Raw genomic sequence first — 136153 nt, forward strand, 5'->3', positions numbered from 1 at the left:
TGGCTCCGGGCAAGGGCATCCTGGCTGCAGATGAGTCCACTGGTGCGATCAGGACACAGTGGGAGGAGGGACCAGGCTTGGGGGTGACAGGCTGACCCCCATATGACCGTGGACTATTCCTTTCCAGGGAGCATTGCCAAGCGGCTGCAGTCCATTGGCACTGAGAACACCGAGGAGAACCGGCGCTTCTACCGCCAGCTGCTGCTGACTGCCGATGACCGAGTGAATCCCTGCATTGGGGGTGTCATCCTTTTCCACGAGACACTCTATCAGAAGACAGATGATGGGCGTCCCTTCCCCCAAGTTATCAAATCCAAGGGTGGTGTTGTGGGCATCAAGGTGAGGAGGCTGGGCCTCAGAATGTGAGATCTGAAATGAGTCTGGGGAAAAGAAATCCAAAGTAATAGACTGGAGGGGTTGAACATTGGGCCGGGAGCCTGGAGACTTGGATGGAGTCTACCCCAGACCAGATGTAAGGAAAGCTAGAAACTGCCCGGCTTGGTATTTTTAATCCTTGAGGTTCTAAGAGCAAGGCATTACCCATTAATACAGATGAAAACCAGAAGCTCAAGGCAGTGGCGTGTTTTGCTCACAGAGTTAGGAACTAGTAGGTTCCCAGGCTGTCTGTCAAATAATAACCCCATGTATCCTGCCTCAGAGGTGCAGATACTGTCACTAAGTGAAAACATTTGCAGACTAGGAGATACACTGAGATTAGGTGAAGGTGGGGCAGAGGAGGGCTCTAGAGGAGGAAGTAGAGATTGCTCACTTGCTTTATATTGTTGTCCTACCCAACAGGTAGACAAGGGCGTGGTACCCCTGGCAGGAACAAATGGCGAGACTACTACCCAAGGTGAGAACTGTTTGGCTCCCTGCCTTGCCGACCAACCCACACGGGTTGGTGCCCCTCTAAGTGCCCAGGATGAGTGGGAGCCACTTGCCCCCTCCTCTGCCATGCTTTGACTTCTCATCCCCTTTCCAGGGCTGGATGGGCTGTCTGAGCGCTGTGCCCAGTACAAGAAGGACGGAGCTGACTTTGCCAAGTGGCGCTGTGTGCTGAAGATTGGGGAACACACCCCCTCAGCCCTTGCCATCATGGAAAATGCCAACGTTCTGGCCCGTTATGCCAGCATCTGCCAGCAGGTGGGCCTGCACATCCCCAACAGGCCAGCTCCCATCTCATTTGGTTCCAGAGTGTCAGCTAGCTTGCCACCCATCTGCCAGGATATCTACCTCCCCCAAGGCAGCTGTTCCGGATCCTCGCCAATCATCAGGCTTGAGCCTGTGGAGGACACTGGAGGGCTTGTGTGGGTTGATCTGAGGAGATCCTGTCTCCTATACCCTGCAAAGCTGAGGGCTTTGAAACCATGAGTCTCTGTCTTCGTGGAGCTAAGACCTTGGCCAGTGGTTGTGGATAGCTGGAGGTAGAGCTGCAGGTAGGGTAGAGGCCTCCAGGGGTCTCATAGCAACTCTGTCCCTCACCCCACAGAACGGCATCGTGCCCATCGTGGAGCCTGAGATCCTCCCCGATGGGGACCATGACTTGAAGCGCTGTCAGTATGTAACTGAAAAGGTAGGTTGCTTCCTGTCTGGGCAGGGTGGTGGGCTGGGCAGCTGGGCCAAGGGCGTTGGGGCTGACTCCTGTCCCCCCACTCCACCCCACCCCACTTTGGTCCTGCCCTACTCTAGGTGCTGGCTGCTGTCTACAAGGCTCTGAGTGACCACCACATCTACCTGGAAGGCACCTTGCTGAAGCCCAATATGGTCACCCCAGGCCATGCCTGTACCCAGAAATTTTCTAATGAGGAGATTGCCATGGCAACTGTCACTGCGCTGCGCCGCACAGTGCCCCCCGCTGTCCCTGGTGAGACCCATACTCTCATCTTGCCCTCTGGGAGGTAGACAAACTGTATCCACAGTCTTTATGCCTATTGGTCTGATTTCCTGGTCAGCTACTAGGAACCCCTACCAGTCCCCTGGATCTTGGACTACAACCCCTCTCCCCATTTCACCTTTGTTTTACAGGGATCACCTTCTTATCTGGAGGTCAGAGTGAGGAGGAGGCATCCATCAACCTCAATGCAATCAACAAGTGCCCCCTGCTAAAGCCATGGGCCTTGACCTTCTCCTATGGCCGAGCCCTGCAGGCCTCTGCTCTGAAGGCCTGGGGTGGAAAGAAGGAGAACCTGAAGGCTGCCCAGGAGGAATATGTCAAGCGAGCACTGGTGAGGATAGAGGAGGAGGTGGGCAGAGTGCCGGGGTGGATGGGATTCTGAACACAAACCTTACTCTGGCTTCTTTCCCCGCTTAGGCCAACAGCCTCGCCTGCCAAGGAAAGTACACCCCAAGCGGCCAGGCTGGGGCTGCAGCCAGCCAGTCCCTCTTCATCTCTAACCATGCCTACTAAGCAGAGGTGATCTAAGACTGCCCCGTGAACACTCCAGGCCCCGCCCCCTCCCACATTCACTCTTGAAGAGGCCTCATCCCAGGCTCCAGGCTGCTCTTTCCCAGCACTCTTGCCTCCCTTGTGACATTGGTTGCGTGGTGGTGTCTGTGTATGCCAACTCCAATGCCCTTTCCAGCCCACTGCCAATAAACAACTATTTAAGGGGGAGTTTCCTGTCCATGTCTATAGTGTCTGGGTCAGGGGAGTGTCTGGGGAAGTGGCCGAGTCCAGAAGAAAGAGCTCTTGTTTTATGTTCTTCCTTCTTGGGTAGGGAAATGGTGAAGGGGTCGGGTAGGACTTTCCAGTTTTGTTTTATAATTGCCCAGGATTTCAAGAGGAGAGCTTGTGAAATTTTCTTCAACAATCAGAGGCTCTTACCCCTTCTACTAGCAGCATCAGATAAGGCTCATAGTTGGGGAGTGTGTATAACTGCTAATTGTGGGAGGATGCAGGCTCAGCCTCTTAGGCCTAGACCTCAAGGGTACAGAAGGCCCTTGTGACAAAAACAGCCACAGACAATAGCTGAGATTTCCTGAGTCTCTGAGCCAGGCAACATGAAAACGTTCTGTATGAGTGGGTGTTGTTTTTCCCATTTAAGTTTCAGACTTTATTGCTGGAGATCACACTCTTTCTTGGTGGAAACAAGAATATTAATGCAGCCTGGCAGGTGTGGTTCAGTGGTTGTGGGTTGACCCATGAACCAAGAGGTCCTTGGTTCGATTCCCGCACACAGCACTTGCCCGGGTTGTGAGTTCGATCCCCGGTGGGGGATATGTAGGAGGCAGCTGGTTGATGATGTTTTTCTCCTGATGTTTCTCTCTCTCTTTAAAAAATCGATGAAACATACTTTCTTTTTTTTAAAAGAATATTAATGCAGCCCTGCAGGTGTGGGCCCAGCTAGGCTTCAGAGGTGGAGTGGCGATTTAGGAACCAGGAGGTCATGTTTTGATTTCAGGCTCAAACTCCCTAGGGGCATGCGAGAGGCAGTGGATCAATGTTTCTCATCATTGGTGTTTCTAACTCTTTCTCCCTGTCCCTCTCTGAAATCAATAAAAAGATATTTTAAAAAAAGAATATTATTGCATATCTCCTTCATCTACACTGTTGAGCTTGTCAGTCTTCCCATTTTAATAGGAAATGGGATTAGAACTGGCTACTTAGTCTTCTTGGGCTGTGGAACCCCTTGAAGAATCTGGAATCCTCTCTAACACCTCAACAGTGCACACACAGAACTCAGGTTCTAGGTTAAGAACTGAGCCTCTAGCTGCTGCATTCCATGGAGCCAGAATGAGGGCCCTGCACTTACCCTGTCATGCCTCGAACCCTTCTCCAATCACTCAGTCTGGATGCAGCAGCAAATATACCAGATATTCTCAACTGTTGAAGATCCTAGTCATAACCAGGGACCTAATATTCCTGCCATTTCTCAAATTTCCTAATATGGGCCCTTTCCTGTCTGAGCTCCCTTATAGAGAAAAAAAAAAAAAAATCTTGACCTGATCTCTCTGGACCTACTAAATCCATGTAGTGGTAGGTATAGAACTGATTAACCCTAGGACCTTCTAGGAGTTTAAGGACTTGGTCCTTTCCTTCTCTGTACATTTGTATATGTTGCCTATATACAAAATCAACACTCTCCTAGTGCCCCTGCAAACTCTGGCCCTCACTTCTGTGCCTACCATCAACTCTGAAACTGAAATAAAGCAAATGAGAACTGAAGGTCAATAGAAGACAGTGAAAAGGACATTCCAAAAGGGAGCAACTGGTACAAGACCAGTTCAAGGACTAGTTGCTTCCTCAGCCTGCAGCAAAAGAGACCAGGGAAGCAGAGGAACTCAAATACCACTTTAGGGAGCTTTGGACTTCTTATGACTGAATTCTGGAAAGTGTAAGTGGTAGGTGGAAGCTAAATTAGATAGAACACAGCCTTCCTGGATTCCAATTTCAACCTTGATTCAAACCCCAAATTCTTAGCTATGCAAATGTGAACAAGTTACTTAACCTCTCTCGGCTAGTTTCCTCCTTTAAAAAAAAAAAAGAATAAAATTTGAAGACGACAGAAAGCAACTGAGGGTTCGTCAAGGGGGACCACTGGGATCAGAGGCCATGTCGACCGGCATAGGCTGGTGGACTTTGTGCCTTTAACTTCGAGGTCCTCCCCTGCAGAGTCCTCCGTGGCCGTGGAAAGAGGTTAGGCTGAGATTGCTTCGCCCACTGGAGAGCATTCAGGGGTGCCCTGTGCCAGGCCTTGTGAGCACGGGCTGCCGGGGTGAGCGTGGCGAGTTCCAACTCAGGTTGTAATGGGGGAGGCCGACCAGCACAGGCCAACAAAGCGTGTAACCAAGTCCCTGGCGCAGCCGGCCGGGCTTCAGCCGCCTCAACTGAGCTGGGGGTGACTCGACCCTGAGAGCGCACCCCGCGGCCACAGTAACTTCCGCGCAAGGCTGACATCCGGGTCCCGGGTCCCCTCCGCCCCGGCCGGGAGGTGGCGGCGAGGGCGCGACGCGGCGCGGGGGCAGGGTGTGTATGACGCCACATACGACGCGCGGCGGAACTCGCCTCCTTTGCTTCCGCGGAGGGGCCGGAAGTAGAAGCGGCGGCGGCGGCCCGGAGCGGAGGGAAGGAGGAAGGCGGGGAGCCCCAGAGCCGGAGCCGAAGTCGCAGCGGCGGTAAGGGCCGGGGAGCCCCCCCAGACCACCGACCCCAGCGGGGGCAGCCGGGGCGGTGGGACGTGAGGGGGGCGGGCCAACCTCGGAATCGTGTTGCCCTCCACACACACACACACACACACACACACACCCTGGGTGGCACCCCCGAGGGACCTTCTCACCGACTCGCTTCGCCTCTCCCAGGAGGGCCCTGTGCGGCGCGGAGGGGCGGCGGCCCCGGCTCGGACCCGCCGGGGTGGGCCATGGCGGAGATCAGCGACCTGGACCGGCAGATCGAGCAGCTGCGGCGCTGCGAGCTCATCAAGGAGAGCGAAGTCAAGGCCCTGTGCGCCAAGGCCCGGTGAGCCCCGGCGCGGGAGGGGGGCGCGGCCAGGGGCCGGCTAGGCAGCCCAGCCGAGAACTTCGGCCTGGCTCGTCCTGGCAACACTCCCAGAGGAGAGCCGACAGAGGCCTTTTCCCGCGAGGAGCAGCCAGTGGGGGTGATGTCCAGCAGACCTGGACAGAGACACCTAAAGTGTGGGGTGATGTGTTCAGTGAGGCGGCGAGCGACAGACAGTACGGAAGACGCGCAGGGAAACACCTACTATGTGCTGGGGGAACTGACCTTTGCGGGTAGGCCTTGCAGAGGAAGATGACCAACAGGAACGTCGCAAGAACAGAAGTGCAAGGCAGGAAAGCTAAAGACTCTGGTTTATAAAATACTTTAAATTCCAGCAACAACCCTTAAAGTTGGGTAGTATTGGCCCCATTTTACAGATGAGGACTTATGTTCAGAGTCAGCCAAGTGAGGGAGGGAGCCTGAAGCCAGTTCTCCGTGTCCTGCTCTTTTCAGGCTCAGAGGGGTCCTCTGGTGTGCAGTGTGGGAGCCTAAGACGTGGTAGCAAATAGGCCAGAGTAGAATTCAGCATGGCATGAAGGGACGCCCAGCTTAGAGTTCTGTGGGAGCAGGATGACTAGTGATTAAAATCCCAGGCTTTGGAATGGCATGGCTATAGGTTGGAATCTGAGCTTTGCTACGTACAATTTGTGTTGGTGGTCTCTGAGGTCTCTGAAACGCCTTTTTTTTTTTTTTTTTTCATCTGTAAATTGGGAAGAATAGTACTTAGTAAGATGGCTGTGAAGAGTCAGTAAGTTGGTGCTTGGGATGAAGTTAGCATAGTGCTTTGGTACAGTGTGAATGCTCAACAACCCTTAGGTGTCACTGTTATTACTATGTAGGAAGATGGCAATGCTGATATGGACTGAAGTGGTCAGGGAACTTCTAAGAGAAAGTGGCCTTGAAAGATGAAAATAATTAGGGTAGCTGATGGGAGCAGGGCCAGGGAGGGAGGCATTCCAAGCAGGATGAGAGTAAGATTGGAGGCCCTGAGGTGTGTGGGCAACAGTGAGGAGACCACCTGCCTTCTCTGAGGTGCTATTTGACTGTGGCTTCCACCAAGAGACTTGTGAGAAAAGAGCCAGGCTGGCCGGTGTGGCTCAGTGGTTGAGCATAGACCTATGAACCAGGAGGTCACGTTTTGATTCCTGGGTGGGGAACATGCCTGGGTTGAGGACTTGATCCCCAGAAGGGGACGTGCAGCAGGCAGCCAGTCAATGATTCTTTCTCTTCATTGACGTTTCTATCTCCCTCTCCTTCCCTCTCTGAAATTAATAGAAACCTATTTAAAAAGGACAGAGAAAAGAACCAGCAGAATTACCCTACATTTACTGAATAACAGAAGCACTATTAGCCTGGCTTTGTACTGGCAAAGAATTTATATCCAGTTCCTCCCCACAGCAATCTTGTGAGGTTGGAATTGTTTGCTCCATTTTACAGAACGGAGGCTGTGACTCCTAGAGACATAGTGACTTGACTGAGATCACCCAGAGAGAGTGGCAGAGCTGGGTTCTGAGCTTGTGGCCGTCAGGCTCTTTGCTTGGCTCCCTCCCACCCCAGACACTCTAGCCCCCAGACAGGGCCTGTGTGGGTTTGGTGAACAGGCAAGGCCCCCTTTTAAATGCTTGTTTGTGGCTCTTCCATGTTTTGTCTACTTCCTCGGTCTTGATGGCATTTTTAGGAACTTAAACCAATTGCTGCCTGGCACCATTGTTTTTCCCATATGTCTTATCTGCCCCCGTAGGACCTGGATCATTTTGGTGGTGGTGATAGCTAAAGCTTGGGAAGCATGGTGGAGTTTGCAGAATAACAGAGAAGTTATATATTCAGTCACCATTGTGTTTTGCAGCAGCCCTACGGAATAGGCAGGGCAGGAGTGGGTATTTCACCGAAGAGAAATCTGAGTCTTAAAGAAGATAATGTCTTGCCCACATTCTGACAGATGGTGGGAGGGGAGGTTGGTTTTGCATCCAGGTCTTTTACTGTACTCTATGCTCATGGACAGCCAGGCAGAGACAGTTAGACTGTGAGAGGCAGCAGAGCTACAGAGGACTGAGGGGTGGCAAGGTCATGTCCAGCTGAAACTGAGACGGAGCTAGGAGGTATTAGGCTTGAGTTGGCCAGTATTATCCCAGGCCCAGTCTGAAGGAGCTCCAATTCTAGCACCTTTGCCTCCTGGGACCCACCAGTGACCCGGGCCAAGGCTGGTAGTGTTGAGAGCTTTGGCTTGCTCAGAGAGTATACAGACTCGAACTCTGGGAATTACAGAGGCCTGAGGTGTATGAGCTGAACTTGCTCTTATTAAAAAGTCAGCATATTCGAAGAGCAGGGGATTTTGAATCAGGTGGTCTTCAGTACGAATTCCATTGCTGAACAGTATGACCCTGGTCAAGTCACTTGACCTCTCCAAGTCTTTGAAATCATCATGAAATTCAAATGAGATTCTTCATATCCAGAGGCCGGCCCTGGCATTTTGGTGAGCACTTATAAACGCAGTGTTAGCTGTGGAAGTAAAGGTGAGCAGGTGTGAGCCCTGAGAGGGCTGGTGATGTGCTGCTAGTGATAGAGATGGGGTCAGAGGCTGGATCTCGATTCCAGACCATGCTGGGGCCCTACTGGCACTGAGGTGAAGTTTTGACCCGGAGTCTGGGAGAGGCTGGCATAAATTCTCAGGAAGTTGGGCTCCTGGATTCCAATTCAGACACTCTCCAACTTTGTGACCTTGATCCTGCCCCTTTTTTCTGAGCCTCGGTTGTTTACCTGTCAGATGGGGATGAAAAGAAGCTCCCCCAGTCAGTTGGAAAGGTCATTATAAGCAGTTGTGATGAGGAATGATTTTCAACACAAGATGCAATACAGGTTGGAGATCCTGGTTGCTGCAGGGCCCCCAGACTACAGCCAGTGCCTCTCCCTCCCATTCCTAGAAAGCAAAGCACACCTCCTTGGAGCTGCCTTTGTTATGCAGCGTGCCCTGAGGGACCTATAGGAAACCAGGAGTCCGGGAGCCTGTCAGAGTCAGGGCTGAGCAAGTCCTGGGCCACATCGGAGTGGCTTGATGAAAGCACTCAGACCCTAGAGCCAGGTTTCTTTGGTTCAAGTCCCACCTGTATGACTTCAACCATTTTCTTCATCTGAGAAGTGGGAGTCATCACAGTGCCTGCCTTTGAGGGTAGTGCTTTGATTGCATGCGACATCCATGCAAAGCTCATACTAGAGACTTGGAGTGTGGTGTGAACTGGAATGTTCACTGCTGCTATTATCATCAAGGATGAAATCTGGAAATATGTTCTAAAGTTGGGTGTCTGACCTGACAGTGGTTTTATGTCATGTTTACTCACTTATGTCAGACTGCATTGCAAGGAAGCAGAAAGAATGAAGTCCTCACTTTCTCTAACTAAATAATGAAAAAAAGCAACAACATGTCACTTTGAAGATCACTTTGATGACTGGCCTGCCCAGGGCAAGCCCCGTGTGCCTTTAGACAGCCTGGGAGAAGGCCCCTGTGAGGGCTAGAGAGAGGCTGTCGGAGCTCCGCCAAGGGCACAGTCTTGGAGCACTCCAGGCTGAGCGAGCAGTGCAGGGAGCAGAGGGCTCTGTGTGCAGAGATCTGTTTCTGGGAGTGTGGGATGCATGAGAGGAAGCGGTGAAGGGTGAGGGTTGGGAGGTCAAGTCTGGGAAAGGCTTTGAAAGCTAGAACAAGAGTTTAGCCTTTGGCTTGTTGGCAGTGGGGGAACCATGGGAGGGTATTGAGCAGTGAGGGCTGTGGTCAGCCTTTTCTGGGGAAATTGCACACCTCACTCCTGCCCTGTAGAGGTTCAAGGACTGCCGCTTATCCTCCCCTCCCCCCAAAAAAAGATCAGGAATTGGGCTGGGCTGGCCTGGCTGTGGTGACCCTGTTCTTCTGTCTCCAGAGAGATCCTGGTAGAGGAGAGCAATGTGCAGAGGGTGGACTCGCCAGTCACAGTGAGTACCCTCTGTCCCTCTGAAGCCTAGCGTGGTTTTTTAGGCATATAAACATTCCCTGTAGTCTTGTGGGCTCCCGCATCCCTGGGAGCCCCATCTTCAAGGGCCCCTCGCTATAAGAAATGGAAGTTATGGAAAGGGTCTTTTGATTCGTTCGAGAGATACTCTTGGCCAGGTCAGAAGGACCCTTAATTTGGTAAGTGATTATATTCCACATGTTTCTATATGTTCTTTGTTGTCAGGAACTTCATTCTGGGTGCCTTGAGGGGAGCAGGGAAAGCAGGGGCCAGGTCCTGCGGGAGCTGCACGTCTGAAAAGACCTGGCTCTAGCTCTTGCCCAGAGAATAGTTGGCATTCATTGTGGGATGGAGATTGATTCCAGACCAGGCTAACTTGGGGTGGGAGAGTAGATTTGGGGCCTGAGAAGCAGAGGCTTAGCTAAGAGTGATAATTTGAAGATATCCCCTGGGAGCAGAGGCTTTTAGATGGTGAGTTCCCACACACCTTCTCACTTCCCAGGTATGCGGTGACATTCATGGACAATTCTATGACCTCAAGGAACTGTTCAGAGTGAGTGTGGGTCAACACTGGGGAAGGTGACCTGGAGGGTGACTGGAAGGCCCCTTTGAGAGGGAAAGCTTTGAATTTGGTGAGTGGAGTGGGGGCAAGAGGCCTCTAGTTAGGTGGGCCCTTTGTGAAAGAAGGGCTTCAACTTGACTGAGTAGGGGACAGTTTAGGACCTTCTCCCTCCCCCCAGGTGGGTGGCGACGTCCCTGAGACCAACTACCTCTTCATGGGGGACTTTGTGGATCGTGGTTTCTACAGCGTTGAAACGTTCCTCCTGCTGCTGGCACTTAAGGTGGGGACTGCTGTCTTCTGGAGCCCAAACCTGGGCCACCTCAGGCCTGACCTGTCTGCATCCTTTCCGCCCTCCTCTCCTGCTCCATCCACCCCCAACTCTGAGCTGTGCTGCTGGTGATGACAGATTCTGCTTGGCAAGGGTGGTCACAGAAGCTTTCCTTGACTTGGGGGCACCTGATTGGGCCCCTGGAGGATGAGGTCAGAGGGGTGGCATTGTAGGGGAGGGAATAGAGGCTCAGTCTGTTCAGAAAATGACAAGGAGTTGAGTTCGACTGGATACAACATCCACTGGTGGGAGAGAGGTTGTAAGGGGCCAGATGACAAAGCACCTTGAATGTCTGGCTAAGGTCTTGGTCTCTATCTGGTAGGTGAAAGAGGAGGCTTTAGGTGTGTAGTTGATGCCGGGGGGTGGGGGAGGGGACTGTATTTTCTGAAGGAGGGCTGGGAGCCTATCAGGTGGGTGCAACACCATTCAGGCAAGAGATGGCATGAATCTGGGCCAGGGTGGTGATGAGGATGGAGTGGGGCTGACAGATGTCAGGAGATGTAGAAGGGAGAGAGAGAGCCTGGAGCCCAGCCCTAGCGTGATGGTTACTTTCAGGTTCGCTATCCTGATCGAATCACCCTGATCCGGGGCAACCATGAGAGCCGTCAGATCACACAGGTCTATGGCTTCTATGATGAGTGCCTGCGTAAATATGGCTCGGTGACCGTGTGGCGCTACTGCACTGAGATCTTTGACTACCTCAGCTTGTCAGCCATCATTGATGGCAAGGTAGGCTGCCCAGGGCTCCGTGGGGATGGGAGAGGTGGGAGAGGCGCTGGGCCTCAGCCTCTCTTCCCTCCTGTCTTGCTCTCCCCTGTAGATCTTCTGTGTGCACGGCGGCCTCTCCCCCTCCATCCAGACCCTTGACCAGATCCGGACGATTGACCGAAAGCAGGAGGTGCCTCATGATGGGCCCATGTGTGACCTGCTCTGGTCTGACCCTGAAGGTGAGGGCAGGTGGGGCAGGGCAGCCAGGCTTTATCCTTAGTTTGCTGAGACATTGAGTCCTTTGGTTAAAGCAAGTACCTTGAAGGGACACTCAGACCAGGTATGTTTGGAGAAGAGTAAAGTGGGCTGGTCTTCACTGGCGTCTCTCCTTGACCTGCAGACTGGCTAGCACTCTCAGAGCAGGGGCATGGGTAGCTGGGTGCTTTGAGCTCGGGTGGAATTAGGGCCTGTGTGTCAGAGGCTTGTTTAGGACAAAATCATTGGCTCCCTGCATGCGAAGGGGCTTTTGCAGAGGTCAGATGCTTATAATGATCGGCCCCTGAGAACCCCTCATTTTGGGGAGGACCTGAGCTAGTATGGAGCAGGGCTGAAGTTGAAAGCCAAGGTACCAGTCCTGGGCTCCTTCTGCTATAAGACAGTCTCCACTCTCCCCCTGCCATGCCCAAAGCCCTGTTACTGCTCCCCGACTAGCTGTGGCGGCCCCTGCTCACACCTGTTAAGTGGCGTGGTTCTTAGAAGCAGCTCCTTTCATTCACCTGTGTACCTATTTGGACAGTAACTTGCATGGCCACTCAGATTGAGGTGACTCCAACTATCAGGAAAGTCTCATCATTGGAGCTTACCTGCTCCAACATTTGCAGCCCTGTCCCCCAGAACCCCCCAGAACACCATCAGGCCCTGTCCTCTTGCCCCACAGGCCGGGGAGGCGGGGAGCGGGGCGGACAGGATATTCTCCTTCAAAGGGCAGTGGCAGTCAGATGCCTTGAGGCCACCTCTCCCCATCTCTGCCTTCATTTGCTTCAGACACAACAGGCTGGGGTGTGAGCCCCCGTGGGGCTGGCTACCTATTTGGCAGTGACGTGGTGGCTCAGTTCAATGCAGCCAACGACATTGACATGATCTGCCGTGCCCACCAATTGGTGATGGAAGGTTACAAGTGGCACTTCAATGAGACTGTGCTCACTGTGTGGTCAGCACCCAACTACTGCTACCGGTGAGCTGCCTGGGTCAGGAGGTCACGGTGGGGGTGGGATCTAGGCTGACACACTCTAACTGCCGTCCTCACCCTCCCGACTTGCAGCTGTGGGAATGTGGCAGCCATCTTGGAGCTGGATGAGCATCTCCAGAAAGATTTTATCATCTTTGAGGCTGCTCCCCAAGAGACGCGGGGCATCCCCTCCAAGAAGCCCGTGGCCGACTACTTCCTGTGACCCCTTTGGCCTCTGCCCCCCGCCCCCCAGTCCCTCTGGCCCTTGGACCACTGTGACTCTACCCTCTTCTCCAGATGGAGGCTGGGCATGGGGGGCTGTCCCCAGCTCTGCTCTCCCTCAGAGAGGGCACTTCGAGGGTGAGGACTGTCTCTGGAGAGGCTCGGAGCCTGAGCTCCACGCTCCTCTCCTTTCTCCCCACCTGAACCATGAAGTTTCCAATAATTTTTGTTTTTCTTTTTTTCATTTTTTTTTTTTTTTGGTTTGTTTTTAGATAAAAATTTTGAGAAAAAGAAAAAATTCTAATAGAAGAACTACGGTCTTTGGATTTGTGTCAGACTTGATTGGGGATGAGTAGTGCTGCTGCCAGGGACCTGGCATGGACCCCACCAGGAAGGTGAGGCGCAGGCCAGCTCACTTGCCCAGAGCCTCCTGATCCATCCACTGACAGTGACCTCTCCTGAGCGCGAGGTAGAGGGCCAGCCTCTCAGAGATGGCTTGTTTAATTCTCAGAACAGTGAGTGTCAGGATGTTGCTCCCCCCGTTTTCTTGAAGAGGAACCAGGCCCAGCGCAAGGGGATTTACACACACAAAATCAAACAGCTGGAAATGGCAAGTCTAGATCAGGGGCCAGGGTTTCCCCACAGAACCTTTGCTCACTCAGTCCCTCCCAGGGCCAAACACCACTAGCCCAATGTTTCCAGAGCACTGATATCTTTTGAGTTTTATTAACAAAAATACTCTGGTATCGCTCGCACTGGGGCAAGGAAATAATGACTAGCTGAGCCCAAGGGTGAAGCCAGGAGTTGGTGGTGCTGGTCCAAGGCCCCATTTGGCCAGGCAGAACCTCCCTCTCTTCACACGGAGGTGAGAGCCTAGAAGGGGAAGCTGGCCCCAGCTGGACTCCCAGCAGCTTAGCCAGAGCTTTGAAGCCAGAGGGGGGTGGGAATGAAGTCAAAGTGTGAAGTGGGGTGGAGGAGGCCCAAGGCAGCCATTTGGTGTGGGGGATGGGGTCAGTGGAAGTGAGGGGGCTACAGCCTGGGGGAAGGGAACTGGAAGTTTGTGATGGAAGACTGAGGGAGGCAGAGGGGCCTGGCAATGGCTCAGTACATTGGTTTGGAGCCCATATCCAGATAGGCCCCAGGGTAAGGTAAGGGCAAGGGGCCCCCTTGGAGGAAATGCGAGGCAAAGGGTGCTGGGGGTGCAGCTGCTGGGTATCCTGAGCTTCCTGGCCCAGACTGCAGCTCTAGGAATGCAGCTGAGTAGGGGGCTGGGCGCCCCGAGTCTGGAGCCTGAGGGAAGCTGGGGTTCCTGAAGTGGAAAAAGGTGTCAGAACATTGGAGAGGGACCCCCAGACTGGAACAGCCCAGCCTGTGCCCTTGTCCCACTCACCTGGTTGGAAGGTGACTGGGAGCCCCATGGAAAGCTGCAGGGTGCAGAAGGTAGGCCTCAGCACTGGAGCCACCACACAGAGGAGCTGGGGCAGGGGCAGCTTCCCTGGGCGCTGGGACCTGCTCTGGATCTGACTCACGAACATCCCCGCCCAGTGTGGAGTCACAGGGACCACCTGGTGCATCTTGGGAGACAAAAGAACCAGGTTGGGCTAAGGAGGATCAGCATCTCAGGCCTGGCCCCATCACCATTGGGACTATACTCAACCTCCACTCCCATAGGCCTCTGTGGCTGTTGGCTCTGGGCCCCGCAGTTTCCTCTTAACACGGGCATCTCGCTCCCTGGGAAATACAATGATGATAATATCACCAGGTGCCAGACATTCACCCTACCAGGTGTCATTATTATACCCATTTTTCAGATGAAGGAACTAAAGGCCAGAGAATTAAATAACTAGGAAGTAGTAAAGCTGGGACTTATTCCCCACTTAGAACTTTCCAGTGGTTTCCTATTGCATTTAGAATAAATGGAAACTTCCCAAGCTACGAGGCTCATCCCACCTTGCTCTGCCCATCTTCACTAGCTGCCTTTCAGTCTTCTCTTCTGTCCCCTGTTCACCTGCTTAACTCATCCTTGTCTCAGTTCAGGCATAACTTCCTCAAGGAGGTCCTCTGACCTCCCACAGCACAACCTGCCCTCCCAGGTAACATTTATAATAGTTACACTGTTACATTTGTTAGGGTAATCTTTTGATTAATGTCTGTCTCTTCTGCCTTGAAGGCAAGGACCAGTTCAGGGGGCTGTACTCAGGGTAAAAGCCAAAGTCCTAACTAAACCTTTACTGTTGAACATGATCTGTCTCCACCTCTCCCTCCAATCACGGGTATGTTCCCACCTCAGGGCCCTTGCACATGCTGGTTCCACACTCAGCATGCTGTTCCCAAATATCCACATGGTTCCCTCCCACATTTCTGTCTAGTCTTTTCTCAAAGGTCTCTTCTCAGTGAGGCCTTTCCAGGACTCTTATCTAATACTTCAATTCTACCTTCCTTGCTTTCTTTTGTCTTTAGAACTTATCGCTAGCATAGATTATTTCTCTTGTTTAGTTGTCTACTTTGCCCGCCAGAGTATTAGTTCCATGAGGACAGGGCTTTTGTTTGTCCTGTTTACTGATGCTTCTCCAGTGCCTAGAACTGTGCCTGGTACATAGGTGCTAAATAAGTATTTGTTGAGTCAATGAATGAATAAATGTTTCTATTTACCATTAAATGTGTATTAATCACCCACTATGTGCACATAGTGGGGAATTAATAAACATTTGTTGAATGAATGAGTGAATGAATGAACGGTGCCCACCTCTTACAGTTTCTGCCATTCTCCCGGAAGCCTTTGGCAAAAGGGTTGGCTGCAATCTTCAGTTGTGTGATCTGGGGGCACATGTCCAGAGTCAGAGCTCTTGCAGCTCAGGCAGGGTACCACCACCCACCCCCCTCAAGCAGGGTCACTCACCCGTGGGTTCTGGTAGGCTGTCACAGAGATGAACATGGTCTCAGGGAAGCGAAAGGAGGCAACGCCCCCCCAATGTTGGCTGCAAAGCTGTGCGGCCCGCACTAGGTGTACGCGGGGCTGATACTTGTGCATGGAGTGCAAGATCAGCTGGGAGGGAAGAAACAGAAGTGACCCCTAGCCCTGGGTTCCAACCCCAACCCCCAGCCTGGGATCCCAGCCTGGGCCTCACGTGGCCATGAGGGTCCAGTGTGCTGTTGGTGAGCTTGACACGATGGAAAGACACAGGCTGCCGCATCCAGTGGGCACCAGTAGCCGGGGAGTCAGGGTGAATGTAGACACGGTCAGGCAGGCGAGGCTCGGCTTTGCCGCTGGGCTCCCAGCGCCGTCCCTGCCAACGGTAGCGAGCTCCGTCCACTGGCACCACATCCAGAAGGAACAGGTAGCGGGCCTCAGGGTCCAGGCCAGTGACTGACACTCGACAAGCAGGGAACATGCGTCTGGATGGGAGAGAAGACAGGAGAGCCTTGAGCTACCCAACCGCCACAAGCAGGCACAGTACTGACAAGGGAGCAGGCCACCAGCTCACAAGAGTTTTGTCAGGAAACATTCGAGCTGGAGTTAGAACAGAGGGTAGGGCCTGGAAGCTTGTGTCATCCCATTTTATAGATGGGAAACATGAGAGACAGGTTAGGTGATGTGATCTGGTCAGGGTCACAAAGGTTGAAGCAAAGCTCGCAACCCTGACTCCGGGCCCTTCCTACTCCATTTGCAGAAGCAGGGGTGTCACACTTTTCTCCTGGAAATCTTGCCAGGAGCCTCACTGTTCTCCACCCTGATGATCTCACCTGATCTCCAGCACCAGAATCTACAGCCACTGGACAAACTTGCTTCAGGGAAGGAAAAAAAAAGCCCTGGCTGGTATGGGTCAGTGGTTAGAGTGTTGGCCCTCACACCAAAGGGTCTCAGGTTTGATTCCTGGTCAAGGGCATGTACTTGGGTTGCAGGTTTGATCCCCAGTCCTGATCTGGATGTGTGTGGGAGGCAGCAACCAGTTGTGTTTCTCACATTGATGTTTCTCCCTCTCCCTTCCACTCTAAAAATCCATGGAAAAAAATGTCCTCTGGTGAGAATTAACAAAAAAAACCAAACCAAAAAAAAGCACATACACATACACACAAAATCCCAACCCTGCTTTCAATGGAGCAGAAAATACCATGCCAGGGCCCAAGTTCCTGGCCTAGATAAAGACCTCCACAAGGCCACACACTGACCATATCGCTGCCTCCAAGGTGACCCTGGACCTAGTCATGTACTGACAAACCCTAATGCTAACCTGATCCTAACCACACTTCCCTGACGCTGGCCACTGGCTGGCCCTTGACTCTAGTTATAGTCTGAAGCCCAACTGCAGCCATAGACCTCTTGATCTAGGCCACATACTAAGCTATAATCCAGCCAGACTTTCTGGACATGGCCCAGACTGATCTATGCCTCTTGCCTTAGGTTGGTCCCTAAACCAGCCACAGACCTTTGCCACAACATGACCCCTGATCAGTCACTGAGTAACCCCTGGCCCATACCACAATCACATTCTGAACTTAGGCAGAGCTCTAATCCCCCCTGGAAACCCTCAAACTAGCCCCATCATCAGGAATTCCGCCTTTCCCAAGAGACCCCCACCAGGAACACACTGGGTCCTCTGACCCTGGCCCAGCCCCCTCACCTCCCAGCTTTGGTGATGATCATCTCTGTTCCCACAGAATTGAATTCTTTCCACAGCTCCTGGTTCTCCAGGCTCAGGCTGACTCCAGGGAGTGAATGAAGAGCCTCTGGGGCCGGAGGAGACGGCTCAGTGCCCAGGGCTGGGGGCAGAGGGGGAAGAGGTGGGGGAGCCGCCAGGGTGCGGGGAGCAGCCTCAATCCCGGAGAGGAAGCAATCCAGTTTGGGAGTGTCCAAATCTGGAGATGGGGGGAGAATGAGGAGCCAGCCCAGGTCCACAGCAACCCTCAATCCCTGCGTAGGAGCTCCTCCCAAAGCTCACCAGGGTAGCGGTAACCCTCTGCCAGGGCAGGCGGGAAGCTGGACTCGGTCACTGGCTGGGGAGGCCCAAGGCGGTAGCCCGTCCCCAGGGAGGGGTACAACTCTCTTGGATGATACATGGAGTAGTCCTGTTTGGCCTCAGGTCTGGCCGCCTAGAGTCCCCTGGTGCTGGGAGATGCCCCCTTTATAGCTCACAGCTCAGCCCCTTCCAGACCCAGGATCACAGCCCCTCCCTCTTTGGGGCCCTGGAGTTGGGCTGGGGTGGAGACCCCTGGGGCCTGGAAGGGGTACAAGAGGGGGCCGGATACCTGGGCACCCTCCCCCGCAGGCTTCATTAGCCTCGACCCCCTGCCCTTCATTACATAATTAACTCCTCGGCCTGATTGATCCCCGGCACTTGGACAGGGACGCAGTTTGGCGCTTCCGGCCAGCTGGTCCCCGTTCCCACGGGGGGAGCCCCAGCTAGGGATAAGCTACTGAGGGGGCGGGGCCTGCACCCTGGGATGGAGCCTGGAGTCCTGGGGCAGACCTTGGCTGCTCAGACTTTCCTATCAGGTGACCCCCACCATCCTCACTTGGAGGATGGGGCTTGGAGGGATGCAGCCTGAGCATATTGTTACGCAGGGCACTGGAGTCCGCAGCCGAGGGCCGAACCCTGGAGCCCTTCCTGGTTTGCATTCTCCACCCTCATTCAAGTCTCAAAAGTTTACAGATCTCCACAGCTCTACAGCCTCCATCCGGCTGGTGCCTGGGTTTTCCAGAAGGTCCCGTGCTGGGGAACCCTGGGAACTACACTTCCCAGCAGACACAGCGCCAACTTAGCTGCAGAGACGATCGAGAGATGCCGTTGGGGCCACCTGGTGGTGGCAAAACGCTAAAGTTGAGAAGACGATCAGCCGAGATCAAGGTCTAGGGAGCCAGAGTGGGCTCCGGAATCACGGGCGGTGAGACCTGTCCCAGGTCCCAGAGAAGATGGCTGAGGCCAGGCCCCAGGAGCGCAGACTCCCACCTTTAGCCGCGGTGCCTACCTACCTGCTGCCCCATTGGGGCTCAGAAGGGAACAGCTCTATAGAGGCAGGATTCTGCACTTGAGTTCCCCCTTCCCGATTCCACATAAGCCTGGGGCTGTCTCCGCTTCATTGTTTTATTATATACAAACGCTACAGACTAGGGGAGGAGACACGCGTGCGGTAAGAGGAACCCAGTGGGAGGAGTTCACAGGGCAGATGCTGCACTGGGCTACGAAAACAGCACACAGGCCATATCTATAGGGTAGGCGGGGCAGGAAGAGGTTAAAAAATGAGATCCAAGCCAGCCAGATCGCAGGGAGGTGGGGGTGGTGGTGTAGTCCACCTTCTTATCTCCCCCGCCCAAGGTCACAGTGCATGCAATAAAATATATGTACAGGAGCCGAATCCTTCCTCTGCAGGGGCTCTGCAGGTCCAGAGCTCCCTTCCGGCAGAGAAGGGAAGCCAGTGGCGCCCCCTGGCGGCCAGGCTGGGCTGGAGCCACATGCGGCAAGAGTGGGGGGTCAGTCCCAGCCGTTGTCTTTGATCATGTGGTTGAGTTCAATGATGTACTTCCCCTCTTTGTACTTCTGGCTGCTCTCGAAGGCCTGTTCCTAAAAGGAGGGGAGAGGCCGTCATCCCTGGAGCAAGGGCCTTCCCAGCAGGGATAGAGGTTGGGGCATGGATATGATGGGCCCTATTTCATATCTGAGGAAACTCTCCCAGAGAAGCCAAGCCATCTGCCCACAGACATAGAGCTGGCAAGTGGCAGGGCTGAGTTCTCACTAATGGGGTAGACAACTCCCTGAATAATGGGTACTTTTTAAAGGACTACTGTTGGCTCCAACAATGAGGATATGGAAGTGTCTACAGGACCCAGGGATTACAAACTGGTAGCCTGAGTGGCAATTTTGGCCTACACGTGTTTCTTGGCCAACAGAGAGTTTAATAGGAATAACTGAAATACTAACACAGAGGCAGGCGGTGCTGACTCCAGTATGGCACAGGCTGCCTCTCCCTTTGCCCACAATCTATGTTGCCCCTTTTGCAGATCCACAGTATCTGCTTGGCCCTGCAAGCACTTGAGTTTTTGACCTCTAAACTGGCCAGCTCTTTATTTTACAAAGTTCCAGGGAGGCCAAGCCACCTGCACAGGTACACAAAGCCCATCTGTGGCAGGGCCAGGGGTGAACTCTGGTCAGGGCTGCCTGTCTGTCTCTGCCTGGGGCATCCACATCACCAAGGCCCCACAGCTCCAAGCAACTGCAGTTTCCCAAGAGCATCTTCTTTTGCTGCATCTAATCTGATCTCCATAACAGTCTTGGGTGCCAACTGGTGGCTTTATCCTCCATGCCAGGTAAGGAAATGAAACTCAGAGTAGTGAAATCAGACCCTGGACAGCAGCAGTGGCAACCAGGGCAGTGGAAAAGGAGGCACATGGACCCAGGCTCTGTGTTGCTGTGGGGTCTTGGGCAACTTCTCTGATCCTCTGAATGGTAACAGAAGCTGGGGTCAAGGGTTTGGAGTTAAAAACAAAACGAAGTCGGATTCTGGTCCTATTATGTTACTTGCTGGATGTGTGACCTTGGGCAAGTTACTAACATCTCTGGGCCTTCTTTCTTCTGTAAAGTGAAGATAAAGTAGACTCTACCTACAGGATTGTTGTCATGACTGTTGTTATGCACATAACAATAAGAATTTAATAAATGGTAATTCTGATTATATCATCATCTCTAAAATGGGGCGCTTGTGCCTGTGAGAAGATGGATGGGTTAAGAGAAAAAAAAAAGGCTTTTGTGGGATGTGAGAGATGAAAACATGGTCAGGGGAGGAAAAGACTGTTTGACTTGTGTGAGCTGGGCCCATACACTCTGAAAGATGATCAGATGACTGCTTGTGATGTGAGGTCATGACAAAAGCTAGCTTGGGGTCAGAGGTCACTGAACTCACATATTTCCAGCCCAAAGTGGTCTTGCAGTTCTCGCAGTGGATATCAGCGACAGCATGAAGGCCTGTCAGCAGCACCCGCTCCTCGGCTGGCCCGCAGCCCACGTTCACCCTGTGGGGACATGGGGGCAGTCCCAGGGAGGATCCCGCCATCACAAAGCCCACCTCTAGCTTGTATCCAACTGTGTCTGTCCTTAGCTTCTTGCCTGAACCAGGGGGCTTTGAGAGTCTCAGCATGATGCCATGGGTCACAGGTCACAATAGAGGTCAGGAAAAGAAAGACAGGAGGACAAATACTCACACAGAATTGAAGAGGTAGGCACGCCCCTGACTGCCCTGGAAGGACTAATGAAAGGGAGAGAAGAGGGGGTCAGGGTTATTGGTGGGGAGCTACCAAGCAGCCCTCAAGCCTCCCATTCCAGCCCCAACTGTGATCCAGTTACCTTGGAGATGAGGTCGTCGTGGTTGGCCAGGTGAGCACGGCAGTGGGCACAGCTATACCTCCGGTGACAATCATCCAAGTAGGCCTGAAACGTCTTGGGTTTTGAAATCCGAACCATGGCGGGGGCCAGGGGCAGTGGCCCCACGCGGGGAGCGGCCCACGGGGAGCAGAGGGAGCCCAGTGCCTGTTGGGGAGGGAGTGAGTGTATTGTCAGGACCCCAGCCACACACAAGCAGGCACGCCCAGGGCCACGGGGACTCTCTCTGTGTCACACTTGGCTGCTGTCTCCTCTCCCCAGAGCCAGCAGCCTCTCCAGGGGCCAGAACTGGCTCAGTTTTGACTCACTGAAGAGGCCTCAAGTTGCATCATTGGGGAAACTGAGGCTAGGAGGAGCACAAGATGAGTCACCCACCTGCTTTCAGCCTCACCCCAGCTGACCTGGCAATTGAAACTGGAGGAAGGGGCTTAGGAGTGGATGAGCTGTCAGTTCTCTGTTTAGGGGAGCAGGAAGGGGCTAGGAATTGGATGGTCTTAAACCTCATGTGAACTGCGGAGGGCGGAGCTGGGGGGCGACTGCATGTACCGTGCAGGAAGCTCACCTGGGGAAAAGGTCCCGAACCCAGAGGAGGCTGGGGCCTCCCTGAAGTTGGAGGGTCACGGAGGGGGGAGGAGCTCTTATCTGGGGACGCCGAACCTGGTCTATGCCGAGGGGCTCTTACCTGCATCGCGGAGCCTTACCTGAGACCCAGGGCTCACCTGGGGCGCGGGTGGGGGGCGGGCGCCGGGGAAGGGGACAGTCCTCGCTGGCGGGGCGGGGCTCGGGGCGACGCGCAGCCCTGAGGATGCGGGCCTCACCTCGCCTGGGCGCGCGGGAGCCCGGTCCGCCGGGGTGGCAGGCCTGGGAGTGGGGGGCCCTGGTGGGCGCCGTCCCCCACCCCGGCCCGGTTCACAGTCGCCGCGACTTGTTTACACCGAGAACAGCTGCTGCCGCCGCTGCGGCGGGAGGGGGAGGGGGCCAGCCCCTGGGCCCCGCGGCGCCGCGGCCAATCGGAGTACAGTATGCAAATGAGGGGGCGCGTCACACCGCGACCGGCGCAGGCCTGGCTACCCTGCCCCCGCTCGGTCTCGGCCGCCCGGAAATGCGGCTGCCGCCCGCAGTCCACCCGCCGCCCGGCGCCCCTCGGGCCTCCCGCGGTTCTTGAAGGGGCACGTATCTGAGGTACCTGACCTGCGCGGGGTTAGGAGGGGGACGGTGTCTGGATGCACGCCCCCGGGGACATAATAGTCATAATTATCTGCGTTCCCACTGCCCGGGCCCACTCTTCATCCCCGCTGCAGTCCCGAGGCAGCAGCTGCTGCTGTTCTTCTGCCGAGGTTGTCCGCCTGCAAGAGGCAGAGTTGACATTCTCACTTCGGTCCGAGTCCACGGCCTTGGCCATAGCACCAGGGACAGCCTCGGAATGGAGGAGCTAAAGGTGTGGTCGGTTAGACCCCGAGGCCAGAGCCTGGGAACAAGCCGAGCCCAGCTGAGCAGCACCCCCTCCAGGTGGCGGCTCCTCTGGAGCCCCTTCCCTCCAGGCTGAGTTGGTGTCTGCTGTGGGCTTCCCCTTTCCCTTTCTCACCTGAGTGTTTACACAGGTCTGCCATGCTAATCTTGTCTTGTTCCCTGCACGGCCCCAGGGCCCGGCCTGGCCTCCAGTCGTCCATAGGCTTGTGAAAGCCGGTTTCATAAATGAGTGACAGACATGCCGCTGGAGAGGGCTGAGGAACTGGGAGCTTCTGGAGCAGGAAACCTGGGCCTGGGCGGGGAAGGTTGGAGTGGGGAGGCAGCAGATGGTGCTGTGGGCCCACCGCCCTGCCTTGTCCACCTCTGCAGCCAGGTGAGGAGGCTCAGGGGCCAGCCAAGTCCCTCGCTGTGTGCCTGGCTCTTAGTGGCCTCAGAAGAATGGACCCATTATCTGTGGCTCTGAAGGGACATTCCTGAGGAGAGTGGAGGCCAGGCTGGCACAAGGTGTGGCATTACTCTGGGTCTGGAATGTGGTTGAACCAGTGGGTCAGGCTAATTCAGATCCAGACTCCAGCCTTAGGCTGCCATCTTTAGAGTTTTCTAGGATCTCTGACACCCGGACACCCTCTACCCCCTAAAAAGAATGCAAAAAGTCTTGACTAAAAATAAAATATTTATTGGGAAAGAGAAACATTGTTGAGGGCAAGGGCCTCCGGCTTAGGAGACTTAGGCTGCTGCTCTGCGGTTGTCCAGGTAGCGCCTCAGGGCTGTGGGGTAATCAGTCATGACGCCAGTGGCCCCCAGACTGTAGGCCACTTCAAAATCTGACTCTTCGTTAAGGCACCAAAATACCACCTGAGAGGGGAGAGAGGGGTCGTTTCCAAACAGCTTGACCTGGAACTCCCCATTGCACCCAGCTGGTCAGAGCTCTCCTCTGTGGAGGCCTCCCAGCAGCGGAATGCTGGGGAGCCGATGGTTCAATTTTCAGAAATTTTTCAAATTGGTTTTGAACACAGCCATTATTAAATATTAAAGTGTATAAACTTGCAATTCTGTAAACCGTATTAAAAACAAAGGCAATAAAATCTAAAAACTCATCACTTCCTCCCTCATACTTCCACCTATGCCCTGGAGATGATTTATGTCTGTCGAATGTGTCCGGTGGAAATACTCTGCAACGATGTGCTACCTCCCATCTCTTCCCAGCTCTGTTCAGCGACTTCATGTTGGTAGCCTGAAATCGGCCAAGGCAGCATCTACACCACGGAAAGCCAGTTGTGGACTGTTCACCAGCAGGCCAGCGCTGCCAGCCTGCCCGAACCTGCTGCTGCTCTCCCTTCCCTGACTGCTGAGTCCTCTCCTGTGGGCACTGACATGGGTGGGACCAGGATCTGTGCCCTGGGCAAGCCACTGGACCTCTGGTTTCCTAATGTGACAACTGAGCATTAAGGTCCAGCCCCCTAGAGTCGCAGTGAAGCCCCAAGGAGTGGGGAGGGCTCATCCTCACTTACCCTCATCCAATCAGTGGCTTGTCTGTGAGTAAACTCTTCCATCCATCCCCACTGTTACCACTTGAGCCCAAATCCTGTTAGTGACAGCATCTGCCTCCTCATGAGACTCTGCTTCCACAGTGGCCCCCACAGTCACTTCTCCACATGGATGACCCTCCCTCAACAAATCTCAATGGTCTCTTCCCTCAAAAGCTTCCCCTCCCTTTGGGCAGAAGCCCAGGCTCCTTACGGAGGTCCTTGGGTTGCCTGTCAGCAGCCTCTGCTGCCTTCTCCAGCCCCCCTGGTGCCGCTTCCTCCAGGCTGCCGCGGTGGGAGCCCTCTCTGTCTCTCAGACTGCCAGCCTCTAGCTCCTCTGGGCCTTCTCACAGGAGCCTCCCGCCTGCGTGCTCTCCTTGTTCGCCCCTGGAGCCAGCGCCTCACTTCTCCCCGAGGCCTCTGACCCCACAGGCCACCGCACTTTCCCTTTCTGTCTTTTCCTTTCCCTGTGATGGTGATGGCCTGCTTCCTTCCCCTCCTCTGCCACGGTAAGCTCCCTACTCAGTGCCATAGTGCCCGGAATATATTCTCAGCGAAGGTTTGCTAATTAAATGACCTGGTCAAAGCTGAAGCTTGGGAGCGGGAGGAGGTGGGCAGGCTCGAGTTTCCCTTCTGGTCTTTGCCCAGCCCCTCATCAGGGATCAGGACAGTTCAATACATCACCATAATGGCTAGCATTTATCAAGCCCTTGCTAAGTACCAGTTGCATATCCAGAGGAGCTGACTATGTCATTAGCCCCATTTACAGTGAAGACACCAAGGCTCTGAAGGTGACCTGCCCAAGGCGCCAGCTAGTCAGCGGCAGAGTGGTGACTGGAAAGCTGTGCCAGCCCACGCTGTGCACTGAGGTAGCGAAGCCTCACCTGCACTCCTCGCTGCTCCAGGTGTTGGATCAGACTTTTCCTCATGATGAGCCTGGTGGGGAGGCGGGTGGCAAAGGTCAAGATGAGAGGGACTGAGGAGAAGGGCAGAGGCAGGTCTCTATGGGGACACTCCACCCAGCCTTCTCGCCCACCTCACCATTTAGTAACCATGGCTGACAGCTGGTTCAGCCCAGAGCAGGAGAATGGGAAGTAGGTCCTGTGGAGAAGAGGTATCGTGGTCAGTCCCTGGGTCTCTCCATCACGGGGCTGGAGAGTGGGGGTGGTCGTGATCCCTGACCAGTGAAACCTACCCCCTCTAAAAGAACCTTTGCAGCCCTGGCTAGTTTGGCTCAGTGGATAGAGTGTTGATCTGTGGACTGAAGGGTCCTGGGTTCAATTCCCGTTAAGGGCACATTCCCCGGGTTATGGGCTGGATCCCCAGTAGGGGGTGTGCAGGAGGCAGCTGATCAATGACTCGCTCTCATCATTGATGTTTCTATCTCACCCTCTCCCTTCTTCTCTGAAATAAAAATTTAAAAAAAAGAACCTTTGCAGTTGCCCAAACAATTCACCCTTTGTTCAGTGAGATCCTACTCCTACCTCCTTGACTCCATGCTTTGAGGGTGTGCCCACCTCTCACTGTTTTTCAGAAGGGAAACTAAGTCTTGGAGAGTTTTATTAATTTGCCCGAGGTCACATGCAAGTCTGTGGTGGGGCCAGGGCTGAAACCTAGCTTGATTCCCAAGCTGGACACAGTCTGGAGGTCCTCCCGGTTGGGCCTGACCAGCTTCCTGAGAACAGACAGCGTTTAATGGGTCGGCTACTTGCCCCTGCTTGTCCCACTCCAGGGGTGACTTTAGAGGCCCTTCACAGGCTTTGGAGTCGGACCCAGGGCAAGCCAGGCTCTGGACTTCTAGCTGTATCACCTCGAGCAAGTTATAGAAGCTCTGAGCCTCAGATTCTCCATGTTCTGTGGGGTCATGATTCCTATACCTCCCGGGGATGCTGCAAAGTAAAGCTCAACTAACTGAAGGATGTGGAAACACTATAAATCCTGTATAAAAATGTTACACACAAAGTTCTGTAGTATAATGATGTCTTTGTAGCAAAGGATTGTGGGGGCTGGCTGGGAGCTTCTCATGACCGCAGAGGGCAGCAGAAAGCACTGGGCCACCACAGCGAAGTTCTCTGACAGCAGGGGGAGGGGCCCAGCCCCAGAGCTGGTGAAGTATCCAAATTCCTCATACTTTACCCAGATGTTACTTTGTTAATCCTTGTTTCCCCGGCAGGAAAACACTTGCTTTTCCTTTTGAGAATCAGAGTGATGCTATAATTAACATGTGTCTCCCTAGCCAGACTGTAAGCTGAGGGCCTTGCCCCACCCACACTGCTTGATTACTAGTGTTGCTGCACCTGGAACAGAGTAGGCATTCAATAAATACTAGTTGGATGAATGGATGAGTAAATGAACCTTTTGTTCCAAAACTCTATCCACACCTACATACTAGTACATTTGCATTGAATTTCAGAGGGTTCATGGTCCTCTTAGTATTCATGAATGTTGGGTGAGAACTCCTGTCTTCAAAGTACTGTGGGGGTTATCCTGAAGGTGGCTGGGGACCCTACAAAATGGGGCTTGAGATGGGGGGTGTTTTTCTAAGGACAGAAGCAGCTGGAAGCCTGGGGGAGGATGGAGAAGGGAGATGGGGACCCTGTAGGCACCTGTTGATGATGGTGGGCAGGAAGCACAAGAGGAACTTCTCAGGGATAGGGACGAAGGGCAGCAGCCCCAGGTAATACAGCAGTAACAACCGGATTACTCGGCATCTTGTGAAGGAGAACGGCATCTCGGGGTTCTGGGAGGCAAGGGAGTGATGAGAGGAGTCAGTCTGCTCCTGGGGAAGCAGAGAGGCTTGGGCTGCAGGGGAAATAGCTTTGGAACATTCAAGAAACCCTTCTATCTGCTGGATCAAAGCCACATCTTGGCCCAGAACTCAAGGCCTAAATGCACCCTCCCTGTTCCCAGCAGCATGACTTGACTTGGCTCACATACTTCCTCCACCAGCTCACCTCTCCAAATCCTCCAGAACCCCCCAGACCCCCCACTAGCCTAGGCCCTCAGGTTGGGTGGGGCTCCAGCCCCTGGGAGGAGGGGCTGCAGGAGCTGGGAGGGAAAGGGACTCACAGCAGCCTTGCACTTCTTCATGATTGAGCTCTTCTCCGAGGCCCAGATGGTGATTTCATTGCGGTCAAAGTGCCTCACCAGGCTGGCTATCTGGAAAGAGGAGGAAGGAGATGAAAGGGAGTTAGGCCTCTCCCCAGGCCGGGCCCTCCCCACCCTGCCCACAGCACCACCTTGTGAATGAGCTTCTCGTTTTTCTCTTTGACCTCCACACTCATGGGCATCCGAGGGAACCTCTGGAAAACATCCTCCAGACGCACCATGTGCCTGTCTGACCCATGTGCAAAGTGGCCTGGGGGATGATGGGGAGAGGTCAGAGGAGCATTGGTGGGTGGGAGTGGGAACCCAGGAAAAGAGGGGCAAGTGCCAGAGGAGAAGAGAGGGCAGAGGTTGAGGCCATGACCCCACTCAGCTGGCCCAGCCCAGGGCTCACAGCCCATGCTCTTACCTGGTGAGAAGTAAACCTCCAGCTCCTCCTTATAGAGGGGCAGCTCCTGGGGAGGCAGGGGCATGTCACCAGGAGGCTCATGTGCGGGCTCTCTGGGTATGGGGGGCTAGGGCAAGGCCCACCTCAAACTCCAGGCTGCTCACATCCCTGTTCACGCCTGACTGGCGGGACAGGTTCTCGTCGTGGGACACCACCACCACACCGTCCCGGGTCAGCTGACAGTCCAGCTCCAGGAGGTCTGCGCGCTGGGCCATGGCGCTAAGGGAGCAAAGGTCAGTGGGCTGTGGGGCACAGGGTGATGGGGAGGTTCAGGGGAGCGTGGGTCAATTTAAAGCGGGATATGCAGGCTGTGCGATGCCTCCAGGGGCTCCAGTCACCCAGACTAGGAAGTGCGTGGCACCCCTTGGCTTCATGCCACGCACAGCTGGCACGACCTCGCAACTCGGCTGGGTAGGCGCACTCACTTCTCCATGGCCTCCATGGTGTTCTCCAGCCTCTCTCCAGATCCTGTGTGGGGCAGCGCAGTGGATCCCTGGGGCTGGGCCCCTTCCTCTCCCCTGGCCCCTGCCTCATCACCCCGTCAGCCCAGGTGGGCAGCCTCTTTTTCCTCATTCCATGTCCTGCCCTGTCACCTGCTCTCCTCCTACCTTGGTCTGCCCTCTTTCTAACATCTGGCCCCTTAGACCTACCCCTCTCTGCTGTTCACCTTGGCACGTGTCTTGCTCTCCCTATTCCACCCTCAGTAGCCTACACCCCCCTTCTCCCCGCAGCTCACCTCCCCGGTGGGCCCCCAGGCGGGGACAGAAGGCTGGAACCCCGGGTGTGTGCAGCAGGCGAGGCCGGCGCAGGAAGAAGATGGAGAGCACGGCATAGCTGCCCAGGGCGGGCAGGGCATAGTACAGCACAGAGCTCATGGCCGCTGCCTCCCGGGCTCCGGCTGCCGCCAGCTCAGCTGTCGCCGGTGAATTGTGCTGCCTTGCCGATTGCCTGCCTGATGTAGGCTGATTCCACCACTGGTCACCACCACGCCCCTGGGACTTGTTCAGCCTGCTGCTGGCCCAGTGCCAGGCTGCAGGGCTCAGCTGGGATGGAGTACAGGTGGGAGGCGAGGCCAAGCGGCTCTGGCCCTCACACCGTCAGACCCTCCACAGATCCCAGCGCCCCTCTCTGCTTGATAACACTGGGGAGTCAGGTTCCCCCCACACGTCTGCTATAACCTCCCCCCTGACCACTTGTGCATGTGGCCGGGGGATACCATCCCTTGCCATTCTAGAAAATCCAGGGGTGTGTAGGGTGCCGGAATCACCCCCAAATCGCCCCAGCCAGTTAGGAAGACGTCAGAGCGGGGAGAGGACAGTGGCTAAGGGGAAAATTGACCCCACTCTGTCTAGGAGGTGGAGCTTCTTACACTCCCATCTTCAACCCTGGCCAGCTGGGGAGCCAGAGGTGACAGGGCCAGGGAAAGCCACAGCTGGGAGGCAGCTGGGCTGGAGTGTCAGTCTTCAAAGCAGCAATGGCGAGGGACACGGCATCGGCACACACAGACAGAGCCAGGGCCATCATATACACATCTCTGTATTTATATATTAGATACAGGCACAGGTGGGCAGGGGCACCGGGCTCTCCGCGCCCCACCTCCACTTCTGCTCACCCACACACAGAAGCAGCAGGAGTTAGATGTGGCAGCTTAGGGGGAGGGGGCTTAGGCAGGGCCCTGCTCCTCAAGGATACTAGCCCTTGAGCCTTAGGAATGTTCCTTGAGGGGAAATGGGTGGGGTTTGAATGAGGTGAGTGGGGCAAGGATGGCCCTGAGTCCCGACTCAGTGTGCCCTAACCCCACCATCCCTCAGGAGGTCACAGGGCAGCCAGAGCCCTTGATTCTGGAACCACCAGAGACTGGGATAGCTGGGGGAGAGGAAGGCAGAGCCGCTGAGGGGAATTTGCTTTGGGGCCACCTGAGCCACAGGTCCTAGGAGAGTGGGAAGAGGGAGGGAGCCTTGGCCTGCCTGAAACAGGAGGCCTAAGCAAAGCGAGGGAAGATGGCCAGGCCCGCCCTGTGCCCCGACCTGGGTTGCCGGGGTCCGGGCTGGGCTCAGTGTCCATTTTCTAACAGTCCAGCAGGGGAGGGGCAGACAGGAGGCAGGGCCTAAACAAAAAGGCAGGCAGGAAAGGAACCATTAGCACCAGGAGAGCACCTGCCGGAGCTCTGACCTCAACCCCTTTCATTTCATCCTTACAGCTGAGTGAGATGTGCCTGTTTCCTCATGGGGAACATTAGTACCTGTCTCATGGTACTGCTGTAAGGATGCAATGAGCTCCTACACAGAAACATCTAGAACAATGCGTAGTGCTCTGTGTTTGCTCTCATTATCAGGGCTGTCCTCAGGAAACGGAGTTGCAGAAGTGAGGTGTCTTGCACGATATCACACAGCTCTTACTAAGTGTCAGAGCTGGGGTTTGAGCGCAGGTGTGTCTGCCTGCCCTCTATCAGGCTCCAGCTGGCAGAAAGATCGGAGGTGATGAAAGAGGGAAGAGAGGTGTGGGTCAGAGTCCCCCAAAGGTGGGTGAACTGCTGACCTGGGCACCAGGTGTGAGAAAGCGTGGTATCTGGGTCAGGCTGAGAGCTGCTAGCTCCTCCCAAAGCAGTTGTGGCCCCACCTGCCTCTCTGTCCATACTGGGAGGGGCAAAACCTGGCTCCGGTCCTCAGCTGGGTGAGAGGGGCCCTCAGTGACCTCTGGGGCTGGAGGCAGCAGGGTGTTGGCAGGTGGGAGACATTTGGGGCTGGGGGAAAGGAGGGACATGAAGACTGGCAGACCGCAGGTCTATGGTCTGGGCAGTCTCTGGCCCTTCTGTTGCTCCCATACACATGGATCATGGGCATGAGCGAGCTTTTGACTGTACAGGATGTTTGGTAGGTACCCTGGTCTCAGAGTGAATCAGCGCGTGGGCGGTGGGGCACACTCACCAAGCCCCAGGGAGCGGAGGCATCTGTTCAGGTTAGGTGGCCTCCAGCACCCCAGGCTGGAAGCGGGCTGTCTCCTGGAATATGAGCTCCTTCAGCCGCTCCTTGGGTAGATCATCCAGCTCCATGTCAAAGGTGAAAGGTTCCTCAGCCACTGGCTAGGGTGGCAAAGATGAGGCTCAGGCCAGGTACTGAGGGATGCCTACCCACCCACTTACCCACCAGGCCTGCTGCTGGTGGCTGACCCACCTCATCTGTTGGGTCATAGTACTGCTCCAAGTAGGGGTGAGCCAGGGCTTCTTCCACTGTGATCCGTTTATTAGGGTTAAAGGTCAACATCCGGTCCAGCAGGTCAAGGGCTAAGGAAGGGCAGGAATCAGGGGTCAAAGGGAAGGCTAGTGGAGTTCCCAGAAGTACTGTTTTGCTTCTCTGTGCCCAGGGGGCCTGTCTCCTCAGGCAGCTGCTGGGCTCACGCATCCAGCTTTTATTCCATGTCAGCCCCATGTCTCTCATGTCTCTCTCACCTTTGGAGTCTGACTTGGGGAATAGCTTGGCCCAGGCCACCTTGGTCTTGGAAGGTAGAGACTGCAGGTAGTTTCGGGCCTTCATGTTGATGATGCAATTCAGGTCCTCTGGGGATGGAGAGCCCAGGATGCCTATGGGTAGGGTAGGTGACTTGGTGAGAGATCTTCTCTTCCCTCTGGGAGCAGAAGGAGCCAAGAACAGGAGCTCCCACCAACCCATTCCATGCCCTGACAGCTACCTCCAGCCAATACTACAATGGAGCAAGGGGTCTAGACTCGCAGCCCTCAGTTCAAATCTCAGCTCCAGCACTTCCTAAGTGTGGGCTGTAGCCCTGCTCTTCCCATGTGCCAATGGGACAGTATCTATATGTCACTGAAATGCTGTGAGATGCTGCAGAAGCTCCAAAGGTGGTGGTACTCCTGATCCGACTCCCACAGACTCCCCGACCCTGACCCTAAAGAAATCTCACTTCCAACAGGCTAATCTCCCTTCCACTCAGCTGGCCAGGCCCCCTCACCCAGAATGTGGTTGAGCTGGTCCAGGTAGTGCTTGCCAGGGAAGATGGGCCGGTTGGAGAGCATTTCAGCCAGAATGCAGCCCACAGACCAGATATCGATGGACTTGGTGTAGCCCTGGGGAGGGGGAGAAAGTGGTGGGTCCTGGGCCAGCCTCAACAGGTCCCTGTTGTCTGGGCCAAGCCTCCACCCCAACCTAGATTCAATGCTGCAGGAGGCAGAGAGCAGAGCCTGGGAGGAGCTAATGCTTAGCCTCTTTCCAGATCCCGGGAGGTCACTGCCTGGCTCAGAGATGGCTCCAGGGCTTTCTGGGACCTGGCCCCTTCCCTTTGGGGGTGGGTGGGCCCCCTACCTTGGAGTTAAGCATGATCTCTGGGGCCCGGTACCAGCGTGTGGCCACGTATTCTGTCAGGAAGCCAGTGTGGTCATGCTCAGGATCGGCGATCCGGGCCAGGCCAAAATCGCAGATCTGGAATCCAACCCGGGCTGCTAAGCTTGGTGCTCTAGGTCTCCACGCCCAAGCAATCATTTCGCCATGCCCCTGCCCATGCTGTTCCCTTTGCTTGCAGTGCTCGCCTACTCCAGGGGACCATTAGTCAAATGGAAGCCCCAGACCCTGGTGGGAGGAGGGAACAGGCACCCAACCCCTGACCTTAAGGTCGCAGGTGGTGTTGATGAGCAGATTGGAGGGCTTTAAATCCCGGTGGAGCACGTTAGCTGAGTGGATATACTTGAGGCCCCGCAGGATCTGGTAGAGGAAGTAGCAGACGTGGTCGTTGCTCAGCTGCTGGCTTTTGAGCAACTTGTACAGGTCTGTCTCCATCAGGTCCTGCACAATGTAGCTGAGGATGGTATCGGAGACCCCACGGGTGGGGGCAGCGGGAGGCACTTGGTTAAGAAGAACGGGCTCTGGTGACGAGGCTTCGCATCCCCTCCGGCTGGCACCCCTAAGACTCAACAGATCTGCCAACCCCTATCACAAGCTGGGCAAGGCCCAGGCTCAGCAGTTGGGCTCAGGGCCTCTGCTGCATCTCAGCTGGTGACCCTGAGCAAAAGCACTTCAGTTCTGCAGGAGGCAGAACTCAATTAAGAGCAGCAGCTCTGGCCCTGGCCAGTTTGGCTCAGTGGATAGAGTGTTGGCCTATGGACTGAAGGGTCGTGGGTTCAATTCCAGTCAAGGGCACATGCCCAGGTTGCGGGCTCGGTCCTTAGTGTGGGGTGTGCAGGAGGCGGCCAATCAATGATTCTCTCTCATCATTGATGTTTCTGTCTGTCTCTCCCTCTCCCTTCCTCTCTGAAATCAATAAAAATACATCTTTTTTAAAAAAAAATCTATTTCCTTATCTGAAAAGTAGGAGAAAGAATGGTTCTTTTGAGAGTGGTTGTGACAATGAGATGAGATGACCCACGTAAAGAAGCCAGCCCAGTGCTTGGCACACTGTAAGTGTTCAGCAAACATGAACTCGTGTTGCTATTATAAATGCCTGAGCCACATGGCTGTTGAGAGGGTTACATGAGATAATGTATGAATACCATCTGGCATGCAATAAATGTTTCTTTAAAAGAAATGCCTACCTTATGTGAATTGTTTGTGCAAGACAAATGAGGAGAAACCCAACAGCACGCTCCTACTCAAAGACTGCTTGGCCGTGCATCAGAAGATAGAGGAGTACATGTCCTTATATGTTTTAAGATTAAACTTGCATGCATACATGCATACATACATACATACATACATAAATGTCTCTTGGCTTGTCTCTACAAGAATAAGGACTATCTTTTAGAATCAGCCTCAAAGGGCCTCTGGGAACATATGGGCCAACCCTGTTTTATAGATGAAGATGCTGAAGGTCACACAGCGAACTGGGAGCGAGTGTGGAGGTTTCCTGCCCACAGTTTGTGGTGGGGGCCTGCAGACACTGCGGCACAAATCCCCACGCTTGGGTGGAGAACTGGGACTGACTGGGGGTGGTGGGTGGAGTGGGGGAGAGGTGATGGGTATTAGAAGCTGCTAACAACAGAGCCAGGCAGGAAGTGGACAACAAACCAGGAAAGTGATATGGGGGGAGGGCAACAAAGGCCAGGCTGGGCCCTGGGCAAGGTGCAAGGCCACAGGTGACTGGGTGGGGCTCCCAGCAGGAAGTCCTGGAGAAAGGACAGGGTTTCTTTGGGGGAGGGGCAGAGGCAGCAACAGAAAGCTTTCTGAGCCTCAATTTCCTCATCTACGAAAGGGAGCTGAGATCTATCTCATCGGGCAGTTGGGAGGTAGAATTAGAAATGTGAAAGCCCTGGGCATGCACTGCGCCTGACTCACAGTAGGCCCTCAAAAAGGGGCGGCTTTCTTCTTGCCTGCTTGCCTCCCAGTCTGAGGACCCTGAGGGGAAAGAACCGTCTGTTAAACAAGAACTGGCTGTGGGCAGAGGCTGGATCCTGTCACACACCTGGACATATCAGGAGACAAAGCCCCATAGAGACCATCTTGCCCAGACCCCACAGAGGCATAGCAGAGAGAGCAAACGTGCCCAAGGCCACACTGCCTGGCTGCAGCAGGCCAGGATTCCTCTGAGGCCGCCCAGCCTCCTACCCCCTGTGGCCCCTTTTCCACTAGGTTTCTCTCACTGGATTTGTTCTGGAGGGTGACAGGGAAGAAAGGAAACAGAAAGAAACCCACTGTTCTCCCAGCCCAGCTCTGAGGCCGTGCCTGGCCAGCCAGCGGGCCAAGGTGAAGGATACACATCCCTCATGGCATCCAGTGTAGGTGCCCGAAGAATGTCTCGGATGCTGATGACATTCTCATGGCGGAAGCGCAGCAAGATCTGGATTTCCCGCAGCGTACGCTGGCAGTAGGTCTGATGCTCAAAGGGGCTGATTTTCTTGATGGCCACGCGTGTCTTGCGTACGTGGTCGTAAGCTGAGCTGAGAGGGCCAGAGAGGTGGTGTTGGTGTGGTCGTATAGAGGGGCAGTCCAGGCCTGCTGGCCCCACCCAGGCAATGGCAGGGAAGGGCGGGAGCAGGAGAGGGCTCTGGCCAAGTGGTAAACAATGCTGGTTCCTTCCTGCTGAAGGCCTGGGATCTCCAGGGAGAAAGCTGGGGACCAGCCAGGCAGCCCTTCAGCGACTTCACAAAGAGAGGAAGAGACTGACCGCTCACAGACTTCCCCTCTCTGCAACCCTCTCTATTCTAGTTGCCCTCCCCCCTCCCCCTGATGGGCTCCCCAACCCAGGACAGGGCCGGGGCTGGGAGACGAGTGGAGGACATACAGTGAGGCAAATACTGGGAGCAGGAGGGAGTCACAGGAGGGGTTGGAGGGAAGGGATAAGGCAGGCACGGCTGTCAGGGCAAGGTACCCGGGCAGCAGAGCTGTTCGCAGATGAACAAAGGCCCAGCGCACACCGTAAGGAGGGGAGAACCACAGCCCCTCCTAAAAGTTGCAGAGAGGCGCTCCTGGACCAGCCCCAGCACTGCCCAGCCCTGAGCGCTGCTCTGCTCTCCCCAACTCCTGGCAGGCCTCCCCGGGGGAATCCCAGGGTCCTCACTCCCTCTGCACTAAGGGTAGGACCGTCCCAAGACCCTATTCTCCTCCCCTCACCCACGTCCACAGGGTCCCCAGGTCCCCGCAGCTCCCCCGACACCCAGATCCCCTCCCTTCACTATGGAAAGGCCGGTCAAGGCTCCAAGCCCCCCTCCTCGGACGCACGCAGAAAGCACCCAAAGGCCCTCTCCCCGGGGCGCTCCCAGCCCGGCCGCGCCCCCGCCTCTCGGGACACTCGGATCTCAAGGCGCAGAGAGCACCCAGCACCCAGCACCCAGGCCATCCTCGCCCGCAGCCCCCTCCCCGGCGGCCCTGCCCGGAACGCCCCTCACCTGACCATGCCGTACGCGCCCTCGCCGATGTACTGCAGCTGCGAGTAGCGCGGGCCCACGTCGAACGGCTGCCCCTTCACCACCTCCACGTCCCCCGCGACCCCCGGGCCGACCCCCTCGGCTCCCCGGGGCTCCCCGCCCCCGCCCCCCTGAGCCGCCGCCGCCGCCATCTCCACTCCTCCCTCCCGCCGCCCGCCTCTCCCCGGCGCCCCGCCCGCTTCTCCCCGCGCCCCGCCCGGGCCCCGCCCCTTCCCGCCGCCTTGTCACCCGCGGAGCCGCGCGCAGGCCTGTCCCCGCGCGTCCCCGCGGCCGTCACGTGGCTCCGCGGGCGCGCGCGGCGTTTCCACGGCTGATGTCCGGCTTCTGGCGTCCCGGCTGCGGCTGCGGGGCTCCCAGCGCCGGCGGCGAAGGCCTAGCGCTCCCCGCCCTCACGCAGGACAGCCCGTCCAGCCTACCTTTCCGTGGACCCAGGGAGAGGCCAGGAAGCTGCCTGCAGCGTTGACTGGGTTTGCTTAATACACACCGTGAGGCTTCTCTCAAAAACAGCAAAATAGGCAACATTTCTGTTGTCACTGGAGTTTGCAAAACTGAAATCCTGTCAAGGTGTCTTTTTTATTGAATTTATTGGGGTGACATTGGTTAAAATTATGTAGATTTCAGGTGTACAATTCTGTAATATACATCAGCTGTATATAGTGTTGTATGTTCACACCCCAAGTCTCCTTCCATCACCTTTTATCCCCCTATCCTCTCTTCTACCCTCCATACCCTCTTCTGCCTCCCCCAGTCCCCCCTTAAGGTCATCATCTTTTTTTTTTTAAAAAAATATATTTTATTGATATTTTACAGAGAGAGGAAGGGAGAGAGGGATAGAGAGCTAGAAACATCGATGAGAGAGAAACATCCATCAGCTGCCTCCTGCACACCTCCCACTGGGGATGTGCCCGCAACCAAGGTACATGCCTTGACCGGAATCGAACCCCGGACCCTTCAGTCCGCAAGCCGACGCTCTATCCACTGAGCCAAACCGGTTTCGGCAAGGTCATCATCTTTTGATTCTGTACTAGACTTTGTAGTTTGAGCACTTATTTGACCACTTCAGTTTCTTCAGACAACTCCACAGTCTAGGGGTCATCTTACTGTTTTAGCTGGATGAGTGGGGCCATGCCCGTCTTGTTCTCAGGTTTTGCAGATGGGGGACCTGGGAGCTGGGGAGCTGAGACTAACAGGATATCTTCTGACACAGAGGCAGGGCTCTTTTTAATTCCATTCTGTCTCCCAGAGTCACAGACTGTTAACACTGAAGAAAGGGCCCTCAGAGACGGTCAGTCCAGCCCCTTCACTTCGCAGTGAAGATGGCAGCACATGTACTAACATTGGAACGATACAGAGAAGATTAGCATGGCCCCTGCACAAGGATGACACGCAAATTTGGGAAGCGTTCCATATTTAAAAAAAAAAAAAAAAAAGGTGGGCGCTGGAAGCTTCCGAAAAACACATTTGCTGGCCTTCAGTAAGTAATCACTTTGTTTTTTTCTTCCTTAAAAGCTGGGAGGAGGTCCTTATATGTATTATAGATCAAGAGACAAAGTGGAAAAGTGATTATGATTCTGAAATTGCTCATAATTGGATCTATGACTGGGCACTCTAATTCAGATTAATGAGAACAAGTTGCTGGCTCCCAATAGCCCATAAGTCAGTGAAGGTTCATGAGGTGCTAATTAGATCAGTGTTTCAAAAAGTTGTTCATTTGATAAGCTGTTGAATGGCACTGTGTGCAGAGCTCTGAGTGAGGTGCTCTGCTGATGAAAGATTACGGTACAGTGTGAATTAGTGGTTAAGAGCCAGGTTGCCCAGGTTAGAACCCCATCTTTGCCATTTACTCACTGTGCTACCCTGGGTAGATTATCCACTGGCCTCTCTACTCATGGAGTTTATAATCTATTGAAAAGATGCACATACATAAATCAACAATACAAGATATGTGGATGTAATATATGGTGTGTGAGCTGGGGGTGGGTGAGATCACTAGAGAAGTGAGGAGGGAGTAATGGAGGAGGTGGCATTTGCATCATTGAAAAAGGAGTAGGGTTTCAGAAGGTCGGGGTAAAGGAAAGGCATCAAGAAGAAGGAGCATCATGAGTCAGGGCATAGAGGCAGGAGCACAATTGTCCAGTGTGGTGCAGTGTAAAGGATTAAGGGGAGTTCAGGCTGGGCAGGTGGGTTGAGGCCAGATTGAGGAAGGCCTTGGATTCTGGCAAGTTTATTTATTTTTTAAAATATTTTATTGATTTTTACAGAGAGGAAGGGAGAGGGATAGAGAGTTAGAAACATTGATGAGAGAGAAACATCAATTAGCTGCCTCCTGCACACCCCCTACTGGGTATGTCCCTGCAACCAAGGTACATGCCCTTGACCAGAATCGAACCTGGGACCCTTGAGTCCGCAGGCTGACGCTCTGTCCACTGAGCCAAACCGGTTAGGGCCGATTTTGGCAAGTTTAGATGTTACTCAGGAAGCAGTAAAAGCCTTCGAGGGACTTTTGCTAGACCATTTTGCAACTTCAGGAGAATATAGTGACTCAGAGAAACTCCATGGAGTTCAGCATGGAGCCATGTTTCCTGAATGGGAGTGAGTTTCCTGCCTTAGGAAAGGCTGGTATATTCAGAGGGGTGCCTGCCACGTCATGCTCTGTCTTCCTCTTCCTCAAAGGCGTGTGACTGAGACTCCCCTCTAGTGGCTGAGGCTGGTACTTCCTTGGAGACTGGACTGGGATTTCTCGATTTATAGATTCACTAGAGGCCTGGTGCACGAAATTCGTGCACGGGGGAGGGGAGTGTCCATCAGCCCAGCTGGCACCCTCTCCAATCTGGGACCCCTCAAGGGATGTCCGACTGCTTGTTTAGACCCGATCCCAGTGGGATCGGGCCTAAACGGGCAGTCGGACATCCCTCTCACAATCCAGGACTGCTGGCTCCCAGCTGCTCGCCTGCCTGCCTTCCTGATTGCCCCTAACCGCTTCTGCCTGCCAGCCTGATCACCCCCTAACCACTCCCCTGCCAGCCTGTTTGCCCCTAACTGCTCCCCTGCCAGCCTGTTTTCCCCTAACTGCCCTCCCCTGCAGGCCCGGTCACCCCTAACTACCCTCCCCTGCAGGCCTGGTCACCCCTAACTGCCCTCCCCTGCAGGCCTGGTCCCCCCCAACTGCTCTCCCCTGCAGGCCTGGGTCCCCCCCAACTGCCCTCCCATGCAGGCCTGGTCACCCCTAACTGCCCTCCCCTGCAGGCCTGGTCCCTCCCAACTGCTCTCCCCTGCTGGCCCGATGGCCCACAACTGCCCTCCCTTGCAGGCCTGGTCCCTCCCAACTGTCCTCCCTTGCTGGCCATCTTGTGGTAGCCATCTTGTGTCCACATGGGGGCAGGATCTTTGACCACATGGGGGCAGCCATCTTGTGTGTTGGAGTGATGGTCAATCTGCATATTACTCTTTTATTAGATAGGATAGAGGCCTGGTGCATGGGTGGGGGCCAGCTGGTTTGCCCTGAAGGGTGTCCTGGATCAGGTTGGGGGTTCCCTTGGGGCGTGGGGCAGCCTGGGCGAGGGGCCTGTGGTGGTTTGCAGGCCGGCCACGCCCCCTGGCGACCCAAGTGGAGGCCCTGGTATCCGGGGTTTATTTATCTTCTACTATTGAAACTTTGTAGCCTGGAGCGGAGCCAAGCCTTCTGCTTGCTCCGTGGTGGCAGCCATTTTCTGTTGGGATTTATGTATCTTCTATAATTGAAACTTTGTAGCCTTAAGCGGAGGCCTGGGCCGGCCAGGGTGTGCGGAAAGCTTGGCTTCCTCCATCACCAGGGGCAACCCTAGCCTCCTGCTCTTTCCAGCTCCGTGGCTGCTGCCATTTCTGTTTGGATTTATGTATCTTCTATCATTGAAACTTTGTAGCCTTGAGTGGAGGCCTAGGCTGGGAAGGGCAGGCGGAAAGCTTGGCTTCCTCCATTGCCGGGGAAACCCAAGCCTCCCTCCTGCTCTCTCTGGCCGTAGCCATCTTGGTTGGGTTTATTTGCATATTTGCTCCTGATCGGCTTGTGGGCGTGGCTTGTGGGTGTAGCGGAGTGATGGTTAATTTGCATATTACTCTTTTATTATATAGGATATTCAACTTTATATGTATAGACTGAACATCTATTCTGTGCTAGGCACTGTTATGTACTTTGTATCTCCTACCATTCTCACAGCATCCATATGAAGTTGAGAGTATGAACATTTAACGGGAAAAGCAGAAGCGTACTGAACTATGGAGTCGGAAGAACCTGGAAGAATCATTTTCTCTGTCACGTAGTTCATACTCTCACAGCTCACTGCATTTGTTTGAGTTTTTCTAACAGCTGCTATTTGGCTTACCTCTGTCCTCTTAGATCGACCTAGACCAGTGGTTGGCAAACTGCGGCTCATGAGCCACATGCGGCTCGCGAGCCGCCGTTGGCTGCTCTGTTGACTAATGAGTTTGCCGACCAATGACCTAGACTAAGTGTTAGATCAGTTCTTATCTGTTTGTGATGTCAAGGTCATAGGGGAGGCTAGTGGGTAATTTGCCCAGGGTAACACCCATTCCCATTTCAACAACCAGCTAGCCAGCACCAACTGAGAAAGCAGCAACTGTGCAGGAATAGGGGTCAGAAACACATTTAACAATTTATTAACTTTTAATTACCGACCATTTTTTTTTCAATCCAAAAAACCTCTGTTGGGACACTTCTTCATATATTAGAGATTAGCAATGACCAAACATCTCCCCTCTGATAGAGGCGTTCTTCAGCTGCTACCTTCTCTGAAATCTCTGTGTTTAGCTCTGCCTGCCGCCACTGGGCTCCTCCCCTGGGCTCTCCTCACCAGCCTTTTTTCTCCTGTGGATGGAAATGGACCACATACTAAACCTGACAAACTCAGGTAAGGCCTGCTTGTTGGTCTTGCAAACTCGGAGACCTAAAGTAACCACAAAGGATGGTCTGAAATGAAAACTTTTTAACTAAAATCTGTTTATGGCAGGTAGTCATGTCCTAAGCTAGAATCTTCCCTGACAAAGGTCATCTTTACCTTAACTAAGCCTGTCTATTGTCTTTTGCATCTACAATAACATTCCTTTGGAATGTCAGGGTAACTCCCCTTTTTCTAGACTCCTCAGGGCACAACCAATGCACCAAGGCAGAGACCTCTCACTGTTATTGTTGCCATGTTATTTACTGACTGTTAACTATCCTGTACCCACCCATGTACAAGAATATGTGTCTATCATTTTACTTCTTATACAATCCCAGAGGTTCCCCCTCCTTGATTTCTCCCACCTCCCTATCTGTCATCAATGGATTTCATGTAATCCACATATGTCTCTTCTGATTGTAATCTCTCTATATAAAAGCCTAAGTGACCATTACGACAGAATGACCAGAATGACCGGTCGACTGGTCACTATGACGCACACTGACCACCAGGGGGCAGACGCTCAACGCAAGAGCTGCCTTCTGGTGGTCAGTGCGCTCCCACAGCTGGAGCGCTGCTCAGCCAGAAGCCAGGCTCACGGCTCGCGAGTGCAGCTGTGGCAGCAGCGAGAGCCTCTCCCACCTTTGTGGCAGCTCTACCGGGCGGGTGGTGGTAGGCACAACAGGGCTGGGATGAGCAGCAGCAGAGCTGCACCCGCCCAGCTGGGGCTCCTCCCTGGCCACCTGCTACATCCCTAGGGGGGAGGGGGATGTCCCCTGAGGGGTCCCAGATTGCGAGAAGGTGCAGGCCAGGCTGAAGGACCCCACCCGTGCATGAATCCGTGCACGAGGCCTCTAGTGTATAAAATAAAGTGCAAAACTACCATTATCACAATCCAATGATATTCTGCTTCCCAGCAACTGTGGACAGTTTGGCTCAAATAAACTCATAAAAATTCTCCATAGGTTTGAATGTTTCTTATATTGACACTCTACGGTGTCTCCTTTAGTTACATCATATTCCTGCCGTAACAGCTTTTTCCTGTACGTGCAATCTCTAACCGTAGCCATTGCCTTTCTGCCGGCCCCAGTTCCAGTTTCCTTGCTTGCTGAACAGCGCCACCTGGAGGTTATTTGACGCATAAGCTTCAGCATGTCCAATGTAAACACCCTTTTACCCCCAAACCTGCTTCTCTTCCAGACTCTCCTTCCTTTAGTGTGGCTATCCCTCTCTCAGGGTTGAACCGTTATTTTCTTTTTTAAAAATATATATTTTATTGATTTTTTAGAGAGAGGAAGGGAGAGGGATAGAGAGTTAGAAACATTGATGAGAGAGAAACATCGATCAGCTGCCTCCTGCACACCCCCTACTGGGGATGTGCCCGCAACCAAGGTACATGCCCTTGGGACCCTTCAGTCTGCAAACCAGTTAGGGCGAACCGTTATTTTCTTATTTTTTCATCTCTTTGTATCTAACCAGCTCCTCGCCATTTTATTACCTCAGTATTTCCCAAAGCCATCCTCTCTACCGTTGATCAAGCCCTAAATTTCACATTTTAATTTAATTTATTTATTATTTATTTTTTAACAAAAAATTATTTATTTCTGTAGATTTTTTTAAATTTTAAAAATGAACTGCATATTAATAAACACTGACTTTATAATCATTCAAAGTGCATATTCATTTTTTGGAACACCCTATATATTTAGGTAAAACTTTGTATTAAGTGATGTTTATAAATATATATATATTTATAGAGAGAGATAGATATATATTAGTATATTCCTTTTCTTGTTAGATGTAACTGGTGACATTTCAATAGTATTTCAGAACAAGTAGTGAAAGAAGCATAAAAGGTTATTTTTTTAATATATTTTATTGATTTTTTACAGAGAGGAAGGGAGAGGGATAGAAAGTTAGAAACATCGATGGGAGAGAAACATCGATCAGCTGCCTCCTGCACACCTCCTACTGGGGATGTCCCTGCAACCAAGGTACATGCCCTTGACCAGAATCGAACCCGGGACTCCTCAGTCCACAGGCCGACACTCTATCCACTGAGCCATACCGGTTAGGGCAAAGGTTATTTTTTAACCTTAGAGATTTTAAAAGTGAACTTGAAATATATATCTTACATGCAAATATATAAAATTTAAAATCTCAGCCTAATTGCATTATATAGCCAAATTACCCAAAAATTATGTTCGAACACAAAATAATTCTTATAAATCAACATATACCTAATTATCTTAATAAGTACAACAGTTAAAACTTCATGTAAAAAAATAAAAAAATAAAAAAAATAAACCATATAACTACACATATAATACCTTAATAAAAAAAAGAAAAGAAAAAAATAAACCATATAACTACACATATAATACCTTAATAAAAAAAGAAAATAAAAAATAAACCATATAACTACACATGTAATACCTTAATAAAAAAAATTAAAAAATTAAAAAAATAAACCATATAACTACACATATAATACCTTAATAAAAAAATAAAAAAATAAACCATATAACTACACATATAATACCTTAATTAAAAAAAACAAAAAAAAAACAAACTTCATGTAATGCATAGAACAAGACACATTTATTTAACATACCAAAGAAGCCCAAGATAGTAAGATTTGTCTAAAATTTGCCTCTGGGGAGCTTTAATCCCAGTTTTCATTCCATTCAAACCTTGTTGTGTTACTGGACGATCTGCAACTTTAATCTGAGAAGACAGAACTCCTGTCCCTTTGAGGCCACCACGGTAGCCTGGTCTTGCAGTTCCAGGTGACATTCCAGTTGCCACTCGAAGATTTCCTGATGGGGGTCGGATTCCAGAAGGAGGCCTTCCAGTCAACCCAATTCCACCTTGTGAAACGGCGCTGAAGGTTTGTGATGACTGGCCATTGTCTGTTCACTTGAACCACTGTGCCAGCGGGGCAGGAGGGAGATCGGCAGACCAGGCTGAGCCGCCACTGGGAGTACCAGTCCGCCCCACGAACGTGCCCACCCACCCACCTTGGCGCAGCTTTCCTGGGCCCTCCTTAATTTTATTTTTAAAAATAATTTCAGAACTTACCCAAAAGTTGCAAAAACAGTTCAAAGAATTTCAATATACCCTTCATCAACACTCTAAATGTTAACATTTTAAATAAACACAGTACAATTATTAAAATCAAAACGTTAACATTCATAGAGTTAATCTATAGATCTTTTTCAAATTTTGCAAATTGTTCCTCTAATCTGCTCATCTCTGTCCCTCTCCCCCTCCCCGTAACTAAAATCCCAGATGTGACTCCCATTGGTCATTGGTTCTGTTTGGATCCTGTACAAATCCCTGAACCAATCAATGTGGAATTGGGGGTTTACTTATCTCTACTTGCATGACATGAACTGGGCTGGGGGAAATATGCCTTTCCCAATGAAAATTGGGGTGCTCTCCACAGAAAGTGTTGAGCAGACAAAACAACAGTACCCATTTCAAAGTTTCTGTTTAGAAATTATAAATTTCCCATTAACTACCAAGTAGAGTCCAAATTCCTTTACCAACATCCAAGGCCCTACCTACTCTGATCCAAATCTATATTTTCTGGCTCATTTTATTTTATTTTTTTCTTGTTAAAATATGTTCTTACTGATTTTCAGATAGAGAGGAAGGGAGAGGGAGAGACAGGAAGAGAGGGGTGCATGCTGCCTCCTGCATGCCTCTTACTGGGATCCAGCCACAACCTGGGCATGTGCCCTGGCCAGAACTGGACCATGACCTCCTAGTTCATAGGTCAATGCTCAAACTCTGAGTCACACCAGCCGGGCCAGCCATTTTTTTTTTTTTTTTTTTTAATAAGCATTTCTCAACTTGTTGCGAGACTTGGGTTAATTTACAGAGTTTTTAAAAAGTTGATTCTGACAATTTTTTGCTGTTTTTTTTAAATTGCTTTTATTTAGGAGTGAATTTTCATAGGTCCTCCCTTTCCTATTTTTGCTGATATCATCCAAATCAACATTTAATTAACATTAATGTTCAAACATCAGTTCACCCACCAAATTCCAGCGCTGTGCTCAGGTTTCTTTATGTGATCTGCAAAGATGTCCTGAAAGATGGTGGTTCTTCCTTAAAACCAAGCAGAAAGCAAATAAAGTTCTAAAAGTTCCCCATCTTACAATGTTGTAACTATTGTAACACTATGAAAAGGGGAAATGAGGTTTATTTAGCTTGAGTTGTCCTCACTGTTCCTGCTACTTGGTGCTCACAAGTTATCTGAAGAATCTAGAACCTAAAATCTTGTCAGAGTGACTAATATCAAAGTCATTGGTGAATAGTTTTATAAACTATATTTTAAATTTTCTTGAAAGTCAGAATGCTATCCCCAGTACTTTTCCTGTTTTCTAAAATTTCTCAAAGTTTGTCTACAATAGTTCCAAAACCATATCTCCAGTTCCTTTCAGCATCTTGGGAGATGGACTGCATCAAATTTGGGGTCTTAAACATTTCAATTGAATTAGTGTTCTCTTAACTTCCTTCACTTCGTTGGGGCCTCAATTTCCATCTAACTACACCCTTAGACCATTTTAATCTCCAGCATCATTCTCTTTGTAGAAGGCAAGCCAAATGAAAGTTGAGAGGTTCTCCTTTTCTTGGTCATCTGTTAATATTACACCATCTATGCTCAGCAATGGGCCCGTTTCTTCCTTCTTTACTCCCAATATAGCGATAAAAGCCCTTTTTGATGTCTATGGCATGTTTCACAATCTCAGTTCCACCCGAGTCACAGCCATCCTGGCACTATTCTTACAGGTTTACACAAGTCTTTTGTGTTTATCCCTGAGTGGGTAGCGCTTCTTCCATTCCCTATCATAGAATTTGCCGTGCAGCCACTTTAGGTCCTTTAAATGCTCCTCCCATCGCTTGTCAGGATCTAAAAGGGATGAAGGAGTGACTGGTTTTTGTTTGGATATTCTTGACACAATAATCAAAATTACACATATTAGTTTAGTGTTGGAACATAAAGAGCCAAATATTTAGTACATGCACTGAGGTAATTGTTCATTCATTTAGCATCCAATAATTAATTTACGCATTACTTTAGCACCCAGTCATTAATTGAGCATTGTAATGGTCATGGGCATTTTCTTGTTCACTCCGGGTCAGGGATCTGGAAAAGGCATATCAGGAAAAGCTATACTGCGTTCCAGCTGGGGGTGACTCTAACGGCTGAGGGTGGAACTGTGGGGGCTGGGGGCCCACGTCCCGGATGGTTTCTTCATTGACGTGACTGTCACCTGGGCTGGGCTGGCTGGAGAACAGGCTCAACCATGCTGTCTACAGGTGTCCTCACCAGCACGGTGGTGACAGGGTAGTTGCACTTCTTAGCTGGGAGTTCCAGACTCCAGGAGTGAGTGTTCCGGTGACAAGGTGAAATTGCATGGCCTTTAAGGACCCCTCCTTGGAAGTCACATAGCATCGCTCCCACCACTCTATTCATTGAACCAGTTATAGCCAGCCCAGATTAAGGGGAGTGGACGGAGACCTCAACTCTTTTAAAAATATATATATATTTTTATTGATTTCAGAGAGGAAGGGAGAGGGAGAGAGACATAGAAACATCAATGATGAGAGAGAATCATTGATCAGCTGCCTCCTGCACTCCCCACGCTGGGGATCAAGCCCGAAACCCAGGCATGTGCCCTGACTGGGAATCGAACCATGACCTCCTGGTTCATAGGTCGACGCTTCTGAGCCATGCTGGCTGGGCTAGACCCACCTCTTGGGAGAGGAGTGTCAAAGAATGCATGGCTCAGAAGAACTGTTCAGCCAACCCATAGAATGATAAGCTTAATCAAATGGTTATTGTTTTAAGTCATTAAAATAGTTTGTGGCCATATTTTAAAACTGCCTCAGTTTTATAAATAACTAGTGGCCCAGTGCATGAAATGTGTGCACATTAAAAGGGAATTAGAGGAAATATTTTAATATTGCTATTTGCCCTTTCTCTATAATAGAGAAATCTCTTTCTTTCTTCCCTAGAGGCCCAGTGCACGAAATTCATGCATGGGGGGTTCCCCTCAGCCCAGCCTGCACCTTCTCCAATCCGGGACCCCTTGGGGGATGTCTGACTGCTGGTTTAGGCCCGATCCCACAGGACATCCCTTTCACAATCCTGGACTGCTGGCTCCTAATCACTCACCTGCCGGCCTGCCTGATTGCCCCTAACTGCCCCCCCCCTGCCAGCCTGGTTGTCCCCAACTGCACCCCCCCACCAGCCTGGTTGCCCCTAACTACCCCCCCTGCCAGCCTGATTGCCCCCAACTGCCCCCCCTGCTGGCCTGGTCACCCCTCACAGCCCCCCCCACCCCCCGCCAACCTAGTCACCCCACACAGCCTGCTTGTTCAGTTGTTTGGTTGTCCCTAACCCCCCTGCTGGCCTGGTCATAGGCAGCCATCTTGTGAGGGCGTGATGGTCAATTTGCATATCACCTCTTTATTATATAAGATTTATTTATTTTCCAAAGTTGCATATGCACATGTTTAGAAATTCTATGAGGCTTATTATAAAAAACTGGGGTTGCCCCTAATTTCCTGTTCCCCAGGGGCACCATGTTCAATGCCTTGAGCTAATTACTTGGTATTCCCCATATATCTAAGTGGCATGCTCATATTGCTGCTTCTTGAGTTTTGGGATTTAGGCATTATCTATTATTGTGCAAGTCAGGGCTTTAATGCTTGTTTTTCAGACACTCCTGCCTTATCCCCCCAATGTTACTATATCATCCACAAATGTAGTTACATAGATATTCAGAGTTTACATCACTGCAACTATGTACTAGTACACACTATTCATAGCTGACCATGTAGTTACCATGACTGCTTTTCCCACACTTCTTGTTTCCCCTCTTTCCCACACCGAGTTAATATTGTGTCCAGTTTTTACTGTCTTATTAGTTTGCTTTATATGTATAACATGAATTCAAGCCTAAACTCTGCCTTGCGGTTTAAATATCTCATTACATTCAAACACATTAGGTTTTCTAGTGGCTTAATTTCTTAGAGACACCTCTCTGCACCCTTCCGACCTGCCTGCACCTGGAGTGGCTGTTCCCCAGGACTGCTGCAGAGCAGTCTCCTGAGGCTCCCTTCACCGCCCACTGGGACTTCCTTCACATCTTCCTTCCTTCATGTCTCCCTCTCTTCCCCTCCCTCCCATCATCCCTTCATCCCTTCATCCCTTCCTGCCTTCTTTTTGCTGCAAAAAGCTTTATTGTTTCCATTTGATCCAGTGCTTGGGAGAGGGCTTCAGGGGGTTAAAAGGATGCCCAGTGGTTTCCGGGAGAGACTCAGGTGAAAGGCAGACACCAGGGGAATGCAGAGGGGCCCTCAAAGGCCTCGGCTCCAAAGGCTCCTCGTTGCGCTGGGGGCCAGTCAGCCTGCGGAGGTGAGTCAGGTGGTTTCACATCCTCCTCCAGGAAGTGGTTCTCCAGGAAGTCACAGAGCTGAGGGAATAGGAAATTATGGGGGACCCCAGCTTTTCATAATAAGCCTCACACAGATCCCCAAAGGGCCTGGTTCAGGTTGATTCTTCTCCATGGCCATGGCAGCTTCCATGGCGCCCTGAGTTTTGATCTCGGGAAGGCTTCAGCAGGTCCTGGAAGAGAATGCGGCCACTGCACTGGTTTTGCGTCTCTAAGAGACACTGGGTGCCCTTGTGCTTCTCCTCGGACAACTCCCAACTCTCGAAGAAGTAGCCCCCACCCTCCAGAGCCACATTGTTTTGGTTGAAATAGAAGCCCAGAGAGAGGTATGTATAGGCAGGGTGACTAGGCTGTTGCGGGCAGCCTCCACCTTGGTGGAGTAATTCTGATGAATTTGGGAGCACATGGTTGTTCAGCAATGAATTAAGGTCAAAAATGGTGTTGGCTGATCTTGGAGGCTGAGGATGTTTGAGGTGGGTCTGAAGGTGGTGACTGGAAAAGAGGTTGGAGGGGGGTCAGAGGCTGGAAGAAGGGGTGTCCCTGTGTCTGTTCCATTCAAACACTGTTGAAACAAGAGACGGATCCGGGAACTGCAATGGGCGGTTCACCTCTTTCTTGAGTCGATCCCTAGTTTCCTGGATGCGTGTCTTGCTTTATCCCTTGCTTTGGTTGGTATATTCTCACAGGGGTCCTCAAACTACGGCCCGCGGGCCACATGCGGCCCGCCGAGGACATTTATCCGGCCCGCCGGGTGCCGCTGCCTGTCCTGCTTAGCAGCTGACTCATCCCGGGCCCGCAGTGCGCATAGGAATTTGTTCATAGTCTTTTTTTAAAACTATGGTCTGGCACTCCAATGGTCTGAGGGACAGTGAACTGGCCCCCTGTTTAAAAAGTTTGAGGACCCCTGCTAGAACTTGATAAGTAAGGATACATCTTTGAGAGTTTGCTAGTGGAAAAATGTCTATTTTACTTTCACACTTTATAGTTGGATAGAGACTCAAGATGGAAAGTCATTTGTCCTCAGTATTTTGAATGCACAACTGTCCCCTCCGGCTGCCGTTGTCAGCACTGGGAACCCAGGTCCATGCTGGTTTACGACGGTCAGAAAACCTTTCTTCTCTGGAAGCAGGTGGCCTCTTCCCTGGCCCCGTGTTCTAAAAGTCTGGACCCGTTTCATCCCCTGTGTTGGGCCCCATCAATCTGAAAAGCCATCTCTTAAGTCAGTGGTCGGCAAACTCATTAGTCAACAGAGCCAAATATCAACAGTACAACGATTGAAATTTCTTTTGAGAGCCAAATTTTTTAAACTTAAACTTCTTCTAAAGCCACTTCTTCAAAATAGACTCGCCCAGGCCGTGGTATTTTGTGGAAGAGCCACACTCAAGGGGCCAAAGAGATGCATGTGGTTCGCGAGCCGCGGTTTGCCGACCACCGCCCTAAGTGTTTCTTCTCTTTTACGGTAGAATGTGTATGAAAAGAACTGAACTAGCCCTAGCCAGGTTGGCTCAGTGGATAGAGCGTCAGTCTGCGGACTGAAGGGTCCCAGGTTCGATTCTGGCCAAGGGCACATGCCTGGGTTGTGGGCTCGATCCCCAGTGGGGGGCGTGCAGGAGGCAGCCAATCAATGATTCTCTTTCATCATTGATGTTTCTATCTCTCTCTCCTTCTCCCTTCCTCTCTGAAATCAATAAAGAAATATATTAAAAAAAAAAGAAAAGAACTGAACTATCACCTCGGTCAAGAAATAAAAGATTGCCAGCTGCCCTGACCGGTTTGGCTCAGTGGATAGAGCGTCGGCCTGCGGACTGAAGGGTCCCGGGTTCGATTCCGGTCAAGGGCATGTACCTTGGTTGCGGGCACATCCCCAGTAGGGGGTGTGCAGGAGGCAGCTGATTGATGTTTCTCTCTCATCGATGTTTCTAACTCTCTATCCCTCTCCCTTCCTCTCTGTAAAAAATCAATAAAATATATTAAAAAAAAAAAAAGATTGCCAGCTTCCCAGAGCCCAGCCCCCAGCCCAGGCTGGTCCCTGCTCCGGAGGTCATGACCATTTTGATGGCTGTGGTCACCATCTTCTTGACTTTCTCTGTAGTTTTTCTCCCATGTGTAACCCTCTAGGCCACCCAGTTGAGTTCTGCCAGCGTAGGACTTCATAAAAATGGACTGCATCCCAGTGACCACCTTCGCCATTTCTAAGTGTGCCGTTCAGTAGTGTTAAGTGTAACCCATCTCCAGAACTCCTCCATCTTCCCAAACGGAAACTCTATGCCCCGCCCCCAGCCCCTGGCAGCCACCACGCTCTGTCTGTCTCTATGAATTTGACTTTTCTAGATTCCTCATGAGAGTGGAATCATACAGTATTTGTCTTTTTGTGACTAACTTACTTCTCTTAGCACAATGTCCTCAAGAGTCATCCATATTTTGGGATTATATCAGGATTTCTTTCCTTTTTTTTGTTAATCCTTATGCAAGAATATTTTTTCCATTGGTTTTCAAAGACAGGGAAGGGAGGGAGGGAAGGAAGAAGGGAGAGAGAGGGAGAGAGAGAAGCATTGTTGTGAAAGAGGCACATTGGTTGCCTCCCACAGGAGCCCTGACCTAGGCCAGGAATCAAACCTGCAACCCTTTGGTCCATGGGCCGATGCTCTAACCACTGAGCAATGCTGGCCAGGGTAAATTTCTTTCCTTTTTAAGGCAGAATAATATTCTATTATTTTGTTATTTATTCATGCACCTGGCCTCTGTTTTTTTGATATTAGATGTTTTCCTCAAATACCTGGAGCACCGTGGACTTCTGCTCATACCTAAGTGTGGGCTCTTACAGGGCTGACCATGCTCTGCACTGTGGGCGGCCTTGCTGTGCCCTCACGCAGGGAGACCCCGCTGGCCACCTGGGAGCTCCTGTCAGTGTCTTCAGGCCTTTCTTCTTGGGTTGGCCAGATTTTCTAGAGAAGGCTCTTGCAGTCTCCTGCCCGAAGGTGCCAACTTCTGTGTCTGTGGCTTCTGCGAGGAAAAAATGTTGACTTCTCATTTTTCCCACTGCCAACCCAAGATCCCCCTTTCTCTGTTCCAGCAAACACTTACCACGTGTCTGTTACCACCTGTATTTTTGTTGTTGTTAATCCTCAACTAATGATACCTTTCCCATTTATTTTGAGAGAGAGAGAAAGAGAGAAACATCGATGTGAGAGAGACACATCAATTGGTTGCCTCCCACACAGGAATCAAACCTGCAACCCAGGTACATGCCCTTGACCAAGAATCATACCAGTTCGCAGGGCAATGCTCTAACCACTGAGAACCACCGGCTAGGGCTAGTGCTGGCCTTTACAATGTTTTTCCCTATGATCTTCTCTCCCTTCTCATTGTTCTTGTATGTTTGTGGCATTAGAAAAACCTTCTTACTGCCATTTTATTATCTTTTTGGCAGGAACCGAGTTAAATACATGTGTGTAAACTACCATCTTTAATCTGAAGAGTTCCAATTTTTAAAATTAAACCTTTTCTTGATGTATAAGATACAGACATCTAATTTGCTTGTGACTAAATTTTCTGGTTCCTAATAAATTGTTTTGAAGTTCAGAAGAGAAAGGAGTAGCTTCCTGAAAAAATTGGGACTCCGGAAACATGGGCTGAGTTGGGTAGGTAAAAGGGAGTGATGAGAAACACCAAAAGCGGGAGATAGTGAATGAAGGGGTCAAGAGTAAGAGTTGTGTGGAGAGGAATATGGGCGCAGGAATAAAGGAACCGTGAGGGCTAAGACAAGAAGACTAGATTTTCTGTTAGAAGAGAGTATTTTAGCATGTTTCTCAGCTTCAAAGTGTGGCAGGAAAACACTTACACATTTGAATGTTGATGAAGACATTTACAAATACAGATAAAATGTGGTAATTTGTACTGTTCCCTGGTAATATTCCTGACATCATATGATCGCACCCGTTAGAGTTTGGGTGAAAAGCAGAAGTTCAGGATGTCAGGATTGTGCTCGAGGTTTGTGCCCAAGTGATATTATGGAAAAGAAGTATCATGTCAAGGGCTCAGCAAGTGCTGAAGACATGAGTATGAAACTCACTTAGCAACACCTGCAGCCACCTTTAGTTTACTTGGTAGATTTGAGACAGCATTATCGAGGTATTGGTTTAAGGAAAGGAGGAGATCGGCGAGAGAAAGTATAAATCCTGTGCGAGAGTCCCCTCCATGTCCCGCGTGGTTCAGGGTTCAGGTTCAGGGTTCGGGGTTCGGGCTCTGGAGGAGGCCGCACACAAATGAAAGAGACAAGACAAGAAAATACTAATTTGGGAATTGGGGGCCAGGCAGAAGCCCAAGAGAGAACTCCCCTTTGCTCTGGCCTTGCGATCCCTTTTATTCAGGTTTGGGATCCACCGATAGCCCTTAGGCAGGCAATTTCCAGTAACAGGCAAACTATCTTATCAGTAAGGATTTACATCAGACTAGAAGGTGCAAGTTGCTTCAGCTCCCTTTGTCTCCATCAGACAGTGGGTGAATGGCTCTGACCCTTGCCAGAGCCTCAAGGTTGACCAGCCTTCCGGGTTCCTTGTCCACACCACTCTGCTAGTGAAGACAATGGGCAGCTTCCAACAATCCTGAAAGATACATATAGAAAAAGTTAGCTCTGGCCCGCATGGCTCCATGGTTAGAGTGTTGGCCCGGGCACCGAGGGGTTGCGGGTTCGATTCTGGTCAAGGGCATGTGCAGAAGGCAACCAATTGATGTGGCTCTTTCACATCAATGTTTCTCTCTCCTCTCTACCCCTCCTCCACCCTCCCACTCTCTCTAAAATTAGTGGAAAAAATATCCTGCAGTGAGGATTAACCTAAAAAAAGTTAATCATTTCCCCACTAACCCTCCATTTCATTGCCCCGAGGTAACCAATGTCAACAACTTGTGCATTCCTGCCCACCTGGTAAAGAACATCCTAGATGTGGCCTTCTCAGAGAGCCAAAGAAAGTCCTGGCAATGCAAGCATTCAAAGGAGATGAGCCTGAAAACCAGAATAAGAAGGGACAGCCACCCTGGCTGGTGTGGCTCAGTTGGTTGGAGTGTTGTTCCATATGGGGAAAAGTTGCATGTTCAATTCCCAGTCACCGCACGTACCTAGGCTGCGGGTTCAGTCCCCAAGAAGGCAGCCACACGATGTTTCCCCCATCCCCTCTCAAAATCAGTAAGCATGCCCTCGGGTGAGGGCTGAGAAAAAAGGGACAGCCAATGGCCTGCAGTCAGGCCTGAGAAACCTTTTTGGGGTGATGTAAATGGTCTAAAACTGGATTGTAGTAAACCGTTTCACAACTCCTTAAATTTACTAAAAAGTCATCAAATTGTGTACATAAAATGAGAGAATGTAAATTATACCTAAATAAAGCCATTTAAAAATATTTTTTATTGATTTCAGAGAGGAAGAGAGAGGGAGAGAGAATTGATAGGCTGTTTCCTGCACACCCCCAACTGGGGATTGAGCCCACAAACCGGGCATGTGCCCGAACAGGGAATTGAACCATGACCTCCTGGTTCATAGGTCAACACTCAACCACTGAGCCACACCGGCTGGGTCAATAAACCCTTTAAAAAAAAAAAGCAGCCAGGGCACTAGAAGGAGAGCCAGGTGCTGGGCCGAGCATGGCTGTGAGAGGCAGACGCTGCTCTGTGAAGCTGCCTGGGCCCGCGGCAGGCAAAGGAAGGTCCCTCGGGGATGTCCACTCCTAATCCCTGGAATCTGTCACTGTGTCACCTTACCCAGACGAGAGGACTTTGCAGATGTAGTTAAGTTTACAGACCTTAAACTCATGAGGTCATCCTGTCTTCTTCATGGAGACCGACGCAGTCATATAAGCCTTTAAGAGCAGAGAACTTCTCCTGGACGCCAGGGAGGTGGGCAGAGTGGGGAGCCAGAGATTTGAGTCCCTGCTAGCTCTGGATGCGGGGCCGTGTGCAGGCACCGCGTGAGGCCTCTGGAGCCCAGGAGGGCCCCAGTGGACAGCAGTGAGGAAATGGGACTCAATCCTACCTACAACCACAAGGAATTGGTTCCTGCCAACAACCTGAGCAGTGGATTCTTCGGTCTCCCGTTAGAATCCAGGGGCTGCCCCCTGGTGGTCAGTGCACTCCCACCGCCAACCTCCCATGGTCCCTCCCCCACACCGGCTGGCCCCTATCAGCCCCGATCAGGCTGCCTGGACTGGGTGAGATGGCTCCAATCGGCCCTGATCACCAGCCAGGCCGAGGAACCCCACCCATGCACAAATTCGTGCACTAGGCCTCTAGTATCCACATAATGGGATCCTTCACAGCAGTGAAGATGAACCATAGACTCACACATGACACAGTCTAATCCAGGGGTGGGCAAACTTTTTGACTCGAGGGCCATGTAGCATGTATGGCCCTCCGTGACCTGGCCCCTGACTCACTCATTAGCGGGAGGGCACCGTGCCCGTCTGCACACCGGCTGCCTCTCACCCCTTCCTCTCCCGAGTGTGCCTTTCTCATTCTTTTGAACTAAGGCCAGGCATCACCTGTTCCAGGAAGACTCTCTTGTCTCTGTTCCATAGCACCCTCTGGATAATTCCATCGTTATAATGCAGCAGCATAATTATAAGAATACACTGAGTGGCCAAATTATTATGATCTCTGAACACATAATAATCTGGCCACTCAGTGTATATCCTATATAATAAAAGGCTAATATGCAAATTGTCCCCTCAACTAGGAGTTTGACCGGCAGGCAGACTGGCCAACCATCCATGTCCCCTCCCCCTGGCCAGGCTGGCCAGACCCCAGCCATGCACGAATTCATGCACCGGGCCTCATATATATACACACACACACACACTGAGTGGCCAGATTTTTATGCGTTCAGAGATCATAATAATCTGGCCACTCAGTGTATAGTGTATACTTACAATTTCAAAGTATTACAATGAACCGTTTATGTACACGTAGGAGCAAGTCTTATTCATCTTTGCTTCCCCGGTGGATGCACAATGAATAGTATTTACGTATCCCATTTGGGAGAAAAAGTTTTGGTAACTAATAAAGAACCTCATTAATCTACCGATTAGATTCTGAAGGGTCGCTCACATGTCCGCTCATTTGTAAGAAAGTAAGTGGGGGTTAGGCTTGACACAGGACTGGGCATTAGTCCTCCAGCCCTAAATCAAGCTCCTCTTATCCTCCTTGCAAATACTGTTTTTATTATAACCCTGCTGCTGCCACCCCCCTGCCTCCGTATCTCAGTGAGAACCGCTAGCGAACAGGCTTGCCTCCTGGTTACTCACTTGGATGTGGTCCGAATAAGAAGGGCCTTGAGTGTGACACTACCAGAGTCAGGGGTCTGAAGTTCCACACAGCACCTTCACTAAGCTTACTCAGCCCCTCAGTTTTCCTAACTAATATCAAGCTAATAGGCATGGGAAGCATTTGCTAATCTGTTTTCCTCTTCTCTTGATGATTAATGTCAATGACACTTTTTTGCAGGTTGTATAATTATCTCTCTGTTCTTCTGAATGGTTTCTATTGGGGGAAATTGCATCTCATATACACATGACCATTCACCATTTTCTTATGACTTACAATTATTTATTGCTAATATCACACTTTCTAACTAGTATTCTTTTTTTTTTTTCAATCCTCACCCGAGGATATTTTTCCATTGATTTTTAGAGAGCATGGCAGAGAGAGGGAAAGAGAGAGAAATATCGATGTGAGAGAAATGCATCAATTGGTTGCCTCCTGCATGCACCCTGACCAGGCCTGGGCCAGGGGAGGACCCTGCAACCGAACAAAGTACGTGCTCTTGACTGGAATCGAACCTGGGACCCTTCGGTCTGAAAGCCCACACTCTTAACTAGTATTCTTAACACTGATAAGGGATGGCGGGTTAACAATGTTTATAAAACACCTTAAACCAAACCCAGGAAACACACAAAAGATGAAGGGGGAATGCTAATGCTGAGTAATGCTAAAATGATCACACACAGCCACTTCATTCCATCACGCGGAGCTGGTGTTGGCATATGCTTTTTCCGGTACAGCTTGGTTTTTCCTATAAAGGTTTACAAATTGAACAAGTAGAGAAAATTGTGTTTTGACTTGAAATTGTGTTGTAATATTGAATCACACACATTTAGAGGCAAAAGTTCAAAATGTTCACCATTAACTTCCACAGATTGTTGAGAATGAGGACCCAGGAACGGACAAATATTTAACTTTCTATTTTTTGTTACTCCTCACTCAAGGATATTTTTTCCATTGATTTTTTTTTTTTTTTGAGAGAATGGAAGGGAGAGGGAGAGATAGAAAGAGAGAAACATCGATGTGAGAGAGACACATATATTCGTTGCTTCATGCACATGCCCTGACTGGGGCTGGGGACTGAGCCTGCAACACAAAAAATTACATTTAGTATTTGTGAAATATTAACAAAGTTCTAAGAATGTTTAGGTCTAGAAACTGTCATAAATACTGTTTTTGTTGTCTTAATTTAAGCTTGTTTTTTAACTTCTGCAGAAGAATAATAGAAAAATATATTGGCTATCTCAAAAACTAAAAGCTGTACTACCACCTTTTCACAGTTTGAAATTTTGAATGGGAAACATCATAAATTTCATTGTAAATCAGGTTCATCTGAGATGATTAACAAGTAAAATTAATGAAGTATCATTAAACTCCTATAGTAATCATGATAAACAGTTTCTCATAATTATTAAAATACTAGAGGCCCGGTGTATGGATTTGTGCACCGGTGGGGTCCCTCAGCCTGGCCTGTGGGGATCCGGCTGAAACCGGCTCTCCAACATCCCCTGAGGGGTCCCAGATTGCAAGAGGGAGGTTCTTGGGTGACGTACCCCAGAATCGAGCTCCCTCTTCTTTGGTTCCTGGTGCCTCACCTAAGAACCGCAGCTGCCAAGTCACTGCAGCTAGGTAGCTCCTGAGTTGAGCGTCTGCCCCCTGGTGGTCAGTGCACGTCTTAGCTACCGGTCAGATGGTTGAATGGTTGGACAGTCACTTAGGCTTTTATATATATAGATATTTCACAATTCTTGTAAAATCATGTTTATATTTTAGAAGGGTAATAAAATAAGTTGACAGCAAGAGAACCCTTATATCTTTTCATTGAATGGTAGGAAAATAGAGCATTTAGTTCCTTAAAATTAAGATCAGAGCAAGGCCATATATAATCTTAAAAAAACAACAGCAGCCCAGCCAGTGTGGCTCAGTGGTTGAACATCGACCTATGAACCAGGCAGTCATGGTTTGATTCCAGGTCAGGGCACATGCCCGGGTTGCAGGCTCTGTCCCCAGTGCGGGGCGAGTAGGAGGCAGCTAATCAATGATTCTCTCTCATCATTGATGTTTCCATCTCTCTCTCCCTTCCTCTCTGAAATCAATAAAAATATATTTTCTAAAAGAAGAAATTAATCAGATTAAATGAAAACTTTACACCTGGCCTATTCAGGATAGGTAAATCCCTAGAGACGAAAATTATATTAGTGGTTTCCAGGGACTTGGGGTGTGGAGAGGGAATGGGGAATGGCTGCTAATGAGTAGGAGGGTTTCTTGGGGTGATAAGAATGTTCTGGAATTAGATTGTGGTGATTGATGCACAACTTTGTGAATATACCAAGGACCAAATCACTAAACTGAACACTTTATTTTTTAAACATATATTTTTATTGATTTTAGAGAGGAAGGAAGAGGGAAAGATAAATAGAAACATCAGTGATGAGAGAGAATCATTGACTGGCTGCCTCCTGCATGCCCCCCACTGGGGATTGAGCCTGCAACCAAGCATATGCCCTTGACTGGAATTGAACCGGGACCCTTTAGTCCACAGTCCGATGCTCTATCCACTGAGTCAAACTGGCTTGGGCAAATCTGATTAATTTTTTAATTCAATTTTGCAGGCAGCTCTTCTTGTCAGAAGAGTGAAAAAAAATCAAAACATGCTAGTAGTATCTGATTCCCCAAGTTATTTTAAATATATTTTATTGATTTTTTACAGAGAGGAAGGGAGAGGGATAGAGAGTTAGAAACATGGATGAGAGAGAAACATCGATCAGCTGCCTCCTGCACACTCCCTACTGGGGATGTGCCCGCAACCAAGGTACATGCCCTTGACCGGAATCAAACCTGGGACCCTTCAGTCCACAGGAGGACGCTCTATCCACTGAGCCAAACCGGTTAGGGCCCCCAAAAGTTATTTTAGGTTCAAATGATTTGCTTCAGCTTTCATTTATCTTTTTTTCATCTTTTCTTTAATTAAAGCCAATTTCTTTAAAAAAAAATCTTTATTTTTGAGATTATTACAGATGTCCCTCTTCCCCCCCCCATTACTCCCCATTACTCCCCCTCTGCCCAGTTGCCACCCTGCCCCAGGCCTTTGCCACCCTATTGTCTGCGTCCATAGGTAATACATATATACATATAAGATCTTTGCTTATTTTTTACTTTTAAAATTATATTTTTATTGATTTCAGAGAGGAAGGGAGAAGAAGAGAGAGATATAAACATCAACGATGAGAGGGAATCATTGATTGGCTGCTTCCTGCACACCACCTACAGTGCCAGTAGCTGTCTAAATCATGCAGGTTAGTTTGTGTTTCTGTTTACCCTGATTTTACTTTGAGGAACTGTAGTGGTCATGATATTTGCCTCTCAACATCCATTCTAAGGCCCCTTCTCAGTCCCAGTAGTTTGTTTTGTTTTTGTTAATCCTCACCCACGGGTATTTTTCCGTTGATTTTTAGAGAGAGTGGAAGACAGGAAGAAATGTTGATGTGAGAGAAGCACATCGATTGGTTTCCTCCTGCGCGAGCCCTGACCAGGGCCTGGGCCGGGGAGGAGCCTGCAACCAAAGTACATGCCTTTGACTGGAATTGAATCTGGAGGCCTTTGGTCCACAAGCCTTCGCTCTATCCACTGAGCCAAACCGGCTAGGGCAGTCCAAGTAGTTTGGATATGGTTGACTCCACCTCCCAACTTGAGGAATGGCCACTTGACCGAGGCTTGGCGGCTCGGTCTATTCCATCCCTCTGGCCACAGGGACTGGTTCAAGGGTGGACAAGTGACCCACGCTGGCCCAATGAGGGTCAGCTCATGGCTCTTGCTGGGAAAGAGAAGCTCTTTTTCCTGGGGTTGCCCATCTGGAAAGGTGTAAACCTGGAGGCTCTGGTGCTCATCTTTGACACCAATGGCGAGAACCTGCCCCAGAATTAAACACGTCAAGTCAAAACAGAATCTTGGTGATCTTGATAGCATCATGCGAGCGTCTGGATCCTGTCTGTGGATTTATCAGTGATGTAAGCCACTAAATTCCTTTTATTTTGCCTCCACTGGTTTAACTGTTTCTGTAACTTGCAACCCAGAAATACCTGACTAATAAAGACAAATTTCTTGCTTATAGCTTGGATTAAATGCTCTGATGCTGTATAAATACGCGAGTAAAATCTGGATATAGATAAAAAGAAATGGGTTCAGAAATAGCCACATACAAAGTGAAAAAGTTACAGTTATTTTACTCAAGAGCTACTGCATCCCCTTTTCTTTCCCTGATTGGTTTACCATAAGGAAGGAAACAGGACACCGTATGTGTATTTGAAAACACCTACAGACTTGGTGTCTATTTATTTTGTGTCTATTTATTTTGAAGCTTCAGTTGAGTGTGACAAAGAGACAGGGAACTTGTCTCAATCTTGGTAACATGGTACTGTGGGAGTTCAGACCCAGGGTTTTGTTCAGACTCTGTCTAACTGGTCACTGGGGCTTGGTTTCATCACCCATAAAAAGAGGGAGCTGGGTTAAGATCCCTTCTAGTACTGATGTCCCAGGAGTCTATTGCAGAGGTCTCTAGGGAAGCTGCAGGAGGGAGTAGTATCATTTGGAGAGACCTAGCTGGGGCTGACAAGACTTTGGGATAAAATTCTCTCTGTGGTCATGTGTGGTGAGCTTGGTTCGTCAACTCCAAAATGGAAGTTGATCAGTGGGGAGTCTTGAAAATGCAGCACGGTGGAAATAAGTCAAGCTGGGTCTTCTTTGCTGAATGCCCTTTGCTTTACATGCACTTCAATTCTGCTTTTCAGATCAGTCAGACCGGGCCTCTGAGACTACCCAGTGGGCTGTTCATCTCACCGTGGCTCTGAGAGCTGGGAAAGCCTGGGGTGGACTTGGCTTTATGCACAACTGGATCATGGAGCTCAACAAGGTCATCAATTCAATCTCCGGGTCTCTCCCCCCATTCTTCACTCCCACCCGGTTTTTGTTGACTTTGTTCTCAGGAAGGTTTTCCCCACATAGTGACAGAAATGGCTCCCGACAGAAAACACACATTGATTGGCCCTGCTTTCAACCGGGACCAGCTGCGCTGGGCAGGCACAAGTCCTAGACCCACGAGAGGGGTTCATGGAGTTTGGATTTTATTCTGAGGAATAAAGATGGAATCTTGAAATGGGGTTGACATGGTCAGATCTGTGCATTAGTGAGGAGCCTGGCTGAGGAACAGGGATTGGGGCAATGGAGGAGACGAGTTGGGGAGACTTGTTCGCAGGGTGTGGAATCATTCTGGGCAAAAGTAAGGAGGAGCGGGACTAGGGTAAGGCTTTGGAGACAGAGGATGCAGTAGCCAGGAAAGAAAATGGCGAAGGTAGAACATATAAGAGTTGGTGGTTGCTTAGCAGTGTTGGTGGGAAGAAAGAAGTATTTATGTTTATTGAACACCAAGTGCTGGGCCCTGTGCTGGGGAAATTAAACTCAGTCTGTGGAGGAGCTGGACTGTAAACAATTACTCTCCAGTGTGCTGATTACCGCGATAGAGGTGTTACAGAAAACCGAAGAAGAACAAAGCAATACTTAGAGAGATGGAGTTACATTTATTACGCGCGGGTCCAGAGGAGAATGTCTCTCAAATTCTGGGCCCCAACATGCAGGAATTTTCCCTATTTATATGTTTTTACCTTCTTTGTCTCCCAAATATGGGGTGTTTCCGGCCCCTTTTGCAAGTTCTTAAAGAGCCCATATGTGCTGGAGCCTTGAGACCTCAACCAGAGGCCTGGCCTGGTGCCAGCACTGATAACCTTGTCTGGGGAAGGTTTAATGGCCTCTCTGAAGTGGGAGTAGTCTTATCAAGCAAGAATTTACAGAAGCCAAATAGCAGGGCTAAAATTTCAAACAGCAGTATTTATATAAGATGGATGCTTCATTCCCCACTGGTTTTATGTACATGAGTCAAATCATTGACTCTTAGTCATTGTAGTTATATTTACCCCTGAGGACTATAATCTTAATTTTCTGCCTAATAAAGTTAGTGGGCCTGCTTATAAGATAAGGGCCCAGAATTAGGGCCAGGATTAATCTTTAGAGAGTCCGAAGAGTCCTGGACTCTCAATTTTTCCTGGGCTGTCTTAAGCCGGGTGTAATGAAGCCACGTTGGGATTCCATTGACCTTGACTGCCGTGGAGGTGGTCCTTTCCAGGTAGGAGTCAGTCCTTGGGTGGCAAATTTCTTTACCCAAAAAGAGTCACCAGGGTGGAAGAGATGAACCAGATCAGAAGTTGGTACAGGCAGAGCGTCTCAGATGTACTTCTGGATTGCTTCCTGGGTAGACTGTAAAGCCTGTAAGAACTTGAATAAAGACTGGTTATGGATTTTAGCTTTTCTAGATTGGGTAGGTCAGGTTCTGGAAGAGTCACTAGAATCTGTAGAGGCCCCACTGGTTTTAGGGCAGCCTCCTGGGCAGCTTCATCTGTGGCCCAGTTCCCTCTTGCTTCTGTGGAGAACCCTTACCTTGTAAATGCGTACCTGCTATCAGTATAAATTGTTACTGATTTTCTTTTGTCTACCAGAGAGCCTGAAACTGGGTGACTCGAGTGTTTGACATCCAGTGCTCTAGTGTGTTCTGGAGTAAAACCTCGACCTCATGTGGGGCAGTTAGGATTAGTTACTGCCCTAGGGTTAACTTATTTGCTTTTTCAATAAGCATAGCTGTGGTTGCTACTGCCCAGAGGCAAGTAGGTCACCCAAATGCAAAGGGGTCAAGTTTTTTTGGACAAATAGGCTACCAGCCTTTTCTAAGGGCTGAGACTTTGGTGAGTACCTCTTTGCCTATGCCCCTTGTCTCACATACGTAGAGGTGGAAAGACTTAGTTACATCCTGTAGCACTAGTTGGCCCATCGTCCCTGCTCTGCTCATGTCTGTCTAACTGCCTAATATATTACCTCAAGGATCCTGGCTCTGAATTCTTTTAGGGAAAATGGATGTTGAATTTCTTCTGTAGCTGCTTCGTGCTGAGGAGGGACGGAGTTTTCCCTCAGAGCCAAGAGATCCTTGCTGTCTGTCAGAGGGACGATGAGGCCTGGGCACAGAAGGAGGTGGGCTTGTGACCTGGCAGAGACAAACTGTAACAAATGGTCCGGTGGAAGGGAAAGAAAACATTTCAGTTTTTTTTTTTAATATATTTTATTGATTTTTTACAGAGAGGAAGGAAGAGGGATAGATAGTCAGAAACATCGATGAGAGAGAAACATCGATCAGCTGCCTCCTGCACACCTCCTACTGGGGATGTGCCCGCAACCAAGTTACATGCCCTTGACCGGAATCGAACCTGGGACCTTTCAGTCCGCAGGCTGACGCTCTATCCACTGAGCCAAACCGGTTTTGGCAACATTTCAGTTTTAATAACCTCTATTGAAATAGAATTTTTCTCCTCAAAATTACCTCTATGTTTATTAAAAGAGCCAAATCAAGACCAATTTACCTATTGTATTGAATTTGGCCTGATTGTTTGCATAAACACGACAAGAATGGTAACTGACTACCTTTGCCGGAATTTCATGATTGAATCTTAGTGTGCCCTGTAGGGCCAGGAAGCCAAGCCATCCAGCTGCCATCAGGCCTGCCTGTAGTATCTGCTGAGTTAGGTGAAGTCCTCACCTGTAGTGGCTCTACCTGGGCCCATGCCCTAGGCTTTAAGGCCCATCTCAGTAGCCCTTCTACTCATCGCGGCTCAGAGTGCGTGGGGGTCCCGCAGGGATGCAGAGGCGCCCTTATGGCTCCCCTTGTACTCTGACCAACCGCCAGTGATGGTAGGGCATGGGCCTGATGCTCTAGCACCAGGTATTTTCAGGGCTACCAAGCAGGATACCAGGCTTTTCCTTGGCACTCTTATTGGCTTCAAGTCTTTAGAGTTCAGACAGGGCTCTTTAAAACATGACACTCCAGTCAAGGTTTCTGGTCAATAAAACCACTATTAGAAACCGGTCTTATTGAATTTATGCAGAGAAATGTATTGCCATGATTTATTAAGCATTGCCAAATTTCAGAGGAATTATATAAGGAGAAAAATATACTGACCTGCTTTAAGATCGTCTGATTTTCCTTGTCAGTCCTTTCTATGGATTCTTCAGAGTAATATAACTGTCTTCAAATGACAAGGAGAAATTCAAAATGTGTCTATATTCAAGTAGACAATTATAGCTGTCCTTGTAGTAGGGTTCCCCCTACTTAACTTGTCCTTAAAATTTTGTATGGTCTCTGGGAGGGGTGACATGCCCTCAGAGAAAGGACTACGGGAGCTTTATTGCTTTACAGGGTCTCTTATATCACAGGACCTCACGGGGTCTGTAATTCCTGTAACAAAGGGCTGGTACTCACTACTTCCCTCTGTTCCAAACAGGCCTTCCCCAGTTTCCTAAAGTTGAGGTTTGTGCCACCCCTGACATGGGCATGGTGGCACTGTGGCCACCTTAGGTAGCCAAATCTTCTGCTACCATATGTGACATATGGTAGGGCTATACAGATATCTTAGGGAGGTGACTAAAGTCTATTCTTGACCTTCCTACAGAAAGCAAAATTGTCCTTGTCTTTCTGGAGTCATGTCCATGAAGTCGCAGGTATCATCCAAGTCTATTATACAGTTTTCTGCAGGTCACTGTCAGGGCTATGCATGGTGGCCAGTTCTTCTTTCTAGCCACAAACACAGCCTGTCTAATTTCCCTAAATTTTATACTGGCACGGGAGAAAGTTGTTTTGCTGTAAACAGGCAGCTTAACCCCTACATATCTGGGCTTGGACATCTGCCTAGAAAGCCGTAATTTATAAGTTTAACATGTGGCCTTAGGTCCTTCCAACCCAACAGGGTCTCTGCCATCCCTCAGTCAGACTCCTCCTCTCTTGGAGAATCTCAAAGTCCTGAAAGCTCCCCAGTCCAGGGAGAGTGCCTTTCCTTTGCTCTTTGACTTTAAGCTGCCAGTCCAAAACAGCCAGAGTTGCAGTTAGAAACAGCTCTGCATACTGCAAAGCGCTTCTGTGGCAGTGTCTTGGGTATTAGACCCCTTGTCTTCCCGCCAGTCCCCTTTGTGACAGAGCAGCGACCAGGCCTCTCCCAAGATAGTGCACTGCAAGGGGATCTCAGCCCATCCTCTTCCAGCAGCAACAGGTACTGAACCCTTTCAGTACATTTGCAAACAGGGAGCTTTCACTAGCTCTTTCTGCTGCTTTCACAGATCCCGGGCCTGCTGCTCTATTCCTGGGGCTGCAGGGAGACTAGTAGCAGTCACTGGCTTCTGGTTTAACTGTTGTAGCCAGCAAGCCAAAGGCCTAAGTCTTGTACTGCTTGTTGTAAAACATTCATTACTCACTGGGCAGCGGCAGGGTAGCTCTAGTGTCAGGTAAATGTCTGCTGTTCCCCGTTTTTCTCGCTGCTGTGGATCCTTCTAGGGCCACTGCAGGCAGCTCGGGCATCCAGTCCCCCTTCCTTCACCTGGCTCTTGGGGGCTGAGTCTGCCTAGCAACCAGTTTTAAATCACCAGGGCAGCTGCGGACTTCAGCTCCGTTTCTCCTCCGCTTTGCTCCTGGGAGTTTAGTTCTTTTAATGTATTAATTATGCTTGCAGAAAACTTGCGACCTTAAATCTAGTGAAGTTCTGATAAGACACCTGGATCATACCCCTATGCCAGCAGAGCTGTCTGCAGCCAGTAAAATCAACAAAAACCTATCTTTCCCTGCTTCATAATTAACTGTGGACAACCCCCCCCCTTCCCCCGTCCCGTCCCCCAGTCCAGTTGCTTGTCTCTCTTTCTGATTGTGAGTCAGAGGAAGACAATTCCTATAGAGGGGAGAAATAGAAACAGTGGGAGTTTCAGAGAAAACTACAGACTACCACTGTAGTAGTCCTCCCTTTCGAAGGCTGAGGTCCGACCTGTGGAGAAAAATGACTCTTAGTCAGCCTGGAAAGATAGGGAGGAGGAAGATAAGGGTGTGTAGGGAGATTTCTTGCGAACTGAAAGCCTGGATGGCCTCCTGAAAGAAATGATCTTTAATCCAGTTACAGATGCTATTAGAATCAGGATGAGAGAGGAAGGGAAACCCAGGTCATGTCCTCTATGAGGATCCTAATAACTGAAAACAGCAAGTCAAACAAATGTTGGACTATGATGTCACAGGCAGGGACAGGGCCTGTAAATCTCTCCACCCCGCGGAGCTGTAAGCCCTGCCCCTGGAAGTCTCCAACCACCAAAAGAGGTAAGAAAGCCATAAATAAAAGTTCTTTGCTCTTTGAAATGTCATAAATTTATACTTTTAAATTAACCCTAGGACTTCAAAATTTCAATTTAATACAGCAAATTCACAAATCAAAGCAAACTGAAACCCTTATTTATACAAACATAGAGAGAAATTTTTATTAGCTAAATGGGCTGATTCCCTCCTAATGTGATATAGAGCAAACATCTCTGAGAAAAATAACTCAGCAGCGCTGCTTAAGACGTTTGCAGACCATCATAGCAGGTCCGCCCTATCTTTAAACAAATTAAACAATAGAAAGAGATAACAAATACTCTCATGTGTACAGCCAGAATGCACAAAGTGGCTTTTGCGTCACACAGACCAGTTAATGAGCATATAATTATGCCAAGACAGACAAACATCCATACTCACACTCTCTCAGTAGACTAGCCCAGATTGGAGCTGAGCAGATAAACAAAACAATGCCCAAATCCCCAGATGGGCATGAGGGCACTCCCGGCACCCATGCCCCAGAATAGAATTCTCAACCAAAGTCTTGGTGAGAACCTGCCGGAGGAGTTAAGACTGCGTCCAGTCCCCCTTCTCAGTAGCAAATTGGCTAGTCCCACACAAACAAACAGCAAAGTGAACTCATAATTCCTTCATTCACCTCCAGAGTCCCACATTTATATACTAGCTAGTCCGAGTTTTTGACTTCTACCAGATATTTACCCAGAGTTTAAACAGTCCACCTGATTCCTGACTCCTGATTAATTTGCCTGAGGAAGCTGTATGGCTTCCGGGGAGGTGATCAAGCTCCCCCTTCCACTCACTTGGAGTGGGCTGAACTGACGGGGCCCCTACCTTACAGATTCTGTCGACAGGTCCAGAAGTGTCCGTCCACTCTCTCCAGATGCCAGCCGGGTCCTGGGCTGAGGTCCGGGAGTGCCCGGAGTCCCCCGGTTCAATTCTGCTAAATCAGCAGAGCGGCACCTCCCGGAGGCCTATCCGGCTCCCCCAGCCCCAAACCTGGCCCATTCACCGGAGGCCAAAAAGGCCAAGCACAGTTGTTCCCGGTCAGGGAACCAATAATGTTACAGAAAACCAAAGAAGAACAAAGCAATACTTAGAGAGATGGAGTTACATTTATTACGCGCGGGTCCAGAGGAGAATGTCTCTCAAATTCTGGGCCCCAACATGCAGGAATTTTCCTTATTTATATGTTTTTACCTTCTTTGTCTCCCAAATATGGGGTGTTTCCGGCCCTTTTGCAAGTTCTTAAAGAGCCCATATGTGCTGGGGCCTTGAGACCTCAACCAGAGGCCTGGCCTGGCACCAGCACTGATAACCTTGTCTGGGGAAGGTTTAATGGCCTCTCTGAAGTGGGAGTAGTCTTAGCAAGCAAGAATTTACAGAAGCCAAATAGCAGGGCTAAAATTTCAAACAGCAGTTTTTATATAAGATGGATGCTTCAGAGGGATGTAGCAGGGGCCACTAGCACAGGGGAGAAAAGAAACCATGTAAGGACTGGCTGTGGGGGAGCGGGTGTCAGGGAAGACTTCACAGACAAGGAAATTTTGACCTGGATCTTAAAGGATAAGTAGGGGGTGCAAGAGTGTGGTAGCAAAAAGGGGTAAGAAATTTTGAGCCTGTGCCAAGGGCAAACAAAAGAATCCAAAAAATTGTTGACCAGAAAAATGACATCCAAATCAAAGACATATTTAGTTTTGCTCATATAACATTTTTAGAAACTTTTAAATTAGTTGCAACATTGAAAGATCTGGAACTTTAATATAAAAATCCATATTTGTAACATCTTGGAAAACCAGGTTTAGCTACACAAGGCCCACATTCCCACATGACCACCAAATGCAGTTCCTGTTATAATTCATCTGCCCACATCAACTACTCACGTACCTGCCTCGTCCTCTGAGATAATGAGAGATAATGGAGTGGTTGTTCATTTAAGTCACTAAGTTTTTGTAGGGAGCCGCTATAGGATTGAGCCTCGGGCTGACCCGTGGCAGAGCCACAAACAAGTCCCAGCCTGGAGGGCAGAGCTCTCCTAGCATAATTAAGCCTGACCTTGTAGCCCTCCCTAATTCCTTCCTAAGTAGCTAATGGGCTGTGGGAGGTGCAGCAAGTGTTGCCAAAACAAGAACATTTGTATACATGCTAATCTACCCTAGTTTTAATCAGACTATAAAATAAAGCTTCGGCTTGCAGGCGGGGTCTCCAGGCGTGGGAGATCCGGGGAGCCCCAGTTGTATTCTCTTTGTCTGTCTTCTTTAATCTTTTTTTTTTTTTAATATATTTTATTGATTTTTTTACAGAGAGGAAGGGAAAGGGATAGAGAGTTAGAAACATCGATGAGAGAGAAACATCGATCAGCTGCCTTCTTCACACTCCCCACGGGGGATGTGCCCGCAACCAAGGTACATGCCCTTGACCGGAATCGAACCTGGGACCCTTCAGTCCGCAGGCCGACGCTCTATCCACTGAGCCAAACCGGTTAGGGCTGTCTTCTTTAATCTTTAACCGCCTCTCCTCAGGTTCACCCTTGGCCGTGCTGGTGTAGCACAAGTTTTGGAGTGGTTTACTCCACAAGAGGTAGCCGGAACACCCACTTTTACCCTTCCCCTGTAGATATCTGAGGGCTCAGCCTCTGAAACAGAGTAGTGAGGGCGCATGGTGAGCTGGGTAAAGAGCAGCAAGGCCAGACAGGTGGATGGGGAAGGTCATAAGGGGCTTTGCACACCATGCCGAGGGAGTTTCAACTTCCTCCTACAGGAGCTGGTCGAGTTTTGTAAGGTCACCTTATTAAGACCGGAAGGCGACTCTAGAGACGCCATAAAAGATGAACCAGAGGAAGGTCAGGGACCCAGTGGTCCAAGCAACACAACTCAGGCAGTGGTGGTGGGCAGGGAGAGGAAGGGAGAGATTCAAGGTCAAGACTTCCTTCTCTGGGAGGCCCTCCCCGAGGTGCTAAGCAGGGGTCCTCAAACTACGGCCCGCGGGCCACATGCGGCCCGCCGAGGATATTTATCCGGCCCGCCCGGTGCCGCTGCCTGTCCTGCTTAGCAGCCGACTCGTCCCAGGCCCGCAGTGCGCATAGGAATTCATAGTTTTTTTGTTTTTTTTTTTAAACTATAGTCCGGCCCTCCAACGGTCTGAGGGACAGCATTTCACTGTTTAAAAAGTTTGAGGACCCCTGTAAGGGACATGCAGGTTGAACCATGTATAGTTGGTAGTCAGAACTAGGGAGTAATGGGAGCAGATTTGGGCCACAGTTCAGAGTAGCAGGTGTCAAAGTGTCTAGTTAAAGCTGGGGATGCAGGTGGGATGGTGTGGGGAGTCTGGGTGGAGTCCTGGCCAACTCCCTGCACAAAGTGTGTTAAGCAGAGAGAGGACACTCAGCAGGGAATTGAGAGCGAGCGCTGCAGAGCAAAGAGAAACGGGCCCAGGTGCTAAAGAAAAGAATGATTCCGGAGGGAAAGTAGGCAGTAGCATCAGATAATCACCAAAATGTGCTCTTCTGGTTCATGTTCAGGAGGTGATTGGTGGCCTTGCGAGGGCAAGTCTGCGTGGAGAAGTAAGAGCAGAAGCCAGACTCATGTAGGTGGAAGAGTAAGTAGGAGACGAGTAAGTGGAGGGAGTGTAAACAGCTCTTTCAAGAAACTATTGTGAACAGTAAGAGTGCGATAGGGAAGTGGTTTGAGGTTGCCACATTGAGAGAGGTTCTCCCAAACACACAGGGGACCGGAGCTTGTTTTTATATGCAGGAGAGAGAGGGTCTGTGGAGAGGGGAAGCGGGCAGTGCGGGTAAGGGGGTACCTGATGGAGTGCGCTCACTGTGGAAGTGGGAAGGGATGTGTCCCAAGGAGGAGGAAAGGGCGATGGGCCTCCTCTGTGATTAAAGTGAATGGCTGTTTATAGGAGATGCTATTGCTGGTGGGTTAAAAGAGTTCTCATCTCTTTTCTCTATGAAACAAAGCCATGATCATCTCATAAAGTGAGGAAGGCAGCCCCAGTTAGATGGCTAGTGTGAAGTGGCTCATATGATTGACTTAGGCCTAAGCCTGGGGACCTGGCATCCTCTGTGCCTCCTGCTTAAGGCTGGAATTGGTTCCTGAGTGCGGGTCAGGGCGAGCCTGCAGTTGGAGGGAAGATCATAGCTGGGAGAAGGCCTGTAACCTCTTGCAGTGAGACCCTAACACTTCTTCACTTAGAGACTTGTGTGGGCTGCTCCTTACCTATGGGAGCAAACTCCTTAAGAAGACACAGGTTGCCGAGCCATTTTGCTCAGTTGTTAAGAGTGAGGACTTGCCAAAACCGGTTTGGCTCAGTGGATAGAGCGTCGGCCTGCAGACTGAAAGGTCCCAGGTTCGATTCCGGTCAAGGGCACGTAACTTGGTTGCGGGCACATCCTCAGTAGGAGGTGTGCAAGAGGCAGCTGATCGATGTTTCTCTCTCATCGATGTTTCTAACTCTCTATCCCTCTTCCTTCCTCTCTGTAAAAAATCAATAAAATATATATATAAAAAAAAAAAAAAAAGAGTGAGGACTGAAGGGTCTTGGGTATGATTCACTTAACTCGGATGCAGGCTCAATCCCTGGCCTCTGGTTGGGCACCTGCGTGAGGCAACCAATCGATGTTTTTCTCTCTGTCTCTGTCTCCCCCGCTCCCTTCCACTCTCAAAAAAAAAAAAAAAAAAAAAAAAAAAAAGACACAGGTTGAGGCCTCTCATGATCTGCCTCCTGCTGTCTTCCTCCTTCATCCCAAGCACTTGAGGCTCCAGTCATGGTCTTTATCTGAATTGCTTTTCTCCCTTTCCCCTCCCTTCTCTGCTTGGCAAACTCCTATTCAAGACCCGGTTTAAAGGGAACATCATCCATCCTTTCCACTAGCATCTATGGACTGTCTAACGAGGCTCCGGCCCGGTTCGCCCTCCTGACTCCTCTGCTCTCCCCTTTGTGCACACCTCTGCTTCGAGAGGTCACCTGGACTGTTTGGATGGACTCAGGGGTTTCAGAGGCAGGCAGACATGTATTTGAATCCCAGTTTGTGTGACCTGGGGTAGGTTGTTTTTCTCTTCTGAGCCTCGATGTTGCTATCTGTGAAAAGGGACAATAAAATGCCTCATAGAGCTTTTAAGATTCTTTAGTGATGGAATGTTAGTGCAGCACCGAGGGGCTAGGACTCTTGGTTGTGACAATCTTAATTTTCAAAATCTCCTTTTACAGTTGATTTGTTTAAATAAGGATCCAAAGAAGGTTTACATATCACAGTTGGTTGATATATTTATTAAACTCTTTTAATATTTCCCTCCTTTTCTCTTAATGCCATTTATTTGGTGAAGCGAGGTCATTTGTCCTATAAAATTTTCCACATTCTAGATTTAGGTAATTGCTTCCTTGTGGTATTATTTAACCTGTCCCTCTATCTTCCTTATTTACTATGAACTAGTAGTTAGATCTAGAGGCTTGGTTACATTCAAGAAGATGCTTATGATAGTGATTTTGGTAATAACACTAAAAGGTACTATTGCATAATTATTGCATCATTTTATCGGAGGCACATAATGTCAGGTTGTCCTACTTTTGGTGATGTTAAGATTGACCAGTGGATTCTTTTTTTAGGCAATCATGGAAATTTGCACATAACTTGAGTATTAGATGATGTGAAGAAATCATCACTAATTTTTAAAGGTATACTGTATTTATTACATAATGCTATTGTGCTTAGGTAAAATAAAAATAATTATCTGACATGCAGTAACACGGATGAATCTTAAAACATTATACTAGTGAAAAAAGCCAGACCCATTATGTATTATTTCATTTGCATGGAACATTCTAGAACAGGAGAAGCTAATTTATACTGACAGAGAGCTTATCAGTGGTTGCCTGGGGCTGAGGTGGAAAATGACTCTAGAAGGGCATGAGGGAACTTTTAGGGGTGATAGGATATTTCATATCTTTATTATAATGGTAATTACATGGGTATATACATTTGTCAAAACTAATTGAACCATGCACTTAAAATGAGTGTGTTTTATTGTATGGAAGTAAAAATGTATTTTATTGTATATAGATAAAGTTGATTTTTAAACAGAAATAAAATACAGTTACAACTAGAATGAAGAGAATCCATTCAAAACAGCTACAAAACTGCCCGGCCGGTGTGGCTCAGCAGTTGAGCGTTGACCCAGGAACCAAGAAGTCAGAGGTTTGGTTCCCGGCCAGGGCATGCCTGGATTGTAGGCTCCATCCCCAGTGTGGGGAGTGTAGGAGGCGGCTGATCGATGATGTTCCTCTCCCATCGATGTTTCTATCTCTTTATCCCTTTCCCTTGCTCTCTCCATAAAAATCAATAAAAACATATAAAAAAACAGCTATAAAACTATACTATACCTATAATATACTAGTAAGTATGGGAAAAATAATCTAATATTATACAACACCTTTACAGAGAAAATTATAAAATTATATTAAAGAACAGAAAAGAACATATAAACATATAGAGAAATACACCATATTCATGGATGGAAGTCTTAATATTCTTCCCAAATTAATCTATACAGTTAATGCAATTTTATTAAAAACTAAGAGTTTTTAAAAAATCTTTATCTCTAAGACAGTATGAAATACTAAAGTATTTAAGTTGAAATGCTGGGATGTTTGGGATTAGTTCAAGCCCTGATCCGTGTGACTCAGTGGTTACAGCATCAGCCGGGGTACCGAAGGTTGCAGGTTCAATTCCTGGTCAAGGCATGCACTTAGGTTGCAGGTTCGATCCCTGGCCCCAGGGGCCCATGTGGGAGGCAACGGATCAATGTCTCTCTCTCACTTAGATGTTTCTCCCCCTCACCCCTCCTTTCCTCATACTCAGAGAGCAGGGCCATGCACCTTGTAAGATGAGCAAAGAACACTAGGTGGGTTGGCAGGGGATGAAGCTACAGCTCTGCAGGTCTGTCCGACTCCATCATGCTCTACAGCCTGTTTAGGGTGGGACAGCCCAGAGGAGGCCTTGCTGGGAGTCGGGCCTTTAGCCCATGCTCAGCATTTCAGTCCCTCTTTCCTGTATGACTGGCACCTTGGAAGGGCCCCTGGTCCTGTCTCCCTCTTGGCAGGTGTTCCAGTTAAAACTCATTCAGTCCCAAGCACCAGAAATCCAACTCAAATGTATTGTCATATGTGGAAAAAGGAAGTTAAGCCTTATGTAGCAGGAAAGCTAAGGAGTTCAGACACAGCCTGATCCAGATACTCGGTGCCGTCACGACTCTGTCCTCACAGCTCGCCTCTGCAGCCCTCGGCATGGGCTCATTCTGCCTGGCTTTTCCTGCGTGGTGACAAGATGGTCACTGCCCGTGCTGGGCGTCCAGCTAGCAGCTTACTAACCCCAGTGGAAAGAGGGCTTCTTTTTCCTAGCAGCGCCAATGAGTCTGCTTCTCATTGAATAGACTTGAATCAAACGCCTGTCCCCGAAACCTCCTCTGGAACCTCAGGGATTGCCAGCGGGGAAGGTTTGGTTCCCAAAGGAAAGGTGGTGAATGCGGGGCCAGCAGCACGCAGCAGGGACACCCTCCAGCAGCCGTCCTCGGGAGGCGCCATGCGGGCCTTCACCACCTTCACCACCCACCGCTGAACTGACTCTCACTCTGTCCGCTGGACGCTGCTTCCTTATCTCTTCCCACTGGCCTTGCCTCTGTCCCCTGCAGCAGCCCCAGGCCCCCTCCCCCGCCCGGCCCGCGCTGCAGACCAACTGTAGGGTGAAAGCAGCATCTGGGCCCCCACCGTCCCCTCTCCAGGCCTGCTGGGTTGGGGTTCCTTGCCTTTGCGGCATGGTTTCCAGGTCCCTCACTGACGTGCTCGCCCTCTGCCGAGGGCTCCAGGGCTGAAGGCAGTGGTGCCCGGGTTCCTCTCTGTGAAACGGAGGTGGCACTGCCACTGGGGTGCTGTGCGGTTAGATGAGTGTGGAAAACCTACAGCGTTATGAACCATGTCCGGCACCCAGCAGGCCCTCAGTACCTGGCAGCTGCTACTCTCCCCACTGCAGCTGGAGGCCACACGTCGCCGTCGCTGCCCCGCCGCTGGGGCCCAGTCCAGCAGCAGTCGCAGGCTCTCAGTCACAATACAACCACCGGTGTCTACAACAGAACAAGCCGTAGGAACACACGGTCTCATTTGAGCCTCAGAGCTTTGTGGGGTGGGCGGGACAAGTTGTGTGAACCCCCGGCTTACAGATAAAGAAACTGAAGCTTAGAGAGATTAGATCTCTTGCCTAGGCTCACTCAGCCAATCAGTGGTGGAGGCAGGATTTGAATCAGTCCCTTGAAATTCATGTTTTGGGACCTTTGCTCAGGATGCCCCTCAGCCTGCAAGACCTTTTGTAGTCAGGCCTGTTGGCTCTTCCTCATCCTTTCAGGTCCTGGTCAAATACCTTGCAAACAGCAATAGTGATAGGAGTAACATTTATTAAGCACTTGCCCCACTCCACATGAGACACATAAGGCTTTCCTTTCCCTGTGATCTTATGAGGTAAGTATCACTCTGTTATAGAGGGAGGAACTGAGGCTCAGAGAGGTTAAGTAACCTGCCCAAGGTCACTCAGCAGGTGTGACAGTGGGAGTGAGACTCACAGAGCCTCTGATTCGGGAGCAGGCCTTTCTTGCCCGCTGGATGTGGCCTCTGAGGCCAAGGATGGACACAAACCCCTCCATCCTGAGTCTGAAGTCCAGGCTTCTGCCCGGCCTGGCTCCCTTGGGGCTGGTTGCTCCTCTCCTTCCAGTAGCCTGAGCGCTCCCAGGGGCAGGTCACCTGTTAGCCCTGCACAGGAGGGGCTCCATGTGCCAAATTATTTCATTTGCCCCCTCCCCGCCCCCCTCCGCCCCCCACTCGGCAGGCAGAGCAGAGTGCTCCTCCACGAAGACATGAGACCTGAGGTTCAGGGGCTCCTCCAGGGCCACCCATTTGTAAACGTAGGGGCCTGGACAAGCCGGGGCCTCCGCGCGCAGGTGGGCGCAGGGCTGTCCCTCCTCGGCCTGACCGGTGCTCCGCTCGGTCCCTGCGGTGGGGGGAGCGGCAGCGCAGTGTGGCTGGGGGTGGGCGTGGGGCCTGTACAAAGGGAAGGATGGTGAGTAGGCTGGGAGTAGACTGCAGGAGGGGAGAAGGAGCAGAGTATTTTTGCATTTTGACATTAAAAAGTGCAGATGAGATTGTCAGCGACTGGCCAGCAGCATCTGCTTTTCTGGGAATTGGCAGCGTAGGGCGCTGAGCGACCGAGGGCGGGCGGGGCGGGAGGCTGCGGGCTGGCGGGCGAGGCGGCGCCTCCGCGGAGGGAAGGGCTCTGTCCTGTAAGAGCTCCGCCCAAAGGGGCGCTGCCACCCCTAAGGAGGCGGGTGGCCCGGCGTCTCATTCATTGTCTTGACAAGAGCATCCTCAGCGGGCCGTCTCCGGCTCCTCCAGCGCTTCCTCCTCCCTCTCGCCCTCCTCCATTGGGGAGGTCTCCGCAGCAGGTAAGCCTGCGGTCCTGTCCCGCGAAGGGACCGGACATCGCGGTCCTGGGCCACCTGTGGGGCGGCGGGAGCCTGGCACAGCCGCTGTGGGGGCGGACAGACTGTCAGCGCCGAGATGGGGACCGAGCCCTGCGCGAGGGACTCGCCTGAGCGTGTGGGTGCGCGTGGGACGGTCCATCTGTGGGCCCGAGAGCTCCGAGGGGAGGCGAGGGTGAGGGGCCACGGCAGCCAAGATGGACGTGGGGGGTCAGGACACGTGGGGGCCCCCGACTCTCCCCAGAATGGGAGTCTTTGGGTGGGGGTGGGGGTGGGGGCAGGGTGGGGTGAACCCAGCAGCTGCCCTGAGCTTGGAGACAGGAAGGGGTTGAGAGCAAAACAAGAAAAGACCAAGTTCCCCTTTCCGTGGTTTCTGGGCCTGGTACCTGCGGTGGGGGAGGAGGAGGGTGGGGCGATGGCTTCCTGTCCTCCAACCTCCGGTTTGGCGCTCCCTGCTCCCCAAACCCAGGCTTCTCACCTGGGACTGATCCCGGCCCCAGACTGCTTCTCCTCACACACTCAGACATGCTCCTCACTGCAGGCTCCGGAGAGGCACCGGGTGGGCAAGGGCGCTGGAGCCCCGCAGAGAAGGACCAGGCCCTAAAGTGGGGCAACCTGGTGAGGCTGGGAAGCAGCTAGAGGCCCTCCCAGCAGGCAGCACGGCCCCTGTCTTCCCCAGAACCCCGATCCTGTACCAGGGGAGCCAGAGGCGGTCCCCGCCGCTTCACTTGCTCTCTGCCCAGCCAACGGGGAAACCATCCCAGCTGGACCTCAGAGAAGTCGGCCGCTCTCCCTTCCTGTGTGGAGTTCCAGTGCGTGTGTGTGTGTGTGTGTGTGTGTGTGTGTGTGTGTAGGTGGCACTCAGGGCACCTGCTGAAGTGGAGGCGAGAGGCAGAGGAGTGGGAGGAGGAGAAACCCGGACCCAGGCCACCTGCCTGTTTGTGGTGCCTAGAGACCTGCTGGGGAAGCCATCCTGACCCCGAAGAGCAAAGAGCGTGGCTCCTGGGCAGGCCCCGTGCTAGTCCCTCCACGTGTCCACGCTGTGCCAGGAGGCGAGGAGGCCAGCCCGGCCCCTGCCTTTAGGAGGCTCCCCATGTGGGTGTGAGGGACGCGCGGTCTGGATGCTGAGGCTGAGAGAAACCCTCTCCACACTGTCTGCGCTGAAGCCGCCCAGTGTGAGCCATGGGAGAGATGCTCTGTCCATCAGCCAGTCCCCTGACCAAGAGCACTAGCTGCTGTCCCACACCCGGCTCTGCTACAAGGCCCCGGCTCAGGGCTGCAGAAGCAAGAGCTGAGGGGTGAGGAGAAGGTGGGCCTTGCAGGTTAGCTGGGGTGAGGGCTGCAGAAGCTGAGAGAGTGTGAGGGTAGCAGGATGTCAGTTACAGAGAGCCAGGGGTGGGGAGTCCTGGGTGTTGCTGCTGGGGAAGTTAGCTGAGACCTTAAATGTCAGGCTGAGGGGTTCCGGGGGGAGACAGGGACTGGAAGGTCACAGTTGGCCTGAAGGGAGAAAAGTTCTCAACCTCTGCTCTCTCCCCCCTCCCCCCCTCCGCTCCAGGATGAGCCGCCAGGTGGTCCGCTCCAGCAAGTTCCGCCACGTGTTTGGACAACCGGCCAAGGCCGACCAGTGCTATGAGGATGTACGCGTGTCACAGACCACCTGGGACAGTGGCTTCTGCGCTGTCAACCCCAAGTTTGTGGCCCTGATCTGTGAAGCCAGCGGGGGAGGGGCCTTCCTGGTGCTGCCCCTGGGCAAGGTGAGCCTCTGGCCGTCCAGGAGCCCCCTGAGTGGTCCTGATTAGGTGACTGTCACCAAGCTTCCCTGTGTCACAGTGTTGTCATCTGTAAAACTGAGCTGGGCTAAATGAGCTTTAAGCTTTTGCCAGCTCTTAAGTGGAAATTGAGCCCTAGCTGGTTTGGCTCAGTGGATAGAACGTTGGCCTGTGGACTGAAGGGTCCCGAGTTTGATTCTGGTCAAGGGCACATGCCCGGGTTGGGGCTCAATCCCAGTGTGGGTTGTGCAGGAGGCAGCCGATCAGTGATTCTCTCTCATCATTGATGTTTCTCTTTCCCTCTCCCTTCCTCTCTGAAATCAATAAAAATGTATTTAAAAAAGAAATGGAAATTGAGTCTCAGAGGGGAGACGGCATGAGAAGGATCACACAGTGAGTCCTGAGACTCAGGGTCTCCCAAGTCTCAGCCTGGGGCCTTCTCCCCTCAGGAGCACAGACAGGGATGGGCTGGGGTCTGGGCAGGCCCAGCAGTGCTCTTAGAATTGGGGGCACTCTGTGGCTGGGCCTGTCAGAGCCCTTGGGAACCCAGCAAGTTCTGGCCCCAGCTCCCAGGCAGGGATGATATAGAGGGCCCTCTCCTGGCCCCAGCCCTGCCTGCCTCTGACCCTGTCCCCCTGCCCTGCTGTCTGCTGACCCCTACTCCCAGCACACTGCTGTGCTCTAGCGGGTGACACAGGAAGGGGAGATGAGCCCTAAGTTGTTACCAAAAAAGGGCCGATGGAAGCAAAGAGAAGAGGAAGTGGTTGTCAGGGTGAGAGCTGGGCCTGCTCTTCACGCAGGAAGCCCTTCTGCACAGCTGTCCCCGGAAGTGGCCATTTCCAAACCTCTGCTCCTGTCTGGGGGCAGTTATGACAGACTTCCCGGTCCCTCTCCTAGAAGGGCCCAGGCCCAAACCCCACCATTCTCACACACCTTCCTGGGGAACACTAAGCCCGATGCAATTGACCCCCCTTCCCCACACCTGTCCCTGGCTTTAGCCTGTGTGCCTGGAAGCCTCACTCAGGGATGTGAGTAGGTAGGAGGGGTGAAGGTCCTCAGGGCACAAATGAGAAACTGAGATAGAGGAACTTGGCCAGGATCTGACAGTAGGCAGGACCTGCCCCACACCCCCAATCTGTGCTTCCCGTGGCCGAGGTCTGCCCTTCTGAGTTGCCCTGACAACTCTGGCCTCGGGCAAACAGAGGACCAACTCCTCCCACCCTTGGCCTGCTCCGCCTCCCACGCTCCTGTGGCCTTGCCCTCTATGCCTCTCTGAAGGGCTGTGGGGAGGTTGGACTGGGCTTGGAGGGCAAAAGCACCTCCCTCAGAGGCCCTGCTGTGCCCTCTAGACTGGACGTGTGGACAAGAATGTGCCCACAGTCTGTGGCCACACAGCCCCTGTGCTGGACATCGCCTGGTGCCCGCACAATGATAACGTCATTGCCAGTGGCTCTGAAGATTGCACAGTCATGGTGAGTGGTGGTGGGGTTACGGGTGAGGAGGGGCCCCAGGCTGGGATCTGACATTTGGAGTGCCCGACTCACTCACCCCTTCTCTGCAGGTATGGGAGATCCCCGATGGGGGCCTGGTGCTGCCCATGCGGGAGCCTGTGGTCACGCTGGAGGGCCACACCAAACGTGTGGGCATCATTGCCTGGCACCCCACAGCCCAGAATGTGCTGCTCAGTGCAGGTGCCTGGGGGGAGGGGCAGGGTGGGCTGGCCTCTGACAGCGAGGGGGCAGCTCATGGCTCTGACACTGGGGCATTGCCCAGGTTGTGACAACGTGATCCTGGTGTGGGACGTGGGCACCGGGGCAGCAGTGCTGACGCTGGGCGCGGACGTGCACCCGGACACCATCTACAGCGTGGACTGGAGCCGGGACGGCGCCCTCATCTGCACCTCGTGCCGCGACAAGCGCGTGCGCCTCATTGAGCCCCGCAAAGGCACTGTAGTAGCTGTGAGTTGCAATGACTGTATGACCCTTGACCCAGGGACCTTTACCCCTCCTACCCACAACCGGGCTGCTAGATGCTGTCCTCTCTTGCCCCTGCCTGCGGCAAGGACCTTGGGCCGTGTGTACGGGTGCCTGACCGACCACATCCCTTCCCTTCCAGGAGAAGGACCGTCCTCACGAGGGGACCCGGCCGGTGCGAGCCGTGTTTGTATCTGACGGGAAGATCCTGACCACGGGTTTCAGCCGCATGAGCGAGCGGCAGGTGGCGCTGTGGGACACGGTGAGCACAGAGAATCGGAGGCTTAGTCCCAGTCTTGCCATGCCTGAGCCCTATGTCCAGGGCCGTTTGCCCGCCTGAGATAGGGGTTTCCACCGGTTGGTCTGTAAGGGTCACCCCCACCCCAGTTACTGCTCAATGAAGGGCACCACCCGGGCCTGACATGGCCCAGCTCATTATCTCCCACCTGTCTCTACAGAAACAGCTGGAGGAGCCGCTGTCCCTGCAGGAGCTGGACACGAGCAGCGGTGTTCTGCTGCCCTTCTTTGACCCCGACACCAACATTGTCTACCTCTGTGGCAAGGTGGCCCAGTGGCGGGGAGCAGGGGGGGGGAGGCGGGCAGAGGGGTCAGGAAGGAGCACGGCTGCAGGCACCTGTCGGTGTTGATCTCCCCGCACCCACCACCCGCAGGGTGACAGCTCCATCCGCTACTTCGAGATCACTTCCGAGGCCCCATTCCTGCACTATCTCTCCATGTTCAGCTCCAAGGAGTCCCAGCGTGGCATGGGCTACATGCCCAAACGTGGCCTGGAGGTGAACAAGTGTGAGATTGCCAGGTGACTGTTCCCTGACCCTGACCTTAGCATGCTCCTTGGACAGCGCTGACCTCATGCTGACCTTCAGTCTCAGCCCAACTGTGCTGTGGGCGCTGCTCACCTTCCTGTTTCCACAGGTTCTACAAGCTGCATGAGCGCAAATGTGAGCCCATCGCCATGACAGTGCCTAGAAAGGTGATGCATGTCCCTCCCTGGGCTCTGGGCTGGGCACACCTTGCAGAGCTGCAGGGTGGTGGTGTGGCCTAAGCACGCTCTTAACCAGCTTTGGTCTTGCCCACAGTCGGACCTGTTCCAGGAGGACCTGTACCCGCCCACTGCAGGGCCTGACGCTGCCCTCACGGCCGAGGAGTGGCTGGGGGGTCGGGATGCTGGGCCCCTCCTCATTTCCCTCAAGGATGGCTACGTGCCCTCAAAGAGCCGGGAGCTGAGGGTCAACCGGGGCCTGGACACTGGGCGCAGGAGGACAGCACCAGAGGCCAGCGGCACTCCAAGCTCGGTGAGAGGTGGATGGGAGGCTGGAGTCAGGGTAGGGAGGCGCTGCCATCGCTGTGGTCACTGACCCAGGGGAGGAGGCTGGCCTCTGAGGCAGCCCAGACTCACAGGGAGCTGGCAGTGGGTAATCCTGAGGCCTCAGAAGGCAGGTTTCAGCTTGCAGTCTTGAAGCTCTCTGGGCAGCAACTGGCTGAGAGACAGAAGGGCCCAAGCCCTGGGGCTCTTGGCCAGGATAAGGGGAGCCCAGGGTGGAGCCGGGCTTAACGCAGCGCTGGATCCTCCAGGATGTTGTGTCACGGCTGGAGGAGGAGGTGAGGAAGCTCCAGGCCATGGTGCAGGAACTACAGAAGCGCTTGGATAGGCTGGAGGAAACAGTCCTGGCCAAGTAGAGACTCCGGGGCCTTGAGCTGGGGCCCACCGCATCGCCTCCTTCCGCTGCCCCCCCCCCCCCCCCCCCCCTGCTCCTTTCCTCCCACTCCTTAGGCCACAGTGGCAGATAAAATAAAATGGCTTTATTTTCTGGTACCTCCCAGACTCTGATGACTGTGCACCTGAGTGCTGAGTCTGAACTGACTCTGAATTCCCCCTCAGAAGCCTTGATGGGCTTGGCCCATGGCAGGGGCTGAGGGATGCTTCCAAATGCTCTAGAGCCGTGGTCGGCAAACTGCAGCTCGCGAGCCACAAGCGGCTCTTTGGCCCCTTGAGTGTGGTTCTTGCACAAAATACCACAGCCTGGGCGAGTCTATTTTGAAGAAGTGGTGTTAGAAGAAGTTTAAAAAATTTGGCTCTCAAAAGAAATTTCAATCGTTGTACTGTTATTTGGCTCTGTTGACTAATGAGTTTGCCGACCACTGCTCTAGAGTAAACCACAGAACAGGTCTGGTGGGTGGGAGCACCCCATTCTGGTGAGGTTTGGGGGCCTGCTGTTTTGCAGCTGGCAGGTGTGAGCTACTCAAGGCCCTAGCCTGGGGCTTCATTAACTTCCACGTTTACCCCAAATCTGCTTTTTCTAGTTAACCACATCAGGTTACATGTAACTGTACCAACACTGTTGCTTGTGGGGAAATGAAACAACTAGCTCCTACAGGACATCTTTCAAACTGTAGGCCTGAGGGGTCCTTTTGTAAGGTGAAAGCTTAGAACTAAAGCAAAGGCCCAACCCTAGTTTACAGGCGAGGAAACTGAGGCACTGAGTAGTTGAAGGGCAGTCTCCCCTCCTAGTTTGGAGCCTTCCTGTGCAGGGCTGCTGCCTCTTGAGACCTTATTGTGGGTCTTGCCTGGACCTGGCCTCTGTGCGACAGGGACCTGAATAACCTGTCAGGCTCCATCAAGTGGGGGCTTGGAAGTGGGTTTGATACCTACCTTAGCAGGTGACCCCTGAGTTGGGACACAGGCTATTAGGAACAGGTGTCCTGGCCACAGCAGAGTTTGGTTCATACCACACAGGGGCAGCAAGGACTCAATGCCCATCTGCTGCCCCTTCCCTCTCTTTAGCATGCCAGAGAAAACCACCTGGGCAGAGAGCTGTGAGGCAGCCATAAGACTGTCCCTGTGTGCCCATTTTGGTCTCACCCTCTAAGCAAGCCGTTACTCTGGGCAAGTTACTTCTTCCAATGAAATGGGGAGGGATACCACAACCCTGTGAACACAGTGTGTGGACCCAATCAGGGGTGTGAGAGAAAGAATCAGGAAATCTGGACTCTGGGCCTATGGAAGGTGAAGTGCCTTCTTGGAGCCTCTCCTGTACAATGGGGATGGGCCCTTCTGAGTGGCTTGTCACCAGCTGGCCTCCTGGTCCAGAATTGAAAAACAGCTCAGGAAAGAATCCCTGGAACCCAGAAGGGTTCACCTGTCATCACCGTGACTTCCAGCTTTCCCCACCCATTATCCCTCTGATAGAAACAAGAGGAGATGTGGTGGAGGGGGAGGGGAGATAATTTAGGGGCCAAGAGACTGGCCTTGAAAACACAGGGGAACAGAGTGGGAGGGATGGCCAAAACCTGTAATCCATACTCCCAAAAAGCCCTGGCCCCACTAGGTCTCAGGGACTTCACATGCAAGGCCTTACCAATCCTGGTACTTGTGTTTAAGCTGATACTAGAGGTATCACCTGTCCCTATTTTGTGGCTCTGGTTGGCCTTATTTTCCTGTTCTACCTCAATTCCTGTCCTCTGCCCACACCTCCATTCTTGAAAACCACATGGTGCCCAGCCGGTGTGGCTCAGTGGTTGAGCATCGACCTATGAACCAGGAGGTCATGGTTCGATTCCCGGTCAGGGCACATGCCTGGGTTGCAGGCTCAATCCCCAGTGGAGGGCGGGGGTGGTGGTTTATAGGAGGCAACCGATCAATGATTCTTTCTCATCATTGATGTTTCTTTCTCTCCCTTCCTTTCTGAAATCAATAAAAATATATTAAAAACAAATAAAAGGAAAACCACATGGTCTTCTCAAGGGCATCTGGCCACACCAAGCCCAGGGCTAAAAGGTCATTGGACCTTCCCCTGTGGGCCAGAAAACATCAGCATACCAGCTGTTGGAGAGCCCCTGCTGGGGTACTATGTCCCTGTAGGAACCTGCAGGGGAAATGTGGAATCCTCTATTATGCTTCTGACATTGGGGTGATGTTGGTGAGAGGAAAAGGCTTGTTAAATTGGCCAGCACCCTGAAACTCTGAGCACTTTCTAATCTGTGCATTTTTGTTGTTGTTAATCTTCACCCAAGGATTTTTTGTCATTTATTTTTAGAGAGTGGAAGGGCTGAGGGGGGAGAGGAGGGTAGAAGAGGACATAGATGTAAGAGAAACATGTCAATTAGTTGCTTCCTGAACCCAGACCGGAGTGGGGATCAAACCTGCAACCCAGGTACACGCCCTTGATTGGGAATTGAACCCCGGACCCACTGGTTTGCAGGCCTATGCGCTAACCACTGAACTACACCAGCCAGGGCTCATTTGTGCATCTTGAAGGCTGGCAGAGGGCAGCATCACCCAGCAACTGCCCACAAATAGGAGGCTGGTTAGTAGGAGTCTTCCAAGCATTACAGAAAAGGCCTGAGAGGCCTGTCCTGAAAGGGATTTTAAGGATTGAACTTTCACTTTATAAGTGGGGACACAGAGGCCTTTGTTCAAGAGGGACTTGCCCAAGTTAAAACAATGAGGAGACAATAAATAATGTCAGGGCAGGGAGAAGCCAGGCCCTAGACAGCCTCAGTGCCCCTCCCACACACAACACACCAACACGGAAGCTGGCCCCCATTCATAATTTAATGGCTGTGCAGGTGCTGGTCTCTTATTTCTGCCGCTCACGGGCCCACTGCTCTGGGGTCAGGGTTTTCTGCTCAAAGGCATGGATATGCGGGAGCTCTTCGGCTAGACACGCGTTCACCAGCCTGCGGAGAGATGTTGTTAGGGAACCGCAGGAGCCTAAGTCACAGTCCCCGAAGCTAGGTTGACCCAGAAGGCTGGAGGTGTCCTCAAGTTGTAGCGCCCAGGACTTGGGACAGGAGAGGTAGAGGGCCTAAGCCTCAATACTCCCAGCAGAGGCCGAGAAGGCGAAATCCTTGGGGCTGTAGCCCACAGGGCTGGGCCGCATTGCCGGGGCTGCGGTCCGGAACGGCGCTGAGCGAGGGGTTCCCGGGGCTCACCGGTGTCTCTGAAGCAGCGGCTTCCCCTCGAACTTGGCCGACACCACCAGGACTCGGAAGCTGGACGCGCAACGGTTGGGAGTCGTGTCCTCCACTTCCTAAGGGGCAGAATCATGTAGATGGTGCCAAGCCGCCCACCCAGAAGCCCTTGCCCTCGCCCGGCAGGTCCAGGCCGCGCAGCTCACCACGTGCTCTGCCTGCAGGTCCCGCCGCAGCTTCTCCCGCAGGTGCTCGGCGCTGAGTTCCATGGCGGCCGGCGGGGGCGGCCCGGCGCGGGAAGAACCCCCGATCCCACACGGGTCACGCTGCTTCCACCCTCACTGGTACCACTCCTGCGGAGGCCTCTACTTCCGCCCTTACTGAGGCGTCCGTAAGCCCAGCACTTCCGCCCTCACGGAAACCCAGTTTCCAACCGCCCGGGTTCCGCGCCTGCCTCCCGCCAGCCAATCTGAGCCTGTGCACGGCTGGGCTCCGCCCCCGCCGACGCTCATTGGTGCCGCCGCCTGCGGTTCCGCGGCGGGTTTGGACACCTTAGCTCCAGGCAGGAAAGGGTGCCCGAACCCGCACTGCTGCAGCCGCCAGGTTACCTCGGAATCGCCACCAAGAGCTTTTCCCCAGACAAGTATATCGCGGCCCTGGCAACCCAACCCTCCCCTCCCCGAGCTCAGAGGCCACAGCAATCAACTCACACGTCCTGATGGGTCCCGAGGGGGGTGCGGCGAGGCCCGGGCGCTTCTTCGGCGTCTACCTGCTCTATTGCCTGAACCCTCGGCACCGGGGCCGTGTCTACGTGGGGTTCACCGTCAACCCTGCTCGTCGTGTCCAGCAGCACAACGGAGGCCGCAAAAAAGGCGGGGCCTGGCGGACCAGCGGGCGCGGTCCCTGGTAAGAGGGGTGGGTCACTCAAGAGGAGGGCTTCAAGGAGGCGGCGGGGCCGCGAGGGAGTCAGTGACAGTGGGCGGGGCCGGTGTGGGGCTGAGAACCGGGCCTTGGGGTGGCTAGTGACGTGGGTGGACCTGTCTCTGGGGAGGAGTCTGTGGGGAGGAGGAGCCCTGTGAGACCAAGGGGACTGATGGTTTAAGCTTGGTCCCGCGACAGAGGGTTGGTGAACAAGGCTGGGATGGAAGATAGAGAACCTGGAAAGGAGAGGAACCGAGGAAGGCAGTTAAGTCCCTGTGACTGGAGGCGGAGCTGAGGTTGGAGATGCGAGGGATGGACCTCTAAGGAGGGGCAGGGCCTCGTGGACAAGGCTTGACGCCCGCTGTGAGGACTCCACTCTCTGGCAGGACTGAAGACGAACCGTGGCGAGGGGATTGGGCTTGACACGGGTGGGGCGGGAAGGGGGCTTTTTACGCACCACGCCCTCGTTCTCTTCCCCAGGGAGATGGTGCTCATAGTGCACGGCTTCCCTTCCGCTGTGGCCGCCCTTCGGGTAAGGAAGGAGACGGGGTGGCAGGAAGATGGGCTGGGGCGTGGGACCCTCCCTGGGCGGCTCTGAAGCCCTCACTCCTTCCCGCAGTTCGAGTGGGCCTGGCAGCACCCGCAGGCCTCGCGCCGCCTAGCGCACGTGGCACCACGCCTGCGCAGCGAGGCCGCCTTCGCTTTCCACCTGCGGGTGCTGGCGCACATGCTGCGCGCGCCGCCCTGGGCTCGCCTCCCACTCACCCTGCGCTGGCTGCGCGCCGACTTCCGCCAGGAGCTCTGCCTGCCACCCCCGCCTCACGTGCCTGTAGCCTTCGGGCCTTTGCCACCCCGGATGCTGGCCTCCAAGCGTCGGGCCAGTCCCTTTGCTGACACCGAGTCCCAGCCGGACCAGGACTCTGAGGCCCCCTGCACCCTGTGCGCGCGCGCGCTTCAGGTGAGAGCTCCACCTGGGCTCCAGGTTGTGGCAGGTCTAGAGTTCAGACGACTTAGGATCAGGCTGTTTATTGGAGTATCGCACAGCCCACTGACATCCTTTGCGCGCCTTGCTTCCATCTCTAAAATGAGGATGAAAGTACTTGCGGCCATTCCTGCTCCGGACCTTTGCCCTTCGTTCACTGGAAAGTTCTTCCCTAGACCTTGGTCTTGATGAAATGCCACCTCTTTTCCATGAGGTCTTCCTTGGCTCTCTCTCTAAAATTGCAACTTTCTTGGTACTGCTTTCCTTTTTAAAAAATATGTTTTTATTGATTTTAGAGAGGGAGAGGGAGAAACATTGATAGGCTACCTCCTGCATGCCCCCTAATGGGAATCAACCTGGTAACCCAGGCATGTGCCATGACCAGAATCCAAACAGCAGCCTCTGGATGCATGGGACAATGCTCAACCAACTGAGTCACACCAGCCAGGGCTCCTTTTTTTTTTTTTTTTTTTTTTAAGGCTTAACACTTATTGTCTAACATATCATGTACAGTTGACTCTTGAGGATTAGGGGTGCTGAACCCATGCAGTAAAAAAGCCACATATAACTTTTTACTTCCCCCAAACAGCCCTCCTTCGGTATCCATAGGGTATTGGTTCAGGACCCTCCTACCTCTTTGGATTTTCAAGTCCCTTATATAAAACTAGTGGCCTGGTGCATGAAATTCGTGCACGGGGGCAGTGACCCTCAGCCTGGCCTGCACCCTCTCTAATCTGGGACATCCCTGTCGCAACCTGGGACCGCTGGCTCCTAACCACTCTGCCTGCTGGCCTGCTCACCCCCAACCACCCCCCCTGCTGGCCTTCCTGCCCCCAACTGCCTCCCCCCTGCCAGCCTGCTCATCCTTAATCCCCCCCCTGCCGCTGGCCTTCTTGCCCCCAACTGCCCCCCCTCCCCCCGCCGGCCTGGTTACCCCCAACTGCCCTCCCCTCCTAGCCTAATTGCCCCTAACTGCCTCTGCTTTGGCTCTGCCACCATGGCTTTGTCTGGAAGGTCTCCTGGTCTAATTAGCATTATTACCCTTTTATTAGTATAGATGGTATAGAACAGTGCATACAGTCAGCCCTCTGCATCTGTGGATTCTCAGCCCTGGATCAAAAAAACTCAAAAATACTGTTTTTTAAATTGTGGTTGGTTGAATCTGCAGATGCAAAACCCAGGGATATGGAGGGCCCACTGGGTATTTGGGCAGGGGGAGGGAGAAATCTGTATAAATGGACCACCCCAATTCAAACCTATGTTCTTCAGGAGTCAACTATATTTTATTATCAGTCTCACACCCCTCCCACCCCATACTAAACTCCACAAGGGTAGTTCTTATTTAGTACTGTAGAAGGCTGTGGTACAGAGCAGGTAGCAAATATTTAGTATATTAACTGAGATGACAGGTCTGACTTTCACTCACATTAAATGTAAGTAAACTGCATACCTTACATGCCGCTAAACTAGGAATACATTCTGAGAAATGTGTCCTTAGGCAATTTCATGGTGCGAACATCATGGAGTGCACTTACACCTAGATGGTATCGCCTACTACACATCTAGGCTTAGGCTGTCCTCCATCACGTATGTGGGTCCTTTTTTTTTTTTTTTTTTTTTAAAATATATTTTATTGATTTTTTACAGAGAGGAAGGAAGAGGGATAGATAGTCAGAAACATCGATGAGAGAGAAACATCGATCAGCTGCCTCTTGCACACCTCCCACTGGGGATGTGCCCGCAACCAAGTTACATGCCCTTGACCGGAATCGAACCTGGGACCCTTCACTCCGCAGGCTGAAGCTCTATCCATTGAGCCAAACCGGTTTTGGCATGTATGTGGGTCCTTGACCAAATCGTTGATTTGGCACGTGACTGTGCTTGTCATTCAGAGATTAGCCATTGAGATCACTTAGCCTGTAAGGAACTCTATGTCTAGCTGCAGTGGCTGTGCTATTGTAGAATCACTGCTAATACTCAGAGAAAATTGGCCAGCTTAGTCGCTATGGGCAAGTATTATAATGCCTCCATTCTATTTCCTCATCTACAATATAACATAAGAGTAGTATGTGCCTCATAGGTGATGTAAAGCCCCTGGAACAGTGTCTAGTCCATAGAAATCCTTTGAGTGTTAGTTACATCACTACTCCCCATTTTCTCCCTTCCCTGCCTGCCCCCTCTGACAGGATGAAGAAGGCCCCCTGTGTTGCCCCCACCCTGGCTGCTCCCTAAGGGCCCACATGACCTGCCTGGCAGAGGAGTTCCTGCAGGAGGAGCCAGGGCAGCTTCTGCCCCTAGAGGGCCGATGCCCTGGGTAAGTCCATCCCTCCCCCAGCCTGGTTTACCTCTGAAGACAGTGCCTAGGCCCAGGGCATCTGAGTCCTCAACTTGGCACCCAGGGCCTAGCCTGAAGGAGGCTTGTGATCCTGACTCTCTATCTCCTACCAACTGCACCCCTTGGCAGCTGCAAGAACTCACTGCTGTGGGGAGACCTGATCTGGCTGTGCCGGATGGGCTCCGAGGAGGAAGAGGAGAACTTGGAGTTAGAAGAGGTGCGAGGTGGTTTTGGACCCTGCCCCATCCTATCCCCTGGGCTGCCTCTGACCACCCTTCTTGTCTCCACAGGAACACTGGACAGACATGCTGGAGATCTGACCCTCAGCACCCCCAGCCCTCCACCCATTCCTTTTCTTTGCCACTGCCTTTAGGTCTGGGCAATTTTTACTTGAGTACAATAAAATGTCTGAGTTAAGGGTATCTTTCGGTATTCGCTGGGGTGTGTGTGGAGTTAGGAGGCAAAGGCCCTGCCAGTCACTGGAGCCTGAGGAGAACAGAGGAAGGGGGAGGGACCACTGACCCCAGATGGACCAGCCTCTCCTCTGCTGGAGGCCCTTCTGCCTCAGCTTTCCCCTGGCCTGCCGCTGAGATCACAGTTCCTTTTTTTTATTTAAATATATTTCTGTTGATTTCAGAGAAGGGAGAGAGAGAAACAGCAATGATGAGAGAGTATCATTGATCGGCTGCCTCCTGCATGGCCCCTACTGGGGACTGAGTCCACAACCCAGGCATGTGCCCTGACTGGGAACGAACCCTGATCTGGTTCTTGGGTTGACGCTCAACCACTAAGCCACACCGGTTGGGCTGAGGTCACAGTTCTTGATGGCTTGGAGACTCATACCCTTGACTCAGAGCTCACCCGCCTCCAGTGCCCAGCTGGACTTTGGACTTTAATCCAAACAGTAAGGACAAAGGCCAAGCCCCCTTCTAACCCAGGGAAAGAAAAGCACCTTCTGGGGGCTGTTCTCCCACCATCCAAGTGAGGTCCCATGGGAACCGTGGAATAGGGCTCACTCCCAGGATTATGAGCCCCCAGCGTTCTTGCTCTTTCCTATCCTATGCTGCCTCAAAGAGCCTGCTGAACAGTGCCCTGCCCCAAACCCCGTCACCCGTCCACCCACATCACTCCAGCCTGGGCTGGGCCTGTGGGCTGCCCCTGACCTGACCCTCTGTTCTCAGACTGGCTGGGGCGACCTTTCCTCCCCACTCCTCTGGAGACCAGGTTTATTAGAAAAAGCTGTTGGCTCCTGCAGAGCTGGAGTTTGGAGGGCAAGCCAGAAGCCGGGATTACAGCTCAAAAAAACAAAAAAGCTATTAGGCCCTTTTGTGTTGATTCTGTCTTATTTTCTACACACTAAACCCACATCTTGGGTTTTAAGGCCAGTCTAATCTTGGTGTCAGCTGAGGTGCTAATGAGGGTAGCAGCGAGGGGGCCCTCCCACCCCAAACCCCACCCATTCCTGGAGGACAGCCAAGGCTCAGCGTTGGCTCCAAATCCCTCCCACTTTGGACCTATAAAACTTGCAGCTCTCTGCAGTTCTGCACTCACGCTACGTGACAGCACAACAGAGAGCCACAGGCCAAGGTCTGGAGAGGTCAGGTGAGTGCTAGGATAGGGTGGGCTGGGCCAGACCTCCCACTGCTTGATCTATTCCTGCCTCTACTGACCCTGCCCTTTCTCCTGAAATCCCAGCTCAATCCGACCCTGCCCTTTCCCCATGGAAATCTCAGCTCAGTCTGATACCAACTGCAGTCTGGCCTGAAACCCCGGTTCCTCTTCCCTCTTCTGCTGAGGCATGTTTTGCTCATCTCACCAGAATGGCTCCCAAAACAAGCTCAGCTGCTCAGTTGGCTGTTTATCTCTGAGCCGAGACTGAGTGTGGCTGAGCAAGTTGTGTCTCAGGCCCAGTTGGCTTTGGGGAGGTTTCTACATGTGAGGGGCTTAGGGAGCTCAAGGAGGGAAGGATGGGGAGGAGCCCATTGGGATCAGATGGAGGGCTGCAGCAGGAAGTACTGAAAGAAAACACTTGGCAGGCCCCAGAGGAGGAGTTTTCTCAAGTGCACACTGGAATCTCCTGGTCAGCTTCCAAAGACCAGGCACCTGGGTCCCATCACCAGAGCAATCTAATTGGCTTGGGGTGTGGCCCAGGCACTGGGATTTTAAAATAAATATTTTTTAAATTGATTTCAGAGAGAGGACAGAGAGGGAGAGAAACATCAATGATGAGAGAATCATTGACTGATTGCCTCCTGCACTCCCCCTACTGGGGACCGAGCTGGCAACCCAGGCATGTGCCTTGACCTCCTGGAGCCAGTCTAGCTGGGCAGGCATTGGGATTTTTAAAAGTTCTGCAGGTAAATCCAAGGTGCCTCCAGAGTTGTGGCCCCACTGTGTTAGATCCGCCAGAATCCAGCCCAACACTCACTGGCTCTGAGTGTAGGCAAGTTGCTCAGCCTGTTCCTTACCTTAAAACAAAACAATTAAACAGAAGACATTGTTGTAATGTTGTTGAGGTCGGCCCCACTCCGGCCCCTGACTCGGCAGCATGGAGCTGGTCCAGGACACCTCCCGCCCACCACTGAAGTACGTGAAGGGGGTCCCTCTCATCAAGTACTTTGCAGAGGCAATTGGGCCACTGCAGAGCTTACAACCCTTGCCCGATGACCTGCTCATCAGCACCTACCCCAAATCTGGTAGGTGATGAGGACCACCCACCCCTCTCCTGGGCTGCAGTCCCCACCTTGGGCCAGCAGGGGTGTGCCCTCAGCCCTGCTTACCTCCCATTTTCCTCTCCAGGCACCACCTGGGTGAGTGAGATTCTGGACATGATCTACCAGGGTGGCGACTTGGAGAAGTGTCAGAGGGCTCCCATCTTAATCCGGGTGCCCTTCCTTGAGTTCAAAGGTCCAGGGTGTCCCACAGGTGTGTGGTGGGGTGCTGGAGGCCAGTGAGGTGGAGGGAAGGAGGACCCGGGCTCCAGCTCACTGGACCTTTCCTACCCATGGCTTAGGTATGGAGGTCCTGAAAGATACACCTGCCCCACGGCTCCTCAAGACACACTTGCCCCTGGCTCTGCTCCCACAGGCCCTGCTGGACCAGAAGGTCAAGGTGAGTGGCAGAGGAAGCTAGAGAAAAAGGCTGCTGGGGCCAACAGCCTTTGGTCCTATCTTCTAGGAAGGTCTCACTTCCTTAAGCCTGGTCTCATTTTAAAGGGGGAGAAGTCCTCAACCTCATGCTCTGGTGGGACAGATGGACAGTGACAGCAAGACTTTGCAGGGCCTGCGTGCTCACAGGCCTGTGGAGGGGCTGGCAAGAATTCTGCACGTCTTGTTCCAAATTGGCACAATGGCATTGAGAAGATTGGATTAGTATAAAATACAGTTCCTGGCATCGGAGCAGGCTTCAAATCCCAGCTCAGTCACACCCAAGTCGGCCTCTAAACCTGTTTCCCTCTTGGCCAGACCAAGAGAGAACCTCCCTTCCAGGGAAGTTGTGAAGGGTGGAGTGTGATGCTTAGAAGAACGTCTAGTGCAGCTGTGGGCAAACTACGGCCTGCGGGCCGGATCCGGCTCGTTTGGCTGTTCTATCTGGCCCGCGGAGCTGAAAGAGCGGAGGGTTCTCTTGCTCTCCCCTCCGCTCCTTTACTTTGAATTTATATTAGTTCACACAAACACTCCATCCATGCTTTTGTTCCGGCCCTCCGGTCCAGTTTAAGAACCCATTGTAGCCCTCGAGTCAAAAAGTTTGCCCACCCCTGGTCTAGTGCTTGCTGTGCTGTGTGGTGATGGTGCGGTGCGGGTTGGGGGTGTGTCTTCTGCCTCTCCAGGTGATCTATGTTGCCCGGAACGCAAAGGATGTGGCTGTCTCCTATTACCACTTTTACCGCATGGCCAAGGTGCACCCTGACCCCGGCACCTGGGACAGCTTCCTGGAGAAGTTCATGGCTGGGGAAGGTGGGCCTGACTCTGGAGGAAGGAGGGGGTGGGCTGAGGGGCAGCCAGCTGGAACGAATACCAACTTCTGTTCCTGCCCCCTGCCCTTTTCCCCAGTGTCCTATGGGTCCTGGTACCAGCACGTGCAGGAGTGGTGGGAGCTGGGGCGCACCCACCCTGTTCTCTACCTCTTCTACGAGGACATGCAGGAGGTGAGACACTGCTACCACTTCCCTCCATGTTGCACAAGGGGTGCAGGAGTCTCATGGGGAACTGCCAAGACCTTCTAAGCCCTGCTTCTCTATGGCAGTCCCTACACTGGTCCTCCTACCAGGGCTCCTCAAACTTTTTAAACAGGGGGCCAGTTCACTGTCCCTCAGACCGATGAAGGGCCGGACTATAGTTAAAAAAAAACAAACTATGAACAAATTCCTATGCGCACTGCGGGCCCGGGACGAGTCGGCTGCTAAGCAGGACAGGCAGCGGCACCCGGTGGGCCGGATAAATGTCCTCAGCGGGCCGCATGTGGCCCGCGGGCCGTAGTTTGAGGACCCCTGTACCTAGACCCACCTCACCTTCCCTGCCCCTTGGGCAGCACACTCCGTACAGCTCTTATCTCCTAGCGCCTGAGTCAGTGCCAAGTGCAGTCACTGATCATCCATTTACTGCTACTGCTTCTCCCTGGGCCCCAGTTATGACAGAGGGCTGTCCCTGCCCTCACCCATAAGGAGCCAGATACAGCTTCTTAACAGATCACAGAGCAGAAGGCAATTAATTCTGCCCCAGGAGTGCCAGAGTACAGAGGACCAGAGTCACGGAGCAGGGTCGGAAGTGGCCATGAGGTTAGGGTGGGGCCTCCCTTTTGTTTGTCCAATGCACAACCCAAGCCTCCACTGAAGAGCCCCCCTGCTGCTCCAGAACCCCAAAAGGGAGATTCGGAAGATTCTGGAGTTCGTGGGACGCTCCCTGCCAGAGGAGACCGTGGATCACATTGTACGGCACACGTCGTTCAAGGAGATGAAGAAGAACCCCATGGCTAACTACAGCACCTTTCCCGTGGAGTTCATGGACCACAACATTTCTGCCTTCATGAGGAAAGGTGAGGGGCGCTGGGGAGGCGAGAGCGGGAGCAGTGGCTGGAGCTGGCCCTGAGCCACTTGGGGCCTCTGCTTCGGCCAGGACCTCAAGCCTGCCTCCCTCCCTCCCTCCCTCCCCCACCAGGCATCACGGGGGACTGGAAAACCATGTTCACTGTGGCCCAGAATGAGCGCTTTGATGCCCACTATGCTGAGAAGATGGCAGGCTGCAACCTCAAGTTCCACTCAGAGCTGTGAGTGGTGTTCATGGGACTGCTCCCCAGGGAGTGTGTGGGAGTGCCCAACACGGGCCTCAAGAATAAAGTACAGTTTGTGTTGCGTGGAGTGTGTCTATTGGAAGAAAAGCAAACCTGAGCTGAAAGAAAGAGTAAATGCCCACTGGGACCAAATGAGGCCCCAGTTCCCCAACTTGCCCTACATGGGGAGGGGTAAGAACCCAGGAGACATGGCAAAGGGGAGGAACATTTATTTCATCACATAATGTCTTGTTGCGTGCCCCCTTGAGGTGGCAGGAGACTGCCAGCCTGCATCACTTTTTCTTGGGCTCCTTACAAGCCACCACATACCTCTGGGCCACATTGAGGGGAGGGGAGTAACCATCTGCATAGGAAGTATCTTCAAACAGGACCGAATAGTCATCCTGGGGCTGCGGCAGGAGGCAGACAGGAGGGCTGGTCAGAAAGCCCCAGGCCAGCGTCCCCCTTCTGCCCAAGCCTAGACCGATAGGAACCTCTGGTGTGTGGGCTCCTGGCCTTTCCCATCTCACCTTCACTCAAGAAGTCTAGATGTTTGAACCTACTCCCTGCTACAGAGCTCCTCCGCAACTAAGGGCCAAGGACGGGGATGAATAGCAAGGAAAAGGACTCGCTGGCTACACAGGCGGCCACAACGGAAGGGGACCCTATGTTAAGGGGAGCTAGGACAACCAGAGGGCAGCAGGCAGGAGTCCTGGGGGAAGAGGGAGACTAGCCTTTAAACTGCCATCAATGATGAGTGATTAGAGTGCAGGGGTCGGGGGTGAAGAGTGGCTCTGAGCAAGGCGCTTCCATCTTGGGGCTCAGGCTCCCCACCTCAATGTGAAAGCAAACTAGACTAGAGGACACACCAGGGCTTTCTAAGGCTCCGCAGGGCGGCTGGCACTGCCTGGAGGACAGGCTGGAGGGGTTACAGCTCAGGACCCTCCCAGCTCAAAGATGCCACAAGGACAAGAGGGAAGGAAAGGGAAGGTGACCGACCCCATGACCCGTCTGGTCAGCTGGGTGGTTCTGGTATCCTGGACTATCTCTCCCCCGGGGGCTGCCTTACCCGTTGTGGGGGGGTGTGGATCAGGGCCCGGTAGAAGCAGGTGGTCTGGGGATAAAGGGCCAGCACGAGCTGCTCCTTCTGGAATAAGGCTTCGGGGTCCGTCTCAGGGTTGGCCTTCCACTGGGGCAGTGGGATGATGCGCCGCCGGCTCAGGGTGTGTCTCCTGGAGGGGCGCTTAGGTCAAATCCATGGCAGGTGGGGGGCTCTTTCCCAGCAGCAGAGCTATCCCCAGGCTTCCCTTGTCCCGCCCTGGCCAGCACACTCACTCTTTGCCTTCTTCATCAATGTCATCGACCTCATACCTGCGGGCGAACGAAAGGAGAGCAGTGGATGCAGGGCGGTGCACACCCGGTCGGGACTGACGAGCAGGGTGAGGAGGGAAGTAGCCCAAGGAGCTGGCTCTTCACATGCGTCCCACAGGGCTGGGTGTGTCCACTCACTTGTTGGTGGCATGGCTGTAACTGACCACCTCGGCCAGGATCCACTGCTCATCCCCATCCACGGCCTTGACCCGGGCAGCCACCTTGTCTCCAGGTTTGGCCACATAGTCCCCAGAGGCCGGAATGGCCCCGCAGAGTGGGGGCGGCCTGAGGGGGGATAACGTTTCAGTCCCAGCCCCTCCCCTGCCATCTCCCCCTCCCTGGGCCTGCGCTCACTTGTCACCAGGCTTCCCGATCCACAGCGGCAGGGTCATGGCCGACTGCTGCAGCAGGGTCATCAGCACGCCCCTGCGCATGGTCTTCCGCGGGGGCTCCGAGTCATTGTACAGACCCGCGATCTTTGCCGCTGTGGGAAAGAAGTGAGCCACTGAGGCAACAGGGATAGGGTGCCTGCCCCCGGCTTCCCGCTCTCGTGGAGTTAGCACCAAGGGTCCAGGTGTGCTCCCTGGCCCTCCGCTAAAGGCCCCTGCTGAGAGGCTGCCAGGCCACACTAACCTGGCGAGACGGGTTAGTGGATACCTTTTGGGAAAGAACCAAAGAGGGCAAAAGGGGGATTCTGAGGCGCTGATCATGTCTCTTATCTGGGTGCTGGTTACATCCACTTGTTAAGTTAGTGAAAATTTTATTGAGCTGTGTGTATACTTACATGTATTTTCTATTAATATAATTAAGCATAAAATTAAAAGAACTATCAAATGTGTACAGAGCCCTTACCTCCTCGGGCATGGCTCAATACACCCAGTCAACTTCAACCCAACTGGCAGTGTGACAATTTCATGGGCGAGGAGTCTGCCCCCTGGGTTCATTGGAAGGGCGAGAGACAGGTGGGACAGCAGTCTGAAGCAATATGGAAGCCAGCACCCTGTGTAAGCCCCATCTGAAAGGTTGGCTTCAAGATATCCCACTGTGGCTCTCAAATAATAGCCAGGCTCCCACCTCATTAAGAAATGGGCCTGGGGGTAGTAGGTGACCGCCCCAGGCAGTAGAGGACGGAGAGAAACCTGAGGGATTGGGGCAAATCAGCGTGGTTTGCAGAGGGAGAACGGGGAGGCCTTGTCTCTGCCTCTGGGACTGACCTCCATCCCCTTCCCAGTCCCAGGCTGCCCTGGTGCACCTCCCTGTCACAGCCCATGGCCCAATCGACCACACTAGGCTGAGGTTACAGGCTCCCTCGCAGGAAGACATGACTGCTGCTCCGGAACCCTGATTCCACCTGGTCAAGGAACACCGAACTAACTTGTCGTCTCTAACTCACCGATCCGCCTCTCTTCCAATAGAGACTTGATTTCCGCAATCTTATCTAGGGCTTTCCGGAGGATGCTGAGGGTGGGGAGGAGGGAAAGAAGAGGTCTGGATGAGGCACAGAGCATGGATTTCATCTTCTGGTCAAGAACGCAGACAAACCTTGTGAAAACTATGAACCCTACATAGGTGGCTTTAGTCTTAAAAGCATACAAAAGCTGGTAAGATAGCCCGACCAGTGTGGCTCCATGGTTGAACACCAACCTATGAACCAGGAGATCATGGTTTGATTCCCAGTCAGGGCACATGCCTGGGTTGCAGGCTCGATCCCTGGTAGGGGGCATGCAGGAGGCAGTCGATCAGTAATTCTCTCTCATAATTGATGTTTCTATCTCTCCCTCTCCCTTCTGACATCAATAAAAACATATTTTAAAAAAATTCTTTGCAGAACTTAGCAGAGCCTTTGATAATCTGTATTATGAATCTCTAGGAGAGGAATGTAATTCCGTGTCCTAAAGCAGTGATCGCCAGCCTTTTGGACCTCATGGACCACCAATGGTCCGCGGACCACTGGTAGGTGACCACTGCTCCAAAGGTTTCCTTAAACCAGTGGTCGCCAACCTTTCAGACCTCACCGACTACCAGTTGGCAACTGCTGTTCTAAAGTTATTGCAGATTCACTGCAGAGATTTGAGGTAACAATGTTTTAAGATCAGTTACTATTTAAAAAGTAGTTTTCTGGAACGGAAACTTCTCCATCTCAGAACCATAAAAGCTTCATGTCACCTCCCAGGTAAAGCATGGTCCTACCCCGACAGGCAGCCAGCCAGCCTGGCAGCAATGCGCAGGGAGGCCACCTCAAGCGGCCAGCTTCACCTGCGCCAGCGGAGGAAGGATTCCTTCTGGCTGACATTCTGCTGGAATTCAGCCAAGAGCCCTGAGCCCTAACCTTCCTCCTGTCAACCTCAGCACCTCCCTGCTGGCCAGGAGGAAGGGCCCTTTAAAATACTCTAATACTGCTGTATACAGATTCAGTGTAATTATTTGATCAGGGTGACATTTTAAAAAGGCAAAAGGGGAAAATTAATTCCTTTTGGGTCTTCTTCTCTGGGAGTTGTGCTCGCAAAGCGAGACACAAAGCAGCTAAGCCAGGGCACTATCCAGGTGAAACTAGCTGCCTCCCCACGCCCCTCGCCTCTGCCCATCTACGGCAGGAGGAATGTGCGGCAGCCCAGCTGCTCCCCAGCCGCCCAGCGGAGCTGCATGGGGAGGTGCTGCAGTAGGAAGACCGAGGTCCTAAACGTTAGCTCCTCAGGCATGTGGCTTCTGTGCCATCGCTAGGTGTCTGTGTCAGGGGTGAGGAGGGAGAGCGGACGCTCCTGAGATGTGTCAAGACCAGAGCACTCCTCTGGTCAGCAATATGGACCAACAGCCATGTCGCAGGTGCCCACCAGCAAGTGGTCTGCTGCCCAGGCCCCAAGCATCCATTCTCTCCTCCAGGGACTTAACATTTAGCCTGAGTCCTCCGGCCCTTGGAAAGCTAAACGACCTCCGTGTGCATTGGCTTACCCACTCCTAAACTACCTTCCCTTGCTGGCACTCTGAGTGTCTGAGGCTGAGTTACCCACTATCTCCAGTCAAAGGGTTACCCACCACCCCATGCTGTTCACTGCGCCCTTACCGAGCTGCACCTGGAGAAATGCCCTTTGCACTAAGGTTAGTCAGTACCTTGGTCCCACCTGGGGATGGCCACCTGTCTTCCCTCGGAATATGGAAAGGGAGATCTTTGAGCTTGCTGCCCTGTGACTCCTGCTGCTAGTGGGAGACCTCAAGGCCTTTTAAAAAAAAGATGATTGAGCCCGGGTGGCATGGCTCAGTGGCTGAGCATTGACCTATGAACCAGGAGTCATGGCTCGATTCCCGGTCAGGGCACATGCCCGGGTTGCAGGCTTGATCCCCAGTGTGGGATGTGTAGGAGGCGGCCAATCAATGATTCTCTCTCATCATGTTTCTATCTCTCTCTCCCTCTCCCTTCCTCTCTCAAAAAATCAGTAAGAAAACATTAAAGAATAAGGGCTTTGGGTTTAAATTTGGGCTCCCCCACTTACTAGTGGTGTCTTTTGGCAGATTACACAACCCTTTGGTATTTCAGTTTCCTCATCTGTTAAATGGGGGTAATCCCATCTTAGAGTTGCTCTGAGGGTTAAATGAGGTAACTATAGAAAGTACTGCACCAGCACCTGGCACAGAGTAAGGCCACAAAGAGCTGTTACTGTTCCTGTTATTACCACCACAATAGAGAATGCACTTCCTAATGTAATGGTCAAGAGTTTGTAAAACACTAGTCTTAGGCACTTTATATGCATTATCTCATTTATGTTGACAATTCTATAGGTAGTTATTATTCTTATTTTAATGATGGAGCAACTGAGTCTCAGCTGAAGTGACTGCCCAAGGTCACGTGACAGGTAAATGGCAGTGCTGGGACCTGACCCCTGCCCTGCTGCTAGGGAGTGGGGAGCAGTTTAGAAGTGGGTTCTAGGGAAGGCAGCCCTAAGGGAGAGGCTCATCCATGCCAGGAAGGCAGCCTGGGGCCGTGGTCCATAGGTTCCTGCAGCCCAGCACCTGGGCGAGGCATGGAGGCGATGGCAGGCAGTGGGCTGGTACTCACTTGCACTCGGCCTCTGCATCGGCTTTGGCGGTTGTATAGAGGCCACGCAGCTTTGTCCGGTAATAGGGAGAGACTGCAGAGTAAGCACAGGGAGACAGGCGTGGGCGAGGGGCAGCTGGCAGTCCTGTGGCACTGCTTCCAGTGTATCGGAATCAGGCCTTGGGAGGCAGAGAAGCCATGGACCGAGGCATGAGCTCTACTGGCTCAGAGTGCTCCCCGAGGCACCTGAACCTCATGTATAGCGCGTTCACATTTTCATATGGTACAAATGCCATCACTGCATCCAAGGGAGGACTTTCTTACCTTTGCCATAGCATGATACACACAGGAAGTACTTCTCAGCACATGGGAAAACAGAAAGCAATCTCAAGTTGCTCAGAGCTGGAAAGCCCAAGGCCAGGAGCCTGGCCAGCTGGGGCCCTCGGTGCACCCCGGGAGGGAAGCTCCCTAGAAAACACCACCTAACCGGGGTGCCTGTGCCCTCTAAGGTGTTTCCCTAGATGCAGCCTCATTTCACTGACTTTCTAGTCCCTAGAGTTGGGGGATTTTAAGGTTCTTTAGAGCTAGGCAGTCTGGTATTTGTCTCCTAGGTCACCTTGGGCCACCCAGCCTAAGGGAAAACTGTCCCTCTGGCCTAAGGAGCAGCTCGTCTTGGATGATTGCAGATACATGCAAAAGCCCCTTTTGAAACGACAGCAATCTTGGCCCACATCCACTTCTCATCCCCTTTCTCTCCAGAGCCCAGCTACTCACTCTTGTTCTCGGTCTGCATCCGTTCGTGGGTCTTCTGGATGTTCACTAAGTTGTGCTCGCTCCGCGAACGCTCTTCCTGCAAGGAGGAGGTCAGCAGGACAGGAGTGAGGCCCCCCATCCCGCTGGGGCACCCTGCACCCAGGCCACAGGCCCATCCATATGGCCCTCATTTACTAGATCCGAATTCAGGACCAGTTTAAAAGGACTCCCCTCCCCCACTACTTCGAAAGCATTACAAAAGGCATTAAAGTGAAATCATAAACTAGATTTATGGCTCTCCTTCACCAGGAAAGACAAACTGACCTACAGATTCAATACAATCCCCAACAAAATTCCAGCTGACTTCTTTGTAGAGATTGACAAGCTTATTCTAAAATTCATGTGGAAATTCAAGTAACCCAGAATAGCTAAAACATTCTTGAAAGAGGAAAACAAAAACATTGGAGGACTCACATTTCCTGATTTCTAATTTTATGACAAAGCTACAGCCGTCAAATGCTGTGATGCTGGCATATAGAACAACGGACTAGAATTGAGAGTCCAGAAATTAACACATACATCTATGATCAGTTCACCTGGGAAGAGGGGATGGGGAAGGATGCTGGTACAAGTCTTCCCCACATCAGTGGGCCTGGGACCACATATGCAACTGAGGGTGCCAGATGCATGGATGATTCTTAGTCAGAATTCCCAAGTACTCGGCAACATGGAGTTAATGGTGAATGCGGCTATACTGCCCAGTGGTCTAAACAGTCCACTAGTTCTGTACTCTGTAACCCCACCCTACCAAATGGGAATGACCAAGGAGGGATGGGGAGCAGACAGGACATGACACCTGTTAGACTGGCACTGCTGCCTGCAATCTGGGCTGGCACAGTGGCTGAACCCAACATTCTTCCAAGGGTGGAAAAGTTTGGGTAAAAATCAATGACAAATGGAGAGAAGGAGAAATAGTAGCTGAGGATAAGAGTGGGTTATGTAATGTTGTAAATTCAATATTATATTAATGCCTCAAGATAGACTCAGAGCTAGAGGATACTATTGGCTCAGTTACGCCAGATGCCAAAAGGGTGAAGCCACCTATGTGCCAAGAGCACCCCTGCTTTTAGAACCGGATGAAGTCAAACGGGAGCCTTCGATCCTGAGCAGCAGCCCTCTGAGAGGCATTCTGGTCAGAAGACCTGATGATAAACTGGACTAATTGCTGAAGACCGAATGGAATTCCAGCAATTCTACTTTGCTTTAGCTTTAACATTTTATTAACGAACTACTTTTAGAGCAGTTTTAGGGTTACAGAAAAGCTGAGCAGGTAGTAGAGTTCCCAAATACTTGCTTTCCCCTGCAGTTTCCCTTATGAACCTCTTGCATTAGTGGGGTATACTTGTTACAGTTAATGAACCAAAACCGGTAATTATTAACTAAAGCCCATAGATTATATTAAGATTCACTTTCTGTGCTGTGCATTCCATGGGTTTTGACAAACGCATAGGTCAGGAACTCACCATCACGGTATCATAAAGAATAGCTTCAACTCCCTAAAAATCCCGTGCTCCCCTACTCATGCCTCCCTCCTCCAAGCCCCGTATCTTTTTACTTTCATTTTGGCTTTTCCAGAACGTCAGCTGGGGGAATCATACAGCCTGTGACCTTTCAGACTGGGTTCTTTCATGTGTGCCAGGATCTTCTGACTTAGTTTTCAGGTTACAGCCACTACAGAGGATACCATTTGGGAAGGGATTTCTAGGAACTGCTCCATCCTGATGGAATGCCGACAAAGGGACAATGGACCCAATGGGCAGTGCAACCCGCTATGCCGCGGCATGCTGTGCACAGACACACATCACCCTGATTTTGTGAATGAAAAGCTATGAAAAAGAGTAGGGGGGAAATGGGTTTCAATAGGATTAAAGCAGTAGGCACCACATGCAGGGTACAAAGTCCCCTGGGGAACAGCCCACCCCGAGCCAGGAAGCTTCTGAAAGGCTGTATGAGATACGAGTGAGTTCTCTTTCTAGAGGAAGGGAGGGACGACAGCCTGGAAGGATGACAAAGTTCAGTGAATCGTTTCGGCCAACTCCACACACGATGCTGATGATTCCAGGACCCATCTGTTGCTGGGAAAGGGCTTGCACCCTGACCCACCAGGCCTCCTGACTATTTTAATCCAGATGGAGGCTACCGTAGTCACAGGCACAGACTCTCCATACTGTCTGCTGAGCCCCAAGGGGCACCACTATGGGATGCTCTGACCTCCACACATACGGAAGCCCTCTGGGGCACTTGTAAGTTATAACGATGCACCATGACTATCCTGACCCAAGAGCTGATCAAAATAAGGCATATCCTAAAGTACAGCTAGCAGAGCTGGGACTTGTACTCTGAATACCACCTGTCCTCCCCTTAGGAGGGAGGTGGGCTTTGGGGTTTGAGAGCACACATAGGGAACCAGGCTCAGTACAAGCCTCTGAGCTGAGACAAGTGACTGGCCTTATCCCCAGCTGACTTAGACCCCAGAAATAACGGAATCAGGGCCACTGTAATAAAGCCTGCCCATAGCAATATCTGGTAAACGGGCAGGGCCAATTCTGTTGGGAAGACATAATGAAGAGCCTGTGATTTACTGACTTGTTCCATAACGAGACCGAGTTTTACCATGACCATACTTCACTGTGGTGTAACACAGGGTACTGCTGGTAAGGATAAACTACTTGTGTAAATAAGTGTTATGGTAGCACTGATATGATGACCAACTGAATTGGGAGACTGAGCCAAAGCCTCAGTGTATTACTCATAGAAAATGAGAGGCCTGAGGAAGAACTAAATTTTGCTAACCATCAGCTCATTTCTGGGCTAAATATTTCTACATGAATTTATCATAACATACAAGTAGTGGTAGGTGAAGTGGAAAATGAGTAATCAAATTAGTTCAACAATAAGAAAATGGATGCATCCTAGCCGGTTTGGCTCAGTGGATAGAGCATCGGCCTGTGGACTGAAGGGTTCTGGGTTCAATTCTGGTCAAGGGCATGAGTCCAGGTTGCGGGCTCCATCCCCAGTAGGAGGCATGCAGGAGAAAGCCGATTAACATTCTCTCTCTTCATTGATGTTTCTCTCTCTCTCTCCCTCTCCCTTCCTCTCTGAAGTCAATAAAAATATATTTATATATATGAAAAAAGAAAATGGATGCAGTGGCTCTAAGTACAGATTAGTTATTTCTCTAAGTTTATCTCTACCCCTGCAGGCTCCTCCATGCCGCTATTATTGCTGTATCTCTGATATAAATGCTATACTAAAAACAGATGCTCAAACTTGATTGTTTTGCTGTAGGAGAGCCTAGTAGGCCAAGGGCCAGGGGGTGGTGTACGCAGTAAATGATTAACTCAGCAAGCCTGGGTTTTCAAACTCTGCACATTCCTAAAAAGGTTTGGCCTTTGACCAACTTCTGAGAGAGAACCTCTAAACCCTTGGACATTCTTGCCTTCAAAGAGTATCTTTATTTACCTGGGTCAGGGTGGAAGGAGAAAGGAATAACTGCTATTGGATATGGGGCACTTTGTCAAGCAATGAAATGTTCTGAAGTTGTCATGGTGATGGTTGCACAGCTCGTTGAATATACTAAAAACAAATGAATCATAGACTCTGGGTGAATTGTAAGGTATGTGAATTAGTATCTCACACGATGGATAATCCAACAGGAATGGTAGTCCTGCCCTCTTCTCACCTTCATGACATCATCTTGGGTCCTGCCCGTCCAATCTCTCTGAACACAACCCCCACCCCCTGCTCCACAGCTCAGCATCACAGCCCACGTTCCCCTGTAGAAATGGAGGGCTGTGGCCTTTTACCTGCGTTTGTTTGATCAGCTGATGGAGCTCGGTGAGAAGTTCTGCGATGCGGGAATCAGCCGACACGAGGGCCATGGTACATATGGTGCCTGGGGCGGAGGGGGAACAGAAGAGAACCTTGTTAGTGTTATTATGGGTTAAACTACTGCTCCCTCAAAAAGGATAGTTGGCGGGCTGGCGTGGCTCAGTGGTTGAGCGCAACCTATGAACAGGAGACCACAGTTCAATTCCCGGCAAGGACACATGCCCGAGTTGCAGGCTCGATCCCCATTGTGGGGCGTACAGGAGGCAGCCAATCAATGATTCTCTCTCCCTCATCGTTGATGTTTCTGTCTCTCTCTCCTTCTCCCTCATCGTTGATGTTTCTATCTCTCCTTCTTCCCTTCCTCTCTGAAGTCAATTAAAAAAAATATATAAAAGATATGTTGAAGTCCTAACCCCTGATACCTGTGAACGTGACCTTACTTAGCAACAGGGTCTTCGTAGGTGTAATTAAGATGTACATTAAGATCAAATCATACTAGAGTAGAGGTGGGCCCTTAATCCAACATGACTGGTGTCCTTATAAGAAGAGAACAGACAGACAGACAGACAGACACACACACACACACACACACACACACACACACACACACACACACACAGCCCGGGGGAGGGATGCACACAGAGAAGGCGGCCATGTGACAGAGGCAGGGACTGGATTTAGGCAGCTGCAAACCAAGGATTACTGCCAAGGGTTGTCGGCCACCACTGGATGCTGGGAGAGAGGCAAGGAACAGACTGTCCTTCTGAGCACCCATGAAGAAACCCACCCTTGATTTTGGAACCAAGCCAGCCCCTGGATTTTGGAATTCTAGAACTGTGAGAGAATACATGCCTGCTGTGTTAAGCCAGCCCAGCCTGTGATAATGTTACGGCAGCACTAGGAAACGAATGCAGTGGCAAGTAGCCCTGAAATTCTACCCTAAGCCAATGATGTCTGCATTCAATATGTTGAGCTGAGTTACAAGGAGTACTTATTGAGTCACTTCCCAAAGCAGCAGCCCAGGCCCCAGCTCTGCTGACAAATGATTTAAGTATTGTGGTCTCCATTTAAAAAATTCTGTAAAAGGGGGATTCAAATAAGATTTTATATAAAGACAATTTCCATGTCATAAAGCACTGCTACTTTTTTTTTTTATGGTAGAGGGAAGAGAAATTACTAAAAAAATTTGACTCAAGGAAAGACAAATTTATTGATGAAAATAAAATGCACTAAAAGGTAATTAGAAAGAGAATAAAAGACAATAGAAGGTAACAAAAAGAATAAGTTATCATATCCACAAAGATCAGATTCACACTGAGTAGAGTAAACCCCCCTCACTAATAAACTGTAAACTCCATGTACTTAAATAGTCACATCTTCTTAAAATCTCTGCTTCTGTTTATTAAAAAAGTAATATTCACACTAGGAACAGAGGGGAATCCCCAGCCTGGTGGAGGGTGTCTATGAGCAGCCACAGCTAACATCACACTGAGTGTGAAAGACTGAATGCTTCCCCCAGATCAGGGACAAGCCAAACTTGTTCTGCTGGTTCTAGCTAGGGCAAATGGGCAGTAAAATGAAATAAAACAATCCAGATTGGAAGGGAACAGGTAGCACTATCTACCTGCAGATGACATGACCTTGTAATTGAAACTCCTATCCCACTACACCCACTAAACAACTGTTAGAGCTAATAACAAGGTTAGATAGCAAGGCTGCAGGACCATGAAGAGGCTTCCATCCTTCTCTGCCCAACTCCGTCACCTCTCATCATTGTCTGCTCACATTTTACATCCCAGCAATACTGAACTGTTCCGCTTTTGACCACAGGCCTGTACTTGTGCCCTACACCCATGCTGTTCCCTCGATCTGGGATGTCTTTCCCACAACCAGACCACCCCTAATCCTCTGATTTAATGACTTATTCTCTAAGGCCTGGCTTACTACCAAGTCACCTGCTCCACTAATCCGAGTCTTGATTAAATTACCTTCTCTGCTTTCCCATAATACCCTGAGTCTCTCTCCACCACTGTGCCTACCAAGTCATATTAAAATTCTCTTTGTATTTGCCTTCTCCCCTAGCCTGTCCAATCTCTGAGGACAAGGGTCACTTTATCTTCTGTACCTAGCACAGAGCTGGCACACAGAACCCATCATCCTTCCTTCTACTCCCATTCATTCCTTAACCCATCACAGCTGGCTCTCCCTCAGTCCTCAGTGATCTCCTGCCAGCTCCTGGAACTTGCCACTGCACTGAACACCTGACCACACACTGCTTCCCAAAACTCTGCTCTTTGGGCTTCCAGGTCTCCAATCTCCCCTATTTCTCTAACCACCTTCATAGCCTTCCTGCTGCCCTCCTCCTCCAGCCCAGTGTAAGCTCACCCTGGGATCCTCTTCCATTCTCTAAGCACGAGCATGCTCATTGGCTTTAAGCCCCCATATTCTGAAACTTCCAAGTCAATATCTACAGCCCTGCCCTCTCTCCAGGCTGCAACTCAGCTGCCAGCCCAATAGCTCTACCAAGAGGCCCCCTAAGACACCTCTCTTCCTGTCTGGCATTGCTCTACCTTCCAGATGAAGGTTAAAGACATCCATCCCTGTCCAGTCAGCTTCCCACTCTGGAAATCCTGGAGTCACGGATTCCTCCTTCTTGTTCATCTCCAGCCACCAGTCTCTGTGATCAGTCTCCATTCAAATTCTACTTGCCTCAGAAATTTATCTCAAACCCAGCCCCTCTCTTCCACACCTGCCACTGTCTCAGTTTAGGTTCTCATCATATCATCACAATATCATCCCATCTCTGTCTCACTGTGGCTGGACACAAAGCCTGGTTCAAAGGGGAAAACCCTTTGAGTAGATAACATATGTACATGGTAAAAAATATTGACACAACTCAAGAGGCAATACCTCCCACCCCTAGAGGCAAGCACTATTGTTTTTTGGGTATTTACTTCTCCAGTGACACTATATATATATATATATATATATATATATATATATATATATATATGGTAAAAAGTGTGTATTTTTTTTTCAAATTTTTTTAAATAAATCTTTATTCAGATTATTACAATTATTTCTCCTTTTTCCCCCCATAGCTCCCCTCCACCCATTTCCCACCCCACCTTCTGCCCTTACCTCCCCCCCACTGTCCTCATCCATAGGTGTATGATTTTTGTCCATTCTCTTCATGAACCCCCCATACCCCTTTCCCCCTGAGAATTATCAGTCCACTCCCTTTCTATGCCCCTGATTCTATTATATTCACCAGATTATTCTGTTCCTCAGGTTTTTAATTCACTTGATTTTTAGGTTCGCTTGTTGATAGATATGTATTTGTTGTTCATAATTTTTCTCTTTACTTTTTTCTTCTTCCTCTTCTTTAAGAATACCTTTCAGCATTTCATATAATACTGGTTTGGTGGTGATGAACTCCTTCAGCTTTTTCTTATCTGTGAAGCTCTTTATCTGCCCTTCAGCAGATAGCTTTGCTGGGTAGAGTAATCTTGGTTGTAGGTTCTTGCTATTCATCACATTGAAAATTTCTTGCCACTCCCGTCTGGCCTGCATAGTTTCTGTTGAGAAGTCAGCTGACAGTCGTATGGGTGCTCCCTTGTAGGTAATTAACTGTTTTTCTCTTGCTGCTTTTAATATTCTCTCTTTGTCTTTTGCTCTTGGCATTTTAATTATGATGTGTCTTGGTGTGGTCCTCTTTGGATTCCTTTTGTTTGGGGTTCTGTGGGCTTCCTGGACTTGTAAGTCTATTTCTTTCACCAGGTGGGGGAAGTTTTCTGTCATTATTTCTTCAAATAGGTTTTCATTATCTTGCTCTCTCTCTTCTTCTGGCACCCCCATAATTCTGATGTTGGTACGCTTGAAGTTGTCCCAGAGTCTTCTTACATTATCTTCAACTTTTTGGATTTTTTTTTTTGCTTTTTGCTTTTTCGGTTGAGTGTTTTTTGCTTCTTTGTATTTCAATTCTTTGACTTGATTCTTGGGTTCCTCTATTCTGTTTCTGGGTCTCTGTATAATATTTTTTATTTCAGTCAGTGTATGTTTAATTTCTAGTTGGTCCTTTTTCATATCTTCGAGGGTCTCGTTATATTTATCGGCCTTTTCTAGGATATTCTTAAAAAGCCTTATAACCGTGGTTTTGAATTCTATATCCAGTCGTTTGTTTTCCTCCATTTCTTTCGTTTGTGATCTGATTCTTTGACCCCGCATTTTCACTGATTCCCTGAGTTGGTAAGGTATATATTTGTGCTAGGTTTCCAATATGGCCCAGTGGGTCTGCTTCCCCAGTTAACCTGAGGTGGACACTCTTGGTGCACCCCTTTGTGGACTGTGTGTACAGCCTTGTTGTAATTAAGTCTTTATTGTTGTTGGTATCACTGGGAAGAATTGACCTCCGGGCCAGTTGGCTGTAAGGATCAGCTGTGTCTATGCTGGGAGAAGTTCGGTGCTGGAGACAGCCTTATAGGATTAGACTTGCCAAATTGCAATAGCCTCTGTGCTCAGCTTGGATGGGGTGGAGTCTCAGTTTTGGCTTCCTGTCAGCCTTGCCCTTGCGCGCATGTGCGCTTTCAGTCCTCCGCCTTCCCCAGCTCGAGTCTCCGCCTGAGAGTCCAGACTCCCCCCACAAGAGTGTGGGTCCCCAGGGGCTCGCCTGGAACTGGGGTTCGCTGCAGTCAGAACTGGGGCTCAGTGCCGTCAGGAGCCTCTGACTCCCTTTCACTAGGGAAAGCCTGTGGCAACCTCCACAGCCTTTGTGCACACTGGCACACGCATGCGCGCTTTCAGTCCTCCGCCTTCACCGGCTCCCAAGTCTCCGCCCGAGAGTTCAGACTCCCCCACAAGAGCGTGGGTCCCTAGGGGCTCGCCTGGAACTGGGGTTCACTGCAGTCAGAACTGGGGCTCAGTGCAGTCAGAATCCTCTGACTCCCTTCCACTAGGGAAAGCCTGTGGCAACTTCCGCAGCCTTTGTGCGCACTGGCACGCGCGCGCGGGCACTTTCAGTCCTCCGCCTTCCCCGGCTCCCGAGTCTCCGCCCGAGAGTCCAGACTCCCCCCGTAAGAGCGTGGGTCCCCAGGGGTTCGCCCGGAACTGGGGTTCAGTGCTGTCAGAACTGGGGTTCAGTGCGGTCGGAAGCTTCCTTCCCCCTTCCGCCAGAGAAAGTCAGCCAGGCTCTCAGCCGCCCTTCCTCTCTGCGTGCACAAAGACCCTTTGCCGTACCTCCAATTCTCTGTGAGCTTTCCTCTTTCCTTCTAGTTGTAGAATTTTCACTCAGCCAGCTTTCCTGTGGTTCTGGATGGTGTCCGTTCTGTCTTTTAGTTGTAGTTTTGAAATTGTTGTGCGAGGCAGCAGTTTAGGTGTTTACCTATGCCGCCATCTTGGTTTCTCTCTTCTACTACTTGTTCAAAAGTGTGTATTTCTTAAAACCTTTTATAAACAGTGGTTGCTGAGACAGACAGACACATGAGATGAGGCTGAAATGTTCAGCAAACCAAAATGAAAAAGCTGACCACGTGGCCTGGAGGGGAAGGAGCAGGTCATATACCGAACCAGGCAGGGCTTAACCCTACAACCAGCAGGCAGCAGTGGGAAAGGAGGCCCCTCCAACATGCAGTCCCTCCACCAATTATCGGGCTCCACACACATATAAACGGTGACTTGTGACTTAAAATGCTCCATGTCACCTCATTTCTACCCACAGGAAAGAATTTTGAAGTGCTGAGAGGAGCGGCAGGATTCCAGAGGGTCACTGGGCCTGCTGGGAAGGGCCTTGCCTCGGAGAACCACCTCGCTTATGATTTCACAACAAACTATTGCTATCTCCAGATCTGGTCAGTTATGAACTTGAATCTTCTCAGAAAACACACTCTAAGCAGAGGCAAAGGTTTCTCAGGCTCACTACGATGAGAATGCCATGCCTACTGGTACAAAGCAAGCAGGAGCGAGGTACCGGGGACTGGAACTACACGCGACCTACACGCACCTGACTGAGGCCACCAGCTCCCAGCTGCCTGCTAACAGAGTGCAGAGTTCCAGGTGATCTTATCCCTGTTCTTGAACCATGAGACTGGCAGGTCCTGCAAGGTTTCAGGCATCACAGACGCAGGTCAGTGCTCTGAACTTTTTGGCTCCTAGCACTCTCTCTTCTTTCCAGTGACTTAGAAGGCCACACCACCCAGTTATACCCACAGAGGGAACCACTATTCTGGTATTTTTAAACATAACTGAACTCAAACTCCCAATGTCTTCCCTGAGGTAGGTATCAGTTGAAATCTGTACAGCGCTTTCAGCGTTAGCTGAGCTGCTCGGGGTGTGTCCCACGCTTGCCTAGTTCAGAAATCTGGCAGATTTTTAAAAGGAACAGTTTAATTTAGATATAATTCACTTTTTTAAAGGGTTTAAATCAGTGTTGTTGTGTGTTTTTTAGTATATTCACAAAACTGTGTAACCATTACCACTATCAGGATATTTTCATCTCCCCAATGAGAAACTTTTACCCACCAGCAGTCACTCCCCATTCCCTCCTCCCCTCAGTCACTGGAAACCATTATGCTATTTCTGTCTTTATGGATTTGCCTATTTTTGGACAGTTCATATAACAGAATCATACACTATGCAGCCTTTTATGACTGGCTTCTTTCACTTAGCAGAATGTTTTCATGGTTCATCCATGTTGTAGATTGTATCAGTCCTTCATTTCTTTTATGGCTGAATAATATTCCACTGTATGGATAGTCCTCGTTTTGTTCAACTATTCATCAGCTGATGGACATTTGGGTAAAACTACTTTTTGTTGTTGTTTTGTTTTTACTTTTTACTGAGTTTACTGGGGTGACACTGGTCAACCAGATTATACAGGTTTCAGGTGCACAGTTCTACAACACCTCATCTGCGCACTGTATTGTGTGTTTACTACCCCAAAAAACTACCTTTTAAAATATTTTTTTTCCAATTGATTTTACAGAAAGAGGGAGAGGGAGAGAGAGAAAAAACAACAACACATTGATGTGAGAGAAACATTGACCAGTGCTTCCTCTATGCACCGCACCCCAACTGGGGACTGAACCTGCAATCTGGGCATGTGCTCTGACCAGGAATTGAACTGGTGACCTTTCAGTGCATAGGACGATGCGCAACCAAGTGAACCACACCAGCCAGGGCTCAAAAAACTATTTTTTATATAAAGATTTGGAACTCCTTCTCTGTGGCTATCTTCTTCCCAAGATGCACTTTTGTCATAATGCCCACAAGGTATTAAATACAACAACAAACAAATAGGAAACTCACCAGTGTCATTCCTTTTTTCTGGGTACCAATTCCTGTCCAGTTACTGCCTGCTTCTGGTTACTCCCCAGGACCCTCAAATAGGTTTTTTTTTTTGTGTTTTTTTTTTTTTTTTTTCCTTCTTCCAATATCTTGTGAAGAGTTTAATATTCATTATTTGCAGGAAAGCTGGCGTAGTACCATCACAGTGTCTTGCCTGGGACCTTTTCTACAATTTCTTTTTGGGAAACTGTCCCTCACCTTGGCTCCAAGGATGCGTATACTGCCTGGGCCAATGAAAATATTACATTCTCCCTGACCACCATGACTGGTTAGGAAGAAATCTGTGAGCCAAGCCTGGACAAAAATCAATTTCAGATCTTTTGCTGGAGCTATGCGCAAAGAGATACCACCTTTCAGTTGTTGGTTAAGAGAGTAGCATGGACGCCTGGAACTGATAAGGCTTTTGCCTGCCTGAGAGAGAATCCAACATGGAGGAAAGCAGAGCGGAGACAGAAAATACTGGTGACATAGTTTAGTTGTCTGGATATAGCTGTGCCTGAAGCTGGTACACCAGGACTCTTCAGTTAAGAGTAATAAGTACCCTTTTCCGCCTGGGCTGGTGTTTGGGTTAGCTTTTTCTTACCTGCAACTGAGAAGTCTGACCACACTAAGTGTGCCTAAGAGCTAACAGTTAGGTACAAAGGTTGCAGAAAGGAAGCATATATTAACTGCTGAACGCCCAGCCTAAAACAATACTCTGGCCCTCCACTAGCAGCCAAGGCCTCATACAAATCCAAACATCCTATATGTAAACCACTCTAAAATTAATCCCTTAGGACTTAAGACAATACAAGCTTTGTTCTGAATCAATGGGAATAAAGGTATCTAAAACCCTACACTCAGACCCCATATCCTCAATCCGGCCACCATCAATAAGAATCTGCATTCATTAATTGGCTTTTTTTTTAAGTTAAGGAGAAAATAACAGTCCCCTCCCTCCTCCGCCCCCAACCCCCCAGGACCTTCTGTAATGGAGCTTACACAGGTGATTCTCATTTTAACCTTATAGCAATCCTATATGCACAGCCTCTTTCTATCTGGGGAAATTGAAGTTCAGAGAGGTTAAGTTATACTAGGTAACTCCGTCAGGAAATACTGGCAATTAAGCTGGGATTCCAAGACTGAAAACTCTAAAATCTATGCTCTTCCTTCCAATTCTGTTTTGTCACAACGTCACATATTCCATAGCAAAAGAGATCATGGCTGGGATTCCAAGACTGAAAACTCTAAAATCTATGCTCTTCCTTCCAATTCCGTTTTGTCACAACGTCACATATTCCATAGCAAAAGAGATCATGGAAATAGAAGCATCTGCCACTGTAAACTGCCAATCATCTGTTAGGTTATTATGATTACACTGATGGTGATTTACTGTGGCATCTGAAAAAAAAAAAGGTAGAAAAATAATGACAGCTATTCCTTATTGAGTACCTACCATGTGCTGAGCATGTTTATGTAGATTATCCTGTTTAACCCTCCTAACAATCCTGCAAAGAAAGTACTATTCATTTAGTACTGTGGAGAAATAAGTGACTTTATCCAGGTCATGCAAGTAAAAAGTGGGATTTAAATCCAGATGTGTCTGACTCTAAACCTAAGCCTTAACGGCTCAAACAGCCCTTATTATTATCAACACCCAACTCCCAGTGGTTCATGTTCACCAAACTACCTTCCACTCCAGGGATATAGTGACCACAAATCCTGAAGTGACGTAAATTAAATATTTTTTCCAATGCAGACAATTCATCAAAAATCTAAATGAGAAGCAAGTTTAAAACCTTTGTAAGAATCTTTGTATACAAATTTAGAAATAAGAAAAAGAAAACAGCCGAAACCGGTTTGGCTCAGTGGATAGAGCGTCGGGCTGCGGACTGAAGGGTCCCGGGTTCGATTCCGGTCAAGGGCATGTACCTTGGTTGCGGGCACATCCCCAGTAGGGGGTGTGCAGGAGGCAGCTGATTGATGTTTCTCTCTCATCGATGTTTCTAGCTCTCTATCCCTCTCCCTTCCTCTCTGTAAAATATCAATAAAATATATTTAAAAAAAAAAAAAAAAAAAAAAAAGAAAAAGAAAACAAAGGCTTGTCACTTACTATGTCTCTGCTTCTAGCTCCAGAAAGTTGGTCACTAAAAACTACGGACTGTGATGGACCCACCCACTGAGAACAGGGTGCCTTGTGGCTGGGCCAGGTATTTATAAAGTGGACACTGGTCTATTAAACACTTTCAAGACAATGCTTCGTATCCTGGACAGCACTTCTCAAACAGATCTACCTGTCCTATTGACCCTACCCTGCAATACCCACACCAAACAATTCCAGCGCCCCCATCCCAAACAAACACAGACTTCTGTACTTTCTGAAAAAAGTACGTTATGCCCTCCCAGACATTATGCTTTCCTGAAATGCCCTTTAATTCTTCCTTCTCCACTGGATCTCGAAAATGTACTCATCATCCAGAGTCCAAATCAAACGGCAGCAACGTTAACACTTTTACAGCAGTACTGGCCAACCTTTTCCACACCACGGCGCACAGAGAACATGGTAATATTTGTATGGCATACTGGGGTAAAGAACAAAGCTGCTCACAGCCAGAAATGACTGGCAGGGGGATCTGGCTGCCCCAGGCCCTCTCATATGCCCCAACACCAAGTGCAATCAAACGTCCAAGCACCACACGCAAACTTTCATCCTTGCTCTTGTCACATATGCACGGAAAGACTAACTGTCTCACTTACTTGTCTCTCCTGCCAAACCACGAGCTCTCAGCAGAACGGGATGCAATTTTATTCACTTTCTATTCCCAGCAACAAACACAGGGTCTGGCAGCTACTAAGTCCTCACAAAGATTGCCGAACTGAATCCTGGCAACCTCTTAAAACGGTCTTTCAAGTTATAAACAGCAGCAATTCTGAAGCTGGGCTATTTAGGATCTTCTTCCCGAATGCAGAAAAAAGTAGTTGCTAGCAACATACTCTAAGAGGGATTGTCTACTTCCCACCTATGGAGAAGAGGTACGTCCCTTTTATAAATTCATTCATTTAACAATATTTATCAAGCACCTACTCTGTGCCAGGCATGTGGGCTATATAACAGTGAGAGAGACAAACAGACATTCAACAAATAGTTCCATATACTTCTCTGTAGATGAAATAAGTGTTCTAAAAGGGACATCTACAGCAGAGTACAGTTAAGTAGATAAATCTCAATAATGACAGAGAATATCAGAGAACACAAATTTGCAGGCAGGAAGAACCAACCAAGTGCCAAAGAGAATATCTACAATCAAATACCCAGCAGTGAACTTTCAAAGCCTCAAGGATAAATATGTGCAGGTTGATGGAGGAGGAGAGAGGAGAAGCAAAAGACACCAAGAATAACTCAAGGTGTTTGGCCTGGGGAACTGGAAGAAAAGGAAGACTAGGGAAGGTGAAGGGCAAAACTCAAATTTCAGATATTTAAGAGATGCCTCGTGAGAGCTGAATAAAAACCTGGAGTTCAGGGTGGAGCACTGGGTTTGAAGACACCTGAAAGTTGTCACAACAGGTGGCATTTATATTTAAAGCCTTGAAAACGGGTAACTCCTCGGAAGTGAAAGCAGGGAAGGGATTAGGATGAGGCCGTAGACAAGCATTATAGGAAGAGGGGCAAGCATCAGCAGAGGAGAGGCCAGAGCGCTGAGGCTAAGGACGAGAATGCTCCCCTCACCAAATGCAGAAGGTGATTCACGAAGGGGCAGTGATCAGCTGCATCAAATACTGCGCTGGGGCTGAGACCAACGCACTTGGGGACCTATGGATCGCCGGTTGCCTTGAGGAAGAGCTATTTCAGAGGAGTGGTGCGGTCCTGACGGGGGCGCTGCTAGTGAGTCAGGACTGAAGTTGTGGCTGCAAACGGAGGCAGTTGAGAGAAGGCAACTGGAGGTATGCTGTGGGAGAATGAGGCTGTTTTGTTAAGGGGGGCGCATCTTGAGAATATAAAAAAACTGCCCGAGTTCGGAGCCCAGCCTCAGCCCTCGTCTTCTCGCCCCTGGGCGGAGTACCCCACCTTTGCCGGCCTCCGCACCAAACTCCGCCCACTGCGGCTTCCCATCTTCGCGGGACCTGCGGGCGCACGCGCAGACCCCACAAACCCGCGCGGGGGCCTCCCCTCCCCTCCCGGGCCCCGCCTTCCCCAGGGAGACCAGGCGCGTGCGCACCGCCTCTCGGGAGCCGCCTCAGCGAGGCCGGGAAATGGGGAGGCAGTAGGAGGACCCCAGCCCTACGTTCTCGCCGCACTCTCCGGGTCTCAGCTCGGGTCCCATCCCCACCTACCGATCCGCGGGCGGAACAAGCACGGCGCGCTGGAAATTGCGAGGGCGGGTGTAGGCGCGTCCCTCGAATGCTTTTCAAAGTCTGTAGGTAATAACTCGCTTGCGTTCGAAGATTCGCGGCACCTCGAGAACCATGCTTTTACCCTTTTAAGAGCCGAGTCGCAACGCGGAGGACCCCTTTACGCGTGCGCCGTCCATTTTATGTGACGTGTCGCGCTGCCCCTTGGGAAATGTGGTTTTTATTTACATACTTCCCGACTCTTCCGCTAAACCTTATTTTAACAAACTGGGGTCCTTGTGTGTTTTCAGCATCCTTTCCCATTCTCCAAAGCCCCTGTAAAAGAATAATTAAAAATAAAAAAACATGAAAAAAGAATATTGTTGAGGGAGAGCAGTGGGTATATGAGAACTCTGTTTTCTGCCTCAATTTTGGGGAGAACAAAAAAGTCTAAGTTTAAAAAAATAATTTAAAAACAAGCAAGTCTGTAGACGTAGATATCGAGCTTTTAGGGAACCTTCGCAGAAACATATTAAGGATGTGAGCAAACATTTAACTATAATGGTTTACATGCTAGTAGTTTATAATTTCTTACATAACCCCTACCAAAGTTTTTATATATATATAAAAGTTTATATATATATATGAATATATATGTATATATATATCACACGCACACACACACACACACACACACTAGTGGCCCAGTGCACGAAATCCGTGCACATTAAAAGGGGGACCCAGAGTCCAGTCCCTGCCCACCCACATGCGCCTCAAAATCGTGTGAGACCCAGACCCGGCCACCCCCTCCCATTGGGCTAGATCCAGACCCAGCCAGTCCCATCCTTGTCAAGCCCTGCTGGGCAGGGGGCGCAGCCTCAGGCCCCCGTCAAGCCCCACTGGCAGGGGGGCGCAGCCTCAGGTCCCCCGTCAAGCCCCGCTGGGCTGGGGGGCACGGCCTGAGTTCCCCTGTCCCAGCACTGGGAGTGCACCTTGAGGTCCCCTGTCAAGCCCCACTGGGTGGGGAGCATGGCCTGAGGTCCCCTGTCAAGCCCCGCCAGGCAGAGGGGCGCAGCCTCAGGTCCCCTGGCCCAGTGCCAGGGTGGGGGCCCGGCCTGAAGTCCTCTGTCAAGCCCCACCTGGTGGGGGGCACAGCCTGAGGTCCTCTGGCCTGGCGCTGGGGCAGGGGGATCAGCCTGAGGTCCCCTAGCCCAGCACCAGGACGGGAAGCGCACCTTGAGGTCCCCCATCAAGCTCCGCCGGGTGGGGGGGGGGGCGTGGCCTCGGGTCCCCTGGCCTGGCGCCGGGGTGGGGGTCACGGCTTGAGGTCCCCTGTCAAGCCCCATGGGGGCAGGGCAGGGTGTAGCCTTAGGTCCCTGCTGATTGCTCATTAAGACTCCTTAAGGGAACTTGGCCTCAGCTGTGGGTGCAGCCATCTTTGTGACGGAGTGATGGTCAATTAGCATATCCCCTCTTTATTAGATAGGAAATATATATATATATATATATATATATATATATATATATATATATATATATTTGAATATTTGGTACTCTGGCCAACTCAGTGAGGTTAGGGTCATCTGTTTTGTTCACCTATGTATTCCCAGCACCCAGTACAGTGTCTGGCACATAATAGGTCCTCAGTATTTTTGTATTCATTAGAAGAATCCCAGACTTCAACACAAACTGTTTCTGCCCAAAACTTCATGCATCATTTTCATCCACCAAGCTTTCTTTTTTTTACAGTGGTGTCTATCTCAATGGATGACTTGACCTTTTAGCCACTCTCAGCCCTATATCCTGTGTTTTAGAGACTTATGCTAGCAGGGATTTCACAAAGTTTGCATTTGTAAAGATCTTAGGAGCCATTTGTCCTGCACCTCAAATATAGACCTTAGTTCCTCCACAGGAGATATTTGGGACTCAATAATTTCTTTGAATTTATCTCTTATGATGTTTCTACAACAAACCTGTTTTACTTGATTACTTTTTAAAAATATAAAAAACATCTTTTATTTTATTTATAAAAATATGTTTAAAAAATTGATTTTAAAGAGAGAGAGGCAGGGAGAGGGATAGATAGAAACATTGATGACAGAGAAACATCAATTGGCTGCCTCCCACATGCCCCACAATGGGGATTGAGCCCGAAACCCAGGCATGTGCCCTGACCAGGAATCAAACCGGGGACCTCTTGGTTCATGGGTCAACACTCAACCACTGAGCCTTACCAGCCAGGCTTGATTAATTTTTAAAAAGTTGTTGTGTTGGTTTTTTTTGAGTGTTGTCCACATGTAAGGGATAACTCTCTTCCCTTTCCCATCCAAATTCCTCAAAAAGAATTTTGGGCCGAAACCGGTTTGGCTCAGTGGATAGAGCGTCAGCCTGCGGACTGAAAGGTCCCAGGTTCGATTCCGGTCAAGGGCATGTACCTTGGTTGCGGGCATGTCCCCAGTAGGGGGTGTGCAGGAGGCAGCTGATCGATGTTTCTCTCTCATCGATGTTTCTAACTCTCTATCCCTCTCCCTTCCTCTCTGTAAAAAATCAATAAAAATATATTTAAAAAAAAAAGAATTTTGGGTCCTCACTTCATTATTTCACCTCCCACTTGACAACAATGGCCTGATCCAGCACCTGGAAGTTATCCTTGACACCACCCTTTCCCTTTCCTTACACATTCAATCCATCACTAAGTGTCTGCAATATAAAAATAAGAACAGTTCGCATTTGTTGGGCACTTACTACCGTGTTTTCCCGAAAATAAAACATCCTCCGAAAATAAGACCTACTTACAGGTTTCCTTCTGAGTGAAATATAAGGCATCCCCCGAAAATAAGGCCCCAAGGCTCTGTCTCAGAATGAAAATTAATTTACCGTAAACTGGTCGCTAGGGCCGCCCCGACTGGCGTCTAGCAACCAGTGACGTTACGTGGAGTCCTGACGTCACTGCTGTGTGGAGGCGGAGCGGAGGTCGGAGTGAGCGGTGAGCGTGGGGCGGGAGAGAGGAAGAGACTTTCACAGATGCGTGTAGAAGAACAGGAGGATTAGAGCGAATGGGACGCGGCGAAGGTGGTGAGTGCTGGTCTGTCTCTGGTGACACTACCTGATGCTCGCGGCCGCCTTCATGATGACTGAAGGTTCTCAGTCAGTGGCAGACCCTGCTCCAGCCCAGATCCAGGCCCCAGCAAGCCCAGTGACAGGCCCCAGGCAGGCCCCAGGGGGTAAATGTCTGATAAAGAGGTATGGGGGATGTCTGGTGAAGGTGTTCAGTGGCACAGGGGTGGGGGGAGGGGGATCACTTAAAATGACACAGGAGGATCAGAGGGGACAATCAAAATGACACAGGAGGATCAGAGGGGACAATCAAAATGACACAGGATGATCAAAAGGGGTTACTAAAATGGTAATCCCCCCTCTGATTCTCCTGTGATGCCGGGAGCCATAAAAGCAGTTCGGTCTTACTTCCTGGTCAGCCCTACTTCCTGATTGAGCAAGGACAAAGAGCAAGGACAAAGAAAGCCCACGCGCCCAAGGGCCAGAAGAACCCCCCACATCAGAATAACCAATCAGCTAGGACAGATACCCAGTCCCCAACCAATCATCCCATGGCAACTCCTTATCCTACCCCTCCCCTCCTGAGTGCTTATATACCGCAACACTCGAATAAAAAAAACGAGGCTTGATCAGAACCCTGTCTTGCCTCCGTTCTTCGCGTTCCTTGTTTGTTTCATTCTCTTAGGTGGTTCCTGCGTGCCCTCGTTGCTGCCCTGCGGGCCGGGGCATCTGGCGCCCAACGTGGGGCGACCTGGGGACCCCCGACGAGAACGTCTACAGGAGAAGCCCTGGCCAGGCACCCCCCCAGAGTCGCCGCGAGGACCCGCGAGTGAAGACTCAGCATTAGATCGCCACGGTCCCACCCGCCGTGAGACAGATCGGAGGAAGGTAGGTAGACGATTTTTCAAACAAGATTTCAGAACATTTCACCCCTTTTTGCTCGACTGCTATTATTGGCTCTCTTGGTCGATTCTTTCCTGCCCATTAATAAGCGCTCACTTGCCGATTTGGGGAAGAATGAAAGGTACCCATCTCTGGCTGTGAGAACTCTGATTCACTTGAATTAGTACCGTCGCCCGGCTTTCTTGTCGCGAATTCTCTCCAATTAGATCTACTCTTAAAACCTTGAGCTTGCTTTGAACAAAAGGTCGTTCACCTCACAGACTCAACAAAGGGAATCCTACTCCCTGAAAAGGGCAAAAGGGGTCTTCCCGTCTGTGTGGATCCGTGTAGGCGGATTATACCTACCGACTGTTTCACGCAAGCAAGGGAGTAAAGAGTAGAGTCGAAAAGAGAGTAATTCCGCCTGAATCCCTGGGTTGATGGGAAAATTCAGGCTGACCTGGAACGGTGGTTATACGTCCCAGAGGCTTACGTGGGGGAAGGAGTCACTCGGAGAGCCATTCAGTCGACCAATAATGGGGAATTCTTTTTGACGGTGTCAAGATATCCCTCAGAGCGCGAGGAATAAGGGTTAAAAGAAAAGACCTTAGGCAGTTCTTTGAGTTTGTTCATGATACCCGCCCTTGGTTCCCCCTAGAAGGAACTATTAATCAAAAACGCTGGGAACGGGTAGGAGATGCCCTACAGGATTTTTATCGGGCCCTTGGCCCTGAGAAGATTCCCGTTAATGCCTTTTCTTATTGGAACTTAATTCATGACATTCTAAAAATCCATTCTCAAGACCCTGATGTTAAAAAGGTCATCAAAACAGGAGAGGAGATTCTTAAGGAAAACTCCCGTCCCCCCTCAACATGCCCTTCAGTCATTATAGATCTCCCAGGAGAACCCCCAGAGACCCCTAAAGACCAAAAACCTTTAAATATTAAAAAAGAACCAGAAAAGCCACAAGAAAAAATCCCCAATATCTACCCCTCGCTTACCTTTAAAAGAGATCATTCAGATCACCTAACCCCCGAAGGACAAGAAACCTTAGATGAGGAGGCAGCTCGCTATCATGATGACCCTTGGCGCCTAACTGCCCCTGCGCTTCATAGACCCCCACCCTATAATCCCAATTCCCTAGTTCATCCTTCTCCTCTTCCAGATTTTAACTCCCATCCATCTGACCCCATCAGACAAGCTAAAATAACCCTTGCTTGAGAAGTTTCTTCTTTAAAGGAAATTTTACAGCAGAAACGAGAGCATGTCCAACTTATTAAAGAAATTCAAGCCCTCGAGGCTAAGCTTTCCACCCTAAGTCCTACCCAACAGAATACTCCTCCCTCAACAAAATCACCCCCCAACAGATGAAAAACTAAAACTAAAGCCCCGCCCCAGGCCCTATCGGCTAAAATACAATGCTAATGAACCTTGTTAAAAAAGTTAACTTTTAAGGCCTACGAGAAAATAAATTTGTCTCTGTTATAGAATTTATCCAAAGTGAATGCTTGAAAATAATTATAATTGACTCTAGAATCTCAGGGAAATTGTTGAGATATAGATGAATAATGTATTAATTATTTACATTAATTGGTGCATTGTTTATCTATATTTCAACAATTTCTTTGAGATTGTTGAAATATCGATAACTAGGTAACTGGCTACGCCCAGGTAACTGGCTACGCCCTTTGTTAATGGAGGAAGGGGTAGACGCCCTTCCCCCAGAAGACAGGTAATCTAGTTTCCTGCCAGGAACCATCTTTGAAAAATGTGGTAATTTACATTAGAATAAACCAAACCGGGTTTTACAGAGCTACTGGCAAATAAAAAGTAAAGTTTAAATTTGCCTCATAAAAAACCTAGAGGACAGAATTGAATCTATTAATTGATTATGTCTTGTATTTTTCTTAAAAATGTAAAGTGTTATTAATCTAGGAAATGCTAAATATATTTGACTTGCCAGCTTTAAAAGTTCAAAGTGCAAATTAAATTGGGAGAAATTATATAGTTGTGGTAATTAAATGTCTAAAGTATAAGAACTTATTTTTGAGAAAATAAAATGTTGTGTTTTCTCTAATAATTAGGAATTCAAAATAAGTTGCTTATTATTGGTCTAATTAAAAAAGAGGATTAATTCAAATTTTTCTATGCAAAAACTAGTTTAAAATCTAATTGATATCTTAAGATAATTATAAAAAGTATTATAATCTTCAAATCATATATGGATATATATATATTTGATCATTTTTTTCATGTTAAAATTTCAAGGCTTTAACAGAGATGATTCTTGGAAAGCTCCAAGGGCCCGGAGTAATACAAGAAATTTATTCTCTTCTTAAAGGAAATCTTTTTAAATTTAACAGATCTAATATACTTGAAATTGCATGGAAAGCCTTATCAAATAAAAATTAATAAATTTATTTTAAATGTTATGAAGGTTTTGTCCTCTAAGAAGGGCGAAATGAAGTAACTAAATATTTCTTATAATCCAATAGCAGAATTTAAAATGACAAAAAGCCCATAGCCGCCTGCATTCTTAATTAAACTAAGAGGCGGGGCAACATTTGCTGCTTGTGAATCAGACAAAAACATTTACTAAATTTGCTTTGCTTTTTAAATGAAGATACCTACTTTAATTACTTAAATAAATTAGCTTTTTAAATTATAATCAAGGTTTTCAGCTAAATAAAAAGCCAATATTTTTATAAACAATTCTAATAAAGACCAGAAACAGCTAGTGAGATTTTTGTTTGTCTGCAATATAAATTTGACTGTCTTTTAAAGGAACGGATTAGACAGCCACCATGATGGCCACATGTCTTGCTGCTCCCCCTGGGGGCCGCCATCTTGGAAGCCGTAGAGGCCAACCCTTTCCTTTGGAATAAATAAAATTCCAGCTTAATAAAAAAGGAGAAATTTGAGAGGTGCAGAAATGTAACTAGACCTTGTCTATACAAAAAGAAATTGACAGCCAGTTTGAAATTGAATTGTCATGGCTTAGAGCAAAGAATATCCTTACATGATATTATTCTACAATGTCATTATAATTTTTGATATTTTACAAACAGCATATTGTACAATTAATCCAAACAAACTTAAAAATCTAAAAATTTTTTAATGTTTGGCAGCAATTTAAAAGGGACATGAAAGGATTCAATTCCTTCCACTGTGCGAAAGGCCCCTTGGGAAGGTACTTGAGCATTCTATATTGGCCCTTTTTGTCAAAAGGAACCCTCTTCTCACAATTCAATTGCCCACAGCTGTTGCTTGAGTTTTCAGTTCATTCTGAGGTTGAAACCTCATGTTGGATGGTACCATAGATATGTCTCTCGCACAATGGTGTGAGATGGGCCCTCCCTGGAGAAGAAACCTGGGTTCCCCAAGATATATGATCAATGCCGGGGGCCCCCACCAGTGGGGGGATCCCAAGGCAGGTGCTGGGCATGGAGGCCATAGGTGCATAGGCTACCAAGGAGACAGAACTGAACCTTACATCACCCTGCTTGGCCCCGGAGGATGGCTGGTTAGTCAATGACGGGTAAGACTCCTCAAGGGAGGGGCAACCTAAGACAGGCACAGTCGCAGGGGGCCATCAGGAGAGAACTTGGGGGTCAACAGAGGTGTGGCACAGATCCTCACCCCCCCAACATTACAGGGGCTTGAACACTCGCCCCTTCTGAGGGAGGTCTCCTGCCCCATGGCTGCTTCGTGCTTCCCATGCCCAGCTCAGATTGGGACCCAGGCAACAAACAGACTTGGCCCAGCTAAGACTGAGACCCAGGCAACAGAGAAGTGGTTGATGGCAGCTGCCCTATACCTAAATCTAGCCTAAATCCAGGAGTGCTCAGGGCTTTCTCAAGGATGCATATAATCCTTTCCATTAACTAAAATTGTTGTTAAAGTATTAAATTTGACAGTAAAATAGTCAAGTTTTCAGATTAATTTAAATTGGCTAAATGAAATAAGGGAATATTCAAGAAAATCTAATTGTACAAAAGGCTGTTCCTAAAGTATTAACCAAAATTTCTATTTGTAGTTCATTTCATGGTAAAATTGCTTAACATGCAATGAACCTAAAGCAGTCATATTTTTGTGCAAAAAATTAAAATTTAAAGTTATCAAGGCTGCATTATATATTTTCCAAAAGCCTCCTAATAATTAAATAAAAAAAGGGGGGGGGGGATAGTGGAGTAATATTATGTAAGGAAAAATACCTTGTAAGTAAATTACATCTAGAAAAATTTTTACTTTGAAAATTAATTTTCATTTGTTATGCTAACAGCAAGACACCCATGAAAAACACACATGGTGTCAAAATAAGCCAAAGGAAAATTAGTTGGGCAAAAATAAAAAGGATCCCAAGTCAAATTTATAGAAAAGACACCTTTATTAACTTTTGGTCGAGAATATGTTTGTATATTTTCAGAAAAAAAAAAACTCCAGGACCATGTGGATTCCTGCAACAGAGAGGAATTAGCAGGAAATAATTCAGCCATGAAGACAAGAGGAGACAGTCGTTACCTGTGGGCTTGGGAAACCCACGGGAGGAGCCGGGTCACTACTCCCTCGCTCCATTAAAGCCCACTCCCGCTTAAAAACAGAAAGGGAGGAGATGCCGGGAGCCATAAAAGCAGTTCAGTCTTACTTCCTGGTCAGCCCTACTTCCTGATTGAGCAAGGACAAAGAGCAAGGACAAAGAAAGCCCACGCGCCCAAGGGCCAGAAGAACCCCCCACATCAGAATAACCAATCAGCTAGGACAGATACCCAGTCCCCAACCAATCATCCCATGGCAACTCCTTATCCTACCCCTCCCCTCCTGAGTGCTTATATACCGCAACACTCGAATAAAAAAACGAGGCTTGATCAGAACCCTGTCTTGCCTCCGTTCTTCGCGTTCCTTGTTTGTTTAATTCTCTTAGGTGGTTCCTGCGTGCCCTCGTTGCTGCCCCGCGGGCCGGGGCACTGTGCCATTTTGATTCCCCCCTCTGATCCCCCCTGTGTCATTTTGAGTGATCCCCCTCCCCCCACCTTGATACCCCAATTCCTTTTTTTTTTTTACCCCTACAGTAGAAATGAGCGCAAAAAGAAAAAGCTACTCAGTGGAGTACAAGAAAGGAATCGTGGAAGGCTCTTGGGGCCAAAATCTTACTGCTTTCTGCAAAGAGAAGATGTTGAGTATCCGATTGGTCCGAAAATGGCGAGCAGAGTATGGTAACCTCATTGAACAAGTGGACAAGGGAAATGCTAAAAAGCGCAAGTGTGGATCAGGTTGGCAACCATTATTTTCCGAGCTGGAAAACCTGATCTGTGAATGGGTTGTTGACAGGAGAGCAAAGGCTTTGGTTGTGAATAGGGCTCAGATTCAAGAATTTGCCCTTGCAATGGCACCACAGTTTGACATAGCCCCCGAAGACTTTAAAGCATCACAACACTGGCTGGATAATTTCCTTCAGCAAAGTGAACTGTCTTTAAGAAGATCTACAACATTGTTTAGGTTGGAACATACTCAAGTTATTAAGCGAGCACTTGCATTCAAGTCCTTTATTGATGATGCTGACTTCTCTAAATACAATCTTTCCAACATGATTGCTATGGATGAAACTGCAGTGTTTATGGGCCAATCATCTCAAACAACAATTGAACAGCGGGGTGCCTCCTTAGCGTATATTCCCTCCACTGCTTACGAAAGTGCACGTGTTTCCTGTATTTTGGCAATTCATCTGGATGGCACTAAAATCCCACCTTTAATCATTTCTAAGGGCAAGGAGGAAAAGATTGAACGTATTTTGGGCATTTTTATTCTTGAAACTGAAAAAGCCTGGGCCACACAAGCAGTTATAAGGAAGTGGGTCGATTTAATGCTGCCGCTTGTTATGTGAGGGAGCCAAAGAGGTCTGCTAGTCTGGGATGCAGCCAGCACTCACCGCGCTAAAGACATGAAGACATTTCTTCACGAAAGAAAAATAGATCAGATAATGATTCCCGCAGGAATGACGGCCTATCTCCAGACTCTTGATATTGCAATAAACAAGCCATTCAAAGACAATTTGCGCATGGAAATTAATGACTACATTGAATATAGAATGGAGAGAAATCAGCGTGGAAACTTTGTGAAACCTAAACTGCAAGAAGTTGTGACTTGGGTGAAGAATTCATGGGAGAAAATCACTGACAGTTGCATTGCAAATGCACTGCGAGCAGGCTACCTTGACAAGAAGTACTCATTTGAAGACAGTGCTATTGCTAAACATGAGAGATTTGGTCCACTGATTCTGAAAGAAATGGAGTCACAAGAAATTCACCAGGAAATTCAGGAATTGGATTGTTATGGTGATGTTCCAGAAGATGATGGCATGATTGTCATTGAATAAATGAGTAAATTCTTGATACTGTAGGATTCACAGTTTGTCTGGTTTGTGTTGACAACTACCGTACTACCGTACCGTATACAGGTAATAAATTTCCTTTATTTTCATTTAACAATAAATGTGTACCGTATTCTTCTTCATGGAAAAATAAGACATCCCCTGAAAATAAGACCTAGCGTGTCTTTGGGGGCAAAAATTAATATAAGACACTGTCTTATTTTCGGGGAAACACGGTATGTATCAGGTACTGTTGAAATGTTTTACATGTATTTATTGGCATAACATAGTCAATCCACTTTTCATCTCCACCACATCCACCCTAGTCCAAGGTGCCTCCACTCTTGCCTGAACAACTGAGAAAGCTTCTTATTATTAAAAATCCTGGATGCAGACTTTGAATTATTCATTTCTCACTATAGCACACTATCATCAGGGCTCTGCATGGCTTCTCTCCTGTTTTATGGCCTTTTATCTCTTTTCTCCACTCCTGCCACCTTCCCCAATGGTGTATGGGAGTGTCTTTGAAAAACATGTGTGGTGTTTAGTGTGAGTGTATTTTTAACTTACCTAAATGGTATTGTGCTATAAACCTCACTCTATTTCTTACTCTTTCCACTCAGCATTATGCTTTTAAGACCTGTCCTTATTGCTATGTATATACTTAGTCTGTTACTTAGAGAACAACTGTGCAGTATTTCATAGTGGACATCCACATTTTAGTTATTCAGATCCAGGGTGAAGGACCTGCCACAGTGAACACCTCATGCATGCCCCTTTTGGCCTGTGTGGGTATTTGGGGGATGTATATCCACTAATAGGTCTGAATAATAGCCTCTTCAATTTTCTCTCCTCATCCATTCTGGCTAGGGAAATCTTAAAATGCGAGTGCATTCATGTTCTGGCACCCCTGTCTCCTGCTCCAACTCCTCCTCTTCAAATCCGTTTCAGCCTTCTCAGCCTTCTTCGGGTCTCACACCTGCCATGTTCCCCCTCTGCAAAGGCTGCCTGGAGCACATTTCCCTCCCCTTTCCCTCCATATTTCCTTCTCATCTTCAGATCTCCCTGACTAGGCCAAACTCCTCACTTATAGTCACTCAAAGCAAGTGTGGATTTCCTGCAATTGTGACAATTATTTTACATTTGTGACATAATTTGATTCATGTCTGTTCGACCCCTCATCCCCTACATTATAAACTGAATGAAGGCTAGGCTTATATCTGTCTATGCGCATCTTTAGTACTTAGCCTAGTGCCTGGCGAATAATATACATATTTGTTAGATGGAAGAGTAAATGAGGAAGTAATCTCTGCCCAAAGAGGGCTATTGAGGGGGCAAGCATCTTGGTTGGGTGACTGCCATAGAATTTGGTTTGCAGTTCAGCAGGACCAGAAATTCCATTTTGTCAGCAATCTCTCAGGATGCAACACACAAGAGACCAAGGTATAAACCACAGTCTGCTGCTGAGTCCTATAGTCCTATGTGGAGAGTTAGAACTGTGGAGCTGACCAGAACTCCCTTTGCCTGGGCAGCACAGTTCTTTCCTGTGAGAGAGCCACAGCATAGCAAAGACATCTGGGACTTCCTGGTCTATTCTTTTCTTTTCTTTTTAAATCCTCATCCGAGTGGGAGGGGGAGAGACACAGAGAGAGAGAGAAACATCAATGTGAGAGAGAGACATCTATTGGTTGCCTCCTGCACATGCCCTGACCCAGGTTAGGGAGAAGCCTGCAACCGAGGTACACGCCCTTGACTGGAATCGAACCTGGGACCCTTCAGTTTGCAGGCTGACACTCTGTCCACTGATCCAAACTGGCTAGGGCTTCCTTGTCTATTCTTAAGTCTCATTGCTTCAGACCATCACATCTGAAATGCTTTTCCAAAGAGCCTTAAAAAATTACAGGGAGCTTCACTGAAGGTCTCTTGAGGATAGGAGGAAGGGGTTACATTGCATAACTTCCTAATTATCCCTTTACAAGTCCCTCCCTTCACAGAGTTCCGTTGCTGAGGGCAACCCTCACATCACTCCCTCCTCTTTGCTTTCTAGGCCTTCAGAATTGGCTTTTTGCATGGGGGCTTCATACACCTTACACGTAAAGCCAGCTAGCCATCTCTCAGCTTATCCCTGTTCATGCCCATCCATCATCCACTTGGGGAAAACAAAGATGGCTCTCTTTTAGGATCTGACCTCCCATGGAAGGCAGGTGGGGGAAATTGTAACTATTTACATTTAATGGTATTTGTCCCCAACACATACAACAGAAGCCATATCAGAAGGTGGTATAGTATGCTTGGAATCCAGTGGCAGAAGGGGATGAAATAAATTAACTCTTAAATATTGCCTTTCCCCACCACTTCTAAAATAGGTATACACTGCGAAAAAGTCAAACACCGCAGAGATCTAAAATCTATAATGTAGAAAGTACAAGTTCTTTTCAACCCCAGTCTAGGATATAACCAGTATTCTACACTCTACAGATGTTTAGGGAGAGTTTAATACGCACCCCATTGCTCTCCCCTCCAGCTGTGTCCCACTCTCCCACCACCTACTCAACCTGTAAGGATCTGGTCATCCCTGGCAAGAGATTAGTTGAATAGATTTTCCTCTGTAAGGTTGGAGTGATGTTTCAGATTGAATAAGCCACCAAGCAGTACTCAAAGATCACCCTGATGGATCCCATGAATTCTCTTGACATTCCTCAGGATGCCACCTTTGAAGACCAGTCCTTCATAGGGGCCCCCAAGAGCACATCACCACCCAGGTGTGGTCTACTGAAAGTCAACTAGAACACATGAAACCTTGGCATTTATATGATCCAGGGTTGTCCAGGAAACCTTCATCAAAAATTAGTGAGAGAAAAGTGAAGAGATTAAGCAAAAAATAACACACACACACACACACACACATGCACACACACACTAATTCATAGACACAGACAACAGTATGATGATTACCAGAGGGAAAGAGGGGTGGGCACAGGTAGAAGAAGGTAAAGGGGGGATAAATGGTGTTGGAAGGAGACTTGACTTGGGGGTGGTGAACACACAATACAGTAAAAAAAAGATGTATTATAGAACTGTATACCTGAAACCTATGCTATTTTATCAACCAATATCACACAATAAATTCAGTAAAAATTTTAAAAAATTAGTGAGATATTGCCCACCCATTTTTTTTTTTTACATACAGCAGGACATTAACAACCTCTCTATGTTTACTCCACTGAGCACATGCCAGACTGCCCAGCAGAAAAGGTGAGCGAGACTGCTCCTGCTGAGCCTGAAAACACAGAAGTGACAGCATCAGACATCACATGCCAGTAGCATGAGCTGGAGACAGATTTGAGACTTGAGGACATGAGACTCTTAATTGATATGTGTGCTGAGCCATCTTGTACTGATCTATAGACCTAGAGAGACAGGTAATCTACACTAATAAAAGAGAAACATGCAAATTGACCATACCTTCATGACATCCACCAGCCAATCAGGAGTGAGTATGCAAATTAAGCCAACAAAGATGGCGGGTTAATTTGCATACACATACGCAGGCGCCGAGAGATGAAGCAGGCGTTCCACACTGCTCCAGCCGCTCTGGGCCTTTGGGCAGTGTGGGAAGGCAGAAAGGCGGCTCCTGGCCGAAGCGAAGGCGGTGCCGGCAGCCAGGGGAAGGAAGGCCCATTCTTGCACAAATCTTCATGCATCGGGCCTTTAGTATTTTAATAATAGCACTGCCCAGGGCAGCCGTGGGCAAACTACAGCCCGCGGGCTGGATCCAGCCTGTTTGGCTGTTCTATCCAGCCCTCGGAGCCGAAAGAGCGGAGGGTTCTCTTGCTCTCCCCTCTGCTCCTTTACTTTGAATTTATTTTAGTTCACACAAACACTCCATCCATGCTTTTGTTCCGGCCCTCCGGTCCAGTTTAAGAACCCATTGTGGCCCTTGAGTCAAAAAGTTTGCCCACCCCTGGCCCAGGGGGACAGGAGACTATGGCCCGAAATCTAGGACAAGAATTCCCTTGTCCTCCAACTGTTTTGGTTAACTAAACGCACAATTCTTTCCCCAACTGTGGCCTTCCTGGAACACTGTTCTGTGACCTCCTGGTCTATCTGACTTCTGCTCATCCTTCCTAGGTCAGATCACACATGACCTTTTCTGGGAGTTGCTCACAAGCCTGGATTAGGTGCACCTTGCAACTTAAACACGCACTATCATCCACTAGCCTGTCAATGAGCCCTTGAGTACATGTACCATGTTCTGCTAACTTTTATATCCTAGCATCAAACAAATGTCTGCCTTATGATTAGTGCCCTAAACATCAGTGGAGTGGAGAATGCTAGCCTCTCTGGCCCTTATTTAATGGTCTGTGAAATGGGGTTGGGTTTGCTGACCTCTAGGGAGACTTCCAATAATAACATTTAGTATTCCAGATTCTTCTATCATTTTATCTGGACATCTATCTTCTTTAGCAACCAGGAGCAAGGTGTGCCACCTGTATTATGCTGAAAACAATATATTGCTCGCAATCTGTATTAGCTTAATAATCTTAATGCAAAAATTAGTGTACATAATGTTCTGCAACTTGCTTTTTTTCATTCAATGTATCATGGGCAACTTTCTCATCAGAGCTAGAGACATAGCTTATTCTTTATAATGGCTACAGAGAACTTCACAGAGGCTGCTTGACCAGTCACCTACGATGGACACGTAGGTTGTTTCATTTTTCTCAGTTACAACCGGTGGGGAGCATTTTGGTAGGATATTCCTGCAAGCAGAACCAAAATATCAGGAGGTTATGTGCATTGAACCTTCTCATCAGTACTGCCAACTCGCCCATTGAGTGACCGCATTCCTTTATGTTTAAGGTGATGATATCACACCACCAAGAATAATTGCAAGTGCCGCTGCCAGCTTTGAGGACTTCCCTGGACTGGGGCTATAAGGTCATACAGACATACCTTGCTTTACCTCATTTAGGCTTCTTGAGTCCCCTAGTTCTACAGTCAACAATCCACCTTGATTACATATCCTTCCTTTGTGAATGAAGCTCCTGATCCTTTGAGCCAAAGACTTCCTCACATCCCTCAGGCTATCCAGGTTTTTTGAACTTGGATGGGTTAACTCCTGGAGTTGGGCATATTTTGCTTTCTCACAGTTGTACTTGTTCAAGTTCCACCACTTCTGGGATGTCTGCCCTGATGCTCTCCCCAACCCCCTCCACCCTTCCAACCTTCTACTCCCTGCTGGGTTAGTTGCCCTCCTGTGTTTACTCCAGGCTAATCATACATAGTAGTAGATAGCATGGTTTCACCGCTCTTTATGCCTTTTCTCGGTCAATAGATGATTTCTAAAATTTTCATTGGTAAAAACAACACTATAAAGTTTTGCTCCCTTCCTTTATTTATTACTTTGGGCTAAATTCCAATGAACAGAATTTGTGTATGTGTATCTATTGTTCTGTGTATAGTTATACAGATCTGAAGTATAACAATTCATACTCTATCCAGTGTTATGTGTAATTGCCTGCTCTAACTGTGGTAACCAACTGTGGTAACCAGTTATGGAGCTCTTTTTCTCAGTATCTGTTTCACTCTGATGACAGTCCTGTGAAATAAGCAGTTGTCATCTTTGTATTGCAGATGAAGGCACTGAGCTTAAGTAGCTCAATGACAATGAGTAAGGTAGCAGAGTCATAATTTGTGTTTTGATCTGCCTGCTGTCCAAGTACATGGGAGGCTGCTATATTTCCTGAGCTCCTAAAGCCAGAAGTTTCCCAAGCTCATCTGGTCCAGGCTCAATAAGGGGATTTACCTAAACTATGCCAGGCAGATGGATTAGAGATCTGGGTTTCAAACTCTGGGCTTCCCTTGGTTTCTAATTCTTATTTTCACTCATCACTAGAGCAAGAGGGTCTCCACTTGTCCAGCTTAGCTCTTCCATGCTGCTACTCAAGGCACCTCCCGTTATGCAGCTCATTCTTCCCCCAGATCATGATGACAGAGGCCATGTCCTGCCCCTTGGGGCAGAAGGAGACTTGGGCATTAGGATCAAACCCATCAGTCCCATAGGCATCTTTTCTGGCTACATGGTAATGAATTTGTGCTCTTCCACCTCTGTCCCCTAGTGGGAATATGGGGCTCTGAGAGTGAGGAGGGAGGGTTCAAAAGTTATGAACTTCCCAAGAGGCATCAACAAGGAGTAATCAGTATCTAAGAATGGGTGCTTTGCCAAGAGAAAAGAGGGGCCATTCACCCCTGCCATCCTTAGCCTATCACTAAGATCTCATCTGAAGAATTATTTTTATTTGGATAACCCTTTCCACCCATAAGAACTGTTTCATGGCAGAAAGTTTATTGCCCTGAACTATATGTGGTAACATTCTCCCAAGGGTAGCCCTGCATCCAAGTATCATCTCCCTACTCTGTGCAATTGATCCTCTGTAGAGCCATGTTAGACCCATCACACTGAGACTTCACCATATAGTTGGAGGCATTCCTATCTTCTGACCCTAGAATGTTAGAAATAGATGATCCTTGAGTCCTACTGCCTCGCTTTAGAGGTGAGGATAGTGAAACCAGAGATTACAAGACTCATGCAAGCCCACCACGATTGAAAAGGGCATGGAACACCTCAAATATTAAATCAAATAATAAATTCAGTAATAATAATTGCTGTCATTTATTGTGTACTCACTACATGATATGCACTGCCCTAAAGCACTTTGCAGACATTAAACTCATTTTTTAAAAATAAATCTTTATTGTTCAGATTATTACAGTTGTTCCTCTTTTTTCACCCATAGCTCCCCTCCACCCAGTTCCCACCACACCCTCTGCCCTTACCCCGCCACCCCACCACTGTCCTCATCCATAGGTGTACGCTTTTTGTCCAGTCTCTTCCCGCACCCCCAACACCCCTTTCCCCCCGAGAATTGTCAGTCCACTCCCTTTCTATGCCCCTGATTCTATTATATTCACCAGTTTATTCTGTTCATCAGATTTTTTATTCACTTGATTTTTAGATTCACTTGTTGATAGATATGTATTTGTTGTTCATAATTTTTATCTTTACCTTTTTCTTCTTCTCTTCTTAAGGAATACCTTTCAGCATTTCATATAATACTGGTTTGGCAGTGATGAACTCCTTTAGCTTTTTCTTTTTTGTTTTTGTGTGTGTTTTTTTTAAAATTTAATAAATCTTTATTGTTCAGATTATTACAATTGTTTCTCCTTTTTCACCCCATAGCTCCCCTCCACCCAGTTCCCACCCCACCCTCTGCCCTTACCTCCCTCACACTGTCCTTATCCATGGGTGTATGGTTTTTGTCCAGTCTTTTCTCGTACTCCCCACACGCCTTTCCCCCTGAGAATTATCAATCTACTCCCATTCTATGCCCCTGATTCTATTATATTCACCAGTTTATTCTGTTCCTCAGATTTTTAATTCACTTGATTTTTAGATTCACTTGTTGATAGATATGTATTTGTTGTTCATAATTTTTATCTTTACTTTTTTCTTCTTCTTCCTCTTCTTAAAGAATACCTTTCAGCATTTCATATAATACTGGTTTGGTGGTGATGAACTCCTTTAGGTTTTTCTTATCTGTGAAGCTCTTTACTGCCCTTCAATTCTGAATAATAACTTTGCTGGGTAGAGTAATCTTGGTTGTAGGTTCTTGCTATTCATCACTTTGAATATTTCTTGCCACTCCCGTCTGGCCTGCATAGTTTCTGTTGAGAAATCAGCTGCCAATCATATGGGTGCTCCCTTGTAGGTATTTCCTTTAGCTTTTTCTTATCTGACCTTCTGTGAAACTCCTTATCTGACCTTCAATTCTAAATGATAGCTTTGCTGGGTAGAGTAATCTTGGTTGTAGGTTCTTGCTATTCATCACTTTGTATATTTCTTGCCACTCCCTTCTGGCCTGCATAGTTTCTGTTGAGAAATCAGCTGACATTCATATGGATACTCCCTTGTAGGTAACTAACTGTTTTTCTCTTGCTGCTTTTAATATTCTCTCTTTGTCTTTTGCTCTTGGCATTTTAATTATGATGTGTTTTGGTGTGGTCCTCTTTGGATTCCTTTTGTTTGGGGTTCTCTGTGCTTCATGGACTTGTAAGTCTATTTCTTTCACCAGGTCTGGGAAGTTTTCTGTCATTATTTCTTCCAATAGGTTTTCAATATCTTGCTCTCTCTCTTCTTCTGGCACCCCCATAATTCTGATGTTGGTATGCTTGAAGTTGTCCCAGAGGCTTTTTATACTATCTTCATATTTTTGGATTCTTTTTTCTTTTTGCTTTTCCGGTTAAGTGTTTTTTGCTTCTTTGTATTTCAAATCTTTGACTTGATTCTTGTGATTCTCTAGTCTGCTGTTGGATCTCTGTATATTATTCTTTATTTCAGTCAGTGTATGCTTAATTTCTAGTTGGTCCTTTTTCATATCCTCAAGGGTCTCACTAAATTTATCGGTGGTTTCTAGAAAATTCTTGAAAAACCTTATAACTGTGGTTTTGAACTCTATATCCAGTAGTTTGCTTTCCTCCATTTTTTTTTTTTCATTTGTGACCTGTTTCTTTGTCTTCGCATTTTGGCTGCTTCCCTGTGTTGATAGAGTGGCTTTGTGTGCTAGGTGTCTTATAGGGTCCAGTGGCTCAGTCTCCCCAGTTACCTGAGGTGGACACTCTTGGTGCACCCCTTTGTGGGCTGTGTGCACAGCCTTGTTGTAGTTAAGCCTTGATTGTTGTTGGTATCACTGGGAGGGATTGACCTCCGGGCCAATTGGCTGTGAGAATCAGCTGTGTCTACGATGGGAGAACTTCTGTGCTGGAGACATCCTTATGGGGCAAGACTTGCTTCAGTGGGGCTTTGGTGCTCACTGAGTCTGCCCCCTGAGTGTGTCCCTTATGGATCTGAGGAGTTGTAATCTGGATGGTCCCACTCTGACCACTGGGTACACTGGCTCTTGGATCTCCAAGGAGGTTCTAATTTAGCCTTTGCCTGAGGCCACCCAGCAGGAGCTATGGAGAGATCTGCAGATTCCTCTTCTTTGTTTGGGGTTTGGAGGTGCCCAGATGAGGCCCAACTGTGAAGCAATGCAAGCTGCTGTGGGGCCTTGGGCCTTCTTTTGGATGTTCTGGGTCTCTCTGACCCAGCTGCAGTTTGTTAGGTAATTTTAGATTGCAAAGGGCCAGGCCATTCATATGCAAAAGCCTCTGTGCACAGCTTGGGTGGGGCGGGGTCTCAGGAAATCAATGGAACAACAGGGCGGAGCAAACAGCAATGGCTGACCTTCAGCCCTGCCCTAAGAGGCCCCCGGGTCTCAGTGTCCCACGGTAATCGCTACAAGCACCTCTGAGAGAAAGCCGCCCTCGAGTTCTGCCTGATGCCAGACAGTCCAGCTTCTCCCTTTATGAGTCTGGGTCCCCAGAGTCTTGCCTGGAACTGGAGTTCACCACATTCGGGAGCTTGTGTCTCCCTCCCGATTGAAAAAGATAACTGCGTCCTCAGTTGCCAGTCCCTTTCCATGTGCGCACCTCTGTACCTCCGCACTTTACTTCCGCACCTCCTCTGAGTCTCAGTGTGCTTTTCTCTTTCCTTCTAGTTGTAGAATTTCCACTCAGCCAGCCTTCCTGTGGTTCTGGATGATGTCCGTTTTGTCTTTTAGTTGTAGTTTTTATTTTATTTTATTTTATTTTATTTTATTTTATTTTATTTTATTTTATTTTTTAAAAAATATTTTTATTGATTTTAGAGAGGAAGGAAGAGGGAGAGACAGAAACATCAATGAGGAGAGAGAACCATCGATCAGCTGCCTCCTGCACACCCCCCACTGGGGACCGAGCCCACAATCCAGGCATATGCCCTTGACTGGAATCGAACCTGGGATCCTTCAGTCCACAGGCCGACGCTCCATCCACTGAGCCAAACCCGCTAGGGCTTAGTTGTAGTTTTGAAGTGGTTGTGCAAGGCAGCAATTTCAGGTGTTTACCTATGCCACCATCTTGGTTTCTCTCCATTAAACTCATTTAATCCTCCCAATGACCTTATGAAATCCTTGGTGTCAAATTGCTTGAGTTCAAAACCCTACTCCACTATTTATTGTGTGAGCAAGTGACTCATCTTTCATGCCTCGGTTTCCTAACCAGTAAAATGTGTATTATAATATCTCATAGCATTACTATGGCTATCAAAAGGCATTAATATTTGTGAAACACTTAGAACAGTGCTGTATAAGTATAAGTATTTCTCTGTTTACCACAACCAGCACGGCTAGAGAGTGGACAGGAGTCCTGAGCAGGAGCAACGGGAGATTGAGAAAATGAAAGAGACAGACACAGAGACAGTAGGGAAAGCTGGGACTGGGTGGGACAACTGGCCCTCTGATGGAGAGACAGTGACCCAGAGCCAGTGCAGCATGTTTATTTCATACAGTATGATTCCAGGAAGTTTTACTAGAGTTTAAGACAAAGGAAATTATGTGAAATCATGGTTAAAGATCAAGCTGCAATTCTTCATTTTTGTGGCTTCTTTGTAGCTGTCACTCCTGGCTGAGCCCAGATAATTGTGTCCATTCCTTGCACCTGGCTGAACTTAGATAATGAAACCCACCCCCTGGCACTGGAGCTAAGGATCAGGCTGACAACATACCTGCCTCTGGCATGGTATGTTTACAGGATGTGGCTCTGCCAACGCTACTGGACTCAGCTGACAATAATCAAAGAAATGCTCATGTGCCTTCCCAGGCGCTCTCTCTATATAAGAGTGTGTAAAATAAAAGAATTGCCAGAGATCCAAATGATCACTCCCATTATACAGATGAGGAAAAGTGAGTCTCAGAGATGAGGGCATAGCCACACTGTGCACTTTTCCAGGCATTTATTGGGTGCTGTCCCACTCTATTTCACATACCAGTGAGAGAGCTAAGGCATGGAGTTCTCCTCATTTGACAGTGCAGGAAACAGATGGATTCAACGCCCACAGAGATATGCCAGCAGGGGCTGAATGGTGACCAGGAGAAAGAGTCAAGCTGGGGGTCAGGAGATTTCACTTCAGGTCTTGTCTCTGCCATCTGTAATGGCTATTGGGCTTTGGACACGCCTCTTGATCTCTCTGATCTTTAATACTCTTATTTTTCAAATGAAGACGCTAGCCTATGAACTCCCTATGCTGCCTTCCAACGCAGTGACTGAATGTCCAATC

At 50.0% G+C, this 136153-nt stretch overlaps 11 protein-coding genes across 32 annotated transcripts in view; 5 read left to right on the forward strand and 6 right to left on the reverse strand.

The window, feature by feature from the left end:
• The window catches only part of ALDOA (aldolase, fructose-bisphosphate A), a 6711-nt gene extending 3191 nt beyond the window's left edge, over nt 1-3520 (forward strand). For all 5 annotated transcript variants that reach the window (XM_080678258.1, XM_080678254.1, XM_080678255.1 and 2 more), the window contains 8 exons: nt 1-42; nt 128-339; nt 799-853; nt 983-1143; nt 1490-1573; nt 1690-1864; nt 2026-2225; nt 2312-3520. The exon at nt 1-42 is cut by the window's left edge and continues 85 nt beyond it. In XM_080678258.1, coding sequence (XP_080534384.1) covers nt 1-42; nt 128-339; nt 799-853; nt 983-1143; nt 1490-1573; nt 1690-1864; nt 2026-2225; nt 2312-2407 — 1025 coding nt within the window. In that variant the 3' untranslated portion in view covers nt 2408-3520. The remainder of the gene's footprint in view (nt 43-127; nt 340-798; nt 854-982; nt 1144-1489; nt 1574-1689; nt 1865-2025; nt 2226-2311) is intronic.
• A 1465-nt stretch (nt 3521-4985) lies between these two features.
• PPP4C (protein phosphatase 4 catalytic subunit) lies at nt 4986-12831 on the forward strand. 2 transcript variants are annotated; one of them, XM_080678267.1, is made up of 9 exons: nt 4986-5115; nt 5299-5455; nt 9403-9454; nt 9974-10024; nt 10212-10313; nt 10917-11090; nt 11182-11308; nt 12114-12303; nt 12391-12831. In XM_080678267.1, the coding sequence occupies exons 2-9, from the start codon at nt 5358-5360 to the stop codon at nt 12518-12520; spliced, it is 924 nt and encodes a 307-aa protein (XP_080534393.1). In that variant the 5' UTR covers nt 4986-5115; nt 5299-5357; the 3' UTR covers nt 12521-12831. The 2 variants fall into 2 exon arrangements, with proteins under 2 accessions (XP_080534393.1, XP_080534394.1); XM_080678268.1 differs by lacking the exon at nt 10212-10313.
• A 398-nt stretch (nt 12832-13229) lies between these two features.
• On the reverse strand, nt 13230-17820 carry TBX6 (T-box transcription factor 6). The gene is made up of 8 exons (XM_080678262.1): nt 17460-17820; nt 17142-17376; nt 15648-15915; nt 15419-15565; nt 15266-15336; nt 14177-14250; nt 13910-14093; nt 13230-13828 (listed from the first exon to the last, which is right to left on the reverse strand). The coding sequence occupies exons 1-8, from the start codon at nt 17575-17577 to the stop codon at nt 13621-13623; spliced, it is 1305 nt and encodes a 434-aa protein (XP_080534388.1). The 5' UTR covers nt 17578-17820; the 3' UTR covers nt 13230-13620.
• Nucleotides 17821-18586: 766 nt separating this feature from the next.
• YPEL3 (yippee like 3) lies at nt 18587-21856 on the reverse strand. 3 transcript variants are annotated; one of them, XM_080678269.1, is made up of 5 exons: nt 21710-21856; nt 20856-21038; nt 20714-20757; nt 20416-20524; nt 18587-19079 (listed from the first exon to the last, which is right to left on the reverse strand). In XM_080678269.1, the coding sequence occupies exons 2-5, from the start codon at nt 20970-20972 to the stop codon at nt 18990-18992; spliced, it is 360 nt and encodes a 119-aa protein (XP_080534395.1). In that variant the 5' UTR covers nt 20973-21038; nt 21710-21856; the 3' UTR covers nt 18587-18989. The 3 variants fall into 3 exon arrangements, with proteins under 3 accessions (XP_080534395.1, XP_080534397.1, XP_080534396.1); XM_080678271.1 differs by having other exon boundaries at nt 21611-21856; XM_080678270.1 differs by having other exon boundaries at nt 21593-21854.
• A 1099-nt stretch (nt 21857-22955) lies between these two features.
• Nucleotides 22956-28926, reverse strand: GDPD3 (glycerophosphodiester phosphodiesterase domain containing 3). 2 transcript variants are annotated; one of them, XM_080678265.1, is made up of 10 exons: nt 28177-28926; nt 27866-27908; nt 27524-27659; nt 27402-27447; nt 27127-27245; nt 26957-27046; nt 26494-26627; nt 24929-24988; nt 24772-24823; nt 22956-23216 (listed from the first exon to the last, which is right to left on the reverse strand). In XM_080678265.1, the coding sequence occupies exons 1-10, from the start codon at nt 28313-28315 to the stop codon at nt 23088-23090; spliced, it is 948 nt and encodes a 315-aa protein (XP_080534391.1). In that variant the 5' UTR covers nt 28316-28926; the 3' UTR covers nt 22956-23087. The 2 variants fall into 2 exon arrangements, with proteins under 2 accessions (XP_080534391.1, XP_080534392.1); XM_080678266.1 differs by having other exon boundaries at nt 27127-27447; nt 28177-28535.
• A 34-nt stretch (nt 28927-28960) lies between these two features.
• On the reverse strand, nt 28961-35438 carry MAPK3 (mitogen-activated protein kinase 3; the record flags this gene model as incomplete). The annotated part of the gene is made up of 9 exons (XM_080678264.1): nt 28961-29547; nt 30368-30522; nt 30614-30723; nt 30889-31020; nt 31407-31521; nt 31757-31873; nt 32057-32246; nt 34138-34320; nt 35269-35438. 8 exons carry the CDS (start codon nt 35436-35438, stop codon nt 30400-30402), a joined length of 1140 nt encoding a protein of 379 aa, XP_080534390.1. The 3' UTR covers nt 28961-29547; nt 30368-30399.
• A 137-nt stretch (nt 35439-35575) lies between these two features.
• CORO1A (coronin 1A) lies at nt 35576-80379 on the forward strand. Of its 5 annotated transcripts, none has more exons than XM_080680885.1 (12): nt 35576-35871; nt 36551-36781; nt 76332-76530; nt 77895-78017; nt 78107-78236; nt 78319-78503; nt 78661-78780; nt 78977-79081; nt 79190-79335; nt 79452-79509; nt 79616-79831; nt 80112-80379. In XM_080680885.1, the coding sequence occupies exons 2-12, from the start codon at nt 36687-36689 to the stop codon at nt 80214-80216; spliced, it is 1482 nt and encodes a 493-aa protein (XP_080537011.1). In that variant the 5' UTR covers nt 35576-35871; nt 36551-36686; the 3' UTR covers nt 80217-80379. The 5 variants fall into 5 exon arrangements, with proteins under 5 accessions (XP_080537011.1, XP_080537012.1, XP_080537013.1 ...); XM_080680886.1 differs by lacking the exons at nt 35576-35871; nt 36551-36781 and adding exons at nt 74223-74239; nt 74617-74740; XM_080680887.1 differs by lacking the exons at nt 35576-35871; nt 36551-36781 and adding an exon at nt 74849-74898.
• Nucleotides 80380-83073: 2694 nt separating this feature from the next.
• Nucleotides 83074-84324, reverse strand: BOLA2B (bolA family member 2B). Of its 3 annotated transcripts, none has more exons than XM_080680797.1 (4): nt 84161-84324; nt 83657-83803; nt 83472-83569; nt 83074-83216 (listed from the first exon to the last, which is right to left on the reverse strand). In XM_080680797.1, exons 2-4 carry the CDS (start codon nt 83717-83719, stop codon nt 83117-83119), a joined length of 261 nt encoding a protein of 86 aa, XP_080536923.1. In that variant the 5' UTR covers nt 83720-83803; nt 84161-84324; the 3' UTR covers nt 83074-83116. The 3 variants fall into 3 exon arrangements, with proteins under 3 accessions (XP_080536923.1, XP_080536922.1, XP_080536921.1); XM_080680796.1 differs by having other exon boundaries at nt 83657-83815; nt 84161-84290; XM_080680795.1 differs by having other exon boundaries at nt 83657-83830; nt 84161-84259.
• SLX1A (SLX1 homolog A, structure-specific endonuclease subunit) lies at nt 84017-88986 on the forward strand (the record flags this gene model as incomplete). 2 transcript variants are annotated; one of them, XM_080680793.1, is made up of 6 exons in its annotated part: nt 84017-84356; nt 84852-84903; nt 84991-85329; nt 87540-87667; nt 87818-87905; nt 87979-88986. In XM_080680793.1, 6 exons carry the CDS (start codon nt 84169-84171, stop codon nt 88006-88008), a joined length of 825 nt encoding a protein of 274 aa, XP_080536919.1. In that variant the 3' UTR covers nt 88009-88986. The 2 variants fall into 2 exon arrangements, with proteins under 2 accessions (XP_080536919.1, XP_080536920.1); XM_080680794.1 differs by lacking the exon at nt 84991-85329 and having other exon boundaries at nt 84169-84356.
• On the forward strand, nt 88030-93038 carry LOC308254571 (sulfotransferase 1A1). 3 transcript variants are annotated; one of them, XM_080680789.1, is made up of 9 exons: nt 88030-88061; nt 89070-89290; nt 90205-90384; nt 90488-90613; nt 90702-90799; nt 91518-91644; nt 91741-91835; nt 92542-92722; nt 92845-93038. In XM_080680789.1, the coding sequence occupies exons 3-9, from the start codon at nt 90237-90239 to the stop codon at nt 92955-92957; spliced, it is 888 nt and encodes a 295-aa protein (XP_080536915.1). In that variant the 5' UTR covers nt 88030-88061; nt 89070-89290; nt 90205-90236; the 3' UTR covers nt 92958-93038. The 3 variants fall into 3 exon arrangements, with proteins under 3 accessions (XP_080536915.1, XP_080536914.1, XP_080536916.1); XM_080680788.1 differs by lacking the exon at nt 88030-88061 and having other exon boundaries at nt 88904-89290; XM_080680790.1 differs by lacking the exon at nt 88030-88061 and having other exon boundaries at nt 89234-89285.
• A 131-nt stretch (nt 93039-93169) lies between these two features.
• Nucleotides 93170-114870, reverse strand: SGF29 (SAGA complex associated factor 29). 5 transcript variants are annotated; one of them, XM_080679176.1, is made up of 10 exons: nt 114654-114870; nt 102977-103065; nt 99132-99207; nt 98379-98451; nt 95721-95785; nt 94682-94811; nt 94466-94612; nt 94292-94327; nt 94026-94188; nt 93170-93366 (listed from the first exon to the last, which is right to left on the reverse strand). In XM_080679176.1, the coding sequence occupies exons 2-10, from the start codon at nt 103049-103051 to the stop codon at nt 93250-93252; spliced, it is 882 nt and encodes a 293-aa protein (XP_080535302.1). In that variant the 5' UTR covers nt 103052-103065; nt 114654-114870; the 3' UTR covers nt 93170-93249. The 5 variants fall into 5 exon arrangements, with proteins under 5 accessions (XP_080535302.1, XP_080535304.1, XP_080535303.1 ...); XM_080679178.1 differs by lacking the exon at nt 114654-114870 and adding an exon at nt 114388-114453; XM_080679177.1 differs by lacking the exon at nt 114654-114870 and adding an exon at nt 114049-114413.
• Between the last annotated feature and the right edge of the window lie 21283 nt (nt 114871-136153).

Source organism: Plecotus auritus (genome assembly GCF_963455305.1).
Source record: "Plecotus auritus genome assembly, chromosome: 7".
NCBI classification, from domain to species: Eukaryota; Metazoa; Chordata; class Mammalia; order Chiroptera; family Vespertilionidae; genus Plecotus; species Plecotus auritus.

What these genes read in the sequence shown, in the direction of transcription:
- PPP4C (XM_080678267.1), top strand. Translation starts at nt 5,358, where the DNA reads ATGGCGGAGATCAGCGACCTGGACCGGCAGATCGAGCAGCTGCGGCGC. An exon ending in GCCCTGTGCGCCAAGGCCCG is followed by an intron (nt 5,456 to 9,402) that starts GTGAGCCCCGGC and finishes TTCTGTCTCCAG; the next exon opens with AGAGATCCTGGTAGAGGAGA. An exon ending in GCTCTGGTCTGACCCTGAAG is followed by an intron (nt 11,309 to 12,113) that starts GTGAGGGCAGGT and finishes CATTTGCTTCAG; the next exon opens with ACACAACAGGCTGGGGTGTG.
- TBX6 (XM_080678262.1), bottom strand. Translation starts at nt 17,577, where the DNA reads ATGTATCATCCAAGAGAGTTGTACCCCTCCCTGGGGACGGGCTACCGC. An exon ending in ATCATCACCAAAGCTGGGAG is followed by an intron (nt 15,916 to 17,141) that starts GTGAGGGGGCTG and finishes TCTCCCATCCAG; the next exon opens with ACGCATGTTCCCTGCTTGTC. An exon ending in CAGCCTACCAGAACCCACGG is followed by an intron (nt 15,337 to 15,418) that starts GTGAGTGACCCT and finishes ATGTGCCCCCAG; the next exon opens with ATCACACAACTGAAGATTGC.
- YPEL3 (XM_080678269.1), bottom strand. Translation starts at nt 20,972, where the DNA reads ATGGTTCGGATTTCAAAACCCAAGACGTTTCAGGCCTACTTGGATGAT. An exon ending in GCCTACCTCTTCAATTCTGT is followed by an intron (nt 20,525 to 20,713) that starts GTGAGTATTTGT and finishes ATGTCCCCACAG; the next exon opens with GGTGAACGTGGGCTGCGGGC. An exon ending in CCACTTTGGGCTGGAAATAT is followed by an intron (nt 19,080 to 20,415) that starts GTGAGTTCAGTG and finishes CCCTCCTTTTAG; the next exon opens with GAACAGGCCTTCGAGAGCAG.
- GDPD3 (XM_080678266.1), bottom strand. Translation starts at nt 28,315, where the DNA reads ATGAGCTCTGTGCTGTACTATGCCCTGCCCGCCCTGGGCAGCTATGCC. An exon ending in TGAAGAAGTGCAAGGCTGCT is followed by an intron (nt 26,628 to 26,956) that starts GTGAGTCCCTTT and finishes CTTGCCTCCCAG; the next exon opens with AACCCCGAGATGCCGTTCTC. An exon ending in TGGAGCAGCGAGGAGTGCAG is followed by an intron (nt 23,217 to 24,771) that starts GTGAGGCTTCGC and finishes CTCCCCTCTCAG; the next exon opens with GTGGTATTTTGGTGCCTTAA.
- CORO1A (XM_080680884.1), top strand. Translation starts at nt 75,959, where the DNA reads ATGGGAGAGATGCTCTGTCCATCAGCCAGTCCCCTGACCAAGAGCACT. An exon ending in AACAAGTGTGAGATTGCCAG is followed by an intron (nt 79,336 to 79,451) that starts GTGACTGTTCCC and finishes CTGTTTCCACAG; the next exon opens with GTTCTACAAGCTGCATGAGC. An exon ending in CCATGACAGTGCCTAGAAAG is followed by an intron (nt 79,510 to 79,615) that starts GTGATGCATGTC and finishes TCTTGCCCACAG; the next exon opens with TCGGACCTGTTCCAGGAGGA.
- BOLA2B (XM_080680797.1), bottom strand. Translation starts at nt 83,719, where the DNA reads ATGGAACTCAGCGCCGAGCACCTGCGGGAGAAGCTGCGGCGGGACCTG. An exon ending in ACCTGCAGGCAGAGCACGTG is followed by an intron (nt 83,570 to 83,656) that starts GTGAGCTGCGCG and finishes TCTGCCCCTTAG; the next exon opens with GAAGTGGAGGACACGACTCC. An exon ending in CCGCTGCTTCAGAGACACCG is followed by an intron (nt 83,217 to 83,471) that starts GTGAGCCCCGGG and finishes ATCTCTCCGCAG; the next exon opens with GCTGGTGAACGCGTGTCTAG.
- LOC308254571 (XM_080680789.1), top strand. Translation starts at nt 90,237, where the DNA reads ATGGAGCTGGTCCAGGACACCTCCCGCCCACCACTGAAGTACGTGAAG. An exon ending in GAAGTTCATGGCTGGGGAAG is followed by an intron (nt 91,645 to 91,740) that starts GTGGGCCTGACT and finishes CCTTTTCCCCAG; the next exon opens with TGTCCTATGGGTCCTGGTAC. An exon ending in TCTACGAGGACATGCAGGAG is followed by an intron (nt 91,836 to 92,541) that starts GTGAGACACTGC and finishes CTGCTGCTCCAG; the next exon opens with AACCCCAAAAGGGAGATTCG.
- SGF29 (XM_080679176.1), bottom strand. Translation starts at nt 103,051, where the DNA reads ATGGCCCTCGTGTCGGCTGATTCCCGCATCGCAGAACTTCTCACCGAG. An exon ending in GATGCAGACCGAGAACAAGA is followed by an intron (nt 98,452 to 99,131) that starts GTGAGTAGCTGG and finishes CTTACTCTGCAG; the next exon opens with TCTCTCCCTATTACCGGACA. An exon ending in GATGCAGAGGCCGAGTGCAA is followed by an intron (nt 95,786 to 98,378) that starts GTGAGTACCAGC and finishes CCCCACCCTCAG; the next exon opens with CATCCTCCGGAAAGCCCTAG.